This window comes from Calypte anna, chromosome 1, assembly GCF_003957555.1.
Source record: "Calypte anna isolate BGI_N300 chromosome 1, bCalAnn1_v1.p, whole genome shotgun sequence".
Classification (NCBI taxonomy): domain Eukaryota; kingdom Metazoa; phylum Chordata; class Aves; order Apodiformes; family Trochilidae; genus Calypte; species Calypte anna.
Window position 1 is genome coordinate 27,961,859 of NC_044244.1, and position 144,179 is coordinate 28,106,037.

General features: G+C 39.4%; 2 protein-coding genes across 3 annotated transcripts; one reads left to right on the forward strand and one right to left on the reverse strand.

Moving 5' to 3' along the window:
- Window positions 1-48,505: 48,505 nt before the first annotated feature.
- LOC103527585 (arg8-vasotocin receptor) lies at window positions 48,506-51,547 on the reverse strand. Its single transcript, XM_008492803.2, has 2 exons — window positions 50,635-51,547; window positions 48,506-49,562 (listed from the first exon to the last, which is right to left on the reverse strand). Exons 1-2 carry the CDS (start codon window positions 51,545-51,547, stop codon window positions 49,363-49,365), a joined length of 1,113 nt encoding a protein of 370 aa, XP_008491025.2. The 3' UTR covers window positions 48,506-49,362.
- A 16,044-nt stretch (window positions 51,548-67,591) lies between these two features.
- PNPLA8 (patatin like phospholipase domain containing 8) lies at window positions 67,592-99,650 on the forward strand. 2 transcript variants are annotated; one of them, XM_030469061.1, is made up of 11 exons: window positions 67,616-67,801; window positions 68,047-68,199; window positions 68,913-70,127; window positions 70,911-71,060; window positions 72,126-72,277; window positions 73,587-73,681; window positions 77,644-77,815; window positions 80,577-80,634; window positions 82,666-82,860; window positions 97,597-97,792; window positions 98,556-99,650. In XM_030469061.1, exons 3-11 carry the CDS (start codon window positions 69,006-69,008, stop codon window positions 98,828-98,830), a joined length of 2,415 nt encoding a protein of 804 aa, XP_030324921.1. In that variant the 5' UTR covers window positions 67,616-67,801; window positions 68,047-68,199; window positions 68,913-69,005; the 3' UTR covers window positions 98,831-99,650. The 2 variants fall into 2 exon arrangements, with proteins under 2 accessions (XP_030324927.1, XP_030324921.1); XM_030469067.1 differs by lacking the exon at window positions 68,047-68,199 and having other exon boundaries at window positions 67,592-67,801.
- The last annotated feature ends 44,529 nt before the right edge of the window (window positions 99,651-144,179 follow it).

A 144,179-nucleotide genomic window follows, 5' to 3' on the forward strand; every position in this document is an offset into this window, starting at 1 on the left:
GCTTCAGCAGCAATGATAGCTCAGACATGGCAAAAGTTACACTTTAAGCTGTTGCCCCAGGAAAGTTCTATTCCTAAGGCAAGTGTGTGGATTTTTTTAGCATTTACATATCTGATATATTTTTGCTTTCACTAACAGTTTTCAGTATTATAATTGAGAACATTAGTTGTGATATAGATATCTTTAAACATAGGGAAAAACAAATGCTCAGTTTTACTCTCTGGAGTTTCTTGGAACTGTAGCAGATAAGCAAGGTAATTCTACAAGGCAGTCATTAAGTCTACGATTTCCACTGCACTGGAGTGTTTTGGTCCTATGGGCTTAGGGTACACATAGCAGGCCCTCTGCCTTTCTTTACTTGTAGCTTTTTGTGCCAGATAGATCATTATTAAGGCCTACAATTAGCCCTTCATCACCTGAGCCACTTACTTAACTGCTGCCTAAAGTAACCCCTAAAGTAACCTGCTCTTACCAAGCAGGGTATTACAGCTTTTAAGCTAAAGTGTCTAATAATAGATGTTAAATAATATGATAATTTCATAACCTGGTGTTTTCAAGTAGAGCTTTACAACTTGGGTTTTAATTTACCAGTTTTCCTAATAGTAAATAAATGTGATGGCTCACAGTGTGTCATGTCATAGTATGCCCATCCCATCCGAGTCCATGATTTCTGCAGCTGACAGCCTGCTACCAATTATTTGATTAATTACTTCAGCACTTTAAAGCTTTAGCAGATGTGGGCTCTTAATTCACCTCTTGAAATTTTAAGCTGTTTTTCTTTTCCTCTGTCTGCTGGCTACTTTAAGAATTTGGCATTTGGTTTTCTCCTAGATGCTCATTTAAATTGCACCAGTTCTATTAAACTTAGCTACAGGCAGTGCATTCTCATCGGACTGGAGAAGAGAAGGGTCCAGGGAGACCTTGTAGCCACCTTCCAGTACCTGAAGGGGGCCTACAGGAAAGCTGGGGAAGGACTTTTTACCAGGGCATGTAGCAACAGGACAAGGGGTGATGGCTTTAAAATGAAAGAGGGACGATTTAGATGAGGAAGAAATTCACTGTGAGGGGATCAAGACACAGGAACAGGTTGCCCGCAGAAGCTGTGGATGCCCCATTCCTGGAAATGTTCAAGGCCAGGTTGGATGGGGCTTTGTGCAGCCTGGTCTAGTGAGAGGTGTCCCTGCTCATGGCAGGAGGGTTGGATCTATATGACCTTTAAGGTCTCTTCCAACCCAAACCACTCTGTTATCCTGTGATCTAGAACAAACTGATTCCCCTGATTTTCCATCTTCTTTACAAGGTGCAGTGTGAAACTTTAACTCATTCTGAATGCAATGCCAGCTGCAGAGGATTTTTTTTCTTTCTGTTAGACTAACAAGTATCCAGGACTTCTCTTCTGTACTTTGTTTCATCAGTGATAGAAATATTGACTGCAATCTTGCATGCTTCACAGGCTTTCATTAGAAGGCTGTCTAGATGTCTCATTAGATAGCTGATAACTTTTTCTTCTCCTTTGCTGCAGTGAATTGGTAATTATTCTTCTTTCCCACTTAAATCCTCTCCTATTCTGCAGCTTGGCTCCAACATTAGAAAAAACAGGAGCAGCAGTGGGTTGCTCAAAATGCCACCTGTGTTAATAATTCATTTTCTCTGTCCAGACATCTTCTCTGTCCTCTTTTGTTTTGCCCAAGACAGTCTTTGAGGGTAGTTGCTCTGGGCTGGTACTGTGGGGTCCAGCTGTGCCCACCTCAGTCATTGGCAGTCACCCCTCACTTAGTGATGCTCAGCTGCTGGTTTTGGTAATAGATGCAAATCTGCCCTCCTGCACTTCAACCTATGCCCAGTGCTGCCTTGGCAAAGCCCAAGGCACATCCTATCCCAGCCCTTGCAGGCTCGAGTACAGACCCTATGAGGAGAGGCTGAGGGAGCTGGGGCTGTTCAGCCTGGAGAAGAGGAGGCTCAGGGGAGACCTCATCGCTCTCTACAACTCCCTGAAAGGAGGGTGTAGCCAGGCGGGGGTTGGTCTCTTTTCCCAGACGACTTTCAACAAGACAAGAGGGCATGGTCTTAAGTTGTGCCAGGGGAAGTTTAGGTTGGATATTAGAAAGAATTTCTTTATGGAGAGGGTGATCAAGCATTGGAATGGGCTGCCCACTGAAGTAGTGGATTCTCCATCCCTGGAGATATTTACAAAGAGACTGGATGTGGCACTCAGTGCCATGGTCTGGTAACTGCAGTGGTAGTGGATCAAGGGTTGGACTTGATGATCTCTGAGGTCCCTTCCAACCTAGCCAATTCTATGATTCTATGGTGTAACACTCACAGACCCCATCACATCAGGTGAGGGTTCATGCCAGCAAGAGTTGCCTGCACGCTGTGAATTCCTACAGCCGTAATTCATGATTGTGTCAATGACAGGGGTAGACTGCTCAGCAGGGTGTGTTATTTCTGAACCCACTGAGGCAAGTGCTCAAATTCCTTTATTCTTAGATGTTTTGAACTTCATGGAGCATAGAAACCCAGAGCCTGCTTTTATAAGACACTGTATCTGCCTGGTAAGAGATACCTACCTGCTGTCTGGCCAAACCAAGGAGACACTGTGTCAGGCTCACAATTTTTTAACCTCTCGGGCAGAACTAGACAAAATCCCACATCCAGCCTTCAAGAAAGGTGTAAGATTCAGGTTAGTGTTGAGGGTCTGAAGCTTTTTCCTCTTCCCTAAGTGCCCCAAGCAGGAAGCTTCATGCTGTGCCATAAGGCTGAGGGGACAGAGCACCTGCAGGGTGGGCTTTGTGTCAGCTCAGGGTCACGCAGGACGTGGGTAGAAAGGAGCAGGTCTGGGCATTTGGGGATGCTGCTGCTTCCTCTTGGGACATCTCTGTGCTGAGGCAGCATCAGTTGCAGGCACTACCTCTTTATTGGAATCCCACATGCCAGGCATAGCTCAAAGCTACAGGAAAAGCCCAGAAATGCACTGGGAAGCAGGAAATACCAGGCAAGAGGTGAGAGAAAGAGGAAAGGACAAATTCTATGCTCATTAATGACTTTCAAATGGAATTAGATTTGGTAAAAAAATATTCTTTTCTCTGCTAATTTACCCCAGAGTATTATACAAGCTGATACACATTTCTGATACCTCAGTGGATCTTTGGAAATGCTTTAGAATCTTATTCACTAAATCATATAAAAAAGTATCACTGCTTTGTTTTCTCCTCTATGAAATCAGTGAAAGGGCTGTCTAATTTACCAGACCACTTACTGCTGCAGAAACAATGTGAGTTTCTGCCAAAATATTTTCTACAAACAAAACAATAACAGACAGACCTCTAATCATACTTTTTTTGGTATATGTACTTCCTGACATTATTAAATATTACAGGATAACATTGCAAAGAGCCTAACACTGTTTTAATTTCTGCCTTTCCAGCAAACAACACTAAGAGTGGCATTTCTGATACCATAAAAGCAATTTAGGATCCTGTCTCTCATCCATTTTAAGAGATAAAGCTGTACAGAAAATTTTGGAATAATATCTAAAATATTATCCATCGCCCATCTCTAAACCAGCAGTGCTCCCTGTAAACAGCAGATGGTGCTGCGGGATCGTGCTGTAAAAATCAGCCTAGAGCCCTACATTTCATCTTTGTTTGTTGAAACACATGCAAGCAGATTAACTATGTAGGGTGTTTTTCCTTGTATTTCACATGTATCTCTAATAAGTATCTGAACAAAACAATATGACTACTTGTCCTCATTTTTACAGAAATAAAGCTTCAGATAAGAAGAAACTCATTTATATTCCGAGCGTAAAACACAAAATTCAAGAGCCTTCTGCTCAAGTGAGTGGCTAAAGAAGATGCATTCACTGTCCTTACATGGAGCATGACTGCATTCCTCATTTGCTGAAGTGAGTCAGTGATTCAAGTCTGAATCCCATAAACAGTTTAGCATTGCTTATTTGCATATTAATCAGGGTAATGGTGTTAGTGTTTAATCACCCCCTTCATCAAGGATGCCTAGTTTGCTATTCACGCACTCAAGCAGCTCCAGGTTTGAAAGGCAGATACATGCACAACAGCTTTATGCCATGGCACAGTCACCCCTAAAAATGTCATGGCCCTGATTTTGCTCTGGGAATACCCAACTTCAGATGAGAAGATCAACATTTGAAGAGGGGAATGCTGGTCCTGCACATTCAAGCAAGTTTCTTCTTGCTTATTTCAATTTTACTTTCAAATTAGAGTAGGTAATAGGACATTACAGTAGAGGTTAAAAGTATCTGAACTAATGGGACAGAGCTGTGACACAGTGGCATGGAAAAAACAGATGGTGAAGAGAGTCATATCAAGGTAAATGCTGACTTCAGAGGTGTAAATGAGACTCACAGCTGGAAGGAGCAGGGGTTGCAGCTTCTCTGGGTACACAGAAAGTGGTGTTCAGCATGCTGTTCACCGATCAAATCCAGCCACTCCACCACAGCTTCCTGAGAGAAATATCTCACTTTACTATGGATATCCCCATCATGAGATGCACCTCAATTAAGTGGTATTTGGCATGAATAGTAAGAAGAAATGAACCAAGGAAATGCCAATTTATCTATTGACTGAGGCCAGGGACATGTGTAGATGTAGATATGTATGTTAGAAATTCCTCAAGTTACCTATAATGCATCTCACCTTGTGTTTCAAAAGGTAATCACTTCTAGATCTCGGACAGGGACAAGTTAGGAAAACTAAATGCTCACATAAAGGACTTTGGCACCTTCCAAATTGTGCCTTAGTTTCCTGTAGAGTTAGTGGCAATATGAAGACCTTTCAAAGCTTCTAGAGGGAATTCTGCTCAGATATTTAGTTTGTATAGTTAGACACTTTTTTGTAGAAGATTTTCAAAGGCACTTCTGTCTCTGTAAGAAATTTGGACAACTAGGAAAGCTGATCCCACAGGTGCCTGGCTGAGGCAAAGGAGATGTGAGGCACAATTCTTGGTCCTGCAGAGCATCCTTACAAGGTGCACATCACTCTGCACTGCTTCAGCAATAGCATAAACTGGTTCTAATCAGACATTTAACTGCTTATAGCCCTTTAGGACTGAAAAAAAACACCCTGTGGCTGTTTTAGCTCCACCCTGGAGCAGTAGCAAACACCACAAAGATGTCTTTTTCAGCAATATGGACATGAGTAAGCACATTATAGTTCATAAATACCAGCAGTCGACCTTCAATCTGAGTCAATAGGTTATAACTCCACATAAGAGCAGTATTTAGGAGTATTTAGGATCCAAATAGCTACTTTTTGGAGATGGAGGATAAACAAGACATGAGACATAGCTTTATGGCATGCAAAATCTATGAAGCCCTTTAAATCTTATACTTGCCAGCAGATATTATTAAATTTACAGCAAAGCTCCAGCTATGATTCAGTCCAAAACATGGACTGTTGCTGTCTTTTATCCTGGTTTTCCTCCCCCATAGTGTAGAGAAAGAGGGGCCAATAAACCAAGCTCCTGAGACTGTCTGGAGTAAGAAAGAAATGCTGCAACAAGAAAAAGATGCAGATAATGAGAGCAAAATGATGGTTCTTTTATGGAGATTAATTAGAAGCAACAACACATCCCAATTATATTTTTGATTAAAAATATATTAGAGACTGACACTTATCTGAGAGTTGCTACAAAAACATGAGCTCAGCCACAGTTATATTTGAGATGACTAATTTCACAACTCTAAAACATCTAAGTCTAATGAGATCACAGTCATAAATCCAAATGAAAATGTATTTTGCATCTTTAGCATTAAAACCTTCAATTTACTTCTTCAAGTATCCATTTTATAAGATTTCAATACAAATATTTTTTTAAAACATATTTGCTTAGCTTTGGGTATTTTATTCCATATTTAACATCTGGAATGAATTTACAGCTTTATTCACAGTTTTTATGTGTACTGGGGGATTACAGACACTCTTTGCTTACCTTTATTTATTGTTTTTTTGTTATCTTTTACACTAATCTCATTTCAGGACTTGGGGAACATAGCTTTCTATTGCAAAACCCCTTGGCAAACTTCCAAGGCTTTCAGCCTACAACCCTTTGTCCTACCCTAAGCTCACACATCAAAATTATGGACATGCATATGGCTGATTATACTGAAAACCTCAGCTTCCTTTGACTGCCTCTTGGCTGGTAAAGTGAATTATCTTTCACCACCTAATGTAAATATATGAGGTGGTGTCTTTTTTAATGAAGAGGATATCTTTTAAACTTATTTCATTGAAAAGAAACTATTATGTCTGAAAGTATTTTGCTGGTAATAGTCTGCCACTCTGGGGTCTCCAGCTCCTGCATTGTTTATAGCACATAATATATAGGAATGGCAAAATAAAGGCAAAGAATGACAAAAACCTCACAATTATGGATTTTTTCTCTACTTCTATGATCTGTTTCTCTGACAAATACAGATTTTGAAAACTGACATGCTTCTTCATCAACTGCTATAGAAATAACATATTAGTGGAAATAACTGGTCAAGTCCCTGGCATAAGAGACCTGAAAGCTGGAAAACTTTGGGGAGTCACTGTCAGAACTGCCTGCTCTAAACACCTGCAGGTTTGTTCAGTTTCCTAGTTGCTAGTTACATACTTGAGGAAAAAATAATCTCACAGGTAAGGAAATATGGCAAGCTTCCCAAGTGGTCTGTTAGCTAGCCATGGAAATTTTTCCTTGGGCTTTAAATAAGCAGGTTAAGAAAAAGTAAAAATTTAAGTATAATATAAGTTTTCTTGTAGGTGAGTGATGCCATGAGGGTCATGTCTTGATATGAACACAATGCAGACCTGATTTGAACTGCTAGGCAGGCAGAGGAACTTTACACACACACACGAACATTCTCAAAAACATTCTTCAGGTTATTGTACGTGGCTTAAGAATGAGAAAAAATTGAAATATTATTCCTAGAACAAGTTCCAGATATATTACTATGTTCTCCCTCTGAGTATTAAAAACAACATATTCTTGCTTTATGCTAAAAATGAATTTTACTCCTTCTATAACAATTTTAGCAATGGAAGATGAAGCAGTAATAAAATGTTCCATGACAGAATAATATGTCATTCTGCCTTGTCTTGCAGGACTATCTCTAACACTGTGCAATGTTTGAAATTTTATGTTCCCTCAGAATTTGACAGGATCAACAGCCTCCTGAGAAACTCCCCTAACTGGATTGTAATGAGCAAATTGATGGCTTTTGAAACAGAACCACCTTAGCTTTGAGACACCCTAGAGCTGGGGATGGCCAATTTGAAATTAATCCTGACACCTGCACCACAGTCCATGTTCCTCCAGCTCTCCAGAGAAAAAGCAGCAGCCAGTCATAATTAAGAAATGCAGGAACATTAAAAGCATTAAGTGCCTGTTCATTTTGCTTTTCTTCCCAGAAGAGTTGTGATTTTCAAGCGATCTGAGCGATGACTATAAACCAGAGTCATGAATTTTTTAAGTTCAAATCAACCCTGATATTCTTTGTTCACCACCCAGATCATCTCCTGTCCTCTACAGCACAAATCCATTTCTGTTACAGAAGAAATCTCCTGAGCCAGGCTCAGGCAGGCAGCCCCCAAAAACAAGGGGAAGAGTCCCTGGAGACCTAATGGGTGTATGAAACTTATCACAGCTCTACCTAATGCATGGCTCCCCAGCACGTCCCCTTATGCAAAATAAGGCTACAGACTTCCACTGCCCTTTCCCCCAGACCCTTTTCATGTGGGTAATGCCAGACCTAGACTTTTTCATACCCATGAAATACCCCAATGCTTCCTCAAGCATTTCTATTTCCTAAGAAGAAGCTGAAGACTAAAGGCTGTATTTTTAATGCAGCCACCTCAGGCACACCTCCCCCATCCCAACCAGCCCCTCAATGGGAATAACAGCAGCTGATAAGAGAAGGCAAAATAATTTATACAGCCTCAGGGAGGGAATGAAGTTGCAAATGCTAAGAGAGCTGGTAGCCTTATCACCTGACACGATGTAGTATCAAAGTATTTGGGCACCACACTCATGAAAGCTGTAGATCTGAAATAAGAGAACTGGCCTCAAAATATTCAGTGCTTCCTCTGAAAAACATTAGTTCCTCTTCTTCCTGGAACTATATCAGTGCCTGAAATAAAACTTGTGGTGAAGTTGGGATGCCCCAGAAGCTCCCTCCCAGCTTCCTGTGATCCCTACTTATTGCAAAGGGCTTTGGAGTGACCCCCAGTGATTACAAATATTTGCATTTTGCTATGTTTGGTATCACATCTGCTGCTGAAAAGAAGACAGAGTAAAGTAGCTCCTAAGGGTAAAAATACAAACCTTTCCTTCCAGAGCAAAACCATTTTCTTCATCTGAAAAGTGGTAACAGTCACCTACCACAAATGCCACATGCAAAATGCAGCTCTATAAGAGCAGGAATCCTGGCAAAGACAACCCACAAATTTTGCACTGTTTGCAAACTTCATCATTCCCCTATTGGCAAGTGCATGTTTTTAGAACTGCTCCACAAAAATCCCATGCACAGCATGCCTGTTGGCATCGCACTTTTCCTTTGACTTTTTTTTTTCAGAGTCCTAAATCAGTCTGTTTTCCTCCTTCATGTAATCATTAATAATACTGAGACAATTTAATTCCATGAATAACTCATTTCTGTTCCGAAAGTTTGATGCAAAGAACAATATTCTTAAACATTGTAACCAAAACCATTAATTTAAAGCTTGAGACAAAACATAAATCCAGTATGAAAAGCATAAAAAGAACTAACTCACAATCCTGAAGGAACTATGAAACATGCTATAAAAATACTTTGAGAGTGGTTTAAGAGAGAGCAAGGGCCAAAATAACACAAAATACCAAACTTTGATCCAAATTCCATCTCCCATGACCCATCACAACCACAGCCCAGCAGACCACTGAGTTCATTTTCATTACTTTTATGAAGGGAACAAATGTCTCAAGGGTGATGGGCCCTGCAAACAGACCCAGTAATGCATCTGATAGAGGAATCAACTGGCAAGTAAAAGAGCATTTTATCACCCTTATTCTGTCGATCTGGATCCATGGAGGGAGGTGGATTCCCCTGTGATAGCTAGGCAAAGACTCCAGAGCTTACAAATGACAGTCTAATATTTCAGTCACAAATCCCAAAATCCCCAAATCCCAGATATATTAGTTCTACCATGCCTCTGGAGGTTACTTAATGTGTCTTCCTTCTCAGAGCAGCTCTACCCCTCCCACTGCTGCAACTCTCATGCAATGGGACTCTCCAAGCTTGGCAGCTCACAACCAGGAGGAGAGAGAGGAGTGCATGGGGTATTGGCATGGTCAGCAGCACCACACCAAAATGTTCTTTATTCCACAGACAAATACTACCTGAAACAAAAGGTAGGGGTTCCTGGTCATAATTCCTGTATGCAATATTGGCACAAAGACATGCTTATGTTCATATATACCAGACAATAATTATTTCTTTTGGTGGAAGACTTTTAAAGGACCTCTAATATGCTCTGGTTTTGCTACTGGTGTGAATTTTTCATCAAGGAAATAGAAAATAACATGGAATAAGAATGACATTGATGTCTATCCATGTCCCAGCTCTACTACTTCAGGTCTGCAAAAAAAAAAAAAAAAAAAAAAAAAAAATTTTTATTTTAAGATTGCATGCAGAGCTCTGCCTCTGCTAGGTGAGGAGAGCATCATGATGATACAAACCACATCAGAAGGACTCCCATGCACTGTTCTGTACCTGCTCCAGTCAGGGGTAAATGCAAAGAGAAGATGTGTTCTCTTCTTTAACACAGCTTCTCAGAGTTTATTTTTTGCTAACACATAGATACTTACTGCTTTCTAATTTTTTAATAATTCCTTTTTAAATCTTCCCCATATTTAGCAAGAAAAAGAATGAAGAGGTGAAAGGCTGGAAAACCAGGGGGCAGTAGAGTCTCTTGCAGCCTTTGAAGTTACAATGGCATTAGAGACATTCCAGTATGATTAAAGGAAAACTAGGAACTTTCATTATAATCTGTGGCAGTGGAAAAGCATAATCCTCCCATACTATGCCCTCCTTTGTTTTCAGGTTGTGCTGCTGATCCTGAAAGAGAAATATCCATGGGAGAGTAAAAAGGGACCTGTGTATCACTTTATATTATTTGGAGTAAACAATGTAATTCCTAGTTCTGACAGCATCCCTCTGGGCTCCCCATTTCCTAATTCAGTCTCAGAAGTCAATCACCAAAATCCTCACACAGGATTTTTAAGTATATCTGGATATATATTTATGTACAGGTTGAAGTTTTTTTTTTAAGTAAAAAAGCCAAGAAATATAAAACAAAAAGCCAACCTGCAGCTACCATTTTCAGGCTTTATTATGTATTGTGACATACTGCTGTGATTAGAGGCAGTCTCAGGATATTCTGATTAAAAGTATGAAAACATATTCTCAGGGGAAGGAAAAAAAGGGTCAGATCCTTTCCCCAGGGAAACTGAAACTAATTACCCAAGAATTTTTTCCAGAAATGACTGAAACATACTGAAAACCTTAAATTAGGGAAAGAAAAAGAAAGATATTGTCATTGATAAATCTTCTTATTTCCCATGTGCCATTCCAATTATTTCATTGGGTCACACATTCACAACTATTAGCAGCTTTGAACACTTGATTTTAATGCAAACCTCTGATTTTAACAGCATAAATATTATAATATTCAAGCTGTCTTGTTTGGCAGCCGGGGATACCCTTATGAAGTCTGGTAGGCTGCAAGCAGACACTGTTTTCCACACAAAGAATCTTTCTGCTTGAGCAGCTCTCCTCAGACATCAGCACCAGCACCATAACATAATTTCCAAGTGAGCAGCTGCCAAGTTCATCAACAAGCCATGGTAATACTCAGGAATAAGCAACAGACAGGAGCTTACCACCTCCAGCAGATGAAAGAATCTGTGCTGGGTTGATGTGGTTGGGGTTCAGCTTTTGACAACGTGCAAACCCCAGGGAAATGGTGTTGCAGTGGGCACTACTTTTATGATCGCTTTTGGGTTGTGTTTTCATTGAGAAAAACTGCCTTGCAGATAGATAACTCCTCCCCTCCTGCAAGCTATTATTTATATTCTAGTCTTTTATTCCATGCCACTGATATTTACGTGAAAATCAAGTTTATAATACGATGGAGAGTAGCTAGGGAGTACCCCCAGGATTTTATTTTCTCCACCATCTCAGAAATGCTTTCCAGGATCAGCTAGGAGTGGCTGACTTACGACTACAACATTTTCAACTAATCTTCTTATTTGGTTTCCCCAGCTGTCATCATACTCAATGGGATTTAATTTTCATAGCAACTTTCTTATCTTTGAAGTCACCCTTCCTCCAATCCTTTGTGCACCAACACTTAAGGGAGCCACCCTTTAGCACGCTCAAGCTTTTGCAGCTCCCATAGGCAACCCAGATACCACGAGCTAACTGCTGTAGCTAGGATCAAGCTAATACTTTTCTGGGGATCAAAGATGCTGTTCATCAGTCCAGCTCAGCTGGGAAAGCTAAAATTAAAACAATTTTGGACACCGCTGAGAGCCAGCAATATTTTTCAGTATGGAGGGGATTCACTAGCTGAACTAAGGTCATTCTTATCACACTCAACAGTTTGAACTAATTATTTGTCTGACAAATCAGAAAAAAAAGTCCACTACCTTCAAGTAGCAGTTTTCAGCATAACAAGGCCTTACTCTTGTCTTGGGTTTACACACTTGCTGTCAGACTAGGAAAAAAAGGACAGATTATTTAACATATTTTCATTCCAACATCTAAGGGTAGATTTGGTATTGAAAGGGTTACTTCATTTACCAACCTGGCTTCCAACCAAACAGTTTCATGCTGCTAATCAGACTGGAGCAGCTGCCACCTTCAGAAGAACATGTGTGTGCCAGGATGTCTGCTGCTTGCTTTGTAATTTCCCAGTGCAGCTCCACAGGCTGCCAATTGCCTTTCTCTTGTATTTGAATCTCATGGCCAAAAAATAACAGCATTCTGAAATGAGACTTTGTACATCTACAGTGCTATCCACCTAGAAATTGGTTGTTTTGTAGCATTTTATAAGTTTTTTCTATTTATTTCAGTGCCCAAGTTTTCGCCACCCCTGAAGAGCCACAGCACTTGCTGGCAGCAGCATCTGCAAGGGAAAAGCCAGAGAGGGATCCAACTCTTGTCATATGCACAAGAAAGGGAGAAGACCACCAATGGAGACATGTTCCAGGCCATGTACTAAGCCATATGGGATATTTCCACCATGGATCAAGCCTTTCTCCTTCTAAAAAGTAGGAGCTGCTGAGATCCTATGTTGGTCACAGATACACATGTTGGATCGGGTGCCAAGTCTGCAGTCCGTGGTAGGTTTTGATCTTACAGATGTCATGCCATCAAAACAGATTATAGCCACCAAATACATACATACATACTGTAGAGGAAAGCAGGAAATTACTGACATTTTAGATTAAATAATTTTATATTAAAGCAGGCATTCTCACAAGTGTTTGAACTAAGCAAAAGGAGGCAGTGTTTCATACGAAGGGCAGAAATTTTTTCAAGAGGGAGTTTCAGGAAACTTGGCCAGAGGATACTGTGGGTGCTCCGGGTCTTCTTAGGCTCAAAAGGAGACAGATGAATTGGAAAGATGCCCAGTGGGTGCCTTTCTGCTGCTTAGACACATTAAGTAAGCAAAACACATTGGGGAGTTGGGGATAGGAAGGAAGTGTCACACACATTTGCCACGCTCTTGCACTTCAGGGATCTCTTGGTAAGAGAATGCCAGGCTAAGTAGACCTTTGGCCTGAGCTGCTTGATAATAGTGACATTAATTTATGATAATTATGGTAACTTTTAAATTATTATTCAAATGGAAGGCATTTTAAAGGACGTAGAATATATTGATACTAATAATTATTAATAATGTGTTGTTAAGTACATCTAAGGATGACTTCAATATGACCATTTATGACAATGCATACAAACACAGAAAGGGTATTTGCAGAAAAAAACTTTTGGCATTGGACATGTCTTTCATGCTTTTTATAATGAGAAAAATAAACTTGTTTTATAACTGTGTGTGATAGCAATAATTCTGAAGCTTCTCTGTTAAGGAGACATAAAACATAGCTTTCTTTTCTGCAGAAATAAAAATTCAGTCTTGATCTTGCATGCTTTAGAATATGGGAAAAGAGGTTTGTGTGTGCAGAACTAAAGCTTTTTAGTATTGTCATGAAGTCTCTTCAAACTGTCAAAACAAGTATCTCTTGAAAGTTCAACAAAACTGCAGGCAGAGAAAAAAAAATGATGCCACAAAATTGAAAACTGATCATTTATAAGCTCATATTTATGTAGTCTGCTTCAACAGTTCCCATGTAACCTTAACAAAGATTCATCCAGTAGGATTAGGACCCACAGAGTATACTCATCAGTTTTTTATTTATATTCTACTTTCAGAGGAAAAACTCAGTGAATTGAAGTATGATTTTAAGTTTCCTGTAATCACCTGAAAATTCCAGATTGTGATTTTACTACCCTTTACTTACATAGTCTATCGTGAGGGTGGAAGACTATTAGCTACTCCAAACCATTTCTATTATAAAATTCAGTTTCCCCAGGACAAAAGCTTACCCTTTACCTGAAACAGTGCCAGTACAGACCATGAATTAGTCATTTCCAGGGCAGAAGGTAGCCCCTAACTTCTGCTGATTCTTTTTCCTAATGTTCATTTTATTCTAACAATAATCTTGAAGCTACCAATCACAGACATAAAGTAAATTTATCCTCATAAGAATGGTACTATCCCTTTCTTTTACCTTCTAGCCCCAACACACAAAAAATTACCAGAAAAGTTTGCACCATCACCTCTAACCATGCCTCAAACACCCACTGACACCAGAGCCAGCTACACCAGCCACAGAGGCAACTGGCCATGTGCCAGATTCCCTCCTCTTCTGGCCTTTCTCTGTCTCTGAATGGTTTCATCCTCTTGGTACAACCTAGACCATTTTTTCAGCAGCAAATGGCCCAGATCCCTCAGACTGTGCCCATCACTGCAGGATGTGGCACAGCAAGGCAGCAAGGCCTAGACAACTCCTAGATAACCAATAAATCTGTCACTGGTTAACACTGGCCCGGCAATTAAACCAAGCAAGAGACGCTCTCTATTAATCTCTCTCTCCTCCTTGATAAAGAAAGGAGACAGAATAAGGGAGAGAGACTTACGGGTTGGAAACTAAACTACAAAACTTTAATGAAACAGTAATGATAAATAGGGAAAATTACTAAATATATACAAATATACAGGAAAATGGATACCACATTCCTCCCCCCTTTTCCCCCAATAACTCTCACGTCACCACCGAGGCTGCAGGGCAGCCCTGGGAAAGTCCAGGCTGGACTCCTGGAGTCGGCAGCAGTCGGGAACTGGAGGCAGGAACACACAGATATGGGCTGGCATGGATTAGGAGCACAGGCAGACGAATGGATGGAATCCTTCCAGGATGCCGGGTGAAGGAAGGGAAGCAGGAAAGGCAGGAAGGGCAGGCAGCCGGAAGCTGGAAGCAGGAAATCAGACACCTTTCAAGCCACTTGTAGTTACACCCTCAGGGATTTGCACCTACAGCTCACATCTCTCCCATACTTGGCCTCTCTTCGTTCTTTACTTTGAGTGTATCTTGCTTTTTCTTGGCTTTTTTATTCATTTCATTTCTTCCTGTCTGGTCATTCGCTAGCAGTTTTTGTCATTTGCAGGGAAAGGTTGGGCTTTTGTTTTGCAGCTTTATTTGTTACCTTTACATTTTTAGCCATTGGTTTATGTGACATCAAATGATCTTGGACATCTTTTTCCAGGACTTTACTTTGGCTATAAGATGTAATCTTTTAATAAAATGTCCTATGTTCTCATCTTTAGAAGCCTGGATAAATAGTTGTCAGCTTTGAGATGAGTCTTCATTTCAGCTATGGAAGCCATAGTGCACCTCAAAGGGATACAGCCAAAGGCTGTCATGGCAAGGAGCAATTTCTTTGATTCTCTGAAGTGATGACAGGAGCTGCCTTTGATCTACCATCCTTGAAAGGGTGGCACAGCAGCCACTTCTTATTCAAGTTAAAATAAGAAAGTTCCTCTTCAGTAATTAAACAGCGACAGCTACCACCCAAGTCACTGACAAACTGGCTGTACTTGGCAAAATAGAAGGTGAGGCAAACAGGTAAAGATGTTTTTATGGGATCAGATGAAAAAAAAAAAATAAAGACAAACAAAACCCCAGAACAAACTACCTCCTGCTGCTCCTCCCATCTGCCTTGTGGGAAATGCACTGCTGCCTGCACTTCTGTAGATAAAAAGCATGCTAAAAAAATACTTGAATCTTTCAAGAATTTATCTTCCAAAGAAAACCTTGCTAACGAGGCTTTGAATATTTTCTGCCAAGTGTCAGTGCTTTCATCAGTCATGCAGAGCTGACTGCATTTTTCAAGAAGGGAAACCACTGTGTCTATGTTTCGAAACATCATCAAAAAAGTTTGTTTTCTCTGTGAGGATGCAGAGGGGCTGTTTTTTTACATGACTGTATCAACTTTTACAGCAGTCATTTTCCTCCTCAGAACATCTCCACAGAATAGAGTAAACAGAAAAAAATGAGATATCAAAACTCAAATGAGAATTCAAAGAACAGGGAGCACAACATATCCTTGGCCTACATTTTCATTTCTCCTATTGCCAAAGTGATTTGGTCATGATTTTCTTAACAAAAACAGAATCATAAAATACCAGGTTGGAAGGGACATCATCCGGATAGTTCAGACCTAGAGGAATGTGTACCAAGCAGACAAGGTAGATAACAGTGGGAAGCAACCTAATATAGTGGGTACAGATTATTTTATGAATTTGGTTGTTAAAACTTCATAAAAAAAAGCTAAGTAGGGTTTTTTTAGAGACAATCTTGATTGTTAGAAGCTTCTAAAATAAACAAAAAATCTTCATAAGCTGCCATAAGCTACCCATAGTTATAGTAGTGTGCAGAAGATATTAGGCATGGGAACCAGCTTGTTCTACCCAGTCTGCCTATCCATGGGAAACTGCCAGGGAAAGGGCACCTGAGGAATACAAGAAAAAAACAAAAGTAAATTCTTCAACCAGAAGTCCTACACTTCTGAAGGACACAGTGGTGTCCTTTCTTTGATGAAGTTCAAAATTATAGGGGATAATTGAGAGGGGGAAATGCAGCAGAAGCTTTACAGCTGTCCTTACATCTGAGTTACTTTTCTCTCTATTTTCCACTTTTTCTTCTTTTTTCTGAAAAAAAAACCAAACCAAACCAACCAAACAAACAAACAAATAAACAAACAAAAAACAAAAAACCCTTACCTGATATGTTACACCTACATCAAACTAATCATTCTATCAGAATGAGAGTTTGGGTCTAATCAGAGTGAGCAGCAAATCTCTGCAGAAGAGATTTCCTTGTTTCCCACCAGAGTCTTGTGTTTCTGGGACACAGTTCAGAGTCTGGACATGTGGATGCAGCTTAGCATTCACCTTGGGAATTCCAGTATTTGGTTTGCCTGTATCTGTACACAGACTGATTTTGGCAAGGGAAAAACATGTATTAGAACAAGAAAAAAAAAAAAAAAAAAAAAAGCTGGTTCAAAACACCTCTCCAGACTGCACAATAATCTATTCTGTGATTTTCTGTTCCTACTGAGATTTTCAACACCTTTTTCAACATAATTTTCAACAGTTCAACTTTTAAGAGCTATAGTGAGCGCCCTTTATTAATTCAATGTGTTTAATGGGGGGGGTTTGTTTGTTGGGTTTTTGTTATTGTTTTTGTAAAAGTTTTCTCCAATATTTTACCTTGGAAAATAGCAGAAGCTGCTAACAAGTGTTGTCAGCTGTCAGAATGAAATTCTGCTCTTTACATCCTCAGATCTCTCATTTTCTAGAGGCAAACCATATTCAGGCCATGTGGATTCTCCCCCCAAACAGGATACCTTTCCTTATTTATACCCATTCAGTGCTGTCATAGGAAGGGGACTTGGAGTCACACAGGAGGTTAAGGTAATACCGCTGTGTGCCCTGGCTTTCTGTTTGACAATTTGTCATCAAAACAAATTGCTGCAAATACCCATTTTGTATATAAAAGTATTTGACCAGATTTGTATCCAGGCAACAGTTGTAAGCTTCTAGATGAATTGCCTGTTACTCATTGCTTGTAAATTAGTTGCAGCTAATTTCTCCTAGCAAACAAGGTCTGCATAGGCCTGATAAAGGGAAGCAATTAAAGGGTGTTTCAGAAAAGCTGATAGAACAAGGACTGGTTTACAAGTCTCTGACCCTGCTTTTCCTGGGGATTAGGAATCTGAGAAAGCCCTGGTGTGATTCTTAGCAGTGTTGTGCACACATGCAAATTCTGCCCACTGAAGAGTTGCTGGGGAGGATCTATGTTTCTTTTCTGTAGGTAGAAATGCTACCTGCTATTTGCGCTGCTAAGAATGTCAAATATAAACAAAGCACAAGCCAGCTGAAAAAGCATCCCAAGAGAAAAGAAGTAACAAGGAGCAAGCAGGCTCCACTGGGAGAGGGGAGGGGGGCTGCAGAAAAATACTCTGGGGACCCCAAAACCTGCCACTGGCTACAGGGGGTAACAACAGAGTTGGTGTTTTTGCCATAAACTGACCACAGTTATCTGTAGCTTTGGCATCTGGTTTGTGGCAGATGAGTTCAGAAGTCAGCCCAGAACAGTTCAGAAACTGCTGCGCTTTACAGACCCGCTGCTGGACTTTGTGGTCACATCAATCTTGGTGAGTAAAATGGAGCAGGAGCTGCCTTTTGGTTCTGAGACAAGAGTATGGCACAGCACAGGGGTACAGCTAAACCCTCTGATTCCCCTAAACAAAGCAGTTATACCAGTATTATGCAGAGAGTAATATTAACATAATATCAGATTGCCATCTATAATCAACATAGCACTTCATTATTATTTCTCTAAACTGTAATTCTAATACATCCATCTACAAAAGTTATCTATATCTTTATTATTATTAACAACACATCATTATGGTATCCCTTAAGCAAATATATTAATATCTGTACATTATATGATATATACTAAATATATGCTGATTTAAGGTGCTGGCATTAATATTATGCATAAAGATTAATATAACACTGTGGTTATTTTGGAATGGTCTCTGGCTTGTGCTAACCACTCCAGAGGCTTGGAAAGTAGTAATTGACTGAGGCCAGAACTTGGCCAAAGTCTGTGCAAGTATTTTAGCAGATGGTGAGCACATAGCAGAGCTCAGCCCCAGTCCTGTCAGTGTCCTAATGCACACAGAGCCTGTAATGCCTTCAGCCTTAGGCAAATGCCTTATAAAAGACAGATCCTCGGTGTAATTCTGTTGGATCAGTACAGCTTTCAGGACACCAGCCTAGTGCCAGAGGAGGATTTATTGCCTGGTTATGTGGGTTTGGAAAAGGAGGCAGAGATGGGGCTTCTTTTATTTGCCCCACTGGCTTTGGGGCACAAACAACGTGAAGAACTCCAGGAGGGAAATTTGGGATTTCTCCCTCACTTCCTCCTATTGAGAGGAAAAGTGAGGATGCTCACCCCATGGATAAATCTGAAATACAGTCATGGCCTTATTTATGAAGTCCAGACCATCCCACTGAGATTAACAGCCTGTCCTGACGATCTGCCACAATCAGATTTTCTGAAGGAAGTTGCAGAAAGCCATAATAGGAGGCAGTCAGCAGCTTGAACCAGAATCCTCTTGCTTGGGGCTTGTAAATATGTATTTGACTCTATTAGAATTTCAAAATACCAAGGAAGGAGCAATAAAGTGCTTCTGAATGTTTTCAGCTTTTTTTTTCCTTCTTAAGCTTAGAGGCTTCCAACTCGAAGTTCCATAGGAAGATTTTTTCGTTGTTTTAAATATTGAAAAATGCTAATTTGTAAAACTTTTGATAAAAACAAACTTCCACAGCAACAAATCCACTTCAATTCACATGAAAATGAACTCATGAAGGATGGTAAGAATAAGACTCTGTGAACTGTGAATCCACTTATTTTTTTGCTTCCTTCTTGAATTAATATTCATTAATATTCACAGTGTAATCTAGCAACACACAGCTTCTCTACTTGCAAATATTTCCCTCTTGCAGTTATCCAGGTATAATTCATTAAGATATAATCTACACTTAGAATCTCAGATAAAAGCTGTAAAACAGGAACTGTAAATTTATAGTTAGCTGTTAAACTACAGGAAAAGCATTCACTCACACATATGCTATTGTCCTACAATAGCTTTGATTGTAATTAAGGCCTTGCAATGTTTAATTAGAGCAATCTGACCAATAAAATCTTTATTTTCTTTCAACCTTTCAAAGTGTTACACTTTTCTTTATCATCTCCTGCTAGTTTTGTACAGGACTGTAATAGAAAAATACCTTAATTTTTACAAATGCACTTTTAAATATATCCCAGATCTGTTTCCTGAATGTAAGTTGATTTCTATTTTCTCTTCCAAGATAGATACTTGCTTCTAAGTCCTCTGGTCAGAAGTACTTCTATTGACTTTAGGAGGATTTGGATCAAGCTTTAACTAAGATAAATTTTCCATATAAATTGTCTCTTTACCCTTTTTTTTGACCTGGTGAATGCATGCAGAACAGAACCAGTTCACCTCTCTCCTTCCTTACTACCTCTGGTGTTCAGTGTGCACAAGAATGTCACTGAGCCACTGCTCCTGGGGACCTGTGTTCTGGAAAGGGGACCATCAAAACAAGCCAGCAGAGATGCAGATTTGTTTAAAGCCACGCATAATACACCTTCTCAAGGTGTCACATCAGTGTCACGTTCCTTGAGGGTCCCAAGAGCAAAAATAAAATCTTTCTGATTTCTTTTATTGGTTTTAGTGGGACAAGAATCCCTTCCCAGCTACAGACTGTTAATTTAAAGCTACTTAAGGCTATTTCCAGTTGGAACTAATAGATTAGAAATACCCCTACTGATTTTTACTTACTACCTCTCTCAGCCAGTGAAACTTGATTTCCTGATATATATATTTATAGATAGCTAACACATATGTAGGGACTTCATTACCAGAAACATTGGCTCAGTTGATTAACTTACTACATGGATATTTAACTGCCCCCATTTGGGTATCTATCCTGAGAGTCAGATTTGCCAAACAAGGGTTAGAAAGTAAAAATAATTGCTCAGTCAAATAAGCTATAATAGTTGTTTTATTAAAGAAGATCCAATGTGCAGTGGAAGAAATATATTTCCTGCTGTCACATTCCTCTGTTTCAGCTCTTTCCTCTCTGCTTATTTATGTACCTATCAGATGTGTTTTCCTACTGTGTTATAGATGATTTCTGTTGATACCATTAGTTCACCTTTCTTATTTGGCAGTGTATCTGTAGGGCTTCTGTGGAGGTTATTAAGCTCTTCAGAAAATCCCTTAAGGCTTTTCATAGAAATAAGAGAAGTTATATATAAATGGAGGTTGATATTTCCCCTCCAGTTTTCTTTGGGAAACAAAAGAACATTGTCATCTTTATTCTGATAGCTGAGGCAAGAAATCAAAAGAAGGGTAATCACAGGCATGAGCTCCAGGCATCAAACTACTCACTAGGGAATGGTCAGGGATGTTGATATCACTTGTGCAAAAAGCATTTTTGCTAGTAAGTTCTTATCCCTAAATGTGTTAATGAACCTCCCAGAAGCACGTTGTTTTCTTTTGAAACAGATAAAAAGATGGCAGGATTTGAGGAGAAAGTGAGGAATCCAAGGAGGAATGTTAGAATAGTTGATCCTGAAATCAGGATTTTCAGAGACCCACTTCACAATTCCATGTATGAAGTGTGACACCCTCTGGCATTCTTCTTTTTTCACCCCAATTTCATCATGCACACAGAAAAAAAAACAAAACAAAACAAACAACTCAACAAAAATGTTATTTCCAATCTCTGCAACTTTCTTGGAAGCCTAGCAGTAAATACCACATTAAAGCCTGGTCTGCTCTATTTAAAACATTGCGTGAGAGCCTGAGGTAAGTTACCAGTTCTCATATACTCAGCAAAAAGCATGATAAAATAACTCTAGCATGCAGTAAATATTTCATACAAAGCCAAACTACTCATCCAATGTTCATCTATTCACCAAGACTTTGGCTAATGAACATTAGGCTGTTCTAAAGTCTTAAACTGGTAGGATCACAACCTTTACACCTCTACAAACAGCAAAGAAAATTAATAGCAGAAGATTACTAGAGCAGACACTTTCACCAGGGTATCACAGTATGGTTTTTTGTACTCAGTCCTAAGTCCTGAGAGGACCTAGCACCCTCCCCAGGCTTGCAAAGTAAGGCAGAAGGAAACATCAAAGCTGATATTTTGCTCTTCATTATTTATGGAGAAAATTCTGGAAGATTTTCAGTCTTATAACTTTGGGATATAGTTATGGGCTGTCCAAGCAGCTGTGCAACCACATCAAGCCCATCTTCAAAGGTCTTGGTCATGAGGAATGAGGATATGTGGAAGAAGGGAATGCTGGAAACTGGCTGGGAGGAGGTTTGTTTATTTACCTTCTTACCCAAACTTCCAAAGGACCCCTGAAGGATCTATTTCCCTAGGGTTGACAGGGAATATGCCCTGTTCTTCTGCCTGGAATAAGTCCCTGACAACCCTTTCATTATGGTTTTGAGTAGTGGTCAGGCAAAACTGAAGCCTGGCCAAGAAGGGAACTAAGTAATTTGTTGCTTAACCAAAGAGGCATTTTATTTCATTTTCTGGATGGAGTTTTTCATGAAAATCTCATTGAACTGAGACCCATGCTCTTTTCTTCCCTATTATATATTCTGTCCAACCAACAGAAGATATTATTAGACATCTGAACAAATATTCAATTAAATTTCATACAACTCTCTTTAAATTATTAAATTTAAATTAAAAGTTATTAAATTATTAACATTGCCCAAGACTGAAATTTAGGCTAGAGTACGTGAACGATTGTCAAATGATATTATTGATGAAGATTAAGTGGCAGCTCTGGAGAGTTCATTATCACAAGACTAAATTGGTCTCATTTGCAAGACATCCCAATAAAGCAGTTGTCCTGGCTAAGCCAATTACAAGTGGAAAAATGGCACCTTCCAATAAAAACAAAGTGAATTAAGTACAACCTCAGTGGAAAGCTGTACTTTAAAAGGCTCTAGGAGGAGGGATTCAGGTTAGTTAAGAACCTAGAATGAACTATACCTTGGCTGTTTGACACTTGGTTGTCAGTGATCACTGAATTAATCATCAGGAGTGTCACAGATATATGATGTAACAGGAATAAAAGGAAGGTTATTCCTTAGGAGGAAGGCTAGAGCAAGTAAAGCTTCTGCAGAAATGAAGATCTGTTGAATAAATTTCAAGAGGGCTTCAAGCCACATTAAAATAAAATTAAAAAAAAAAAAAAAAAGATAATTCCTGAGAACCAATGAAGTTTTAGCCATTCTTCACTCAATTAGACATTTCTAATTACATTAGAAACATATAGTTTGACACATGTATCACTGTATTCCCCAACAGTGTCTGAGCCTGGAGTAGGTTGGGGTGGGAGTTATAATGTCATCAATATTTGTGTTAAAATCAGTATTTCACTGAAAACATAAGGCAGAGGGCCAGACAGAACAAGATGTAGGATGTGTGTTGAACATAATTCTCCAGCAGCACTTGAGGTGTTCCAAGCAAAGGACAGAATAAATCTGAAAGAGCCTCTGAGCTGTGTTTCATTCCACTTGCCCTAAAGGGGAAAATCAGATGAACAGCTTAATGTCTCACCAAGTTTCAGAGTAATTCCAGTGGAAAATTCCCTGTACAAACCTAATGCTGACAATAGTCCCAGTAGCAAGAAATATTTCTACTGTAACATTTCCCTATTCAAATAATATCTGCACACATGTACACATTACAAGAAGGACCTCTGGGCAACTGCTACTTACATTACTGAACACTGCAGCAGAATTTTGAGTAAATTCAATGAAACTTCCAACAGGAATAAATGGACCCCTGTGTGCACTGGATCACTCTTTAATACTGTGTAGTTTGTGAGTTTGAAGGCTCAAAATCTGAGTAGAAAACCCTTCCTGGACATGTAGTCTCACCATTTGACTATCATTTCAGAAAGAGTCACCATTAATGGTCTGCCAAAGAAACAGCCTTTGGCACATTTGAAAAGGAAACAAACTAAATATTATGTCTGTTCAACAGAAGACAACTCAGATTTGGAGACAAAATAACAGAAGAATTTGAGATCTACTCTTTCTTGAGTATTTATGTGTTGGGTTTGTTGCCCTGGACACCTGCCCTATGCAGCTGCAGAGAAGCCTCATATCAGTGCTCTCTGATCCAGGCTTCTTCCATCAACTTAATCATGGTCCACAAGGTCCCTCCACAGATTTTGCTCCTACTTCCTAATTCCACCAGTTAAAATAAGTGCTTCTTATAAAACCATAAAAAAAAAAAAAAAAAAAAAAAAAAAAAGCAACTAGAAAATGAAACTGCAGTAATCCCTACTGAAATAAAGTACAGAAATGACACCTCTGGTCTTCCTGGAACCATTTATTTATTTCCAGCCATCCTTCTGTATATTTTTCATGTCTTTACTTTATACTGTCCACATTTAAAAGCATTCATCACAGAAATAAATTATACCATCTGGGACAGATGACTAAAATCTTTCTAGATAAGACCATTTGCCATCTAATGGGTATTAAAAGACACAACTATGAGACAGTCGTTGTCAGAATGGCACCAAAGTTTACAAAGATTTGAATCAAATGTGAAAACAAAGTGATGTAAGCTGTGCAGTTCACATCCTTTGGTACCTGTGAATGAAGTCACATCCTTTTATCCATTTTGAACAACCAGAGGAACAGACAAATTCAGATGAATTACTGTTTCTAGGGTGTACGTAAGCATAGGGCAGGATCCCCACCACATTTCTAGAGTTGGCTTGAGCTTTTTCCCAAGTCCAAACTTGCCTCTCAACACATTTTTTGGCAGTCAAAGACAGACTAGAGGCTGTCTCATAATCACCTGCAGGTGATGGGGCAAATGTCCCCCTCTGCTGAAATAGAAGAGAGCACATCAGCTCCCAGGGAGTGCTGCTAAGTGTACACATTAGCTGCAACCTGCAAGTCCCTCAGGAGTCCAACCAGATCATTCCAATGGCAAAGGCTACATGTACATCCTTGCCTATCATCTGTCATGCAAAAACATCATAATAACACTGCAACCCTTCTTGAAGGACTAGTTCAGCAAGGATTGCTCATGGGATTTCTCAGCAAATGAGATATTTGTAGGGTAATTTTTCTGTAAAAAAAAAACAAACTATAAACTAATAAAAAAATTTGCTATTTATGGCAAGCAGAATTCTTCCTGTAATGAAATACATGGCATGGGCAGAGATGAATTTTTAGTTTTATGTAATGGAAGAAAGATATACCTCAGAAATAAAATGTATCAGTTTTGAAATGGCACTAGAAGTGAAAGGGGGGCTATTTTAATTGATTTCTACCAATCTCTGCACATTCACTAGAAAGCTGATGTGTATTATTGGAAAGCCTATGCTGACTTCACCTGTCAAACTCCCACTCCCCTTCCACTCAATGGGCCAGAATAGAAAGCCACAAGACTATGAATCAGTGCCCTATCTCCAAGATGTGCAAGAGTTATTGATCTGTCCCACATTCTCTATTGGACCCTTGGACAGTTTTCTATGAATAACCATGACCCAGATGGAATATGTAGTATAACATCATTCATTGTTGTAAGACTTCTCCAGTATGGCAGTTTCACATGTCTGTGACAGGAGCCGTAAAAGAAAGTAGCTGGAAATTAAAAACAAGCTGTGGTGTAATTTACTTCTTCTCATGTAAGGATTTTTGTTCTTGCATACCTTCAGCTGCCCTGAAGGGCACACATCCTTGACTGTATTTTTCAGTATAATACTTTGAATATACCTGTTCCTAAACCAATATAATTATTTCCATTCCCCATCCTCTCTGAAAGACAAACTTCCAATTTTCCATGCTCTTTTAAGCCATCCCCTACGTCTGGGATGGGCTACTAGGTTTTTAAGATCAACTTCTGTGATTCCAGTCCATTTAAGAAACAATCAAATTGACACTGACAGCTATCCCAAGGAAGAGAGAGCTAAATGCCAAATGCACAAATTCTGCCTTGAATTTAAAGGGCCCCAGCACTTATTTCAGTCCACTTTCAAAACTGAAGCTGTAAGGAGATCATGGGATCACCAGCTGCCATTACACAATAAAACATTGCTAGCAAAGCTTACAATAAACACTGTGGTCTAAATATACATTGATTTGCTCTTGAATGAGATGAGAGAAAAACCTAAAGCAGCATTTTCCTCAGTACTGGAAGGTGTCAACCCCCTTTGAAGTGCAGTGCTATGGGTCCCTATATGGGTCCCATATATGCTATGGGTCCCTACCAGTCCTGCTTCCTGGCATCCTTCATGAAGCCTGCTTTGTAAATGCAGGAAGTTGTGTCTCGACTGTGGATGGACACACACCACACAGTGACCAAAGGGAGGGATAATGTGTCTTCTGTTCAGCATCTGTATCCCCTTTGTCTCTCTGGCTAGAAAGGGTAAGGCTAGGAAGGTCATTAATCAGATGATTGCCTGTGTTTTGGTTTCATTCATCTAAGGGAAGTTATCTTGCATTTGTCACAAATATTTTTTTTAATGGTCTTAATTGCATGTTAGAATAAGAGGCAAAGAAGGAAGTGGTTACTTGTATCTTGGTCCAGCTCTTCTAGACATAACCTTTTAAAATACTGTAAAAATCCTCCAGGCTCAAAAGGCTACATTCTTTCCCTGCATTCACCCTTAACATTAAGTTAACAAAAAAATTTTTGTTTTCTGCAAAATATGACATAAAAATTGTACACTCCATCCTCAGCCTTGCTACAAAGCTTTGTTCAGAGACATTGCTATAGCCACCACAGCAACACAAACTTATTCTTTTTCCTGCTCCTACTTACTGACTGCAAACTGGTCACATCCATCAGAGAATGATCTAAACCTCACTGTACATCACTGTTTCTGAACCACAGAAGGATATTAATGCCAAGATTTGGTGTTAGGGTTCATTTTACCTTTCCTTTCCTTTACCTTTCCTTTCCCTTTCCTTTCCTTTACCTTTCCTTTCCTTTCTCTTTCCTTTCCTTTCCTTTACCTTTCCCTTTCCTTTCCTTTCCTTTCCTTTCCTTTCCTTTCCTTTCCTTTCCTTTCCTTTCCTTTCCTTTCCTTTCCTTTCCTTTCCTTTCCTTTCCCTTTCCTTTCCTTTCCTTTCCTTTCCTTTCCTTTCCTTTCCTTTCCTTTCCTTTCCTTTCCTTTCTCTTTCCTTTCCTATCATGGAAAAAAAAACAAATGGTCATTGCTTTGTGCTTACTGCTTGGGAAAACCAGACTTCTCAATTAAGGGACTAAATTAATCTTTGTGGGTTTTAGCTTCAGGATCTGATTTATCAGACCTCATTTTGTCAGGTACTCCACAGTACCATCATTAATGACATTAATGAGACACCTGAGTAGAGTGTTGGAAATCAGCAAGGCTCCCTGGCTGAACATGCAAAGAACACACCCTACAGAAACTTTCTGCAATTGATGCTGATGATGCTGATGGTGATGAGTATGTAGGAAATTTTTCTACTTATTTTCACTTTTTCTGTGTATGAAGTATTAATTCAAGCACATCTGTGTGTCTGTAAATGTACTATGGTGTTGGATGATGAGCCTGTTGCTAGGCTACTAGCAACATATCCCTTTATATATCTAAAAATATATTTAACTTCTGTATTTAATGGTGATACTTACTCTGTATTCTAAAGTACTCGTGATTTTTGCAGAGCACCTTGAGGCTTTGGGAAGATGAATGTTTTATTCCCTGCTACACAACCTTGTCAAGATTGTTACAGCAGCTAGGATGAGGGATGAGTGCTTCTGTCTCCTAATTCATATATGCTGTTCCTTTCTTGGCAGTCACAAGAAACAGACATGAAAAGGACTTAAAAGGTCTTATTGCTTACCTCTGCCTACAAGGCAGGATCAACTAAATAACTCTTGTCAGACGTTTGTCAAACAAGAGTCTGAAAGTTTCTTGTGATGGAGATTTTTTGAGCTCCCTAGGCAACCTGATCCCATGCCTAAATATCCCTGCTAGAAAGTATTTTCCCAATATCCAGCCTAAATCTCCCCTACTGCTCTTGAAATTCATTAGTGCTGTTATGAAAAGCAGTTCATGGGTGTTGTCTGACTAGGCAGATAAAGAAAACATAGCAAATGACAGCAAAATTAGGTATCAGGCCTTTTCCAGACTCCAAAAAGACAGTTGTTTCCAATAAATAGAATAAAAGCAGCTGCTGCTCCAGTTCAGACTGTGATGTAAATCTCTAAAACATTTTAAAAAGGGAAAAATTCCATACATTCAGCATTCTGTATCCAGTTTCTTCTCTTCCTGATGGAAAGAAGAGCCATCTTATACAAGTCTGAGGGATTAATGAGGGAGATCAGCACAGTGGTTGTACTGGAAACTTATGCACAGCCTTATGTTCCCACTGATGGAGTGAGTAAGAGTGAAGATACACTTAATTCCTTACAAAGTTGAGACCTTGGCTGTGATGGGCAGGAGGACCATGTCTTTGATGCTGGAAGAGGATAGTGGATGGGATCCTGTTTGAGTAAAAAAACAGATTTTCCCTTTCACAATGAGGAATTCCACAACAAACTGCACAAAGCCCTGGGACGTGCAGGGTGGTAAAGGATTTCTGACACTGTTGCTATTTATGATGTGTTTGGAGAAAACAATGGGTATTTTGATCTAACTGCTGAAACCAAATGAGGAAAAGATCAGAATATTAAGCCAAAAAATGCACAAGTGGTGGTATCTCTAAAAGTCTGATACCTTATAGATTTGTGTCTTAAGGATGATGTTAGGCATGGATTCTCTATAGCCTGTACATCAGGTCATCAGAAGAATCTCTGTCCTCTGTCAAGCTACTGACTGACCCTATCATGCTTTCAGTTTGGGCCAACTAAAGTTATTTCCATGACAGCCACAGAGAGTTCATATGCCCTGATGCTCTGATTCAAAATCAGGTCAATTTTAAATCAAGTTATTGCTTTGAAGTAAACAATAAGCAGCATTTTCAAATGTCACAGTCAAATGGTATGGCATTTTAAAAATGAGAATGACAACCACAGCCTCAGAACATATTAAAAATGTTAAGATGAGTCCTTATATAAAAAAATAAATAAGTATCAAATTAAAAAGCCAAACTAACAAGGAAATGTCACTGTCTAGCTCTCAGCAGACTGCCCTACCCTGGAGAGTAATAAAAGAAAAAGTGAATTCATACACTACCAGAAAACCTGAAAAAGCTTTAAAAATCCTTTGACATGACTTGCTGGGGAGGGTTTGCCTTTTAATATAGGCTGAATGGAATCCATGCTAGGAAGGGTTTGGTATTAATTAGGCTTTCTACTCAAAAAAAGACAGCTCTTCCCAAGAAAAAGATACAAAAATCCTCGATGCAGTAACCTCTTCACTCTTGGCATAGCACAGATCTCACCAGCTTCTCAGTGCTCACACTTCCCTGCAGCTATGCTTCCCAGGCAGAAAGCAGCATAATCCCTAACTAAGCAAAGCCTCTCCTGTTTGTTAACTAATTGCCCTTCACACAGCTACCTGAGCTAGAAATCTGTCTGTATTTTACAACAAAAGTAGAACCTTCCTACAAGGTACCAATTGCCAGAGGTGGCCGAAACGAGAGCACTTGGAGAGAAATGAGACTTGGTGTTCCTTCTGTATATTCTCCAAGCTGCTTATGTCAAAATCTTCTCCCAAGACAACTGATACAGTAATTAGTTCATCAATAACACCTTCAGTAACTCTAAAACAATGTTCTAGCAGGGACAGATGTGATTATCCCACTCTAGTCAGCACCTGTCAGGCCACACTTGTAGTACTGTGCCCAATTCTGGTCCCCACAACTCAAAAAAGATGCAGATGGACTGGAGAGGATCTAAAAGAGGGTCTTAAAGATGATCAAAGAGCTGGATAACCTGCCCTATGAGGAAAGACTGATGGACCTATGTAGTGGGAAGAGCCTTTCTTGCGCCTGAGGCTCGGTGAGCTGCTGGCCTCTCCATGCCTCGCACCAGAGTGAGCTTCTCTCTGTGGGTGTGTGTCCCACCTTTATTGGCCCCCTGGTAATAGGGGGCCTGCCCTAACCAGGCACAGGTGGACTCACACCCACTCTTTGGCAACTCGAGGCACCTGGTTTATCTTCTTTCTCTACAGAACTAGGTGACTTTTCCCTGGAGAAGAGAAGGCTCCAAGGGGACTTCATCACAGCATAGAGTGGCTAAAAAGAGGACAGGGGCTCTTCCTTCAGAAGGAACTACATGTAGAAGACAATGTGAAATGAGTACAAGTTGGATCAGAAGAGTTTTCATCTCAATATAGAAGTTTTTTACAGTACGAGCAATCATTCACTGGAAGAACCTCCCCAGGGATGTCGTAGAATCCCCATCACTGGAAACTTTCAAGATGTAATTGGGCAAAGTGGTAAATAATCTCCTCTAGGCTCCCTTTCCCATAAAAGTTTGGAGCAGATAATCTTTTGAGGTCCCTTCCAAGCTGGCCTGTCCTATGATTAGCTTATTCCAGGAAAATAGAAGGTTACAAAACAAAACAAAACAAAAAAAAAGTTTACACTAGAATTCCTCCTGTCACTTTGGCTGAAGTCATCAAATATCAATTGCAGCCTTTAGCTGTTATGTTTGCACATACAACAAAAAGGATGGTGTCACCTGTGAGGTCTCATTCAGTCTAGATCTACTTTAACTAAACCTAGAGACTGGAGTTTCCTTCCTTTATTCCAGAAACAATAATCCAACAACAGATTAGGAGCTATGCCAAAGTTAAAATATGTATTTATACTCATACGTTCTTTTTGCTGCCATGGCCTCAAGCAGGACAGGTATTGCAGCTGAATGAATTCTCTTCTCAGAGGAAGAAGTTTACTAACTCATTGGGTGGATCACACAAGTAGAGAGACCAAAGAGAGAAGGGAGCAGAGTGCCATCTAGACACTCATTTGACCTCCTCAAAAAACTTTTGTCTCATGACCCTTAGATGTTGCTATTGTTACAGTAAGATATTGCTTTACTTGTAACAGGAATAATCAGTCACAGCTGACTGCATTTGTGGCTTCTTGATTGTAAGTCTTCCTTTGCACAAATCAAAACTGTAATGATAAGCAACCAAGACAATGCTCCCAATTTTACAATGTAGTCCTGACCCAGATGATGTGATAGGGCAAAATAATGCTTCAAAATGTGTTGGTTGTTCCCTCATAGAACCCTCCCCAAAGAGGAGAAATCAGATATATGAAAGACACTCTTCATGTGATAAGCAGCACTAGATGTCCACAAAGGGCCTTTGAAATAACTTTGGTGGCTAAATATTTGTCATTTATCCCTTGAACTCAGAGTGATTAAATTATTTTCCTTTCGAATTAACAAACCTTTCCCTAATTTAATTCCTTATCTAAGTTGCCTAATAAACTTTGGAAGAACATGGCAATCAGTGGTTAACAGACCAAGTTTGTCAAAGGTGTAAATAAACCAGCAGTCTAATCTTCTCAACAACTACCATCATCATGTGAATCTGCAAAATTTATGTATTATTTTATATTTCCTGAATGTTTCTTTGCTTTACAGAAATTAGATTAAGATAATTAGATTAAGATTCAAATAATGGTCTGGACATGGAATATTATAGAAAGAACTTATCAAAGGCTTATGAGAATGTAAATAGTGTTAGTTCAGAAAAAAAACAAACAAACTCTGGGATAAGCTACTTAAACTTTGGGTAGCTAAAATCTTAATGTTTAAATTTCTACATCTAATTTTGGGGAACTAAAGTTTAAATGTCCCAGAGCTTGGACATCATGAACAGCTGGCAAAACCAAAGCAGTTCTTTTTCATTTTGAATTTGTAAATTATCAGCACTGTGGTTTATTATTGGCTGTGCCTCCAAAAATCATTTATACCTGTGCAGAACAGAGTGGCAATAGTTCAGCTGAGGTGCAAATCTGAGGAGCAACCTCTCATTAGCATTTAATCTTCTTTGATTGTGCTTTACAAAACTTATGGTCAGTGATGGCATCCCTAGCAATATCTGCTCAGAAGTACATTCCAAGACAGATGCAATAGAAGACTGCATGGGAAAAATAAACCAAAAGAACAACAAACAAACAACAAGAAACAAAAAAACAACCAATAGTCTCTGGGATTCACCTCAACGCCCCTTTACATGCATAAGTCTGAACTAGTCACTCTGAGCTCACATTATGATCACTTCAGAGTAACAGAGACTTTCTAATAGTGTTTTGCATAATCTATCATGGTGTTCTTTTTTGAGGGTAATAGCAGGAGATGGATGTGCCCAGTCAGACACGTTACACATGGACATTTAATGATGAGAGGAATTGCTTTCTGGAGATGTCCACTGAATGGAAGAGAGACTGGAAGAGAGGGAATTTTATCTCTGAGAAAGCCTCACCTGTTAGCACCTGTGTTCACAATCTTGGAATAAAAATGTAAAGTCAGCAAACAAACCTGAAACAAATATTTTCTTATCTGATGGTTAAAAAAAAAAAAAAAAAAAACAAACAAAAAAGCGAAAAGTAGTAATAAATTGATTCACTCACATACATCTGTGGAATGATCCAGATTAAATAGTGTCTATGAGAAGCAATCATTAATATTTATAAAGATCCTCTGCCGCAGCTGCCAAAGGATCAAGGGAATTTTCAGGAAATTTCAGACTAACAATAAAACAAATTATGGTTATAAGAATGACAAGTTTGCATATGAAAGAAAAATGTATCAATTTGCTGAAGGCCTTATTATTTATGTTCCTCCATGGTTCCAGTATTTCTATACTGAGAGAGAAGTATATTTTTTAAATAAACCATTGCGCTGAGGTCTGACAGTTTTTGGTGACTTGGGAAATCAGTACTGGTAATCCTTAGTCAAGTCCTGTAAAATATATCAAAGAAGTTCAACTAAATTACAGTCAAAATAAGTCCACAGACAGAGCTTTCAAAAGAAAAATTACTCGGGCAGTAAAAAAACATCTGAACTTGGGGAACTAAAAAAAAAAGGTTCCATCTTTCCTAGAGAACTGCATCTTCTTACAGACACAGTCACTGAGTGCTCAGATAAGATTCCCACAAGACAAGCAGCTCAGGGAATACTCCCTCCTATAAATTTCTCCGTGCAGTAATCTTTATGTGTAGAAGTTTTATAAACTGAAAGTGACTAAAAGTTTTTGCTGTGTGAAATAGAAAAGAGAAAGTTGTGATGTAAAAATCTGTAAAAGAGCAACAAAGGAAAGCAGCTGACACCAGAGCTGCAGGCGTCACTTCCTCCTGGTGCTAATGTGCCACTCCACTAGAGTCTCAGGTGCCCTTTTATTAATAGGAAATCCAGCCCTGTGTAAAAGGCTATTACTTGTCCTAGGTAAAATTTTCATTTCCATTAAAACATGTCACAAGAATAAAAAACCACAAGTCATGTAGAGCTGTTTCACCTTAGAATCTAGCTGAGAACATTGACAGAGAAACTTGCTGTTATACAGCCTGACATTTTTCCTGCCTTAGAAATTTCCATATGCCATGTTCATCCTGTCTGCTTCAGGCAACCACGTTGCTGTCAAAGGATCACAGCTCTCAATTTGTTCTGTAGTCATGTTTTGCCTCTGGCATCTCTGCTGTCCAGATACAGACCTCAGGCTCCCCCCACTGTGCCTGTCTGGGTCCAGAAAGTGAGAACACTGCCAAGGAGGTCAGAGCAAATTCCTCATTCCCCTTCAAGCAGTGGCAAACACTATCAAAACACATGTTTGAGATGAATATTAGAGGGCTCTTCTTAAATCATAACATATTCAAAGCTAGGGTCAGGCAGAAACCAAATTAACCAGATTGGTATTAAAAGAACTACTTCAATAATGAGCTGCTGTAACATGATCTTTCTTTCAGACAGATTTCAAGCAAAAACAATTTTAATGTCTGGTTAACATGACTGTTCTGGACAGCACACAGTCTGTTTTGTTTCTGGAAGGTCATGAACAATGCCTTAACTATCATAAAAATAAACAGAATCAGAACCAGAATAAGTGTGCAACTGAGAGATATGAATAATTAAGCTTTTATATCCACAAAAAAAGTGATAGGAGATATGGTTTGCATTTGCAGTAGTCTTAGACAGAGGAGATTAATTTGTTTGCCAGTAAATAGTACACCTGAAATACTTGAAAAAAAAAAAATGTTACTCTACATTTTCATGGTCACTAGCAAATAGCACCCAATGCATTGACACCCAGATGGATAAATGATTGCATTAATGGCACAGGGACAGAAACAAAGTAAGGTCATAGATTTTTGGCAGATGCAGTGTCATAAAACCAAGAAAATGCTTCTCTATTCTTGATAGACATGAATGTCAAAACATTTAGAAGACTTTTTGTGATGAAATACACTGAGACAGAGAGGCATTTGACCCCTTTGTTATAGATCTTAACTTCCAGTTGCACTCATTTCATTTGACCCATCTGTGGAGGACTTCATCACATAAGACCACATAAAGAGAGGTATGTGTGTCCTGTCAGTATTGGTGAATACTGATAAATTCTCCTGTGCCATGTCAGAATGCCCATTCCAGTTTCAGTGAGTTGGAACTGATTATATTTTACCAGAAAGAGGATCTTAAAAAGAGACTATAACAAGCAGTATCTCAATACTCATGATCTGGTGATTTTTTAATCTATTTAGATGGAAATATCCTTTGAAAATCATAAATGACCTAAACAAAATGAAAGATCCATAGCTGAGAACAGAAAGAAATAAAACCAAAACCAACCAAAAAAAGCCAGGTGATAAAATAAAAATAATACTAGAGGCAAAAAATCATCAGGCTGTGGCTATTGTCTTTTGAAGCCACATTTAGCCAGGGATTTTGGTAATGATGTGGATAATCTTGAGGCAAGCAGCAAAAATGCAAAAAAGCATCCCATCTGCATATAGTCACTTAAGTACCCAGTGACCTAAATTTTATTCCACTAGACACCCATGCACACAGCTATCAGCACTAGACTACAAGAATTTTAGGGCATCAAAATAAAATGGCCCAATGCACTAGCATCAACTGTCTTATAATCTGGATAATCATAATGCCCACCACATCACATCCCACCAGGTCACATCTATTGGTACAAAATGTAGATGCAAGTGTCTTCATTTGTATACAAAATAGAGATTAAATTCAAGACCTGGTTACCCCTCTTTTTCTGAGATCTTTGTGTTAGTTCTTACACAGATTGAGTTCTAAAACTTTCTCTTATTGTTTGATGATCTCCTTAGTGCTTTAGGTGTTGCATGTCAATCAAACTTTGCATTGAACAGGGGAACCCTTCATGGATTTCCTCTACACTAGTTGTCTTTCCAATCCCTGAGCATTGTGTACATGTACATGCATTTTCACAGCATCCTGCCGAGATAGTGGGTGTTATGAGCCCTACTTGACAAGTGTGAAGCTGAAAGACAGAAAGAAAAAGGCTATAAATAGACACTCCTTTTCAGAGCTTTGTTTGTGTTGCACATCACTTGATTTTTCAGAGTATTTATCCTTATACAGAAATTTGTACCTATAAACTACACATAACATTACTTTTTATGCCACAGCACACAAAGAGGGAAAGATGTTCTAACCCTCAAGGCTTTGATGATATTTCAGATTATCTGGGCTTAGACTTTCACATGCAATGACATAAGAACTGAAACTCTGAGCAGAGTTGTAGCAAGCTGCTGTAAAGAGCTGAATGCAGATCCAAAGTGCCCATAGCAGCCTGTGTGGCTGAGGAACACATGGTCACATTGTGTGCTCTTTGGAGTCTCCCAACAGTTGTAAATAACTCAGCTAAATATATCCAAATAAACTTTTGCCCTCTGTTTCTCACTGTACTCTTGTTGGACAGTGACTAAAAATAGATATAAGTATTGGAAGGTCTCCAGAGATCTGTAGTTGACTGCAGTGCTTTCCTACAAAACTTCTAGAAAGAGATTAAGTCTCATACATGGCCTCATTAAGGACTGGTTAGAAAGTGAGATAAGTCTGCAATGATTACCGTGACACAAGAGGAGCTGAAGCCTTGCATTTAATCTGATTTCCTATATCCTCATTAAACAGTTTAACAGCAATCATATAAAACAAAATGGTGTGTTTGTGAACACTTCTAAAATCATATATACGTGGTTTTCACAATTATTTTAGTTTTTTTAAGACAATAATAATATGTAGTAAAAAAATCATTGTTATTCCTTGATATGATTGACTGCAGAACTCTGATTACAGAGGGGGACCTCTCTACCCTTCCTGAGAGCAACAGTAACAGTGTAACAAAGATCAGCTCATATAGTATCTTACTTGTACTGTCAATGACTTCCACTGACATCCTTCTAATGATGATGCTCAACCCTTTATACAAATGGACTTCAGTTTTTCCATGTCAACACCCAAAAAACAATGCACTTTGGGGTTAGTGGTTGCTTTGGCCAAGCTAGAAACTTAGTTAAACTTTAGGAATTCATTTTCTAATTAATAAATGAACCTTTTCAGCTACTCATCACCTATGCAGTTCTGGGCCCCTCAGTTTAAGAAGGATGTAGAGGTCCTGGAACAGGTCCAAAGGAGGGCAACCAGGCTGGTGAAGGGACTCGAGCACAGGCCCTATGAGGAGAGGCTGAGAGAGCTGGGGCTGTTCAGCCTGAAGAAGAGGAGGCTCAGGGGAGACCTCATTGCTGTCTACAACTACCTGAAAGGAGGCTGTAGCGAGGTGGGAACTGGACTCTTTTCACAGACGACCTTCAACAAGACAAGAGGACACAGTCTTAAGTTGTGCCATGGGAGGTTTAGTTTAGATATTAGAAAGAATTTCTTCACGGAGAGGGTGATTAGGCTATGGAATGGACTGCCCGGTGAGGTGGTAGATTCTCCGTCCCTGGAGACATTTAAAAAAAGACTGGATGTGGCACTCAGTGCCATGGTCTAGCAACTGCTCCGGTGGGTCAAGGGTTGGACTAGATGATCTCTGAGGTCCCTTCCAACCTGGCTAATTCTATGATTCTATGATTCTATTAATGGGATACTCTGAGGAGGATTTTTTCACATGTGCTGTCCACAGAAGGTACTCTGTTTTATCTGCTAAATAAAACCAAGGAAGAACTGGTTGGGGATGAGACAGTCAGGGAAGCCTTTGGCTCCAGTGACTACAGTGTAGACCCTGAGTAAAGTGGGAAGGGAAGTAGCTGAGTATCTAGCATGAGGGCATAGGGAAAATGTATATAAAATCACAATCTATATAAAATTACAATCTCCATTTCCTCAGAGCACTAGAAAAAAGGAAATGGTTTAAAATGGCAAGATCTTGGCATATAAATCACCAACCCATTAACACCTAATGTTTAACTGAAGTAAAGGTTTAATGTATTTATCACACTTCCTTTGTTCACAAATCTATCTCAAAGAAACAAGGGCAAGAACAAGAAATAATCTGTCACTTGGTTGTCACAAGGATGTTAGCCATCTCACTCCATTTGTACTAATCTAGCCTACTTGTCAGACAGCTGATGAGAAATGAATCAGCTTCTAATGCTGTCTTTCCCACATGAAAGAAAAAAATATGTCTACTTACCCTGTCATGACCTTTCTCACTGAACATTTTGTTTTATTCAAACAAGAAGAGCCTGCTAGCTGAAGCTCAGCTCTATTATGCACAGTATTAACTTTTCCCAGTGAAGGTTATGTGGACCCCATCAAGGTGCCATGCCTGCTGATCCCTTACTCATCCTGGTGTCATTTTGGACATCGTTGAAACCCTTTTTCAAAGAATTATATCCCTCTTTGTGTGGAGCAGAAAAGTGATACAAGGTAGCTTTAGATAACTGTATTTGTCAGGTAACCTGTACAGTGTGTCTGAACAGGTAATAGAAAAGGGACTTCTCTAGCAGATAGGATCCTTCCCTGATCTGCCCTCCAGCCTCCCTGCAAATAAATATGAACCCTCCCAGATGGGACTCCTTTGTCATCTCTGCCACAGAGCTGGTGCACCCTTACCAGCCCAGTTCTCCATCCATCCAAGCTGGGAAAGCACTGGGTGGAGGGCAGCATGGTCACTCCTCTTGGTTTTGAATACAAGGACATCAGTGTAGAGGCAGGAAGGGTGAGGAAAATATGGTGACCTCCTTCCACTGCCACATTCACATGTGGTTGGGCTCCTACCTGAACCAGAGTGCAATCAAAATCAAACACTCCCAGGTTCAGTAATAGACTGTAGCCTAAATTAAATGCTAGCTTCCAAAATACACACAAAGAGCAAAGCAGAATAAACTTGTTTGGGCCAAGTTCAGGCACTCAGATGCAAAGAGCGACTCCAGAGAGTTGACTGATGGTTTTCACTTCATTCACTGTGCCTCTGTCCCAGGAGTGTGCTAGTGGCAGGTCAGCACTAATGATAAACTGGTTTTGACAATTCATACAGACCAACTCTCCCATTGTGTTAAAATCCTTGCTGTCAAAAATTAGAAATAAATAGAAACAGAGTAAATTGCAATCTGAGAGCAACAGCAACAAAAAAGATCAATTTGCCTGAAGGATCAATAATAGGTTTTTCAGTATATTGTCAGAACTTTGCTGTATTCCAACAATGCATCAAGTAACTCTGCTTCAGATGCAAAAGTAAAGACAAAGCCAGGATGAAATCCAGAATAGGAGCCAACTTACTGAGCCTTTGTATATTGGAATAAGTTAAGTACACTTGGAAAATATACTATACAAGTATTACAGTCTTAGAAAATTGACTGTGAAAAACAGTATAAATGAGCTTCCTTAAAATCCCCATCTGCACATCTTACAATCACAGGTTTTTGAACCAAAAATAAAATTGGTGAAGTTTATAATCTATTCAGCATGCTCTCCTGGACAAGCTCCTAATCAGCCTTAAGTAACTAGACTTGTTTTGAGCAGGGAGTTGGACACCATCTCCTCCAAGGGTCTGTTCTAACCTAAATTCTGTGATTCTATAATACAATATCTAAACCTTTTTCAATTACAGTCAATCCCACTACAATTCAGTAAAAAATCTCAGCTTTTGATGGGCATGTTCTTCATAAAGAAAGTGTCAAACGCGATGCTTGAACAAATTTCTGAGGAAATGATTGCACATTAAAATGTAGGGCTTACCTCTCAGTGAGGTGCCTTTTTATTTTTAATGCCATCTCCCATTGGATGCATTTCCTGTAGGAAGAATATCAGGTAATTTTCTTCATTATCATGCAGTGAAGTGCCTGTCAGCTAAACACTGCTGGAGCCCTCAGCTGATATTGCTGGTGTGCCACTTGGTATGAAACATTTCAGAGCAAGAAGGGCAATATTTACCCACAAAAGTTTTTCAAGTAATTATTCCATGAGAGATTTTTGTGACTGTCACAGTGTAGGCCCAGTACCAATGAGGCCTCTGCTCACACACACCCCCACACCCCCACTGTGGGACAGGGAGGAGAAAATCCACCCAAAAGCTCGGGGAGACAAGGACAGGGAGGGTTGCGTTCCCCAATTACGGTAACAGGCAAAAACCAGACAGACTCAACTTGGGAAGAAAGAAACCTAATTTAAACTACAAGAAGAAAGAGAAAAGGTGGCCAGATCTTAATACCTTCCACCCCCAACCCCTCCACTGTTCCCGATCCCGGATCCCTTCACTGCTGCCTCCCTCTCAGGGCACAGGGAGGGGCAGGGGGGGTTCAGGGTCAGTTCCCCACGCGGTGTTTCTGCCGCTCCTTCCTCCTCAGGAGGAGGACTCCTCACACTCTTCCCCCGCTCCAACGCGGGGTCCCTCTGACGGGAGAGTCCTTCAGGAACCCCTCCGACATGAGTCCCTCCCAGGAGGTGCAGTCCCTCAGGAACTGCTCCCTCCTGGGCTGCACGCAGAGTCACGGCTGCTGCGGGAGCAGTCATCTCCTCTGGCACGGTGTCCTCCATGGCTGCAGATCCATATCTGCCCCTCCCGTGATCCTGTACGGGCTGCAGCTTCACATCTAGCCACCTGTGACACTTCAGGGGCTACAAATCCAGATTTACCCCACCGAGGTCCTTCGGGGACTGGTCCACCGTCCTCCTCGGCACAGCTGTGCCGAGCCGAGCCGAGCCCGGCTGATTTTCTGTGCAGATTCAGAAAACCTTCACAGTAGCAGTTGTTCCATGGGTAGTTGATGAAGGCAGAAAGAGATGCATTCATTTAATTGTGTCAATTCTCAGAGCAGTGTTGCTGCTTGGGGATCAAGTTTCTGTATCCGGGGTGAGACCTCTGCAGGAGCGGGAAGCTGGAAGCCTCTGTGTTCAGCAGCTGATTTACTGAGTGAAAATAAATGTTAGGAAAATATTCACACTGTCAGATTACTGTCTGAATGAAAAGGATACACTATTTCTATCTTTGGTTGCCTCATAATATTGTGTTTAGTCTTAAATAAGGAAGCTAATACTTATGGAAGAAATAGACTTTTTCTATCCATTTCTATGGTAGTCTAGTCATCTTTAAAGGACTATTTTAAAAGCCTTTTTCACAGTGTAGATTACAAGGGGATAATGATCAGAATACATGATTTATATAATATTCTCTCCCTGCCCAACAGACAAATTAATAAGGACCAGAAATCCACTTTTATGGCTGCATAGCCCTTACAAAAGAGTAAAATATGTATTGCCCCTTAATCCAGATAGCATGGAGACTGTGCCAGGGACTGGGGCAGCCCCTAAGGACAGCTCGCAGGGGTTCTTCTGGACACTTTTGAATCCTTGAATGTCTTGGGCCAGAGGTAAGATTAGGAGCCCCAAAAGGTGGCAAGTTGTTGTCACACATTAGATGCTCCCTGTCTTTGACAGTCATTACAACTGTAATTTCCAACAGAACACTTTCAATCTTCAAAAAATGACCAAGGCTTAGAAAGAAAGAGGTGCCACATTGTTCAAGCAGCAAACAGTTTCAAACCACAGACAGTAAAAAACCCTCAAAACTTATATAAACAGCTTAAAATTTGAACTCTTCATCTGCCAAGGAACAAACTTTAATAGTTATTACGTAGTCTGTAGATGTTCTCAGGGGACAGGAAAAATTAGCACAAATGTTTCTGTAATTGTGTCATACAAATTGGCATTCTTCACTGACCCTCAAGCTCGTATTTTCATCTCTCGGTTACAATGTGCTCTTCTATAGTGTACGTGCTGCTGAAAGCTTGCTTAGTAACTGTTTTCCACAGTCTATGTCTCCTTAAATTTATTTTCTTGGTATTGAGGCAGGCTGCAAAAGCACCACCGGCTTACACACCAACCAAACTGGCAGCACACATAACCAGAGGGTGAATATCACATAGCATGGAAATATTTCATAAACATAGCTCTGTATGTGACATATTAAGGTGTTTGGCAATATTGTTTTAAAACCTACCCAAGGAGAAACAGACTAATTTTCTCCACAGACCACAAAGAAAGCCAAAGGCTTTCATGTGATCCAGCCTTTTGCCAAACCTTGCTTTAAACCAGATAGATTCAATAAACTTGTTGATGGGGATGTTGCAGAATTGGGTAATAATTGTGTTTGCCCTTTACTGGGTTTTGAATCTTGTAATAAGTGGTCTAGTCCTAAATACCCTGAAGACGTTTCTAAATACCTTCTCTGGTTTGTCTTCATGTTAAATGCAGAATTTTTTTGTATGCCTGAAGGTGTGTATGTACTGGGTTTCAAACCTTCATTCAGGTAAGATTTTGTTTTGAGCAAAGATAGTTTTCTGATGTATCCTCTCTGTCACATGTGACACATTAAGCCCTCTCATTTCTGAGTGATCATTCACATTCTGAGTGTACAACACACCTTGGGGAGCATAGTGAAGTGTAAAACTTTGTGCAGCTAATGAACACTCATTTAAATCATATATATTACATTTTACACCCAAGGGTGGGTCATTTTGAAATAACATGAATTAATAAAACTAATTATTAATTTTTAGAGGCACGAGGCATTCTGTAAAAAGTAGAATTTAAAGAAGCAGAGTTTAAAAGAGTTTCCAGAGTAGAACTTGAAGAAGAATTTCCATTCTACATTTCCCTTTCTCATTAAAACAAGGTAAATTGTCATTTGAAAATAATGTGAAATTATACAGCACTAAAATACTAACTTCGCAGGTTATGGATATTGTGGTGCTTTCTAGCTGTGTAGCATGCACACAATATATTTTCATAATATTCGGTGTCAACAGAAACTCTGAAATCTCTATGAAAAATAACATCTTTGCATAATTTTTTCTCTAAGGATGCAGGAGATTGATGAACAATTTGCATGTGGTTCAGTTCTGAGATTTTTGTCTCAGTCAATTCTACATTTCCCTTCAGGGCACATATGCATGTATAAACTTGTAACTAGTTTAATTTTACATTTATTATGTTCCTCATATTTTTTTTTAATTTATAGATTATAATCTTTATTAAAGGAAAACCTGAACCTACTAAATTAATACATGTCAGGTATTTAGTCAGTCTGGTTCCTCCGCTTCAGTGACTGAAAATACATTTTCATAGTGTCCCCAGTAATTAAAAGAAAAACAAACCAACATTCTGTGGCTTAGAGACAGTCCTTGCTTAAATTGCAAGTAACATGAGCTTAACTGTTTCATTCCTAGCAGAACAAAACCACTGTAATAGGGTAACTTCCTTCTTTGCAGAATCATGAGGTAACATTGTGAGGAAAAGGAGTCAAAAGATAAAGATACATCTGTGGAAAGCTGCAACCACAGCTCGTCTCCTCCTTTTAGTCCCATGGAATAATGAAGAGGCGGAGGTGACAGAAGTGTTGGACAGAACACCTCTGCCTTCTGGGCTCCTGAAATAGCCAGTGGCATTTGGTAGGATTTGCCTGCACACTCATCTCTATGCACTATACAATGATGTCAACTTCTAGAATGCTTCTCTTTTGGTTTATTTTGCTCATGTATTGCTGGATATTCAGTGCACTGTTTTCTCACCAAAAAAGCACAAGAAGTAGCCAGGATATTCCTGTGCTAGTGCCGCCAATATGGATGTCTCCAGAGATACTTCTTGATCACTTTGCCTGTTTGTGTGCATATGTCTGTGGGCAGACAGCCTGGTTAATAATACATGTGGTCCAATTAGAATCATCTGCTGTCATCAGTGTTAGCAGTCTAAATACACAGATTTAGTTTTAGCTATCTAGTATGTATTTTTAGTGCATGCACACTTTTACTGCTCTCAGGGAGCTTTAATGTGACATCTTACTTTAATTTACAGGAAGCTGAACATGAGCCAGCAATGTGCCCAGGTAGCCAAGAAGGCCAATGGCATCCTGGACTGGATCAGGAACAGCGTGGCCAGCAGGTCCAAGGAAGGGATTCTGCCCCTGTACTCAGCGCTGGTGAGGCCACAGCTTGAGTTCTGTGTCCAGTTCTGGGCCCCTCAGTTTAGGAAGGATATTGAGGTCCTGGAGCAGGTCCAAAGGAGGGCAACCAGGCTGGTGAAGGGACTCGAGCACAGATCCTATGAGGAGAGGCTGAGGGAGCTGGGGCTGTTCAGCCTGGAGAAGAGGAGGCTCAGGGGAGACCTCATCACTCTCTACAACTCCCTGAAAGGAGGTTGTAGCCAGGTGGGGTTGGTCTCTTTTCCCAGGCAACTCTCAGCAAGACAAGAGGGCATGCTCTCAAGTTGTGCCAGGGGAGGTGTAGGTTGGATATTAGAAAGAATTTCTTTCCAGAGAGGGTGATCAGACATTGGAATTGGCTGCCCAGGGAAGTAGTGGATTTATCCATCCCTGGAGATATTTAAAAAGAGACTGGATGTGGCACTCAGTGCCATGGTCTGGTAACTGTGGCGGTAGTGGATCAAGGGTTGGACTTGATGATCTCTGAGGTCCTTTCCAACCCTGCCAATTCTATGATTCTATGATTTATCTTCCTTATCAGGGAAACTTTGGCAGGGAAATTTCCCAAAGGCTGTATATACACTCCTGCCTTCCAGAAGGCTGCAGAAGCAGCAGCAGCAGAGCAGCCCTATGGCAACTCCATGTCACAGGTATTAACCACATACATTCTGACATTCAGGCATTTCTGGACCTCTGTTTGACTTTCCACCACAGCATTCCTTTAATATAGCCTATGTGTGTCATGCACTTCAGCATATCTCCCATGTGTGAAAAGAAACACAAATCAAGACCAAATGCTACAGTGGAGTTTTTAATTTCTTCTTGAACACCAAATTTGATAAACTACAAGATAGCCGTGTGCCAAGGAGAAAAAGATTTCTTTCAGGAGATTTTACATCAGTCTTGTCAACAGAGGATCAGGAATACGAATCATGGTGCCAGTCGACTGGAATTTGTATTAAATATATCAATGAGCAGTGTGTTCACATCATGACTGTGCCTGCCAGAAGGCCTGTATTCTCTATGATAAAGTACAGTTTTTTCCCATCAGTAAGTCAAAACCTGGAGCCATTCAGCATTAAATCATTGGAGACCAGACAACTATTAATGTATTTAGAGACTTGGGCAAACATTTCCATTATGCTTTGACAGCTGGCAGATAATTTATTCCTAGTATCTCTTCAAAGGTGGTGCTATAGATAATAACTGCACATGAGAATAAGCTAAGGAATACAAGACCTGCATCTTAAAGCAGCAATTTTGGTTTAACATACACACAACTAAGTATATAAATATAAAACAATTTATAATGATTTTTGCCCAAATTTGTCTTCAAGTAGCTTCATGGCATTCAACAGTGAGAGCAATAATCTTTGAACCAAAGAACATATTTACATCTTTGTTAAATAGCTAAATAAAATAGCAACATCAGATAAAAGTTGCATTTTGTGATTGAAATAATGCCTTTTACATTTTTTTGACTTCAGAACTGGGCTACAAATGTTGCACAGAGCAACAAGTTTATGTTTAGTTTTCAGACTTACTGCAGGTTTCATGCTAATTTTATTTAAATAATTCTGCTTATGATGATGACAATGACAATTATGAGAATAATATTAAGTCCTTCTTACCTATTGCTTTCTTACCTATTGCTGCATCAATATTCTCAAAAACTGGTTACTGGGATGTAAAGTGATGCCAATCTCTCACTGTCTCCAACTCCCCGGCCACACTTCCCATAGATTTTCAAGGTCAAATGCTTTTGTTTGGCATTTTTTCACATTTCTTTCCCTGATGGTATTGAAATGTTTCCTCCATAAGGTCCTACTGATTCCTATGTGGTTAACTCAGAATTCAGGAGCTTTTTTTGCTAAAATTTGAGGAATATGCAATTTTAACATATTTTAGTAGGCATACTGAAATGGATGCAAGAAACATACCCTCACAATTCTGAAGGTCTTTCAGAATGTCAGCCATGATATAAAAAAGTATTTGATGAATACAATAGCACTTAAGTATGGTTTTGCACTGTATCTTCAGGGCAACATTTAGATGAAAATTCAAGAAGCCTTCAGTTAGAGTTCCATTAACTCCAAAGTTCACTATGGAGCTGGAGGATGGAATGTATTAGTTAAATTAGTTCCTGTGACCTCTTAGTGGAAAGCTTACCTTTGGTCTGTTATGCTGGCAAGAAAAGGAAACAAAGGGAGCAGGTATGGTCTACTTAGTTTCAGCCAAAGTCTGGGTTTCCTTTAGTTACTCAAAAAGGAAAGTGCAAAGTAATGGAAATTTTATAAAGGGCTTGTAAAGATGCCAGAATTTGTCTTTGTTAGATGATCCTCAGAAAGTCCGTGAGTGGCAGTAGCCTGGAGGATCACACAAGCCCAAGAAAAAAAAGCAAAAAACAGAAACATCTTCTATCCCTCTGTTTCAGAGGCAAAGTGATGACAAGCTGGGGTACCTCTGCAAGAGATTTGGGTACATAGAGTTTGGGAACTGTACTGCAGAGCACGAGGCTCCACCTGGGACCATGAGGGCACAGAGGGGCCTGGCGTTGGCACACATAGAACTGAGGAGGTGAGGTTTGGGATGGCCTTTGGAGTTTGTTTGTAATGTGGTAACAAAAATTGCATCGGGTTTTATTTCTGATTTTCTAACAGTGTGATTTCCTTTCCATTCCAATCTATATGGATTAGCACATAGAACAGTAAATAAACTATTTGTATCTGCCTTACTGTCATACAACTCCCATTTGAAGTGTTTCCTTTCACAATCCCGCTTTGCTGCATGAATCATCTGGTTCACAACCAGGGATGTTTTCTGTAGAGACCCAGGGCATTCAGGGCCAAATCCCTGCCTTGTGAAGACAACATAAAATCTTTTGCTAATTTTTTTGGGGGGTGTTGTTTGTTTCTTTGTTTGTTTCTTTTAGGAATCCAACCTAAATTGGTTTTGACTGAAAGAATTGAGTAGCTGGATCATCTTTCTTTGCCTGTGTCTGCTCATGGTCCTCCTCAGCCAAGAATGGCTCACATGAGCAAGCTCCCAAGGATACTTTTATCCTGGCCATGTGTTTGGGAGATAGGCAATACAGCTCTGTCTGCATACCATGTCTGCCTCATAAACTCTGCCAGTTCCAACTTGGATCTCCACATCACCCTGCCAGTCTTCCTCCAGCAACACAGAGACGAAGCAATTTTTTTGACCAAGTAATCAGTTACCATTGTCAGAACCAAGTGATCAGAGTGAAACTGGACACTACTTGGGTGACATCTTCGCCAATTTGTCAGCATCAGTTCATTGACATGTTAAAGAGAAGTATTATCACCCAACACTTCTGTTTGTGTTCATTGTTCGCCATTTACAAGTATCTGCACCGGGACTGACTATGAAAATACAGCAGCATCTCTGTAGACTAACAGAATTATCAAAAAAGAATGCAGAACACACTGGGATTTTCCTTTCATTATACTAGGTTGCTCATCTATTTTCATTCTTCTTATCTGTACTGCAAAATACAAATCATTTTCAAGAAAGAACCTAATTCCTTTTACTGAACTGTGCCTTTCTCCTGGTGGTAACAAAACCCTGGAAAGTCAAAAAGAAACCTAGATAACCAGAAACAATACTGCAGCATTGGTATCAACAGCATAGCCATTCATTTCAAGAGTGTGAAATTTTATGCTATATTTTTTTCCTCAGAAATGATCTGTGCAAGAAAACAGAACCTAAGAATGATGAGAAAGGCTTTCATGTGATAATTTGATTTTTTTCCTTTGCAGGTGCTTCCACTGTGCCTCCAGTGAAACTCATACATTTGAGTTTGATTCTCCCACATGGATTTAACACCCTAAAGAGACCATAGGGATGTATCATGCTCTTAATTAGACACTGTAATGTCTACCAGAAATCTAAGTGACAGTCAATTTGAAAAGATAAAGTCCATCTAAAGAATCAAAATAGAAAGGAAAGCAGCAGCACAAGATGTTCAAACTACAACTCCCAAGAAAACTGATGGCCAAGTTTACAAAGCAAAAAAATTAATTATATTTCTTTAACAAATAATAAATGTCTTGTAACGGACACCTTACTAGAAAACAAAGAATTATCACAATTAATTCAGTGTGTTTGCCAGGGATAATGGCTATTCATGAAGCAGGCAGGGCATGTCATGAGGAATAATGACTTAGATCTGGGAATTGTAACCCAATCTGCTTTGCCAGGAAAAAAAAGTAGGAATAGCTGCATCCAAGTACCTCCTCCTGATGGACTGAAACCAAAAGTGTATATAACTTGGTGTCTGACACTGTAGCACAGCAACCTATATTTTTTTCTTAACATCAGGCCTGATCTCAGGGGAAAGGAAATTTAAAAATTCAGAGAGAAAGCACTTGAGAGATGAAAATATTATTGAAGATTAGAGAGTGAGGGTTCATTAATGAACTTGGGAAGTTTTGGTATATCACTCATGACATTATCAAAATAGCTGAAATATGGATAGGCAATGTTGCTCTCAGCCTTTTATAGAACACATTGAGTTGCTGTTATTTGGGATATCAAGCTCTACCAAACTATTATAGAACTGTTAACAAATACATGAGCAATGCAGAAAGTTTTAGAAGCTATACTTTTAAAATATCAGAGGCCAAACCAGGTGGTATTAAATGGCCCAACTCCACTGTGGTCTCTGAGCAGTACCCTGACTTATGTCTGGATCTGCATGACTATTTGCCTGCAATTTGATACCCATTTTCCATTCAAATGTTTACCTTTTGAGTCTTGTGTTGTGCTACAAATCCAGTAGCACAGAGACACAGGTAACTCCTTGAAGAACTTCTATTTATGTTTGTCTTCAGCACTACATATTTTATTATGGAACAAAGTGCAATCAAAGGAAGTAGGAAAAAAGTCCCCACCATTAACCACTGGATTAAGTCACACAGGAGAAGCTGACTGAAAGCAGATTTATCTGAACGCCTTAGAAAGTCAGGGACTAAATACAACAAATATCTTATAAATAATAGGGTTTGTACCTTGGACGTTCATACTCCAGATGAGGACATTCATTTGAAGTACAGAATTGCTCTAACTGGGAACATGGTGTGGGGTAAAATTGGCAATTATTAATTAAAGACAGGGGCAAAGAGAAGAACAGACAGAACAGCAAGAAAAAAAAGTATCAGTTGCAATTACAATAAGATAATAAGACACTTCATACTGATTCTTCCCATTCCTGAGTGCCTCTGGTACTGTCTTCATCCACAATCTTCCTGTTCCTACTTGCTAAAGAAGCATTCTTCTTGCCAAATGGGCTGAGACACCAGCTTTTCCCATCATAAAGGATGGTAATATTGGTTCATATCCCTATGAATTACACCAGCTATACAAGGAATAGAAATTACAGACTATTCAGTCATATCAGCACACATTAACCTGAAGTGTAATTATTCATTTTACAGCAGCACTTCTCATAATTCAATCAGTAGTTTAAATCAGTATTTCTTTGAGTACAATTTAGACTGTTAAAACCCACCCACTTTTATAGCTTTTCTAGTGAAAATTGAGATTGCTAGCACTCATAAAAATGAAATGTGAATAGCACTGATGAAATGTAGTATAATGCAGCAGGTGATATGCAACTATCTCTAAGAATATCTGTAAATGCAGCTCTATTCTCACCTGAAAGACCTTAGCTGATATTCCTTCCATACTCCTCTGATTAGATTGCAGACACTGAAAGGGAATAGCTACCTACACAAAACACCCACAATATAGCAAGCAAATGCCATTTTCAGAAAAAGATATGCAGATTTATTTTACCACAAAGGGGGAATAATCAAATTCAAGCCTGAAGGGGTTCTAAGCACACTCAATAAATTGCATACCAGAAAAAAAAAATGGTCTGACAATCAAATGGAAGTATAATTTCTAATGCCTACGTTTATTTAAAGTATGCATATGTTTGAGCATGTGTGGGGAGTTTTGGTTAATGGCTGGAACATGCATGGAAGATAAACCCATGTTGTGAAGCTGTGAACCTGGATTCTTACTGTGCTGCTGCCCTCCTGCAATCCACAGTGACCTTTGAAACCAAAGTAGGTGTTGAGTGTCACAAGGACATTGAGTTCTTTTTTTCTGCAAAATAATTAAGGTGTTAGGCATTTTTTTAAAAGTATATAAGGAGTTAATTTTAACAAAGCATTAATAATAGCTAGCAATGGATTTTTCTGACTTTCTTCTGCCTCCTCAAGATTTGTCAAACTGTCCCACAATACACCAGAATGATGAAAAATTCATGGTTCAATTTGAAACCTATTCAAGTCTAATTACGTTCGATTCCTTTCCAGTTACTTTTCAATTTGTTAGACCAGCTAGCTTTAAAACTTTACTACCTAGAATTCCAGCATCACAGAAGACAAAGTACTGTAGGACACAAAATATCCAAGCTATTTTCATGTATCTTTGCCAGTCTTTACAAGATTCCATTCTGATAGCAGGGTGGTGATGAAAGAACCAAGTCAGACTTGCACAGCACAGACACTTCCTGTGCATGCTACAGAACTGCAGAGAAATGTAGTTATGCAATTTAAGACAATTTTCCAGCTCATCAAGAAAACAACAGGATGGCAGTAAAATATCTATAAACCTTAAGAACACAGCAAATGTAACAAAACAACAAAAAGCATCCATCATTTATGCAGGAGTGGTGTTTTCCTCAAGGTCTCTGTCTACAAGATGAATGCTTCCCGTCATCACTGACTCCTCTTGAGCTGAGGTGTTCTCCAGCTGTTTATTTGTGCAATATGGAATGTGGCCACAAAAATACATGTAAATCCATGGGTTGGTGCAACTATTTAGATTGCCAAGGAGCATAATAATGGTGAATGCTGAGCCTGGAAGGAAATAGTTAAAGGAATAAGAGAGTAAATAGAATGCTCATACAAATTAGTAACATCTCCGCACCCTGCTGCTTTCTGGAGTATGTGCTCATATATAAAAGTTAATCTAATAGTAGGAAAGTCTCATTTATTCCATGCAATCTGTAATCCTTGAAGGTACAAAATACACTGTATTCCATGCATTTAAGAGTTTAGAATTCTAAATACATTTTTTTTTCTGTAGCTGCATTAAATTTAAAAGCAATTCTAGCCTGCTTTACAGCTAGAAATAGTTATAGATATTAATACAAATACAGGTATAGTAAGACTCAAATTTACACTGACAGAAAGAATTCTTTAAACGAAGATTAGAAAGATTTCTTTTTTCATCAGAGCTCTTTTTTTTCTCTTTTGGTTTGTATCTGAGTTTAGAATAGGTACACTTAAATAAAGCCAAATACAGAGTCTGCCTTTAACAAAGAGGCAGCAGTACAAGTTTGACAAGACTAATCTTGTTTACAACACAGTGTTCTTTGATTTCTCTCTCGGGCTTGCTTTTTTTACTTTATAAACAGGCATTTCACAACTTTTGCTTCATTGTGTACTACAGAGATTTCATCAAGATTATTTCACTATTTTAAAAAAAATAATCAGATGCCTTACCACATCACTGTTCTATACAGTAAGTGAGAAATCTTTATTTTATTACTCCAAATAGTTAATTACTTATTTTTCACCCCAAGAACCCAAAATACTGATGCTATAATATCTGAAAGCTCTAAAACTCTGAACCCTTGCTGGAGCAGATGATACTTTTTCTTGTGCTGTATATTAATGTTTAAAATCATTAATTACTGAAAACATAGACACACACACACACACCAAATAGACAAATATATGATGCTTTGATCACAGAGCACATAAAGTTCTCTGTTCCTTATTAAATATAGGGTATTATGAGTCCTTGATTTTATTTTTAATCATACTCCAATGATCACATGTAACTCAAACAAAAAAGCAAAGTGCAAATATAAAGCAATGTGCTAGCCTGCTAGGAAGTTGTGAATGAGGATGGAGAGTCTCTTACCTTCAGTCAGGACACTGGGGAACCACACAGACCACAGCTGTGCAATGAAGAAAGGTGACCAGCAAAGAACATAGGCAACAACTGTCACCACTGTCATTTTTACAGTCTTGATCATAGCCTTTGAAATACAGTTCACACTGCTTGCTCGAGATGGCAGGGCTTGCTTCTGATCTGTTACTTCATACTCGCTCTGTTTTTTCACGTTTATATTTCTTTTGATTATTTTGCAAATCTTTATCTGGCATGTGATAAGGATGGCTGAGGGAATGAAAAATATAACTACAAAAATCCAAGTCACGTATGCCCTTGGGCCCCAGGGCTGAATAAATTCACCCCAACATTCAAAGATACCTGGAGATATTTCAATCTTAGAAAAGATAAATACCTGTGGTAGGCTAAAAATCAGTGATATAGACCAGCTGGTGCATATGGGGATGTTCCAGAGAGCTCTCTTCTTTTGGAAAGTGACCATAGGGTAGCAAACTGCTTGATACCTGTCCACCGTCATGACCACTATCATATAAGTAGAGGCAAACATGCCCAGCAATTGCAGATACTTGATAATCCTGCACAAGAAATCTGGCCCTATGAAAACGTCTGTAATATCCCATATAAGTTGAGGCAGCACTTGAAAAAAGGCTACCACTAAGTCAGCAATGCTGAGGTGAAGCATGAACACATACATCCTAGAGAGCTTCTTTCTTCTTCGCCACAGCACCAGGATAAGGATGAAATTGCCCAGAGATGCTGTCAGAAATATGACCCCCAGAACAGCAATCTCTACTTGAGCTAATTGCTCATCTCTTTCTGGTCTTCCAACAGGATCTGACTGATTTGTCAAACTCGGGAATCTGTGAGGAGGACTCTCAGTCTGATAGATCTTATCCTGCATAGGAAATGAAAAATTCTTCATAGTGCACAGAAGCTATCTTACTGGAGCTGCTGGTTGTGACTCAGGTTGACAGCTGTGGCTAGCAAACAAACCAGCCCAGGCTCAGCTCTCAGGATGTCTTCAAGCAATTCTCCTCCTGCTTGTGAGAACTAAAGCTGTGGGACCTGGATCTTGATAAAATTCTCTCTTGCTGGCATGCAAAAAGGCTTTATATAGGCTCCCAGCAGAGCCTTATGTAACTGCAGAGCCCTCGGGTAGGCTGCAGGGAGTGCAGCCAATGGCAGAACGAGCCACACAATTGGGGGAAATACATAAATAAAAGGCAAACTTCAGAGGCTCAACGTAATTCAATTACTCACTTCAGTCAAGACCCGGACTTGTAAATAGCTGTGGCCAAACCCCTGCTTAAATGATCTTACTCAGGAGAGTTCTTGCAAGTATTTTATTATGCAACCCAGAAGCACACACTTGGGCTGAAATGGGAGGAATGTTTATACGTAGATGGAAAGTTGGGCCCCTGAGCTCAGGAGCATCATGACTGCAATTCTCAAGGCTCCTGGGGCACAACCACATCCTAAATGCAGCAGAGGCAAAGAAATACAGTTTTCCATAGCTTCCATAGTTTTTCTGTTGTTCTACTTTTTTTTTGTTTGTTTTTTTTTTAGTCACCTGATTCTTAAAAACAAAACAAAAAACCAACCAAACAAGAAAAGTTCAACTGCCCTAAAAATAATATTTTTATTTCAAGGCAGGGTCAAGTCTTAGAGGCTTTTTCTCAGCAAAATGGAAAATAACACATGTGAAATAAATTACTTTTAATGGGACTATGGGTCTACGGAGAATTTAATAGAAAAGTAAGTGAAAAAGTAACTGAAAATTCAGTGAGAAATCCAGCTGAGGAAAGGGGCTCTACAATGAAACAGCTTCCAAGGTTCTCTATTCCACTGTTGTGCTAAAGGCTGGGAGGTCATTTTTAAGTACCTAATCCCTTTTCTTTTTGTGGACTAAGTTGCGTTATGACCACAATTCATTGTTCTTTGTTGCTCTTCAGCCTTCCAATATAACTTCTGCATATTGTTAGTAGCAGATAAGAACAGCAATTTCAGTTTAATTTGCTGTCCCTCAGTTTGCCCTCTTAATTACAAAAGATGTTTTTAAAAATTAATTCATTTAAAATGAAAGATAGCATATATTTGTGCACAATCTTGCTTGAAGCTAGAGCACCCCTATTCTTCAGGTCACAGCTGGGACACTGCTAATTTGAATTCTTTGTGAAGAGGAAACTGATAAGGTTAAAAGTATAGCAGTGCTGTATGTATAAAACATAACACTGCACCTGCACCTATTCATGGCTGGGATCAAGACTATGTTATAAAATCAGCTCAGCAATCTCACAGACCTTCATCTCGTTGGCACTAAATATTTTCATGCATCAACAGACAGGGAAAGGTTAAAACTCATAAACAGGATGCTGAGGTAGACTACAACAGTTTGTAAAAACAGAGTGATCTTGTTTCTCTCCCTCTTATCCCTTCCATCTCACCATGGGACTGATATTAATGCCTCAAACGAGGCTAAGACTATGAGAACAGACAACAGACAAGATAAACAATCTCAGGAAAATTTGCCACCAACAGCAACTATAATTATCCATAATCCAGACTTGGCTGAACACTGCTGCAGCTGCCTGAGCCTACAATGGATTTGCTCTATGACCATGTTGCAAAGAGAGTGAATCACACCAACTTAATCTAATATACCTGATAATTTTTTTCCTAAGAGGGAGCCTATTTGTAGGAAACTTGGATTCCTGAGGTTGTTTCCTTTTAGTTTTCCTCCCAGTTTGGAATCTATCTTGATTCATGGGAAACAGCATGGTAAGACTGTAAGAGAACAAATGGCTTTGCCTTTGCCTTCACTCTCCTTTCATCCAGAAGCAGCAGAGAAACCGAACTGGCCACAGACACTGAACCTCTGGCAGTTCTGCTGATGGCAAACCTTGGACTGTAGAGCAGCCTGGCTGATCTCCACTTCTGCCCTCAGTGAAGACAAAATTTCAGGTGTGTATTCCAACACTATTTACTTTGACCACCTGCACTCTACAACTTAATAAAAGCCCGGGTGGAATCTTTATTCTAGCAGGAAACAGAGTAAACATGTACATCTAGGCAGAGCTAGAACTAAGCAGGTTGAAACTGGAACATGAAGAACAGAAAATTAAGCTCAGGGTCAGGCATGGAAGATAAAAATAAATTTACATTTCATGATCTGAAAGATGATAAAGGAATTACATGTAAGAAGACCAGAGTATGCAACCCAAGTGATTTCTGGGATACTATTGGAAGACTAACCAGAATGCAGCAGCAGAAGCATCTATTTGTACAATTTTCAAATGCATAATATGTGGGTAGACATGTATTTCATGCAAGTGTGTTCCATCACCTACACATGGAACAGCATCCTTAGGAACAGGCTCCTCTTCCTGTGCCTACACACATCCACGGCACACAGCATCTGGGTGCTGACGTGCTATGAGAGGTGTCAGACCCAGCATGTGGACACAGGTTGAATAAAGGGCAAGCACATTGTGTAACATGTTGTCTTTGCCATATTTATAAAAAAGAGGTGACCCTCCTTGTAAAAATTACCCTAGTGATGTCAGACTCTACTCCATCTTACATATAATCAATTCAGTATATATTAATGGTCTCATAACTTTTTAATTCTGCCCTTTCCACCTTTTTCATCCATGCTAGCAGGCATTCAGGATAATGTTACATTGAAATTGAATTCACTCTGGGAATATAACTCACTAAGAAAAACAGGGTAGCAGACAAAAATGTTTAAGTGGTCTTAGCTGTTCTTTTACTCCATATTATCCTTCTGTTGCCCAGCTTTGCCTCATTCCAATCTGTATCTGTCCAAGTTAAATTCTTTTCCTGAATTATTTACTTTCAGCAGTGTGGGAAGAAACATTTTCATTAACTTCGGTTGGATTTCTCAGCATGAGCTCTTACCTAATGTTTGTTGGTTAGTAGAGAAGGATTCAACTCGTGGATTAAGACTTAAATTTAGGCTTCTGCTTAGAATTACAGAGTCATGCATCTGCTCAAGGCAGAGACAACAGACCAGACTAAGCTTTTATGTACCATCAGGCCCTACCCTAACTCTGATCACCTCACTGATTCTTCTGCCATGACCCCAGTAAGACCCTGGCTCAGACCCTTGTAATTTTCCCCACAGGTACTGGGTGACACCATTAGGCCCCCTGAAGCTTTCTTTCCTCCAGGCTGAAGCTGTATTGGGAGCTATGTGGGAAATGTCATATTAGAGGAGTTAGTAGTTTTGAAAAGGACAAGTCTGCTCCACTCAGCCTTGTACTTAAAGCCTGTGCTAGCCCTGGTGAATGTCAGGACAGAGGATGTCCAAGCCTGTGAGGAGAAGATATTTGGCTGTTTGCTGCACAAAGTAAAAGGTTCCATATATAATGAGAGGGAGGAGGAACCCCTCCACAGATGGCATCTGCATATTGAGCTGGGGGAAGATCCATCTGGTATCTATCTGGTGCTGCACAAAAGCAAGGTTCCCAGCACTGGAAGAGACCTAAGATTTCCTTACCTTAATCCTGGTTTTACCCTATTTTATGAAAACAGCTATTTTACCATACCCTTTATTACTGCACTCCACTGATGCAGAGCACAGGCCCAGCTCACTCAGACTCCTGCACCATGTTACATCTTCCAACCCTCTGATCACCTTCATGACCCTACACTGAGCCCATCAACACCTTTCCTGGCCAAAGGCAGTCGTCCAGATGTGGCACAAGTGCTGAGTGGAGGGAAATAAACATTTCCCTTGACCAATGGATAATGTGTGAGCTGTGTGAGCTGAGTGTCAACTCCCATCACATCCAAAGGGAATCAAGGCTTCAGTTCAGTGCCTACATGTAAGTACAAAGTATTATTTGATGTGCCTCAGAGATGGCCAAAGACTCATTTATCATAGGCTTTACCCTGCCACTGTGTTAGGACTGTGGTTCAATTTAATTATCTTAAATCTTTCCATGTAGTGTTCTCAGTGTATTATTTTTAAAATATTATCTTGGAAGATGAGATATTGTGGTTTGTTGTTATTGTACAACAATACACAACAACTCACAAAATTCCAACACTATCCAAAAAATAATCCCTTCACCCTTCCTCTGTCATTTTATATTTTAAATTTGTGGTACTGCCAAGTAATCCATCCACATTTATTGAGCCTACACAAGATGAACACTGGGTATGCATTTTTTTCTATACCTGGAGCTAGGTCCATTTCATAGAAACATAGAATCCTTTTGGTTTAAGAGATCTTTAAGATCCAATCATTAACCTAGCACTGCCAAGTCCTCCACAAAAAACATGTTCTTAAGCACAGCTTCTACACATCTTTTAATTTTAAGTCTGCTGTTCAAGGAGATATTTTCAGAGCTAGGATTTAGGTAAACCTCAGCCACAACCTCTCCCTTGACAACAACACTGTCTATAGTTGCCTAAGCACCTTAATCATAAAGACACTGAATTGTAGAAATCTTGGTTGAGAAGAACACCTTGAGGTCTTCCTTTCAGAGCATAACAGCCTACTGGAAGTGGGACTTTCAGCATCACTAGATCAGGTCAGACATAGCTTTGTCCAGATGAGTCTTGAAATCCTTCACATACAGAAATTCCACCCCTCTGGGCAGACTGTTCCAGTGCTCTTGATGAAAAAACACTTCTTAATGTGCCTTCAGAACCTCCAACAGTGGCAGTTGTCCCATGCAAGATCATCAGCCACCACTAAAAAGAATTTACTTCCAACAGTTCTGTAGATGCCCTTAAATACCAGCCTTATAGGTATTAGATTTCTCCTTGAGCAAATCTTTGCTACACTAAACAACCTTTGTCTTCCAAAACCTGAATGAATTACAGTGTGTTGGGGAGGCTTTTTGCCAAGACAGGCAAGGAATATATGGTGAAGCAGAAATATGTATGTTTTAGTGTTAAAAGTCTCCCAACAAATTCTGAAAAACAGCAACTCTTTCATCTCGTGACAGACATTACTTATTAAATAAAACTCGTGAAGATAATAGGTTTTACTTTGGAGTGCATAAACAAGTTCTAAAAAGTTCCTTTTCAAGAAAAGATCAAGTGGAAAATACTGCTGTCTGCTTTTTATTGAAGAAACTCAGGTCTGCCTCTTTTCTCTGTGAGATACTGTAGATCTGAGCAGCTAGGAGATTATTGTTATTGAGCTTGTCAAGTCATGAAAACCATTTAATTAACAAAAGCAAAGTTTCACATGATTGGCTTCATCTCCAGAGGATTTTAGAGAAAACAATTATTTCCTCAGTGCTGATGGGATTCTATTTCTTTCAGACATTAAAATGTAAAAACCAGCTACCACAGACCTTATATGGTGGAAGGACTAGAGAAGGCAGTAAAGGATTCAGTTACCAAGAAGATGGTAAAAACATTCACTCAATATATTTTCTATATAAACATTTACTTACCAATACATTCTAGGGTAGATAAAAAGTTAATATGGTATTGCATTGAAATTGCCCTAGTGAGAGAGAATACATTGAAGATGATGTATTAAGTAATGTAAATACATACCAGTAGCATGAAATATAACATGAACTCCTGTTGGAAGTAATGTAATGGCTAGCAAATCTTCCATATAGGAGATTAGCCAAAGCTACACATGAGTCTTATTCAAGGATTTACCCTATAGCACAAACGCATTTACAGCAAGCTAAATTCATATTTTTCAGTGTTAAAATATTGTTTATTTCCAGAATGCAGCAGATAAACTACTTCACTGTGAGTCATCTCTCCTGGAGTAAAATGATGGAGTAAAACGATGTACACCTTTTTGCTGCTGTACTGGTAGAACATCCTATGTTTCTTAAAAAAAAACCCATAAAAATCCCATCACTAATTCAATAGGTCTATTAACACACAAGGTTTTTGGACCAGCCTTAATGATTCACTCCAACTCTACATAGTTAGAAAGTGACTAGAGAGGGTTTATGGAACTGAAGCAGCCTAAATGCAATAGCTAAAGCCAATGTGCCAACAACAGATAGAGAAAAATGTATTGCAGGCAGTATTGCAGACAACATATATACCACAATCAGGCAGTGTTGGCAGCTACTAATGCTGTTTTCAGGACATCAGAAAACACAAAATGATGACTAGCGTCAGTAACTTCATTCCTCAGAAAGAGTTAAGCTTTGATTTAGACAAAAACATTTTTTGGGCAGAAAGAACTTTTAGGGAAGCCAAAACACTATTAGAAAATGTCAAGACAACCCAAAATCTCATCCATTTCCAGTCCAAATTCACTACAAATTGCCTTTAACTTTTCAAATGAACATTATAATGAACACAGGATGACATTTTGTCCTGCTAATACTGTTTATATACTAAACGTGGAATTTAAACCCTTCAAAATTGACCTACCCCTTAGTTATGCACAAGCCTGTTTTGTGTACATATACCAACACTGCTCCTCTGCACACACAGACTCTGGATGCTGTCACTTTCCAAGAAATTAAGTTCACTTCACAGATGAGGATGTTACCTGTGTATTTAAAGGAAGGGGGTGTTGTTACTTTAGTAAGAACTAAAGCTACATGACAACAAATGGTCCTAAAAGGTAGGAGACATCAAACTTCTATAATTACTGATAGGCAATATTTTGGAATAAAACTTCTAAGTGCATCTTTCAGTAGAAAATAGCCACAGGCATTAAAACCAGAGAAAAACCAAGGGGTATGTGACTCATAACTAGGCACATCCCAGGTACCCACCATAAAACAGTACCACTAACTACGTAAATAGTGTCTCTTCCTAATCCCTAAGGAGCTTATGTTGAAAACTTAAACTTTTAATCCTGTTTCACTAAAAGATTTATTATTCATCAGTGCTGATGTCATTCTTTGGGCACATTTCTGATTTCACAGAGGTTACTGAGGGCAGTGACTAAGGATCCCACTCAGCCCAAAGCCTGGAACTGCTTTGCTCAACTCATCCACTCGAATTATGGTGCTAGAATTATCTTCCACAGCTTGTAAACCACTCTCTGAATACTGTGTTTTTTCCATTGCTGTCGTAAAATTTTTTGCAACTTTAATAAATAGTGTTTACCTACAGAGTACAGAGCTTTTACTGGTACTTCTACAACTTGCACTAGGTTACTTTAAGCTGAGCTAACAATAAATTATTGAAAAGGTACACATGTTTCTGCCAGAAAGTTGTTGTATTTTGTTTGGTTCGTTTGTTTTTAATTTACATCATTCCAGACAGGCTGGGTTCTCTATTAGGGCACTAAATGGTCTGCCAGCTCACGTGTCACCAGTGTTGTGGCAGAAAGTGATAGATAAGGAGCCTCAACAAGGCTGGTCAGAGTGAGGAAAACCAGAGAAATAGTGTGTAACTTCAGGAGAAAGAACTATGATGGATGGGTTTTGAAAAAAAAATGGCAGAATACTTTCTCTAACGTGAGAAGCTATAAACAGAGCTTTTTAATAAAGGGAAAAGTGCTAAAATGGAACCTCGTATCATACCTCAATTTCTGGTGCAAATGTCAGATTTCAATGTTTTAACTAAAAAGCAAAGTCAAAAGCAATGACTCAGTTTCTCTAATTATACTGAATAAACAATTGCAAGCATTGTGGACAGTGAATTAATTCCCAGGGAACTAAGACTGTGAGTTTTGACCTGCTCCCATTTATGCCAAGAACTTTTTCTGACACTTGCACAATCAAACTCTCAGCCAGATGCAGCAGTAACAAAATTCACATCTATGAGTTCCTGAGTGATGAAAGATAACAGAATGGCTATTTCAGCATAGGGGGCTGGTAAGGAATTGTAATATGACCTCTAGCATGAGTCTGAATTTCAAATTCTAAGTAATCATCTGCATTATTCATAACTACTATATCATTATATGATGAGCACACTCTAGCAGTTGTGCAGGGTGCACAAAAGCACTGATCAAGGCCAGAGACCATTGACAGGGACATTGACATTAGCACAGGAAACCAAGCCTAGCTGTGTGAAGGACTTTAGGTGCCAATTCAGGTTCTGAGCAGAACCCAAAACTCTTGATCCAGAATACCAGAATTGGTACCTAAAGTCTGGACCCAGAACCCTGATTTAGGGATCCAATTATGTTAGCCTTGTGTAACAAGCAGGAAAGTGGCTGGACATAGCAAAGCAGGAAAATGAACCGGGGGCGTAGCAGACAAACCTTTCTTTGGGCACAGTGCTTTGGACACTTCTTCCTCTTCCTCCAGCCCAATGTCCGACACAGTCAGCTATGGAGCAGTGCATCTTTCCCGACATGCCTTTAATGGCGAGGCCTTTCTCCCCTAATCCCAAGAATGCCTTCCAAGTCCTACCATACTCGAGGAGTAGGTAGCAGAGGTGCTGTGGGGACAACATTAGGCTCTGCTTCTGGCGGGGGTGCTGTGGGAACAACATTGGCTTTTGGCGTAGGCATCGCAATGGTGGTAGCAGCAGCTTTTGCTTCGGCTTTTGTTTCTTTTAATGCATTAGTTATTATCCTCCATGCATCTTCTAAGTCAATTTCATGCTTACTTTTCTCTTGAGTGTGGAGGTCCCATATCAAGTTGCCGACCTCTTGCCAGAGTTCCCACGCAACCGATGCAGACGGGGCGGAGGAGAGTTCTTGCTCTTTCGTCCATATTATTGGCTTCTCTGGAAACTTCTCATCAACAGGGGTGCTCAATGACAGTCCCATTTTTTCTTTTGATGAATCAACAATAGAGAGAAGGTAGTGATCCTTCTTACCCAACTTGGACTTCCCACCTCTTTGGGTTTTTTGTTGGTGTTGTATTGCGCCAAACTGGCTCCCTTTTTCCTGGTCTGCCTGAGCAGGGGCTAGACCATGGTCTATGCTTGCATTCTCCACCAGATGTAGCAGACAAACCTTTCTTGGGGCACGGCACTTCGAAGTCAAACAGGTGTTCTTGCCAAGGTGCATAAACAGTGCTCCAATCTTGCTGCCTTTAGACTTGGCTGGCCTTGTTCAGTTCTTCTGCTCTAGATTCAGCTAACCTCCTGCTCTGGCTGCTCCCAAGTGAGCCAGGCATGCCCTCAGAAGCTCACCTTTTATTGGTCACCCAATCCTGCTCATGCGCAGCTGGGGTCAGCCCTCATTGGGCACAGGTGGGCTTAACACAAGCTCACGGCTCCCACCTCATACACTACAGGGGGGTGAAGCTAAATCCCAGATCCAGCTTCTCATCTGGAGTCAGAACTCTAAGCAAGAGCCAGGTACCTTTACGCATTCAAAATGCAGAGCTTGGAACATTAAAGGCACATTCAATGGACAGGCTGGGACTTGTCCAGTTCTTTTGAATGGGATGAGAAAACAGAAGTCCCTGGGTGAGGAGAGGAGGAACAGCAGGAGTAGGAGGGAAGAAGAAGAAGGTCCAGTATAACACCATTTTCAATGGAATATTTGCCCAGGTGATGCCAGAAAATGGGGTCAGTGCTGTTTTCAGCCTGAGAAAATTGAAATACCTGTTTCTGATTCTCTGTGTTTCTTGTTCATCAAATTATTGGCAAGGCAGAATGGAAACTGCTTTTCCTTGTTGCTGAAACTAAGTGACTGGGCACAAAAGAATGGAAGATTCATGGAACCAAGAAGAAACTCTGGAGAAAAAGGATGTGGTTCTGTGTTCCTGCACAATGGGAAGGGTAATGCCAGTCTTGTGTTGATTCTATATTTACATTTCATACCCAAATGAAATGATGCAATGAGAATAATCTGATAAACCCAAGACCAGAAATAATAGCCTTTTTTCTAGATGACTTCTTAACTATGAGGCAGGAAAATAATATATTCTTTTGCACTTACCCTTTTATTCCAGTACACTTCATTTTTGAATTTGGAACAGCCTCAACAGGAAAAACACCATGGGAGTAACTTGGGTCTTTTTTGATTATACTTCATAAGGCTGCTGGCAGTGCCCAGTGCTGCACTGAAGATTGTCAGGCTGGCTTGGAGCCTATGCAGCTACAGTAGCAGCACAGGGAGGGCAGATCCCATGGGATTTGGTGGGATCTGTCAGTTCTAGCACTGTATATACACATCATGGTTTAATAGCAATGAAGTTTGTGCTGAACTTCTTTCGGAAGATGCATCTAGGAGAGGAACGGGGTAACAACCCAAAATTTTCACTGGCTGCTAGGTGAACTGTTTGCATAATATTTAGTAGAACAAATCATAATATTTTCTGAAAATCAGTTGTCTCCTTAGCAAATGTGTTATTTCCACATTATTTTCAAAGATGCAATGACAGTAAGGTGCAAAGCAGCCAAATTACTTTAGGCAATTGGTGCAAGACAAAGACATTAGGCAGCTGCAATGTAAGTTGTACATAGCCTGTTTTTTGGATTTACAGAAGGCAATTTCAGAACCATGTACCTGCCCAGAAAGGACAGTTTTCTCTCAGAGTTTCTCTTATATTTGAGTTTACGACCTTCTAAGACTTTTAGAATTTTTAATTATTCTTTGACAAGAGCAAAATATTGAAAGGAAATAATGGAGATTAAAAAGCAATAAGAAAACAATGTAGAAACATTCCACTTCATTATTTGCAGTATTTACACCAAAGCCCTCAGCCAAATAAAAGGCTGCAGGAAGTATCCATGATATCATAAGCATGATATTTGCTGTTAGTGTCATTCTTACTGAGAACTTGCAGCAAATGGTCACTCAAGTCACAAAGTTTTCAATATTCTATCTCTGAAAACAAGAAAATGTTTTCCCATTTTTGTCTGCCACCTAGTGTCAAGAGGTAGAATATGGGTGTTATGCATTTACAAACCTTAAAATAACTCGTGAGCGCAGCACAGCTTCTACCTGTGTCATACTATGGTGATGAAAACAGAAACCAGCATTTTCCTTAAGGCTTAATTGAAGTTGTTATATTTAATTAGCTCTCTCCAATGCCATTATTAGCAGAACAGTACCCTACCAGTGTATGTCATAGTGTTTCTGAATAGCTGTTTAGTTTTTTTTAATTTGAAACTCTTAGGTTAACGTGCTATGTTTCTGGGATACCATCCATAATCAATGTGATAGATAAAATAAAAATTCTGCCTGTACATAATAAAATGCTATTCATATCACAGCTTTGTATCAAATGTCCAGTGAGAACACATGCAAAACTATTTTCTCAGAATTAGTGTCTCATCCATGGAAGTTCATCTGTTCAGGTCTAATTGATCTAAGCTGAAATTGCTAAAGTCTGCAACTGGAATAGCAATAAGGAGTAAGCCTTAATTTTCTAAGGTGTTACAGAATTAATTAATTCCAGTGGTTTTGCACTACCTTTTATAGTGAAGGAGAGTGTAAGAAAACAGAAAATTTTCATGTTGAATTGATCAAGCTAGAGAACTCTAGAAAGAAAATTTTTGGAACAATTATTTCTGGCAAATATCATATTTTTATCAAAGTTCCTCAACAAGCAGTTCAAGGCAAATGTACAAATGTGAATGTTAGAAATAATCAACAACATTTAAATGTATAGCATACCTGTAAATGAACAAAGTTAGCTCACTTGTGGTATAGACATCACAACACTTTGGCAATAACATGACATAAATCATGTACACCAAAGAATTTTCTTTCATTTGTGCAGGAAGACTTCCCACAGTTTTTGATCTGTGACTTCATTTTAACTTCCCACTAGACCAAGTTGCTCCAAGCCCCATCTAACCTGTCTTGAACACTTCTAGGGAGGGGTCATCCACAACTCCTCTGGGCAATCTGTTCCAGTGTTTCACCACCCTCAAAGTGAAGAATTTTTTACTAACATTTGATCTAAATCTACCCTGGTTCAGTTTAAAACCGTTCCCCCTTGTCCAGTCACTTTATGCCCATGTAAAAAGTCCCTCTCCATCTTTAATTTATCCATTTTGTCCAGTGTTTTTTGTTTGGTTTGGTGTTTTTTTTTCAGAGAGTTGCATGGTTGTTTTGAGAAGCTGATGAATCATGGGGCCCTGAACATGTCAGATCAGACAGGTCTGTTCATCCCTGGGGAGAGCCATGTGGCAAGAATGTGTGGGCTTGTGATTAGACTTGAAACATGAAAACCTCCAATCTTTTCCTTAGCAAAGTTATGAATTGACAAAACATTTTACATATCCCAGTGGTGAGACAAATACCTGAGCAAGCATAGGGGAGAATTTTACTATGAGATTATGGGAGAAAGTGTGACTGTTTAGGAAGGAGCTCTGCACAGCTAAAAGGGATCAGTTGCAATCTACCTCCAACACCTTATGTAACAGTCAAAGAGAGGCAGGATGTGCCCTGGCAGCGTGGCCAAACTTCCTTCATACTGAAGCTGCAGGTCTTGTTTGCCTAACCCTTTATTGTCATAAGAATGCAAGTCTGCCTGTTTCAAGCCAGCTCAGACTTTGGCTTCTGCTTCTTAACTCATCTGATAAGATCCAGTTCAGTTCACCACTTTGGCAAAAAAAACCACAAGAGTCCTGGGGCTTACACAAGGACAGACAGAGCTGGGGAAGCTGCTTCATCTAACACTGCAACCACGGTCTAAAATGTTATCAGTACTGTGTTTTCCTGTGGCCTTTACTTGAAGAAATTGATAAAACAATGGCAGCAGAACCTCCTTGCATGGCTACATCTGGTGCTTCCAGCAGATGCCACTGCTGGCTGAACTATTTGGTTTTAAAATGAGCTTAACCATATATAATGAAATTCCATGATAAATTAAAGAATAGCACACAAGCCTTGAAAACAGTTACCAGGAGTAAATGATACTAAATAATACAACCAGATGTGTAGTCATCTACAGACAAGTCAGGTGGACCTGCAGAACAAGCCATTGGCATCGCTAAAGCAGCAACTCAGAAAAGCTTTAGGAAGGAACAGATGAGCTGGGTATCAACTGACACTGCCCTGTGCAAAAGTATGCTACATAATATGTGGCTCACAAGCTACTTGTATATATTTGACAAAGGAAGTTGTGCTGGAATACTGCCTTCAAGTCTTGCCTTGATACTCCCGAAAATTTCATGGCATTTGGCAGGTTTTGGTGGCATGTGTCACCAGTAACTATTACACCTTCCCAGTTTACCTTGAACAATAGGCACACTGCTTTGCACGGGGAACCAAATGCTGAAAAAGATAATGGTTCTCTTAACTTGGAGGTCTCACCAAGGTTGAGTTGGACTACACCTCACATCAAAATGACCCCAGTAAATAAAACAAGGTGGGTCATTGTCATAGGCGAAAGAAGAGAAGGGCCACTATGCAAACCAGACCAGATTCTTAGGGAAATCTGATGACTTCTTGGGATCTGGGTTAAAGATGTTCAGAGGAAGCTCCCTCTCCTAGCAGAGCCCCTGGATTACTGTCTGTTATTGATCTTTCAGGTAGGCACTGATGAAGTAGCAACAAGGAGTCTAAAGGCAATGATGAGAGACTTCAGAGCCTCAGGCCAACAGGTCGAGGGATCAGGAGAACAGGTGGTGGTCTCTTCTATCACTCCAGTTGCAGGATTTAATGAGGGAATAAACAGGATGAGCCAGCAGATCAATACTTGGCTTCAAGACTGGTGTCACCAGCAGAACTTTGGGTTGTTTGTCCATGGGCTGAATTACATGACACCAGACCTTGCTGGCAACAGATACAGTACACCTGTCTCAAGGGGGGAAAGGGATGCTGGTGTGAAAGCTAGTAGGCTCGTTAAGAGGGCTTTAAATTAGATATGAAGGTGGAAGGGCACAAAACCAGGCTTGCTAATAGTAAGCCTGGGCTCAGCACACAAGAAGGACAGTGTGTAAGCAGTGGTGGGAATAAGACTGGAGAGCAGTACAGCAGAGAGGAACCGGAACCCCGGGGGCCCTGGTTGATGGAAGCTGAACAGGAGCCAGCAGTGTGCCCTGGCAGGCAGGAGGGACAACTGTGTCCTGGGGGACACCAAGCAGAGCATCACCAGCCGGTCAAGGGAGGGGATTGTCCCTCAGTACTCTGCACTGGTATGGCCTCACCTTGAGTACTGTGTGCAGTTTTGGGCACAGAAGCATAGAAAAGACTATTGAAGACAGAAAAGACAAAAACTATTAGAAAGCATCCAGAGGAGAGCAACAAGGGTGGTGAAGGGTCTGGAAGGGATGATTTATGAGGAGCAGCTGAGGTCACTTGGATTGTTCAGTCTGGAGAAAAGGAGGCTGAGGAGTGACCACATTGCAGTCTACAGCTCCCTCAAGAGGGGAAGAGATGGGACTGGTACTGAATTCTTCACTCTTGTAACCAAAGACAGACCCGGGGAAATGGTAGGAAGCTAAATCAGCAGAGGTTTAGGTTAAATATCAGAAAAAGGTTTTTCACCCAGAGGTGAAGCCCTGGAACAAACTCCCCAGGGAAGTGGTCAGAGCACCAAGCCTACTTGAAGGCTTGAAGTGCCTGAAGTTCAAGGAGTATTTGGATGATGCCCTAAGGCACATGGTAGGATCCCGGGGTTCCCTACACAGGGACAGCAGTTGGACTTGATGTTCCTTCCAATTCAGCAGATTCTATGACACCAAGTTGGGACAGAGTGTTGATCTGCCTGAGGGTAGAAAGGCTCTACAGAGGGAGCTGGACAGGCTGGATTGATGGGATGAGGCCAATTCTAGGAGGTTGAGTAAGGCCAGGTGTAGCGTGACCCTACACTTGGGTCACAACAACCCCATGCAGCGCTCCAGGATTGGGGAAGAGTGGCTGGAAAGCTGCCCAGAGGAAAAGGACCTGAGGGTGTTGATTGACAGCAGGCTGAATATGAGCCAGCAGAGTGCTCAGGTGGCCAAGAAGGCCAATATGTTGTTGGCTTCTATCAGAAATAGTGTGGCCAGCAGGACTGGGCAGCGAGTGTCTCCCTGTATGCAGCACTGGTGAGGCGACACTTTAGGCCCCCCACTTACAAGGACATTTTGGTGCTGGAACATATCCAGAGAAGGGAAACAAAGCTGGTGAAGAATCTGGAGAACAAGTCCCATGAAGAGCATCTGGGGGAACTGCAGTTGTTTAGTCTGGAGAAAAGAAGGCTGAGGGGGGACTTTATCAATCTCTACAACTACCTGAAAGGGGTTTTGTGAGGTGGGGCTCAGCGTCCCCTGTAACAAGCAACAAGACAAGAGGAAATGGTCTCAAGTTGTGCCAGGGGAGGTTGGATTAGTGATTAGAAGAAATTTCTTCACTGGAAGTATTATTTAACCCTGGCACAGGATGCCCAGGGAGGCGACTGAATGACCACCCCCGGAACTGTTGCGGTGCTTAAAAATATGGCTGGACTCAATGATATTAAAGGTTTTTTCCAAGTAGAACTATTCTGTGTCTATTAGCTGATCAAAGCATGTGATGCATTTACCACCTTTCACCATCATAACCTGAATTTTGGGCAATTTCACAGTAATTTTTATTTCAGACAGGCAGGAAGCTCAAGCCTGGCTGGGTAACATCAAGGTGGCCCCCAGCCCTCTCAAACCTATGAAAACCTGTCTGTGACCTTTCTCCAAGCACTTAGTGGGAAGTAAACGATCCCTCAGGTCCCTTCCATGCTGATCTATCCAGTGCCTAGGGCGCCTGCACCGAGAGGTCGGAGAGGAGCCAAGCCGTGTCAGGGAGCTCCTCCTCACACAGCCCCTTCGCTACCCGCACCTCAGGGAAGGGTGGGGCGGTACCAACAGCCCTGTGCTACCGGCAGCGCTTCACGGGGCCACCTCCGCTATCCCTGAGGTCACACAGCAGCGCCCGCACCCGCCCTCTCCCCGCCCCCTCTCCGCCCCCAGCAGCTCAGAGGCGAAGAGGGCCCGGGCCCCGCCCCGCCCCGCTCCTCCGCGTGCCGCCCCGCACGTCGCCGGACACCGCTCGCGCGCAGCCGCAGCGGGCGCCCCACACGGCGGCCGTGACCTCTCCGGGCACCGCCCCGCTTCACGGCGCCCGCCCCCCGCCGCTGTGACGTCACCTTTCCCCACCCTCTGCTTCCGGCGTGCTGGGGGGCGGCGCAGCCGCAGTAGCGCGGCCCGGCCGCCTGCCCAGCTCAGCCGCCGCGGTTGCCGTTGTGGCTGTCGCCGCCCGCTCCGCCCGACTGGTATCGCTTGGGCCGCGGGCCGGCCCCCTGCTCGTAAGGGGCGGCAGGCCCTGCCTGGCGGTGGGCAGCAGCCCAGGAAGCGGGGGGATAAGCGGGAGCCGTGGCACAGCAAGGTACCCTCTGCCGGGCTGGGCCGCGTCGCCCCGGGGTCTTAAATGGCCGCGGGGGGTGGGCGGGAGGGGTTGGGCGAGCGCGTGCCGGGCACGCGGGACTCGGGTGCGTGACGCAGGGGTGGGGGTGGGCGCGTGGCGTGGGGCCGTCACCGGGCAGGGACGGGACAGGACGGGACGGAACGGAACGGAACGCGCCGCTTGTTTATGGGGCCTCTCTCGAAATCTTTTCTGCGAAATGTCGCAAGGTGTTACTAGAACCCCGCTCCCCTCCCGGGGTAGGAGGCGCCCCGGGCTCTATTTATGTCCCTGGCCGCGGCTGCACGTTGGAGGTGACCCAGCAAGAGGCCAGGCGGAGTAGGCCAGGCGCCGCGTAGGCTCAGGCATCTGCTGAGGAAACTGTGAGTAGCCAGGCTGCTGTCTGGGGCGGTGTCGCCTCTGCTGTTGTTTTGGCGTCTGCCCGCACAGGTGTTGCTCTGCCTGCCCTCCCGCTTGCCACAGCAGCTGGAGCAGTAGGAGCTTGCAGTTTCGCAAATAATGGGTTTGCTTCTGCGGTTTCAGCGCAGCACTTGTGTACTGTGTAAAACTCTGATCCACCTCTTAAGCTTCTAGTTGTCCTATGTGGAGTAAGGATCATCTGCTGCCTTTAGCTCTTGGGATGGCAACGTTTTGTTTAACTTGTGGCTTTATTCTGAAGCTTCACTCAAAGAACTCGTGTCTTTTCTTCTGACGAAGGAATTGTGCAAAGGGGTGGTACCTCAGTGTCAGCTGTATTTGAACTTTGGTCTCTGTGCAAGTGAAATTTCTGGAAAGTTACAAATTTCTTAATATTAGAAAGACCAGCATGTAATTTCTTACATGTCACTAAATGCTTTCAACAGTTGGTGCATATTACTCAAAATGTACTTAAATTGGCCTTTAAAGAATAACTAAAATGTTGGGTGACACTACCAAATGTTCAGAGCAGTAGCTATCCCTGTGAGATTATTTGATTTGAGTTCTTGTCTTCTCTGAAAGAATACACAGGCTGCATCTGCATTAAGCAATGTTGTGATTTTTAGTTTAACTTATTATTAGTTTTGGGGTTCCATTGTTGGTTTTTTTCATTTTTCAGATAACACCGTGATACACAGGAGTTACGAGTTGAATTGAATTTTCTGGAATGAAGTAGATAAGCACCACAGAAAGGTCTAATTATTTTTAAGTAATGACAGTTCATTTCTCCTTAGACACATATTTGTTATTTTTGATTAACCCAAAAAGTCTTTGGTGGAAGCAAAGAAACAAATACCTGCATTTGTGTAGACCCAAAGTCTGCTGGAGGATAAACCATGCTGGTCACCTGAGAGTTTTTCATACAAGCGAGCCTCGGTGTAAATGGGTCAGAAGCAGAACATTTTGGTACAACAAATATATTTACACCTATGACTTTTTATACTACAGAGTTTCTAAACTTTTAACTTCTTCTTCCAAAGGACTTACAAAAGTGAGCAGTCGCATGTCACGAATTAGGAATACTATAGAATCTGTTTCAAAGGCAGTATCTGGCACTCACAGTGAACTGGTTTCACGGATAGCTCGATTAAAGTCACACTCTGGTACTCTTGAAAAAGCAAATAAAAGTAATGGAGTTGCAAATAACAGTGCAAATCTAGAAAAGGATGAACAAGTTACAGATGCTAGATCTCAGAAGGATTGCAACAGAGGCCCAATTGCAAACGAATCTGCTTGTGCAAATGAAAACTCAGAGTCTGTGTTGCTGAGTTCAAGTGGCACTCATCAAGACATTCCAGAAGATTCAGCATCTACTAAGCCCCACCTTTTCCATGCAAGCCGCTTTTCTACAAATTTTGGAGAGACTTACAACTTTGTAGCTGATCATATAAACTGGTACTTTAATAATAATTTTCATATGGATAAGGGGAAAAAAAGGAATGCTTTATTACAGGACTCTAAAAGTGAAGAGAGGAATAAGCTTGATTCATCAGAAAGTACTGTAATGAGTGAAGAAAAGACAGTGGATTCAGCTGCTACATTAGCTCCTGAAGCAGAGACTTTGAGTGCTGAGAAGTCAAATACTGTACTTCCAGTTCCCACTAAGAAAAGTATTGCGAACTTCCTTTCCTATCCCAGTAACAGTGTACAAGCCTTTGTAGACAGTTACATTGGTGGCTTGGTTCCCAAGTTAAGGTCTGATACAAAAGTTGTTTCACAAGAAAAGAGTAAACAGCTGGAACAAGAAGTATCTGAAAAAGATGAGGAAGATAAAGCAAAAGAGGCTAAAACTGCAGAAGAGAGGGAAAAGCATATCTCTCTTCAGAGAGAAAAGGCAAGTTTTTGTTTACTTTTATTTCTCTATACATTATTTCTATGTATATGTATACCTTATACAAGTTTATACTATACACACGTATATATCTATATCTGTAAACTTACATACATATACAAACACAAGTATATGGCTTCTCTACATATGTATTTATATTTATATATGTATTTCCATATAAATACGTATTGATTTATGAGTCTATATGTATACATGTGTATATAAGCATAAGCACACTGTAAGTTATATGTAAACTTACATATACATACAAGTATTTCCAATGTATACGTGTGTATGTATACATATAAAAATGTGATATACTTTTTTATAGAGGCATATGTGTATATTTAAGTTCATACATAAAGTGCATATGTGTATATATGTACATATATGTGTATAGTGTGTACATTTATTAATGTAGGTAGATTTACTTGCCCCCCCCCCCCTTTTTTTTTGTAATTACAGTAATTTTACACTTACACTTCTTTATGGTCCAAATACAGTGATTTCAGAGTTGCACTGAAAATAAATCTGAGCACATGCTGATACATGTTTGTTTGGTATATTGTTGCTGTGATCTGCCTCTTTTTATTTTTCTTGGAATCAGAATCAAAAGGTTTCCTGATTACATTTAAGTAATGCTTACTTAGAAACTGTACTGGACCTCCGGTTCACCATGCTGTCTCCTTCTGAGAAATCTTAAAATAAGTTTGGAACTACTCCTGGAAAATGTTCTATGTTTCTTAGAGTATATTTATGTTATTTGTATAACTTATCTTTTTTTAGATTATTGCAAGAGTGAGTATCGATAATAGGACTCGAGCTTTAGTTCAAGCCCTACGAAGATCCTCCAATCGAAGAGTCTGTATCAACAGGGTTGAAGAACTGACCTATCATCTTCTAGAATTTCCTGAGAGCAGAGGAGTTGCAATTAAGGTGAAAGCAGTCTTCATGCTTTGACAAATAATAAGTACCTGATAGACAGTTGACATAGAGTAACTATAAAACTTTCTTCTGTGCTTTTGTGGGCTAGTAATATTTTCTTTTTAAAAAGATGTTAATGTCAGTATCTCCTTTGTAGTGGTTTTTCTTTTTAGCTGGTTCAAGAAAATTCATCTGCAAACTATGAGTAGTTTAGCTTTAAGGCTTTTAAGACTGCAGTGTTTAATTTAGGAGCACACAACATTGTCATGTGAATAGATAGTATAACTTTTTCTAGTGGTAGGCAAAGGTCATACACTGTGTCCTCTGTCAGAATTGACCAGACAGGAATGTACGGTACAGTTGAACTGCAAATGCACAACAGTTTTTATGCTTGTTTGCATGCTTCCTGTGAAGAGAGATGACAAGAGTGGAGTATAACCATCAAATAAGTCATGTAATCTAGTTCTACTCATTCTGTTTCCTGCAGTGAAAGGACAGGAGGTGGGTGGAAGACTATTCTAGCAGTACTACCCAAATCACAGCATTTCTCAGTCCTGTGTCTTTTTCCACAAGGTGTGACAGAGGTGTGACATAGATGGTAGAATTGCTGGAAAAGGGATATTTGGGAATGGAGTGGAAGCCAGATAATCCAGGAGGGGTTTTGATTTTTCTGTTGTTTTTATATTAGTGTACTTTGAAGGGATGTCCTGTTGTGATACTTATTCAGGAAAATCTGGGCTTTTAGCTATAATTTTTGTACTCTATACTTGAGTTTATATTTGTCCAATATGACATTAATGTCAGTAAAACCAGGCTGCTTGTAAATACAGCTTTTATAGCTATTTGAAATATTTCACCTTGACTGATATTATGTACTACACCCTCACTGCTAAAGTATCTACCTATTAGAATTAAACAGAGACCTTTTCCTTGTGAGAAAGAAAGATAAGTAAATACTTGGAGGAAAACTTATTAAAAACTGTATTTTATGCTTAATGCCAAAGTAGTAAATTTAAGCATAGATGCATTTGTTATAAACATACAGTTAGAATAAAATATCTTTTTATTTCTCAATAGGAAAAATTAATCCCATGCCTACTGCGACTTCGACAGTCAAATGACGAAAGTCTTCAGGCTGCTGTTAGAGAGACTTTAGCTATAATTGGATATACAGACCCTGTGAAGGGCTGGGGAATAAGAGTCCTCACTATTGATGGAGGAGGAACAAGGTAAAACTTCTGGTTTTTTACATACTTGTAGTCACCTTCGTACTGTAACTGGAAATGTGATTTCAGTTTCTCTTTGAAGAGTTTGTGTCCAAAGATGCAATTTATAATTTACAGTTACATTACATTTCACTGTTGGTTTTGTATTCATTTGTGGTTAAGATTCCATGCATTAGTAGTCCTGTGACACTGAAATTACTTACCCATATAAAGCTTGCAACACACTTAAGTGCTTGGATTGGCTCGTTCTCATTTTGGAAGTAAATTTAGTGGTTATTAGTCAGCTCACAAGTCTAACATCAGAAATACAAAATTGATGTGATATGCTAGAAGTAGTTTATACTTTTACAATTGTGTTAACTTAGTAATGCAAAAAATGTACTTTTCTGGAGGGTGACCTTCCTTAGCAGACTGATCTCCCTCGAAAGAATAAATAGGCTAATGGTGAAAGCTATTCTAGTTGTGCTGTTGAGTTATATTTCTCCTACAACTAATGCTTTTTTTTTCATTATGCAGCAAATGTCTAGTTATGTGTGCTCTATTTCTTCATGAATTTATGCACCCACCACAATTTGTTAAGAGTAGTAGCAGAAACATGTCAGTTGAATTTGAAGTTTGATGTTTACTAAATCTGTGTTTCCAGGCATACTTGAAGAAAACTTTGTCAAATATTTATTGATTCACAAATCTTTATTGGTAGAAAGTGTAATATGAAGTCATTGCAAAAATAGATTTTCATGAACTTTTTGTTTCCCCATAGCATTTCTTTACTTGCATAAAAAAAATCAGTGGTTTTCATTAAGAAATAAGTGTTTTCTAGCTCTTAGCTCAGCATTTAGCAGCTTTGCATGCCAGGCACACTTGTTTCACACTATAGAAGCATATAGAAGGCTCATGGTCTGGAATGCTCCTCCCATTATTTCAGACATTCAGTTGAGGCAAAAAGCCCGTATGCAGCAAAATACTGTGTCCCAAGGGGCATTGTATAGCTCTGTTAAGACCCAAATTTAAGTGCTTTGGGTCCACATTTACATAAAATCATCATCCCTGAGCCTTTGCTACAAAACAGTGTATCTGTAGCTGTCAAGCACTGGTTTTGGTATACCTGAGTATTTAATTTTTATTTACTGTTAATCACTCAATTTTAATTGTGTTGTTCTTTCATTCCCTGAAGTGTTCAGGATTCTTACTGTGGTAGTTATTCAGTTGTTATAATGAGTTATAATTAAGCAAAGATGGGCTTAGCTAGAGCTATGCAAGATAAAACTGCCATTGTATGTGAAGGGTTTATTTGTGTGTATGTGTGTTTCAGGGGCTTAGTTGCACTTCAGACCCTACGTAAACTGGAAGAACTAACTGGGAAGCCGGTTCATCAACTTTTTGACTACATTTGTGGTGTAAGCACAGGTAATTAAGCCACACATTGGAGTTTTACTGTCAATATAGTAGAACATCTGAAAAAAAAGTGGATTTTGCAGAACTTGCTGGTTTCTGACTCTGAGTGTAAGCTGGGAAAGTACAGTTGTAATTTCTAAGGTCTTTCTTTTTCCTCACACTGATTTGTCATTTTTTCAATGAATGTGAAACCTTCAATTTGCACATAGATACATTATCTTAGATGTTAATGGGGCTTTAAAGACAACTAAGGTAATGTCCCTCAGGGACTGATACTGGACCAATAGTATTTCCTGTCATAAGTAATGACAGTAAGGTTTTGGATGATAATAAATTAGGGGAAGTGGTCAGTACAGTGGTGCTCTCTGTTCAGATCAGCCTCTGCAGGCTGGAGAATTGCCTCAACAGGAACTACCTAAGGTTCCTAAGTAAAAGCTGAGTAGCAAGCTCTTCATCTGAGGTTGAGTGACTGGCTAGAAACCAGCTTTGCAGAAGACCTGGTCCTATTGGAGCAAGCTGAACCAGTGTACCCTTGCAGCAAAGAAAGCTAACCACATGCTGGCTTGTATGCACAAGAGCATGCCCAACAGATGAAGGGTCTCTGTTTTACCATTGTATGTCTAGCCTTGGGATCCTCAGTAGATCTGTAGCCTGTTGGGTACCTTCCTGTACATACTGGGTGAATATGGTGGATGGGCCAGGGGACTGGAGATCATGACATTCAGGAATAGAGTGCAAGTCAGCCTTCAGAACTAGAGAAGGTTAAGGTAAGGCCTTTTTGCTCTTTCAGCTATTGAGAAACCACAGAGAAGTTGGAGCTGAACTATTGGAAGGTGGACAGTGATAGGAGAAAAGCCAAAAGACAGAGTGGTATAAGTTACAGTTTGATGTAATGAATCATGTTTTCTTTGCAAGGGTAGCCAGACACTGGAAGGAGTTGCTGGCTCTGTGGAATCTCCACCATGGAGATCCTCAAAGCTGAATGAAACCTGAGTAAGCTGTTCTAACTGAACCTGTTTGAACTGGAGGGTGGACTAGATGACCTCCAGAGGTCCCTCCCAGCTTTAATTGCTCCGTGACTCAGTCATAAGTTATACATCCTTAGGAAGCAGGTAGCTCTAAAGCATAAATTTCTGTTTAAAAAATAGTCATCTCTTCTGAAGGTTACGCTTGACCAGTAGCAGCATAACGTTGATTTCCAGCAAAAGAGGTTTGTCATAGTTCAGTAGCTCAGTTTCCTCAAATTCTTCAGGTTTTTTGCATTATACATCCATAGAGTTTATAATATTAAATACAGATCACCATGATTAGATACTATGTTTGTGTTACCAGAGATTTGCTTGGCAGACTCAAAATACTAGAGGTAAGGAAAGTGTTTAGGTCTCCTAGATAGAATTTGTTTGTATGCACAGTATAGATTACTACTTCACATTATTAAAACTGGACATCCATAAATCAAAGGGACCTGATGGATGCCTCCACAAGTTCTGAGAGAGCTGGCAAATGTTGTTGCTAGGCCATCATCGTTCAGAAGTTGTGGAGAACAGGAGAGGTGCCTGAGGACTGGAGGAGGGCTAATGTCACTAATGAAGTGACATCTTCAAAAAGGGCAAGAAGGAGTACCCAGGGGAATACAGTCTCACCTCCATCCCTGGTAAGGTGTTGGAAAAATCATTCTGAATGGCATCATAAAACATGTGAAAGCAAAGAATGTCATTGGGAGAAGTCAGCATGGATTCACCCAAGGGAAATCGTGCTTGACCAACCTGTTTGCCTTCTGTGACATTGTTATTGGCTGGCTAGATGAGGGGAGAGCAGTGGATGTTATCTACCCTGAGTTTAAGCAGGGCTTTTGATACTGTCTCCCTTAACATCCTTATTAAGAAACTCAGGAAGTGTGGGCTAGAGGAGTGGGCAGTGAGGTGTGTTGAGAGCTGTCTGTGTGACAGAACTCAGAGGGTGGTGACCAGTGGAGTAAAGTTGAGTTGGAGGCCTGTAACCAGCAGTGTCCCCCAGGGGTCAATACTTAGTCCAGTCTTGTTCAGCAGGTTCATCAGCAACCTGGCTGAGGAAACAGAGTGTACCCTCAGCAAGTTCACTGATGATACAGAGCTAGGAGGGGTGGCTGAGACTCCAGAGGGCTGTGTTGCCATCCACAGTGACCTGTACAGTCTGGAGAGCTGGGTGGAGAAGAAATTAACGAGGCAGCAGTCTTCTGTGCATCTAAAGGTTTTTGTCACAGGCTATTTACTCAGGCTGTACTTGCAGAATAATTTCCTAGAACTGTGATTTTGTGTTTGTTTTTCTCAATTGGTCCACATCTTTTTTTGAAGAATGTCACTGAGGTCCAGATACAGCACTTCAACTGAAGTCTTGCTAGTGTTGAATAAGGAAACAATGTCTTTCAGGTTGTACTTTGCTTGTGTTGTGTCCGTGTTCTTAAACATCTGCTCCTTAGCCCTCCAGGTTTTATTTGGGTATTTTCCCCTGAAGTGTTGGCTATCAAGGCTGAGATGATGGCTCGAGTGTAGGAGTCTATGATGCACAGCAGGATGTGATGGAAGCATCAGGAAGTTTTTCACTGGACCATCTGATAGACCTTGCACACTCTATATTTAATTTTGACCTTACTCTCCTGAGTGTGTCCTATTACCATCCATCAGGTTTCAGCAAAGACCTTTAACATGTACCTTGCTGATTTTATCAACTGCCCCTTGTGTGCAGATATGGACTGTTGTTTTTGGTGGTTTTCAGGGAGTCAATTGAAAATGAGTTTGCATTTAGTATGAAGTTTCTCTCTTTGGCTTTGAAACTGTTCACTAAAATAGCAAAAGCATGATACTCTGGAACTGGTGATAGAGAGTTAAAAAAGAAAGGTAGCAGAGGATTTGCATGACTCAGGAAAATGGTGCTGCTTTCATTTTAGTCTGTGTTGAATGCAGGCATTTCATGATTTGGCAGCTGGATGAGTTTGTGACTTGATGGGACTTGGATGTGTCAAGTAAGCCCAGGTTTTAGTTAGCATGTGTGCTAAATTTTGGAAAATTGAGACCATTAATCTATTGACCCTCTGCTGTCATCATGTTGGGGTTTGTGAGAGCTAAAGAAGCTTGAAAGCTATGTTTTCTTTAAAGCCATCTAATTTTCTTCATGTAGTTTTTTATGTAGAAAATTCACATTTCTGCATATGTGTTTTATTCTTAGTTTCAAGAATTTCCTCCTTTTAAATTTAATTTTATTTAAACATATTGCATTCATTTTCAGATTTGAAATACTGTGTCCTAATTATTCCTAATGCTTAGTTACATGTCCTCACAGTATTGCACAATTAGATTTAAAGGTGCTATATGCCCCTTTCAGTTTAATACATATAAAAACTGTAGTAATGCCTTAACTGTATTTTTTGGTAGCCTTTTTAATTGTATTTTGCAGTCATGCTTTTTGGGGGCTGTTGATTTGTTCCTACAAGAGTAGGTTGTTACCAGTTTTAGGCACACACTAGATGGCAGTATGTATGAATGACTAATTATAACTGCAACAAAACATATTTCAAACTAGTCAAAACTCCCTTCTTTTTAGTTTTTCTAGAATTTTTCCTTACAGGCTCAGTTTTCCGAGTAACAAGTAATGCTTGAACTATATAGATTTTGCTTGCCCATTTCTTTTTCAAAATAAAGCAGTGGATTTAATTTGCTTTCTGCCATGTATGTGTTTGCAGGGATGAAATCTGTGAAAAGAAGTAATGCCATTTTTCAAATTCCCAGTTATATTTTTAAAGCAGACTCTTATGTTGTATATGCAATTGTAAAATACAGTTTGTCATCTTTGAACAGGAATTCAGGGATACAAATGTTGATTGATCTTCCCTTTTCATGCTAAATATTCTGCTAACCTATAAACTATATTATTGCATAATCCATGTTTATAATCTTACTCCAGGCTATGTTTTATATTTTAAAATATTTATTTTTCAGGAGCTATATTAGCTTTTATGTTGGGGTTGTTCCATATCTCTCTGGATGACTGCGAGGAGCTGTATCGCAAGTTGGGATCAGATGTTTTTAAGCAGAATGTCATTGTTGGAACAGTCAAAATGGGTTGGAGCCATGCTTTTTATGACAGTGATATATGGGAAAAAATACTCAAGTAAGTAAAAAATGATCAGGTAAAAAATAGTATAATTTCTGAGAGCCTTTGATTTTGTTTCACTGGTAAGCAAATTCTTAAAAAGCATCTAGAAAGGTTTGGTATGTACTGTCATTCTTTTGAAATATCTGTTTTCATCATTACCAAAACATTGAAAGCCTTTAATGTAATGGTTTCTGCTTCTGGGGAATAAAGTAAATTTTAGGGCACTGAATTCTCTTTATATTCTAGTACATTTCCCAGCTCTGCTTGATCTTGCTCATTATAGAACTGCTACAAATTTTACAAGCCACCTACTGTGCCTTTTTTCTTATAGGAGACATGATAAATGAAATGTGCTGTAGTTGGAATTTTTAGTCATGGCTTCTGTATTCAGGGGTTTTGCCCATTGCCTCTCTCTTTGAATAGGGAAGTGAACTGTAGGGATTGTAGTAAGTTCTTCATATTAAGAGTTGTGATATTAGTGACTTGAAGCAATCTAAAAGCAACGTTTGTCAAGGAGACTCGTTTAGACAGGTCATGTTGAGGGGACATAGGTCACAAACAAAGCAGGTAAATGGAAAAATAGGATAGCACTTGAAATTAGTAGTAAACAGTGGGTGGACAAATGTAAAATGCTTTCAGGATTTAAACATATCAAAAGTGATTTGGGTGCTGCTTGGGGCAGTTTAATGAAACATTCTTGTAATCAAACAAGATTATTCAGTGTGTGACAGTATTGAAAATAGAGAAACTATTATGTCATTACATTAATCCATAATACAGTTTCATTTAAAATGCTTTTTGCAGTCCCAGTTACCCCCTTTTAGAGAACACTTCTGTTGCAATATTGGTAAAAAGGAGTCAGTGACCTGAAGGCAACTCACACAAAGGGATTAGGAGTCTTTATCCTTAATAAAAAAAAAAAAAAAAAAGAAAGATAAAGAAGTAATTTGAGATAGTAGGATATCTTGATAGTAGGCTATCTAAAGGGCTCTCATCTGTTCTTCTAGAACAAGAGACTATTTAATAAAATTAAAATTAGGAGACTTTCTTCTAAAACAGTATGGGAATAAACTGTGCAATTAATGGTATTCTGACCTCAGTTAAGAAAATGATTGAGCAGTGAGGCTTGGCAAAGACACATATATAATACACAATTACAGTATTAATGTAGCTACATAATAAAAAAAAAAATTGGAGATGACGTTAAACTTCTTATCTTTAGACCTTAATGTCTGAAGTGGTATGTTAGTTTAAAGGCTTTCTTGTACCTACTCTGAAGCTTTAGCTCCTGGTATTCATAAGAAGCTAGATGTCAAAAAGTAATTATTCAGTTTGATGGTTCTTGTAATTATGCAATTTTTTTAATCTTTGCATTGAGTGTTTGGGGAAAAATACCCAATACAGATAGTTAGGAAAAAGTAGATGAAAGTGGTGCAAATCAGTGGATGTCGTTTCATATCTCACCTCTCTCAATTCTATCTTTTATTTATGACTATTCCTTTTTTATGATCTTTGTGCCTTCAATTCCTCTTATAATCAGTGAGTGCAGATGGCACTCTTCCTCTTCTGTTTAGTGACTGTGAGACTAGAACTAATGCATTTACTGGAAAAAATAAAATAAAACAGTGCTATTGATATAAGGATTGTGTCAAGAGCAGTCTTCCGTCATAGGACTACAAGCTGTCCACCTTGCTTCCTCCCTTTCAGGGATACATACATGACCATCCTGTCAAACACAGATATCTACTAGCAGAATATTAAATTGTGCTACATCCAAATACAGTTTACTGTCTACACTGAAGACTACTCACATGGTAGCATTTAAAGCTTTGGTTATTTTCTCACCAGATTAGCCTGATAAAGGTGTAATTTTTAACAGTGGAAGCACAGTAGTGTGAGCTAGAGATGGATGAGCTCTTAACAACAATACGTGGAATCACCTCACCTTTAAACTGTGGCAGTACTGAAAACTGTTGCAGAAGAAGGTAGATGCACAACCTAGGTTTGTGTGGGCTGAGTTCAAGTGGAGAGAGAAAAATTCCTGATTTTAATGAAATGCTGTTTGGAATCATTATGGATGAACATTAGTTCACTAGAGTTTTATACCTTTACTATAAGCAAATCAAAATTAAAACAGATGCTAATATGAGATCAGAGGTTTGTGCACTCTGGAGGAAGGCATTTTCTAGTTAGCATTTAGAAAACTAACCCTATGCTGGTGTGATGGCTGTTCAGGTGATTTCATTGGCAAATTCGTAAACATTTATGCGTATGAAAGAACTGTACCTGAAAAATGGATGTTAAATGCAGATTGATTTATTGTTATGGATGATTATGTATAGATGGTTTGAATTTTCCCCTAAATCATGTAGAGTGGTGTCTTTCCTTAGTTTTGTTTTCATAGCAGTTCAGGAAATTTAATTCTCATTACTGTAAAACCAGTTGGTAAAGATGTTGATTTTATTCTGAAGAGCAGCAAAGTCCTTTGCTTTCATCTCACAAAGAAGTTGAGTAATCTGCTGATGTATGATTAAGTTGTGGTGAAATGTGTATCTGAATCAAGACCTCAGTCACTCTTCAGACTTATTTCTGACAGCTTCAAAGAACTGAAATTTTAGTCCATTTAATTCAGCCACAGAAATATAATTATGACAGTGAAATTCCAGTATTGCTTCTTTTCTATGCAAAGTTCTCAGAAGTAAGGATAATAAAATGTTATCTGTTGTATTCATGCTAAACTGATGGAGCATTTTCAATTTTTCACATTTATTTGTAGAGAAAAAATGGGCTCAAATCTTATGATTGAGACTGCAAGGAATTCCAAATGTCCAAAAGTAAGTAGAGTTTTATAAGGTAAATACTAATGGCGTATTTAACAAGTACTACTACTGTCTGTAGTAAAATATGGATAAACAGCATGAGTGTTGAACATAGGTACTCTCTCCAAGCTTCCATATGAGATAGCCCATGCTTTCAAAGGATAAAAATTCATTAGATTCTTAAATTACTCCAATAATTTAAGCTTTGAAAGGCGCTTAAACAGAGAAATACTTACGTCTACTTCTTGATGTGCATAGTTTTTCTTTTTTCTTATAAGAGAATTCTAGTATCTGGAGATCCTGTCCTGTCAGCTGTGGTCTGTTACTGGATAGTGAGAGCAGTGTTTCTCCTCACTTCATCTGGATTACCAGATTTTCTTCAGTCACATTCATAGACCTTGAGATCGCTGCTCTTACTGTATGGTGATCTAAAGGGCACCAATTCATAGGAGGGTGCAGCAGCATGAGGGTGAAAGATGAGAAAGCATGGGTATTTTATTTTTGGTGAAGGATAGGGTGTGAAGAAAGAAGAGAATATAATAGCACATATTTCAGAACAATCTGTAATTAACAGGTGTTTTGGTGTCATAGCACTATATTCAATGCTTTGCTGTTAAATGGAAGATATTTACATTTTTCTAAACATAGAAACACGTGCTTGACTGACTGTGTTCCTAGTCCATGTCTAAAACAAGGACATGAAGAAGCTGGAGTGGTATGTTGCTTTCTGAGAGAGAAGCTATTCTACATTGACTTGAAAGTTATCTTTGAACTGGGATCTTTGGCTTCCTTCCATGTTCTTCAGTAATAAAGTGTGAATATAAATAGAGCTGAAACTAGCTATTCCCAGTAATAGCTTTGTAGTGCTGACAGTGGTGGCACTCTTAACAGGGCACAGCAAAGTCAAAACATTCACTTTTGTGCTCTGCTACAGTTAAATGCATGGTGAGAAGGATTTTCCAGAAGGTGCTCAGCACTTTTCAACTTAAACTGCATCATGAAATGGATCTCTATATGGGTCTTATCAAAACCATATTCGAGCATCAGTTTGATGCTTTAAGTTTTCCAATGTTTTTTTTTTCTACTGCTTCTAGCAGTGCTTAGAACCAAACTTTCCTTTTGACAAAACCAGGAAATTTTTCCTTCATCAAATGATGAAATACAAATCATGCATGTGTTTTACTTCTGTATTAACATATGGAAGTTAGACTTTCCTTGTTTTCTTCTTTTATAAGGATGGACTTCCTATGAATTAAATATTAAACTTACGTAGCTGAAGAATGGAAATTAGTACAGTGATGTCACAGCATTAGCTGCTAATGCTGTTGAGTATTATTTTACAAAAATACTCTACTTTGTAAAATAGTAAACAAAATAGAATGGAACACCCACTTGTCTCCTAAAGACTATTGTTTTCAACATTGCCAGCCAGGCTGCATGCATCATCCCTAAAATGTCTTCCACATTTTGTCTTTTCAATTAAATCTACATATGTGACTTTTTAAATTACATTTCACTGTCCTTAAAAAAAGATTTATACTTGATTCTTTGGTTTTTGGGTTTTTTTCTTATACTTATTCCTGTACTCCTTTACCATAGGTAGCAGTATTAAGTAGTCATTTTTTTGGAGAAAGAAATTGGTTGATGTTTCTAATATGCGTATTTAATGGCATTTTGTTGCATTATGGTTGCAGACTTGAGAATGAACTTGTATTCCTAAAGGCAATACATTTTATAGATGACACGGGGTTTTTTTTTAAGTGGCAATGGATAGGTACTGATGGACACAGAATAGCCAGTGGAAAGAATTGATTTCAGGTTAAAAATTGCTTTTTTGTTAGGGAGTTTAGGTTTTCATTTGGGTGTTTTTTACTTTCACTTATTAAAAATTAGGCATTATTAAAAAAATAAATAATGAATTGAACAGAATTCCAGAGTTTCATTTAATGTATATATTAAATTTCATACTGTGGGAAGTTGTCGTTATCATGTCCTTATTACTATTATCAATCTACATAGCTATCTTTGTTCTTCCTAACTCACCAGGTAGCTGCAGTAAGCACCATAGTAAACAGAGGAACACCACTGAAGGCATTTGTTTTCAGAAACTACAACCACCTTCCTAGTGTTAAGTCTCATTATATTGGAGGCTGTCAGTATAAGCTGTGGCAGGCCATTAGAGCATCATCTGCTGCACCAGGCTACTTTCAGGAATATGTTTTGGGCAATGATCTTCATCAGGTAAGTTGAAATCTCTTTTAGTAAATATTTTCTAATATTATATGTGAGAAAAAAGTTGTGTGAATTTCTGAATAAGAACTAAGGAAATATGTTGGTAGCAGAAAGGAAATCTAGGACAGCTAAAGGTAAGAGTAGCCTTTATAAAATTTGAACAGGTATAGGTTTAAAAATCTTGGTCTTCTCAATACAGACTTAAGCTCTTCTGCTGTTTCTTTCTTCTCTGCCAGGAAGGAAACCTTTTATGAGTTGTGAATCTCCTGTTTTCCTTTGTAGAACTGGTATTTCATTGAGTATTTTTTCACTAAATAGATGGTATGACTTTAAATCTAACAATACTGTAAAGTGTGAAGAAACTCAAGTTACGCATTTCAGCGTTCCTTTTATAATTTCAGTTTATGGTCTACTTGTAATTCTTTCCACTGGTAACTTATTAAGGTCTACTCTGGTTCTCAGATAGTAAAAAGAGTATGAGATGTCACAGCAGTAAGATTAAACGCAGAGGACAACTGCAAAAGAAATTCCTTTGAGGATAAAGCAATGTCTTCTATCAACAGTGGATGCTGTTTTAGTGCATTATTGCTTCTATTGGTGACCCTGATTAGTAAAGAACAAGGCAAATTCATTTCTTTAGTGTTTTTTTTAACCATTGTTTTGTCCTCCATTACCTCTTTACTGTTCTGCAGCTCTCTGATTTTTAAAAGGATCCTTTTTGCAGTACATACTAATTTAGAACTATTAGTATTTCTTAAAAAAATCTGTTGCAGAAAATACTACAAAAGGTGACCAAACCCAGGACCCTCAACAAAGACAGCATAAGGTTTTATCATTTAAATTTGAAAGACAGCATCTATTATGTTTCCATTATATCAGTTTGTATGATGGCAGCAGCCTTAACTTCTAAAAAGCAATAATAGCATGTTTTGGGTAATGAGATATACCAGAATTTCTCATGGTGTCCATTAAAAGGATGTGTTATCTCATTAACATTGTAATATTCATAAATAATACTGAAGTTTAACAGATGAGTGTAAGATGAAGTAGTGAAAAATCCAGTAGATTAAGGGATAATAAAGAGAACCATTGATACAGAGAAACAGTTAGAAGCAGATCTGGAAAAAAAAGCAGTGTACTTATATATTTTAAATTAATAAAGAGATGAATAATTATTTTCTGCTGTATAAAAGTTCTGTGTAAATTGGGTTGCAAAGGAGAAGGGTTCCCATGCAGGGCAAGATGGTGCTACTACATTAACCAGATTTTAATTCTTCCATTTTATTCTGTTTCCTCACTTTGTTCATGGTCTGGTTTTCCCCCTTCACTCCCCCAGCATCCCCCCTTTCTTGTTATCACCAAAACATTTTAATCAAATAATAAGCAAATTAGTTTTTATTAGATTTTGTTTTTTTCTTAAGCTAAACATTAGAGTTTTTGATGTAACACATCAGGTATTTCAATGTCTAAGCACTGCTTGAAATCCTGAAACAGTCATCTTCCCTCTGGCCAAGAGCTTCTTTAGCCTTTGGAGTTGTTCCAAGTTGCTTCTAAACTGCTTGAATGGGTCAATGTTAAGCTATGTGAAGCACTTTCTTCTTCTTCTCACCTTTCTATCCCCTTTCCTTGAATGGAGAATACACCAAGGTCTGTGATTCTGTATAGAGAATACCTAAATAAACAGCATGATTTTTAACTTTTACGCAGCACAAAGATGCAGTAAAGTGGATATTTCTTTCATCTGCATTCACTTTTAAGTCCAATTTACCAGACTTGAAAATGCATGAGTGTTACTAGAGATCAGCCCCAGTATTCTCAGGCACACATTTCTAGAATGAAGGGTAGTTTGTTTTTCCATACTTCAGACTTGTTGGACAAAGCCATTCCATATGATTTTACAAACACTTGTTTTCTATTCAGTGTATTTTAATTATGAGGAAGGAGGGGCTTAGGATGTTTTCATCTTTGTAAACCATAAAATATTTTCAGTGCTAAAACTTTTATTTTTTAGTAGAATTGGGTGCTAATTCATATAATCTGAAAATTTCTCTTCTACTCATGCATGGTACTAAAAGACTCTGAATCATTTTCAAACCCAGAAGTTGTCATCTTTCTGTCTTTCATGTTTTGATGATGTTTCTTTCCCCAGATTACACTTGCCTTACCACATCTCTATTTCCATCATTATCTGTTTTACGTTATCTGGCTTTTGTTGAAACTGGAGTCCTTTTGCTAACATTATGAAGTTCCTGGATAAGAGTTATGCATAATTTGTAAAGATTTTACAAATGACTGTAGACATTTATGCTGGAATCATGCCTGAACTGAAATGTAGTTGTTAACTTTAAACACTTGATTCTCCATAATCTTTATGTTTATATACCTGTTGATACTTGTGTACACATGCATGCCCTTCCTCTGGGACCAGTACAGTCTGATTTTCTGTACTAATCACTGTACATATTTGAGAAGATTGTAAAGTGTGTTAATATTTTTAGCAAGACAATTTATTATATTTTTTTTTTTTTACAATTCTTCTGATGTGATTGTTTAGCAAGAGGTTTCTAGGTGCCTGAACACTTACTCTTATTTGTGCTACAGCAATATTTACATTCAGGTCAATTGCACCATGCTATCTGGTTCCACTGTGTCAAGTAGGAAAAAACAGTGCAGCTGTTGGTAGATGAGGGGAGGAGGATTAATATTCTTTGTGGTTCAAAAGAGGAAGACATTAACATCCAAAGGGATTTAATCCCTGTTGCATGCTTCTCCAGGAACCGTGCAAGTCAAGAGGGACCAAGTCATGATGTTACAATATAGAAGCTGTATTGGCACATATCAGTATTTTTATTTTAAAATCTATTTATGAAGCTCTGAGGACTCTTAACCTTTTCCTACTTCTGTTACAACCAAAACTTTTTTCCTTACTTCCCACAGAGAGATGTTGTTTCTTTTATCTTTTATTTCCCCCTTTCCCCCTGTAGTGTGAAAAGCACTTGGAGTACTAAAAAATATCACTCCAGTAGACAGTACAGTATGCTGAGGAAAATGCCAGTTAATTAAAAGAGCAATTAAAGATTTAACAAAATCATTATGCACACTTCATTTACAAGGTTTTACAGTAAAAGCTAAATTTATCCCACAGAATCAATTAAAAGGGCAGCAGTGATATTGTATATGTGGTGGCAGCAGTGGCAAGTTTAGCAAAGCCACAAATTTTTATCAAATAAATTATACTCAATTCAATACTATGGACTCGATCACCTTTTTCTTGATAGCTTCCCATTATTTCATTGCTGAAATTCCACTTATTATAATGCTGCTCTTGACTTACAGTAGTATTCAAACAATCATATTTTCTTTGAGCAAGGTCGGGTAGTAAAGCATTTAAAATGGCAGCAACTCTGTTAGTGGAGGTTTAATAATGCAGGTGGAACAGGATGCGTGGTAGGAATACAGCCTGGGAATAAGAAATATATGTAGTACAGTAATGTGACGGAATTAAAATTTCAAGTCTCACTTTCATAAAAAAAAAAAAAAAAAAAGAAAAACCAGTTTCTTCATATTTTTCAAACTTTTTTCTTGTTTTCATTCAGCAGTAAATCCATAAAGCTATTTCATCTTTTGTCGCTTGTTACAGGAGAGGCCTTCAAAAGTGCTTTGCTCAGTGGATCCTACTCTAATTGGTTTTACACGGTAGCTTTTAAAATTAGATTCAAGGGTACTTCCCAGGCTCTAAGAAGACATGGAATATAGGTCACATTGAAGTTCTTTTCATTCTTAGGATATGCCACGGTGATAAGTATGCACCAGAGCTTATACAGACTGTGGTTTAATAGGTGTATCTTGTTCTCACAATGATAGAAACAAGTATTTCTTTGTTTCTCTGTCTACTTGTTGCCATACACATTTTCCTACAAGCTTTGTGGCAGTGTTGCCTGCTGTTTAAGGAAGAGGGAGTTTACTGGAATGTGTTAGCTACATGGTTACGTGCATTTCTTTTTCTCTTATGGATACTAGAGATTAGGTTAGCAGCTCTCAAGGTGGACATGCATAAATTGCTGAGGTTACTGCACCAGTATTACTTTGCAGAGCAGATTACTTGCAAGATTCACTACAGGGATTTGCTGAGTGAAGTGTTATTGGAAGATATGTTTGGTGAAATGAAACTGAGAGTGGATTTTGTATAGGCGTTTAACTTGGAAGCATTCTATTTTTTATCTCCAGTGATTCAGACTCATGCTTTGCTAATGTAATTTTCAGAGTGCTTATTTAAAAAAAAAACAACAAAAAACAGACATAAACCTCACTCTCAAGTGAGTTGTATTAACCTTTTTTTTTATTAACTTTTTTTTTTTTTGCTTAGACTTCTGAGTCCATATATCTTTAATGACATTGTTTACAAGCTAATACTTGCTTTAAAAAAACTATCTTGTAAAATCAGAGGAGTCTGGCATAGTGAAAAATTAAGAACTGAGTCAATTCAGTAATCTGCACAAACAACCTAGGTCACTGCTCTCGAGTCTGATATTACCACCATTTCATAGATCAAAAAACCCAATTTCTTGGCAGTTCGTGATAGATAGCTTGTAATCTTTATTTTCCCAGGTTGTATATCAGTCTAGCACTGACTTCAATGGGAATGTATTTCCTTATTAAATAGCCTTGTGATATTAATAGCAAATAAAAGCCTAAGAATGTAGTGGGACTGTTGATAGACTGTTACCTCTTCTATAATGGAAAAATTGTTAGTGATGGATAGCAGTCTGGTGCTTAATGTGAACAATCTCACCATGCTCCATCAACATGCTTTTTCCAGCCTCTAGTTTGTTTCCTGTATTTTCATAGAATGAAACATTTTCCCTCAGATCAAATTCTGTCCTCTGTCATGGTTGACAACTCAGTCATAGATTGTAGTTCATAAACATGTAAAGCTGTCTTTGCTGGTTTAATCCTTTTAGAAGGTTATTTCAAGAAGGTATTCATTTTGCTCATGGCCAAAACATTTTTCATCATGCTTCAGTCTTTTTCTAGCAAATCTATACAGATGCTCCATGTGCCAGAACAGTTTTCTGGTTTTAATTAACTTCTTATAGTTTTTACCCATCTGATGTGCCTATTGAAAGCACTTGTATCCTTTTTTTTATTATTATTTTAGTCTAAATATGCTGATCTTTTTCAGTCTTGCAGAATAGACTGTGTTCTTAATTATCTTAATGGTTCTTCATTGCACCTGCTGCATTTTGAATAAATGTTCTTGAAACTGGACTGTTCAGTGCATTTTGACATGATCCAAGATGTATTATGTAAAGTCAAATTAGCATTTCTAAATTAGAAGAAAAGTTCAGAGCAGTTTATTTGATCAGGCTGAAATACTGTGTTGTAGGTGATGTCTTTAATTTCCTTTTTCAGAGGAAGGTATAGTTTAGAATTACAGTTGCCTTTTCAACAGCTACTGCATATATAGGTGGGATAAATCATGCTGTGATAGTGCTCCACTCAGATCTTTCTTGTGTTTGGTCTGATTCCAACTTAGTTCTGAAAAGCATAGCTTTGTGTTTATGAGCACTTAGCTTGGCTTTATGTCATTTCCTTTGGGTATACTTAGAATCATTCTGTGTTTACAATACAGCCTTTGTATTTGCAAAGCCTCCAACTTTGTAGTAACAGATTTCATTAGCAGTTGCATGCTTCTGAAAAGATAATAATAAAGAGGTTGCTCTTCAAACCAGCTGTTAAAGAGCTCTGATAGAAAACAATCCTAGCCAAAGAGTGCCCTGTTCAGTTTAGACTGCTGTCCCATCTGATTAGCCAGTGCTTTTCCCACTGTGGTCCCTTTCATCACTTCAAGTATTCTGGTGGGTGAGGTCCTTTATAAATCCATTTTTTCTTCATCTGATAATCTGTTTCATTTTCTATCTGCCTTTGACAATCTCATCTTGTATTAAGTCATCTAGGCATGTACTTCTTAATTTAGAGGACTCATAAAAATGCAAACCTTTTCTTCAGTTTTTTTCTCCCTTCTTCCAACCCCCACTATAAATACAAATACTATGTAGTTCATGTCCAGATCCTGGACCCATCAATTATCTCAAATAATTCCTTTGCTTTATCTCTTAAATTTTATCCATTTTAAGATCTAATTCGTTAGTCATTAACCTGCTTTGTTTCAGTTGCTACCAAATGTAATATTTGAGTCAACAAATAAAGAATAAAATTGTACTAAGGAATTTAAGTAGCTTGGAAAGTTTTAAAGATAAAGGGGGCTTATGGGAAGTCCGATTACAGTTTGAAATTACAATATGAAAGATGAAAAGAAATTTCTGGAGTTTAATACTATCAGTTTTAGCAGTTGTCTGTAGAGTTAGCTTACAGTATTCTGTTTATTGTATAGTGTTAAACAGATTAATGACCAGCAGGTTTTGTGTAGCATTTATCAGTGATATATCCAATAATATGAGTCAACTGTATATACTATAGATTACAACAAGTCCTCATACTCTTCTGTATTTTTCTCAAAACAGTTTGAATTCTCTGACATTTCACTATTACTTATTGAACTCATAACTAAAAATGTACAAGTGTTAGTTGGCAAAACTAATAAAAATAAGATGAATCAGGTTATGATTTTAAAACACAGTGAGTTGTTAACTTCTGAAACACAATTATGAAATTTTGAAATTTTGAAAATGTAATATGGTCAGCTTTCACAAAGATTAGCATATCTCTGGATTTGGGATTTCATGTTCAATTGTGAAGGTTTTCTGTTAATGTGATTGTTTTGTGTAACTAGAAGGCTAGAGCCTTCTCCTTATTTCAGTGTATACCATGTTAGAGGAAATAGTGTTTCCATCATGTGTTGTCAGAAAGGACAAATCTAGATTTCAGCACTCTAGTGACATCTGAATACAGTAGGATTTTATTCAGATTTATGGGTTGGTGTGGGTTTTTTTGTTTGGGGCTTGGGTTTTTTTATCCTTGAACCTTGCTTGTGCTTCAGAACCATCATATGGAGAACCCAAGTTTGCACCTGTGTTTGGGGCCAGTGTGGATTCAGCCACATGCCAGGTTTTTCCCTTAGGTTACAAACAATTCATCATTTAGGAACCATAGTTAAAATACATAGTATTGTGATGATGTTGGTCCTGTTGTACACTGCTAAATCCATTTAACTGAATCTGTGCTGCATAGCACATGCTTTTAATAAAATATCTGACAATATTTTTTATTGCCAAATAATTCTCTCTTTTATGATGTCTGCTAATATTTAGCAGATCTTCATCAGTAGAGTGTACAGGAACATTTTCCTTCTCTGTCAGAAAACCATTGATTCAATAATATAATCAGAGCAGCCAGTCATTTGTTGTGAATTAATGACTTGTTGGGATGAATTTATAATTTAAAGTAAGCATCTAGCAGTCTACCTCAGCTGACCATGCATTTTAAAGAAATCGCCATAGCAAGCATGGCTAATGTAGGATAAAGCAATGTAAACTATTATTAAATGTTCAGCATATAGTAATAATAGTATTGATGGCTCTTAAAAGCATTTAGCACAACACTGTTTATTGTGGTGTTGATAATTTTTAGGGCAAAAATGATAAATTCTGTAAAGGAAAGTAGTTATACTGAAAAGCTTTTGAGTAAACTTTCAAACTTCAGTAGATTTTTTTTTTCTTTATTTATTTGATGAGATTTGAGTATAAAGCTTTCTCTTACTGCAGTTGGTGTAGTATAAGTAGAAATGCAGCTATAATACCTGTCAGAGGCAGCAGTAATGGAAGTTTTAGTATTAGTGTCATTCAGTAATACAATTGCGTTTAATTTTCACTTTCTGTACAAACATTTTCTAAAGAATTTCCCATGAGAGAGCTCAGGGGAAAGATGCTCAGGGGAAAGTTTCTCAGTGCACACTTGAGCAGTTACTAGTCACAATTCTAGGGTTTTTTACTGTCTGAAGAGAAATCATAATTTTGAAATAGCCTTAAGAAGTGATAAACGCAGCACATTTATTTCAGGAATTTAAAGGAACATCTCTATCTCTCACTTAAGTAACAGAATTGGTTCATTTTGAAATTATTAGAAATTTGGTGTATAAGAGAATTTCAATAGTGTCATCAATTAAGGCCTCTTTTTGGAATCAGCACAGAATCAATTATAAATTGTATTTAGTTGACCCAGTAGCATCCCTATTAGCATGATTATGAAGCCAGGGTGAATCTTTATAATTAAAATGCATGAGATATTTGTGTAAAGAGATAACTGTCATTGTATGCTTTATAGAAAATTACCACCTTCATTTAAAAAAAAATCTTTTCTTGATCATCTCTCATGCAGTAAAGTGGAACAAGCCCACCATTCGAATGAAGCTAAACAAATTGTTCTGGGGCTATGCAGATTTCAGACAGATTTTTTTTAGAAATACCAGTACCAAATCCATTGTTTGTCACCCAAATAAAGAGTAAGCAATTCCACTTTTGTACTGGTTCATCTTTATGAAATATATTTTATGAGATCAAAATAGTTTGTGCAGGAACATAATGACTGTATGTAATTGCTGGGAACCTTTTCAGCAGTTTCATCCTCAGTAGTACTGTGACCAGTCAAAATGTATATTTCAGACATTCTTGTGTATGTTCACAGAACAGTATAATCATGTAATCTTTGTGTTGAGGAGAGTATGTTTGTGTTGAACACTATAGGGACTTGTGTCTGAATGTATACATTCTTTTTTCACAGAGCATGTAATAAAAAGTGTGATTTGGTAGCCTAGTGACACTTGACTGAGCAAGCCTTCAATTAAAGCTGTATATGTGAATACACCAACATTTGCATAAGGGCTCTTGGGCAGTCAGTGCAATGAGAAGACTGGGTCAGGGTGTGAATCTTGAAGTTCTGTATGAATAGATGTTACAGGTAATAAAAAACTCTCCTGTTTCTCATTCCTGTATTCTAGTCAGAGGACATTTGCTTCTATTTTTATAAATTTATTGAGCTGATTTTACAGCATGATTGGACAGGGCGTAACTGTTTTACTTTTGGAAACCAGAGTAAATGTTTTAGTTACTTAAATTTTTCTAAGTAGAAACACCTTGTTACAAGTGCAGCCACTCTTCAAACTACTCATTTGAAGGAGTAAGTCTTATCCTTAGTCTGCGTATTTGTTATATTTAGTTTAAACATAAAATTTAAAAGATACTTTTCAGAAGTCCATTCAGAATTTTAGCCTGTCTTATCCTGGCCTGTGATAGCTCTGTACTGATTCTTTCTCCCCTTTTTCACAAAGACAATGAAAGTAAGCAACAGAGCAAGTCTGTAAAAGTGAACTAAAATGCAAAGCATGTCTGCATAGGCAGTGAGGTGAAGTGGTTACTATGGAGCCAACAAACTCGGCTTCCAAATATCAGAGTTTGGCTTTTTGAAGTTATACATCCTTCACTCAGTGCTAGATTATTTTCTTCACAAAGTTTTGTTTCACTTAAGTGAAACTGTGCACCACACAGGATGTTCCATAAAACTATTGCAAGGCATAACTTGAGTCTGACAAAATTAGGAAAAGCATTGATAGCCTCTGAATGCACAGAACATTCTGAACTTTCTAGAAACAACTGCCCGTGCTGAAGCATGGTTAAAACTGACTTTATTTTAAAATCTCAATTTTAAAATAACTATAAATCACCGTATGACTTGTGACTTTGTGTTTTTACCATAATTATAAATGGGACAAGGTTTTCAGAAGGTCCTGTGCTACCAGGCTCCCAGTTGGTCTGGAGAACTTTCTTTGAGACTTCCCAATGTATTTTCTTTCTGATTGCAGAGTTTGCCCCCATCTTTTTTATATGTTTAACAAGGCCTTTTTTTTTTTTTTTTTTTTTTTTTTTTTTTTAATTATTGGAGCTGGTCAAGCAGGATATCTTCACTAGAAAGTTTTTTCATTGGAGCATATGCCTACGAAGGATGCATTTTTTGTGCTTTAAATAATTTACAGTCTGGTAGTCAAATCAGGAGGAAGTCTTCCCTGATTATTTTGCAACTATAAAAAAAAAAATTCTAGAAAATACTACCAACAGCTTTAGACTGGCTAATGACCAGCAAACCCTCAGGATATGGTTACAGTTGCATGGGTATTTTTTTCCCTACTTTTTACCTGCATGACAACTTTAGGAAAGCTGTACACCCTTTTCCAGCATTTACTTGCATCATTAGCATTCCTACTGTATCACTTTGTGTTTGGTTTACTGCCAGAAAATTAAGTTGACTCAAGTGTGTAGTGGTTTTGCAAAAGGTTAGCACAGGCAGAACTATGTAGCACTTGCCAGTGCACTGACCATAGCAGCACAGAAGAACACAGAAGGGAAGTGGTGACTCGTGTATGTTTGGGAAGCAAATAAAGAGCTTGCAAGTGGATTGAGAGCTCGCTAAACTAGAAGAGATGTTGAAATGTAGGGAAGGCAAGACAACTGGAGAACAGGGAGAATGAGGGGTCCTCTCTGGATGTCTGCCCAAAACTGAGACCTGAGTCAGAACTTAGGACAATTGCACATTTTTGTGGATCTTGGTCAGCAGTTCAGTCCTTTGAAGAGTTGCCTAAAGTTACTCTTTCAGTTACACATTCCAAGGTATGAGTTGCACATGGAAAAAGCATTTTGCTTAGAGTGGACTGACAAAGGTCAATTTCTAATAAAAATGGCTTTTTAAATGTGATTTCATTTTACAGCTAAAGTAACATGGATCCTATGATTCATAGAGTATTTCTTTAACTTGAATAGAACCTTAGGAAAATTGGAGGACAGTGCTTCGGGGGTTCACCTGGCCCAGCCTCCTGGTCAAAGCAGGATAAACCTCAAAGTTAGGTCAGGTTGTCCAAGGCCCTGCCCAGTGGAGTTTTGAAAACTATCAGATGTAGAAATAATTGCACAAATCTGTTACCATCACAGTACACATTTAGCAGTTGTATGTGTATTTTACCTTCCTTTTGATCTTTTATTTGTCATATAACAGAAATATTGTGCTAACTTTCCATAATACTAATTTTCCCATGGTGAAGCAGTCATGTTTAATTAAATTATATTGACATGATGTGGGGAGATAATTTGGTAAACATGTTTTTAATCTAAGATTTAAAGAAAAAAGTAAGAACCACAAAGACAACATTTTAGATTAAGCTTTATAAAGAATTATATCAAGGACAAAAATGTCCTTGTACTTAGTTTTCTGTGTAGAACCTAATTTAAACATAAGCAAAGGATAATGGGCTCTGAGGAGACTATTCATTTTCACACGTTTTGAGCAAAGTGGACAGTATCCAGGAGGAGTTCAAAGAGCTTTTTGTAGGTTGAAATGAAAGCTTAATTAAAAAAAAAAGTCAAAAAACTCAGCTCAGAAGGCCAGTTTCTATTTATTTATCTAGCAGCTGTAGTTAAATGAATTTCTGTAGTATTTTTATCAATTCCAAAACCTTTTTTCTTTTTAAGCTGTTCCTAAATTGAGTTGCTTTTTTGTTGTTTTTGTGATGTATCAGGTATGGGCTATAGGGAGTTCAGGGAGCTTTAGGATAGAGGAAGCTTTTGCATAATGCTTATTGTAGTCAATATTCTCTTTCTTTTATACTTTAGATGTTTTCTTTGTATAGATTTTTAATGGCTGTGAAGATTTTAATCTCTACTATTGATGTTTTCAGCTTAAGTTTTGCCTTTATAACTGCTTTATTAAGGCATTCCCAGTATAGAAGGTCCTGTTGAATCCAAAGTAAAGCATTTTAGTTGGAATGAAGATCATGTTATTTCCAGGAAGTGCTGAGCAAGCTTTTTGAGATTTGATGGATCAAAATCCCTTTGCCTGAACGCTTCTCAGGCTTATTGATTCTCATTACTTCTGAGGGATTTCATCCCATCCTTATCACCTATCCTTTTAACACGTTGCTAGCAAAAGATGTCTGTCCTTACTTCCCCAGACTTGCAAGAGTAGCCTTTTTTCCTGTTAGGCTTGGGCTTAATTCTTTAATAAAGCCTCACGTGCCCAGGGCCTGGTCCTCAGGGGGGACTTGGAAGGACAGTACAGAAGAACTCAAATTATTTCATGGCACAGTTGATGGAAGAGTCAGCAAGGAAAGTTGCTTTGCTGGATCTGATGGTTGTGAAGAAGATCTGATCAGGGACATAAAGTTAAAGCAAGTCATGGCTACAGTGATCATGAGATAATGGGATTTCAAGATCCTAAGAGAAGGGAGCAGACTAAAAACTGTACTACAGCACTCGGTATCAGGAGAGCCAATGTCATCTTCTTCAGAGCTCTGCTTGGAAGAATCCCCTGGTCAATGGCATCGAAGAGAGGAGGGGTTCAAGAGAGCTGTTAGATACTCAGTGGTCACTTCCTCCAAGCTAAAGAAAGGACCATCCCAAAAAGGAGGAAGTGAAATGAAGGTTGCAGACCTAGAGGAGCAAGAACATAAATGAACACGGAAATAAAAAGGAAGTATGGAATTCCTGTCCAGTCTTGCAGAGATGGGGTTAGAAAAGCAAAAGCCAGCCTGGAGTTGAATATGGGGAGGGATGTAAAGGGCAGCAACAAAGGGTTCTACAAGATCATAAAAAGTAAAAGGGCAATTAGGGAAATGTGAGGTCACTAATGAAAGGGGTAGGGAAGCTGGTAACAAACAACATGGAAAAGATCAAGATGCTTAGTGCTGACTTTGTGTCTTTCAGGAATCCCAGGCCCTTGAAGCTAGAGGAAGTGTGTAGTGTAAGGAGGACTTAACACTTCATATAGAACCAGGTTAGAGACTGGTTAAATAAACTGGACATACATAAATTCATAGGGCCTGATGGATTGCACCTGTGAGTCTTGATGGAGCTGGCTAATACCATTGCAAGACACATCTTAATTATCTTTAAATGATCATGGTGATTGGGTTAGGTTGGGAGAGCAAATGTCATTCCTCTCTGCATGAAGGGCAAGATAAAAACTCTGTTTTGCTACAACCTAGCCCAGTAGGTGGTTGTGAAAATTTTCCTGCAAAGGATTTCCAGAGTCATGAAGGACAAGAAGTGGTCATGAGTAGTCAGCGTGGATTTACAAAGGGGAACTCGCAACTGACCAACCTAGCAGCCTTCTGCAATGAAGTGACCAGCCTGGTGAACAAGTTGAAAGCACTGAATGTTGTTGTTTACCTCAACTTTAGGAAAGCCTTTGACATTTAATAGTATCATTGACAAGCTGACAAAATGTGGGATGGATAAGCAGACAGTGAAGTGGATTGCAAACTGGCCAAATGATCAAGCCCAGAAGGTTGGGATCAGTGGCACAAAGTCCAGTTGGAAGCAAGTCACCAGCAGCAAGTACCCGAGAGGTCAATACTGGGACCAGTAGTGGTACAGTGCACTTACAGGATGTTTGCAAATGACACAGAGCTGAAAAGAATGGCTGGGCCAACAGATGCTTGGGTTACCACTCAGAGAGACCTGAACAGGCTGGAGTTCTCATGAACTTCTCATGAAGTTCTCCAAGGGGAAGGCAGAGTCCTCTATCTGGGGAGGAACAACCCCATGCACCAACCCACCCTGGGGATTGATGTTGTAAAGCAGAGAACAACCTTGGGGTCCTGGCGTGGGCAAGAATCTGAGCCAGCAATGCACCCTTGTGGCAAAAAAGGTCAATAGCATCCTGGGCTGCATGAAGAGCAGTATTCTAGCAAGGTCAAAAGAGATGATCCTTTTTTCTCTGCACTGCTGAGGCCACATCTGGAGTACTGGGTGTAGTTCCCCAGGACAAGAGAGACATGAGCATACTAGAGTGAGATTCCAGTGCAGGACTGGTAAAGGAACTGGAGCATCTCTCAAATGAGGATGGACTGCAAGAGCTGGGACTCTGGATCAGGATGATCTTATCAATGCATTCAAAAAAAGAATAGAAGAGAATGAAGATCAGAGTGCCATACTCATCCCAGTAGTGCCCCCTGAGAGGACAAAAGACAGTGGCAGAAATGGAAACACAGGAAATTCCATTTGAAAACAAGAAAACTTTTTTACCATCAGGGTGGTCAAACACTGGAACAGGTTTCCCAGAGAGGTTTTGGGGTCTCCATTTGTGGAGATACTCAAAACTCAGCTGGATATGGCCTTGGGCCCTATACTGGAGCTAACCCTGCTTGAGCAGGGGAGTTGGAGCAGGTGAGCACAATATTTCCCTTCCAACTGAAATGATGAAGTGATTTTTGAGTCTTAAATCCAGGCTTATAGCATCCTACGTAAAGACTGTGCTTATCAGGTAGCTTTGGTCAAGCTTAGGTCTTGCTATTATGTTTTTGTTCTTGTTGTTTCAGAATGTGCAGGCAGTGATTCGGATTTTGTTATAGAATACATCTTTGTAATACCAGTAGTAACCGTTTTGAGTTGCAGAGTTGTCAGTATACTTAACCTAAAAGGTCTTTGGAAGAATGGAGTCATAACTTCTTCAGATATCCCACTGAATGCTGCTCTTTCAGCCTATTTCTGTACAATACTCAGCAGCAGAACTGACCACAGACCCAGGAGATTCTCTGTCTGTGTCTATAATCCCAGAAAACCTCACTACACAGCTGCTATGTAGCACAAACAGAACAGTTGCACTGAAGATGGAAATTAATGCTTGTTTGATTTAACTGATTTTATATATTAGTGCTGTGCTAGTTCAATTTATACTTGTGGTTTATTTTATGACCGTATGTCATGTTTAGTACTACTATTTGTATTTATTTTTAATTTACAGGATGGAGGTCTCCTTCTGAATAATCCTTCTGCACTGGCAGTTCATGAGTGCAAGTGTCTTTGGCCAAATGTCCCATTGCAGTGTCTTGTGTCCCTGGGCACTGGGAGATACGAGAGCGAGGGAAAGACCAATGTCACATACACCAGTTTGAAAGCCAAGCTCACTAATGTTATCAACAGTGCAACTGATACAGAAGGTTGGTGTCTTCAGATACATTGATATTGTGACTGTTTTCAGGTGTTTGTAGTTTTTAGAATTACAGTTCCAATTCAGAGAACAGGCTGCAACCTTTTATTGTTTCACTTTTCCTCTCTACCTGCCCCACTGAAACTACTTTAAAGATGTTTCTTTGTAACTCAGTATGTATAGTTGGTGTTTAGTGCTGTAGTTTTTCTGGAGATTATATGTATCTTCATGAATGTTCATCTTCACTTTGTTGCTAAGCTCTTTTAGAGTTCTCAGCTGTTATTGCAGTTGATGCCATAGGTATATTAAGGATACCTTAAAATTACCAGAATCACAGTGATAATCCAACAGGATTTATAAAGAGTGGTCTGATTTTACCTGTACTTCAGGATAAAGGCATCTCAGGGATTTTTGTTATATAAAAAATGAATTAGTTGCAAGCAATTCAACATGCAGTGGTCTCACTTGTAAAGGAGTGGAATGTATGCGTAATTAAAAACCTAGATAGCTCCAAAGCCTTCTTAGTTGTCATACCAGTGAAGCTGACAGAATAAAAGCTGAAGTTTTTCTAGAGTAAACAGAGTTACAGGATCATTTGCAAACTTTCTGATGAGAAGGGGGTTTTGATAAGGCAATGAAAAAAGCATTTACTCAGCAAAGCATCTTGCATGTACACTTAGAGTGTCACCCCAAAGCACTTGTTCAGAGACTGTAGGATGATTTGTCTGTCTGGTGTAAAATGTAACTGTTTTCTACATCTGTTTTCAATACAGAAGTTCACACCATGCTGGATGCTCTGTTACCTCCAGATACTTACTTCAGATTTAACCCTCTTATGAATGAAGAAATTGCTCTGGATGAGAGTCGCAAGGAGAAACTCAATCAGCTGCAGACAGATGGAATTCGTTATTTAGAACGAAATGAAGAAAAACTGAGGAAAGCTGCAAAAACATTAACACAACAAAAAACAGCTGTGCAGAGGCTTCATGACTGGTTAAGATTAAAGGCTGACATGTATGAGGGCCTTCCGTTTCTTTCTAAATTGTGAATCTGTAATGCATGAAAGATCATCAATGTAAATTTTGTTCCAGGAAGTCCATTCAGTGCTGTAAAGGGAGAATGTTTACTGGGGGTAAGTAGCAGCTCTGGAAACCTATCTGAATTCTGGAGAAAGCAATTCAGAGTGGCTGTCTTGTGCACACTTACTTGATACAAAAGTTTATGGTGTTAATTTTTTGACCCTTGTGAATCTTGCTGTTGCTCTGCTTCAGTTTCTCAAAGTTGGTAAAACTGAAAATTATGAAAAAACTGTGCTACACATTTTTGGATGTATGTACCAGAATTATGGTGGCAGTAAAACTATCAACTACCAGGCTTACTAAAAATTAACGAAAAATAAAGTCCTCATTCCCTTTAGTGTTGGCAATATACTTGTTAGGCTCTAATGCAGCCAGTGAAATTAACAGAAATGTAACATTCTTACAAAAACTTTGCCTGTGTTAATTGCACTTTTACATTTGGCAGGTAACATTTAAATTCTTTTTTATTTTCAGTGGGTTTTGTACATAGCAGTATTGAGATGTTTGAATGACTATAAATGGTGTATTAAATTATCAAAATTAACTGGTATTTCTAGGACTTGCTGCTTGTTCTTTCATTATGTGGTTCATTCATTATGTGAATCCCAAGCCCCGAAACCTCACTTGAGCAGCTATTCCTGTTGCAGGATAAAGGAAATAAAATGTTGAAATTGTTTATCAGTGAAAAGCTTGCTACAGAATCTTCAGATTTGGATGCCAAAATTCAGATGTCTAGTCAAGAAGAAAGTTAGCAGTTGATTTATAAAATAATAAATCATGCTTTTTGTCTTCTATATATGCACCCTCTTGAAACTGCCTTAGCATTGCAAAGCTTAGAGCCTGCTACAATATTAATGCACATTCCTTTGCGACTTGCTCCTTATGTGTTAAGCTACTATGATACAGAACTTGAAGGAAACAGCATTTTCAGCAGCAGGAAGGTACACCTGAGTTCTTCAAAACAGTTTGAGTGCAGGGAAACCTGAGTTAAACACAGCTGCTCTCTCACATTGGGCATGTACCCATTAATAAGGTTGCTTGATGGGTTTCTGGGTGAGGTTTTGCCTGTTAGTGGACAGCTACAGTACATGAAAATATTTACTAGATAAAAGGTATGTGTTATGCAGTAGATATCTGGCTGTTTCTAGTTTTATATGAGCTGCCTACGAAGTTTCCACTACAGTTCTGTTGAAAAAATGGTAATTTTGTATAGAGCCTTGTTTTTTCTGTCTGCCTTCCAAAAGACTGTTAAACATACACTAAGCTGATGAGTGCAGCCATTTGACTGTTGAAATCCTGTAGTTAATAAGTTACAAAATAATAGTTAAGATGTCTGTCTTGTGTCCATGTTACATGACATGGCTTTTCCAAGCGGATGGACATAAACGTATTAATCAGCTTACAGGAATGAAGGCAGTTGCCATTATGCCTTCAAAAGGGCACTTGCCTAGCTGGTTGCTTTCTGTCTGCAAAGCCCAGTGTGTGCAGCTTCAGCTCACAAACTGGGTCATGAGAAGAACACGAGCTTCATGTTAGAACTCTGGAAAGCTTGATTTTAATCTCTGATGTGCACTAATGGAAGTCTGGTTCTGAGTTGCAAAAATATTAATATTTAAGATATAGAGCATATGCATGTAGAGATTTGTGATAGCAACAACACTGGGCAAATATCTCATGAAACATGGTTTGCTCTTGTGCCTAAAGAGGATAAAAATACAGCTCTTAAATCGCTGATGTCAGTGCTACATACAAAGAGCAAGAAAAGGCTGTATTTAAATCAGATTCATTCTATGAAAGGATTGATTCAGTTTAAATGTATTGCTAATTTTTTACATTGCTGCCCGTATGAGATGGAGGGAGGAATTTATTTCAGTTAGGCAAGATCTAGATTTATGAGTGCATTGCTCTTGTTAGAGGCTGCTGGTGAGACATTGACTCTGGGCACCAGGTGCTCACCAGAGCTGCTCTGCCACTCACCTACTCAGTGGGAGAGGGGAGAGAAAGTAAAATAAAAAGATTTGTGGTACAAGATGAGGACAGGGAGAGATCACCCACCAGTTACCACTAGAGGCAATACAGACTTGAGGAAAATAATTTATTACATCAAGAGTAGGACAACAAGAAATAAACACAAATCTTAAAATACCTTCCTCCCACCCCTCCCTTCTTCCCATCCTTAATTTCACTCCAGATTTCTCTACCTCCTCCCTCCCAGAGGCACAAAGGGATGGGCAATGGGGGTTATGGTCAGTCCATCACATGCTGTCTCTGTGACTCTGCTTCAGCATAGGATCCCTCCCATGGGGTGCAGTTCTTCATGAACTTCTCCAGGGTGAGTCCTTCCCACAGGCTGCAGTTCTTCACAAACTGCTCCAGCATGGGCCCCTTCCCCAGGGTGCAGTCCTTCAGGAACAGACTGCTCTGGTGTCCCTCCTCCATGGCCTCACAAGTCCTTCCAGCAAACCTCCTCCAACGGGAGCTTCTGCACTGGGGCAGGCTCCTGGCAGCACCTGTGGACACATGGGGAGAGAATATGACATTCTTACATTGCCCCCTCCTTCATTGATCTGGGTGTCTGCACGGTGGTTCTGTCACAGTCTCAATTCTCTCTCTGCCTGCAGTTGCTGTTGTGCAGCAACTTTTTCCCCTTAAATATGTTGTACCCAGAGCACTAGCAGTCTCCCTGATGGGCTCCCCATGGGCGAGCACCGGGTTCACCTTGGAGCTGGCTGGCATTGGTTTTACTGGACCTTGGGCAAATTTCTGGACACTTCTTGCACTTCTGGATGCTTCTCTGTAGCCCCCCACTACCCAGGTGTTGCCATGCAAACCCAATTCATGACTCTCTTCATTCAGCCTTTTTCTTCCTCCTGATAGCTATAACAATGTTTTTTCTTAGGTGTGGTTTGTAAAAGTACTCATGGGATTGAGTTGAGCTGTAAAGTAATTAATTCAGACTGTTTTAGGCCACTGTGTGTAACTTCACAAGGTGCATGTACTGAATCATTTCAAAGTAGCTCTTTGATCCTCAGTGTAGCAAGTACTGCGCTGTCAGGTGCTAATTAGGAGCTTGCTCTCGCCTCTAAACAACTTTAAAATGTACAGGTGCAACAGTTTTATCAGTCTCCTGTAATTAGTTTTTACGTAGAAAAATGCATTAGCAGTTTGCAATGAATTGTAACCGTTGTGGATGTGTTCTTTAAAGCACTGTAAATAAAGTAAAACTCTTCTCAGGAAGTTTACGGAGGCATTAGGTGTGGAATCCCACAGGTTATTTTAGATATAAAGGAAAGGATAGAAGGAAATGGAATAAGGAGAACTGAAGGAATCACAACTGGCTGAATAAGGGAAAATAACTTTAAATTAAGGGGGTTTATTAAGGATTAGTGCAGGGTCAAATTAGCATATTTTAACTGATCACTGGAATGGGTGGAACAACATGAGAGTTCTCTTCCTAGGTGAATATCAGTATTTTGAACAACAGGATTTTCGTGCAGCATGGATTTGAGGAAAAAAAAAAAAAAAAAAAAACCCCAAACCAAAACAAAAACCAAAAAAGGCTAGAATGAAAAAGGTGCCTCTGAAGAATGACAATATAAAATTAACAATGGTAGAAGGAATACTCTAACCCAGTACGTCACGTTAGAGGAATCCTGCTTTGAAGAAGTACCCTTGGGAATGCTGTGCAGTTATCCAGTTAAGAAACTGAAATTCAGTCAGCAGTCACAGCTGCAAAAGCAAGTGTGTGTATCAATGCACCAGAGAGTTCCTTGGCCAAGAAACTGTGGAAAAAAACGAAACAGAAAAACAACCAACCAAAAAATAAAAATCAAACCACAAAACGGGAAAAAACCAAAACAGGTATCAATGTGAATTTTGAATCTAGAACATGAAATCACAAGAAGATGGTAGATAATAATTCCAGGTTACTTGTGAAGCCCAAGAAGACATCAAGGTTTGTAAGCTTAGATGAATGTTCATATTTGAAATGTTCCAGGTTTGCCTTCTGGAAAGAAAATCAGGGAGCTCATGCTTTAGTTTAGAAGTGATAATGAAATCTCTGCAAAATTGACACAGTGTCCTTGCTCTGATTTTGAAAAGCAGGATGAAAGAGTACAGACCAAGAAATTAAAAGGTATAGACATAAAATAATCTCCCTTTGTGCAAAGTCAGAAAAAGCCCCTTAGCTGTGTCTTAATGTCTAATTATCTATGCAGAAGGAGTTCTTGAGGAGATTTCATTACCAAGAGAAAAAAAAAAAAGCTTCTGAAGTGTGATCATTGATTTTAAGATATTTCCTGCCAGTGACCATTCCAGCAGTCATAGGAAGATACTGACCCCGTTGCACAAGGAGCAGGCAGCAGTGGTAGAATTTAATTATAATTCTGGTCACTGCTATCAGAGAAAGTGATATTCAGACTAAAACAGATGCAAAGAAAAGCTGCCAAAGGAAAGATTAAGAGAGGAAGGTTCGTTTTGTCTTAACAAAACCTGATCTGGAAGGAAGGGACTTGCTGCGGTTCAAAAATATTTCCAGCAGGAAAAGAGTAAGCAGAAGGAGAAGACTTGCATAAAACCAAAGGTGCTCAAGCTGACCAGAAATAAATCCAGCCAGAAAGTAAGAGGTGCTAATGCCCCAAAAGAGCAAGATTATAGAACAGCTATGCAGAGAATTAACAGAGAAAAAAAAACTAGTGTAATTTAAGAGAATGAGCCCATGAATGGAGTCCTGCAATGCTCTATGAGAATGGCTGCAGTCTTTGTGGCCAACTGAATCCTTTCCAACCAATGCAGCAGGTAAGAACTCATTAACCCCTTATGTATAGAACAAAATCCATAGGCTTAGGCAAGCCTTCTAACCACTCCTTCTCATTAGGCCTGGTAGATTATGTCTTACATTTATTTGATCCATCACTTACAGAATATTCCATTTTATTTTACTGTCCTTGCCGAGCTAGTAAAGAGAGCTGATAGAGGCTGGAGCAATGCAAGACATGACAAGGGAGGGAGAAATGTGTTCTGTGCAGCTAATTCACCAGCAACATTCATTTTTCATCAGAGATTAAAATACACACTGCTGGGTCAATGAAGAGTGCTGATTTTCTTCCAGTAAAAGACTTCTTAAAATGCAAACAAAATCTTTTGCAGGAGAGGCTGTATTAAGGCTCCCTTCTTTCTTTTTAAGGCCTGGACTCCCAGCTGGCACAGCTGTGGTATAAATCCTGCAGCCTTTCACACTGAACTATGTAAGGCAAGAAAGCAAAAGCACTCACAAACACTTCATTTTGTTGTTGTTTTTTTTTTTCACTTTAAGTTGCAGCACTGTTCAGTTTGAGGGAGAGTTCAGTGCTAAACGTAAGGTAAATTCTTAGTGTAATAATATTCACTCAGAAAAATAACCATGCCTACTCCTTGTGCCCCAAATTCTGTAGGACCAAGATGAGTAGGCTCTTTCCTTACTCCAGCCCCACATCTCTGAGGTGGAAACTCAAGGAGCTGCTTCCCCCTGACTGCCCTGTTTGCTCCTCAAGTCTCCTCACTCTCAGCCTCCTCATTCTCATACCTGCCCAGGAATACCAGAAATATGTCCCTGTCCTGTCACCTCATGTCAACACATATTCAGGCAGGCAAGTCAGGCACTCATTCTAACAATGAAATGCCAAGACATACATTGTAGAGAAAAAAAGCAGAAATATTTCGGAGTGTAAAAGTTTAGAAGGGAAAATCTCTGTCTTCCTACATGGGAAGACAGGTATCTCAGGAACTGCTTGAAATGTGTAGTCAAAGGACAGAACCTTTGGCACTACTCAATCTTCAAAGCTTTCTTTTACAAAGTCTGCTAAAGTATGAACATGTTAACTTAAAAAAATTGAGCCTTGTGTTCATTCTAGATAGTTTATTTCTTTCTAAATATTAGATTTGAAATCATCATGGAGCAGGTCTGAACAAATCTGTGTTTGGATACAGTAGGAAAGACAATTATATAGCAGACTGAGCTTTAAATAATTTACACCAGATATATCATAAATACTACAGCTACAGATCAGTAAGGAAAGCTGTATGACATTGTCAGGAAGCAAGTTTACTCTGGACAGCTATTTATTGCATATATATGTGTGTGTGTATACATAAATGGTTTTATAGATTAGAGATAGTAAAAAAAAAAAAAAAAATTCCAGCATGATGCTGTTTGCTGTTCCTGTGTATTTTATGCCTGTAGAGTACATTCACTTCAGACTTCCTTTGAGAAAAAGAAAGCTTTTTCTCATCTATTATGCAGAGCTCAGCATGCTGCAGCCTCTCAGGTAAACATCATCTTTCCTCAAACCAACATATTTACAGCAGGCACATCATATTAAACCAAATACTCTTTAAAAAGGGACTTGTTTCCAGAACCAAATATATTCAGCATGTGTTAGATCAGACTGGAGGGGTTGCTCCCAGCTTTTGACAGCAGCTGGTATGAATTAATTGGAAGGTCCTGTCACTGTGGCACACCCAGAAAGCAGCATTATTTTCATGCAGTGCCTGCTGGATGGTCACTCAGTCACCCCACACGTGGCCCCTGTTGGCATGGGAGGCTGTGGCACTGGGACGTGGGCAGCAGTGGTCACTCAGTGGATATTCTCTTCCTTCCCATGAGAGTTATAGCCACTTCATTGTAGTAGTCACTCTGGCCAGTCAGGCCTTTACAAAATTAAACCCCATGGAAAAGGATACTTCTCTTTCCTTCTAGAGATAATGAGAAAGAAGACTTAGATCATTATTACTGTCCCGAACACAATGCCTTTGCTTTCCTCCCTCACAGTAGCTGCTTGTAAAGAAGCAGCTCTTGCAGCCAGGCCTCAGAAAATAATACTCTGTGGTCCCAATAGCCCACAGTCAGCTCAAAGCCAATAAAAGCACTGGGAAGGACTATTTCTCAGGTCCCCAAAATCCTCTGACATGCCTGGTTTCCACTTGGGCGTAGTCTGCCAAACCCTGAAGGTCTTGTGAAAGACTGGCAGTATCAAGATCTCTGCAGAAGGTCCCCTCGTGGTAAGTTGCCCATTGCAAAAGCACCTCAGAGGTGTGAAGTCTCCAGAGCAAATAAACTCCAGCTGACAGCAGGTACCTTTTCTATCGAGTGCATCCCTGACAGACCTGATATCAAGTGACCAGCTGACATATAGGGATATTTGTGAAATGGGTAGGGAGTTATTCTTAGCATGGAGCTGGTGCTAAGCCTTCTTCTCTCTGCCTGGGACAGTTCCTCGAAAGAAGACTCCCACACCAACCTTCTGTCCTGGAGAAATCTACTGTACAATGAGACAGCAAAGTTCCCACAATAGAATCACTGTTGGGCTGAGGGGTGTTAAATCTGTTTTCACGTGTGCAAGGAAGGGAGGATGTTTCCTGGGCAAACATGAGTGCTGCTCTGCTAACCCTACAACCCATTCTGCTGACTTTTGGATGCCACAGGAGTGTGACATGGGCATAGGCAGGCTGTTGTTCCAAATGAGTGAGAGGACACTCATGATGGTGATAGAAAAACATAATTGGTCCCAGTATGTGTCTGTGCTGCAGTGCTTTTGTAGAGGTGTGCAGGTAAAAGCATGCACCATGGAGGTAGCATGGAACACGTGCTGGCAGCCTCAAAGAACACAAGAAGGTCACCTAAACAGTGGTGTAGGTGTCTTGTTCCATGAGGGACATGGCTCTCAGATACCAGCTGGGTCTTTCTCCAGAGCCCCAAATAGTTATGGGTGATGCCAAAGGTATGCTAAGGGTAGAAAACAAAAGAATCAAACTCTGCAAAGCAGTCCCAAAGTAGCAAACAGAACTTGTAATTAGGTGCTCAGAAGTCTGCACTTCTGCGTATGTTTATCATGACAGCTCCTGGACAGCTTTTCTTCCCTAGTTACCTCAAAAGAAACAAGAATAAAAACCTTCTTCACAAGGTAAGTCACCCTGTCAGACTGTATTTGTAAAAACAAGCACATTGCATCTCATAAACCCCTTGTCTAAAACAGGGAGATTAGAAAATGATTGAATGTAGTTGATTTTCTAATCTGATGCAGACACACTCAAATAGCTTTATAGAGATACAGCACTGCAGCCTCCATTTAGTTTAAATTAAACAATACCTGCTACAGCTAATCTGTATTTTAGTGTTAGCCTCTTGTCTGCAGTCACCTCCTGCAAAGGTCAGCAAATCAGATCACAGAAGGCTCAATGTTAATATCTTACATCTCTGAGCTTTTATTTAGGTTAAGTGTGTCAGAGCAGCCTTTCTCTAATCTCTGTGCCTATGTCTCTATCATCAGTAAAACCAGATGCCGTGGTAGATGCTGGCAAGTCATCAGCTGGACATTCAGCTGCATCTACTCTTCCACAACTCTGTGAAGATGTCTAGGATTTCATATAAGCCACCTCTCCTTATTCTCACCTTGCTTTTGAGGTCTAGAACAATCACTGCTGCGAATAAAGGACTAGGTTCACTTTCCTAGGGACAAAAAGCAGGATTGCATTTCTATATGAGTTCCTACCTGAGTACTATTTCACCTTCTTCCTTTTCCTTTTCTTAGAAAAGATCAATTATTCTCTAAGTCATTGTTCCACAGTCTGAAAAAAAATCATTTTTTCTAGCTCTGCCCTGTGAACTTGTCTATGCCAGGTTTGACCTCTGATGCCACTGTACCTCCCATGCTGTGTTTTCAAGTACTGTCTTTAATCATTAATTGAAACTTAATGCTGCTATTAAAAACAATTGTTAAATAGCTTATAAAACAGCCTTTGTGCATATCTATTTCTCTGTTTGTTTCTGAACAAGAGTGTACTTGCCTAAGATAGTTCTCTTCATGTTACTTTTTGAATTCGTGCCATAGAACAAACAATGATAAAAGTGTTACTGTAAAAAAAGCTCTAGCCTTGTCTCTCTGCTCAAAAACATCAGTGTTACAGCATTTATAAACCTTTGAGGGGAGCACAAAAGTTTCTCAGAACAGATGCTTGGAGAAATTTAAAAAATCATTTTTACATAGCTAAAATAACAGAAAATCACAGATGGTGCCAAAGAATTTATTTTGTGTATGCTAGAAGGTTCCTCCCTAACCACCACAACAAAAAAATAACAAGAAAATAAGCAGATGTTACCAGAAAAAACAAATAAACAACAAAGTGTGATGTTAAAGGTATATGGGCCATGTTTTTGAGATAAATCTACATAACAGATGAATCTATTTGACTTGAAGGCACAGATTGAAACAATAAGCCACAACTGCATTTATGTATTGATTGCAGAGATCCATATATCAAATATGCAAATTATTATTGAATGTTCTATATGAAAGGGTTATTTAAAGTATTTAAATATGTGAAGGAACACAGACTTAAAGCTCTTTCTCCTACCCATGATAGCGGAAAACAGTGAACAGGTGTGCCTAGAAAAAAAAAAACCTGGATGCATCCACACACAGTCAAAAGTTCCCTGTAAAGCATTCAGATATTCTCCTGCCCCCATTTTAGGGACTGAATTAGATTAAAAAGTCAGAGAATCAGCCCCATAGATCCAGAGGTTCCACCACCTCTCTGAAGGCTGGGTAACTCAACTGCCATATACACCTGGAAAGGTTGGTGCCAGCCTAGGGACCACACTGCTTGTCATCTATTAGGATTTACAGCACCAACACTCAACAAAACTGCACGCTTTGCCCTTTACAGCTTGCTTTTACTCTACCTATTTTTTTTTTTATTAAAGAAATGAAAAAAACAGTTGTAGTAGACCACAAAAATATCTTTGCACCACTGCTGGTGATGAAATATAGTCTGTGCCCTGTCATTTCAGCCATCTGATTTGAGGGTATATAAATCATATCCATATTAATTTGCTTTGGTAAGTTTTCAACTTACCAAGGAACCCCTGAGCTGAGGAAACCCTTGACTCTTGTAGCAGTCAGCACCCCAGCAGGCATGGCAGCAGGTTCAGTACCAAAGGAGGTGGTGATTGTCCTTTAGAAGTGAGTCCTGCCTGAGCACTTCTGATGGAGCAAGGGCAGTTACAGAAGGAAGCTTTGACAGCTTTAAACATGAACTGGAAATTGTCTCACTTCCACTGAGAGGAAAGCATGAACACCAGGGTTCAGACATTGTTAACTAAGGTTTTTTCTTGTATTTGAGAGAGATACAGCACATAGATGCCCACTCTTCAAGGTAATTGCTTTATGTGATAGCAGCTCTTCCAGTTTAAATACTGAGACCAAGACCCATTTCGAGTCACTTTCCTTCAGTTTGTGAAAGGAAAATTATATGGTTTTGCCAGAAAAGAATGGAAAACAAATGAAGCTCAAGGACTATGCAGCAAAGGGCAGAGGGCTAGGGGAGATCAAGCAGAAGAGGACACAGTGAAGCACTCAGTTGCTTTACTGAGTTCTATGCCAGTACAACATTAATTGAAAATTATCCAAATACAAAAACACAAGTAGAAGCTCATCTGCTAGAGACAGAATGGGAACACTAAACAGATTTGCTGGCTGCTTCTGTATGAGGGCAACTTTCTACTAGAAATGAAAAGACAAAAGAAAGGCAAACCTGTTTCTCCTGAGGCTCCCATCTGCACATGCAACAGGACAGTTGCAAATTTGCTGCACCTCAATTTAATCTCAAAATTGAGACAATGGGGGAAATTATTTCCAACAGGAAAAACACCTGGCAGCATTGGGAACATCTCAGCATCTTTTAATTTAAAAAATTCTTTCTTTTGTTAAATGTGTATGTATTATGCTTCTCATGACCATCTATGCATTGTTTCTGAATAACTTGTGATGCTGTGTTGCTTGTTGTTTCTGTTGGGTTTTCTTTTTTGTTTGTTTCTTTGTTTTCTGAGTCCTTCAAAGTATCTGATTCATCTGGGGCAGGTTTCCTGAACTCTTCTAATTCCTAATTGACTGCTAGAGGTCATCACAACTAGAAATTCCCAGGGGATCTCGATCTCAGTTCCTCTTTCAGGCTTCCCAAAGGGGTAGTGATTAGCTGGTGTAGTGATCATCAATCATGTCTTCTGAACACCATTTGGTGCTTGGACTATGACAGAGCCTATGAATTATTAACTGAGCTCATTCCCAGTTAAAGCTGAGAACGCTCATGTAGCACATTACAGTATGCATTGTTATTAAGGTGATGCAAACATTGCTTTGCCTTCTATCCTTAGTGTTTTGCCCATGTGGATTATACATTTTCAGGGCCAGAAATCATTATTTTCTTTGGTATTTTGAACTAAAATAAATAAAAACATGAAGTACAAAACCTTTCGCTTAAAAGTAATTACAGTTTCCTGGATCTGTAGAAATACATAATTACCATAATATGATGACTAGTACACGAGAATCTTGGAAATATGTGGTTATGAAGGGGGAAAAAAAAAAAAAAAAAAAAGCTCATTGTTCACTATCCTCAGAAAGTTACAAGGACCATAAACTGATGTTCTCCTCTGGGAACCCAGTAGAGCTGTCAAGTTATCCAGGGATTTTCTCACTTAAACTTCTCCAAGCATAAGCCATTTGGGCAATGGTGTGTTTATAATTTAAAACTCATCTCATCCTTCGAAGGTCCAGCAGACTTAGTGAGCAAGGTGTATCATAAAAAAGCAAACTAGAAAAGCCCCTTGGGCATTTTTGAAGTTCAAGACCAAAGGAAAACTTCAAAAGGACTTAAATGATGTGGTATTTCTTCAACGTTTTCCTCTCCTTGGCTTCTTAAGAAAAACCTTTCTTCATCCTAAGCATTACTATGTGACATCAAAATGCGTATTCATGTGTTGGGAAAGAGGTCAGACCTTGCTCTTTCACCAACTTTGTCCTTTTTCTTTGTTATCTGAAAAGACTTAAGTATGCTTATTTCTTTTTGTGTGTCTGAGTTCATTCACATTATGTATATGCACAACATGAGTACTGTGCATGAATATTTGGTGGACTGGAATGAAGTTTCACTAGAGCCAAAATTATAGTCCTGATAACTGTGCACTAGGCATTTTCCAGGATATTGGGCGTTTCTTCCTACTTCATTTATTTAATGGAAAGCTCCCCATTGAAGACAAACTCTCTTAAACTGTGAATCACTCAGCTGAAAGATGTAACAAGGTCAGGATTGACATCAAGTTCCAGGTTTGAAAGTGGAGCAGCTTAGTATTCAGGAGTTTAGAAGACTCCTGGATAAACTGTGTGGTGTCAGTTGATTTTTGATCTTTACAGAGCAGTTTTTCAAGAGCCATGAATTAGGCTTGTAAAAGATTTTTAACTGTCTCAGCAAATCCCTTCTAACAGAAAAATGTGAGCTCTAATCATGCACATAAAATGTGTTTGGTGTTTTCAGACAGTTTAACCTGCTGCGTGTGAAGGGCTTACTGCCTTTATTTATATAGTGGATAAAACATTGGTCCTGTTGAAATCAGTATCAAATTCCTGTTGACTTCAGACATTTCACCATGTGAATACAGCTGTCAAAAATGGATGTAGTTTCTGTAATATGCCACGGATCATCATAAATAAATATTTTATATAAGTCCTTTATGTTCCTTGAGAGCACCTTCTAAACATGGCCAAATAGTCAAGCTATTCAGGAGAAGAGGGGCCAAATCCTTTACAAATCCTTTTTTTTTAAAAAAAAAACAGACACAAAAAAGCAGTGAAATGTGCAGTGGTAGGGTTAGAACTCATTTTCCCATACATAGGCAAAAAGATCAATTACAGAGTTTCTGTGCATTTGTGTGAGATGTATTTAATGTTTGTGTGAGGTGTATTTATTCTTACTTGCTCTCGGTGCTTAATTATCCTGTACCAAGTGGAAGAGCATCAATAGGATGGGCTGAAAACTCTGCCTTCACCCTCAGATTCTCCTCGATGCTGTTGTACAGTTTGTGCTCTGAGAAGCTAAAGTTCATTAGGCAGAGGAAACCACTGAACCCAGACCTCCTACTTCTTTTCTCAGGACTGTAAAGATCAAGCTAATGGAAGATGAGACAGGTGATAGCACCCACATCTCCTCCTCTCCATCTGCTCCTCGAAGAACAGGATCCTCTCCTTTGATTTTGCAGTGAAGCATCAAATTCCTGTAGGAAGTTTCAGCCCTGTGATTCTCTGGCAAATGTCTCCCAGCAGCTTGGAATATCTAAAATCCTAAAAAGGCAAGATTAAAACCACAGATTTTGCATGTGGCTGTCATTAACTGGCTCTTTGCTTGCCCTGCTAGGTTTCTTAGGTGCTAGAAGAACTCTGATTTCTTGTAAGGGAAGCCTGGGTGATAGTTTATGTATCAGGCATGGCAACATCTAGCTGGAGTCACAAGTTGTCTTTTGAGAAAATAGCTCTGAAGCTCTAAATCAAGTATTATTTTTGACTTCTTGACAGCACATCAGAGCAGTTCAGTGTCTTTCCTGTATGATTTTCTTGCTAGCCTACTTTTCTCAACATATTTTGCATCAAGGAACACCCTCTGCTTTGCACTCGATGAAATCTGATTTCTACTGTATAGCAAATAGTGCATCTTTTAACAATAGGGATTATCACTTAAGCTTTTGATCTTGTCTTTGGTCTCTTTTTCACTTAGAAATTCTCACATTGTTTTCTGCTATAGTAAATAAACACTAGCTTCTGAAAAATATTAGTCCAAATGCAATTACTTTGCTATTATGCTATCAGAAGATCCTCCAACAGAACCTTGAAACAGACAGAAATAAATTAGATTAAAATTGCTCTCCAAAGCTGTTCAGTTTTTGATTGGGAAGGCCCCAAAATCTACTGAACACGATTAGACTACATTTTATCTGCTTTCCACATATTCAGCAGGGTATTCCTCATCATTTTATTTTTTGTAAAGTACTCTGCTCCATTCACCATTTTAAGACCTCAAAAGAAGTGGAACAGTGGGATAGGGAGATAACTCAAGTTCAAATCACATGGGTGGCATTCAGCTGAGTAAATGCAGACTCTTATGATGCAGACATTTACAGCTGAACGAGACACCCGCTGGTCCTGTTACAACCAATAGAGAGAAACAGGCATTTCTAGGATGTAACTCAGCTTATCCCAATGTAGACTTCTAAAATAGGTTAGATGAATCATGCCCTAAAAGTGCCTATTTCTGGTTCCCTTTATACTCAGTGGGGAGAGTGGCTAGCTCAGATGCAGACATTCATGTAGTAGACATCTAAAGTTAGGTGAGTGGAACAATCCAAGATGTCTTTGCTTATCTCTTAAAAACATCTGATCTTGGAATAAAATGTTGAAGAATTCTTTTCAGCTAACAATAGCCTCTTCCAAAGTATCAGTCCTCTGAATATTTTATTTGCTAACCTCTTTATAAAAACACCTTGCAAATGTCCAGATCATGACTGATACCCATCACAGACAAGATTTTGATAGCTTTTCCTGTGTCACAATTCTGTGATCCAATGTATATGTATCAATTTTGTGTATGAATTAAATTAATGTGTTGTGAACGGATTAACGTTTCCCTAAACTACAAAGAAACAGATTAATACAGAAGAAGGCTGTAGATAAATAACTGAATCAAGGTTATTTTTAAAACAATATTAAGTCTAAACCACTACATTTGGAACTGCCCATCTATGGATATAACTGCAGAGGAGAAACACTACAAAAAGTAGTATGATGATTACAGAAAAGATGCAAGGCAACAGAGAGGAACTCTGAAATATACCTTCAGCCATAAAACTTCTGCTTAGCAAAATGGCTGTTGTTGATGCCAACAAGCCCACCTGCTTCTTTTTCCTTGGTGCCAGCATCCAGCTGGCCTTATGGGTGGCACTCATCCACAACAGTGGACCTACCATCAGCAGAAGTAGCCCTTAGCTCTGCAACAGGCTGTATAAACCTTTGAATTTACTTTTAATTGATAATTATGTGTATGTCACCATTAGGGAAGTTCTGCTTTGTGCTATTGCATGCTCATGTTTGTCTACCCCAGTAATATAAAAAATATGGAAATGGGGAATTCAAATTCTTAGGGGAATCATAAGGCTGTCATACCAGTTGCAACATTTCAGCCTAATCATAGCTCAACACAGAGTTGTTTATTGCACCCTCCTTGCAACAGTGAAATCTCATAATTTATTTGGTTTCTGTGGTCTAACTGGCACCAAGTGGTTTGCCACAGCCCATTGGTTTGTGCTTATAAAATGTGGTACATTTGCCATCCAGATCCTAACCACATCTTTGCTCCTACATTTTAATTTGAACTTTCAACTCAGCTCTTACCCCTGAAGTGTGCTGAAGTTCTTCAGTCTGTCTCCTGAAGGTTAAGCTCACAATGTTCCACTGGGATCTGGCAAGGATGCAAAATGATAACTGTCTGAGAAATTCTTCTGTCAGTATTTTAAACCCGTATTTTCTCAAAGTCAGGAGTGCCTCTGTATTCTCTTTATGAAACACAGTATTTTGGAAGCAAATTCAGGCAATATCCTAATGTTTTAGGCCCCCCGTTTACACATTGCTGAATATTTACCGAGACTGTAGTGGCTTTGTATTTAAGATGAAATAAATTAGTTTGGGACATGGGGGTTGTATAGCAAAGAAAAAAAGCAAACAAAAGTAAAGAACATCTAGGGACACAGAATAAATTCAAGCACTTACTTCACTCTCTTTACAAAAAGGATTTTCTTCACACCCATCTAATCTTCTTTGCATATTCAGGTCTCAAACAGTAATATCCTGGCCTCAGACTGTTAGGAGCATGAATATCACCAAAGTCTGAAGCAGTAATGTCTGACTTATTGTTTAACCCTTGGATATTTATATGCATGTGCTACATCATTTATAGAATCTCTTATTCAACCAGAGTCTTGTTTTTCAGTAGGTCAGCTGTTCAGATTTAACTGGCCAGAGTTGCAACAGGGTTTCTGCAGATGTGCAGAGTAAGGGCTTTTTACTTTTATTGAGTGTGGCACTTTGCACTATTAAGTGATCGCCATAAAGTTCACCTTGAGATTTGTTTTCTGAAATGGATGATAAAGCCTTAATCGCTATAAAAGTTGCCACTTTGCAACACACAAAAGGCTGTTCCTAAAATGGAGGATTCAAAATCAAGTTCAGCGACAAAAGATAATCACGTTTACTACATGTTAAATTTAGACTTGGATTCATTTTGAGGAATATTGAGTGGAATGGAAGTGACAAAATGATATTAAAATGCTTTCTGACATAATTGCAAGGTGTGAAAGGGAAGGTAAGTACTGCCGGTGCTTCTCGACTGGGAGGCGTGTTGAGCAGAAAGGTTTATTTGCGATCGCCCTCATCCGAGACTCTTCTCCAAACCCTCTCGTCCAGAGCTTCTCTTTGAGTAACCCCATCTGAGCGTCTGACTTCCAGAACTCGTGAACTGGGAATTTAACCTAATTCAGTTTTGCTCCGAGTGCTGAAGCAGGCGCTGGTAGGAGCGCTGGGCCGGCGGCCTCTGGCTCCGCTATTTGCGGCAGTGCCCAGGACAACCGGCACCGCCAGCCGGGATTCCACCGCCCCCAGCAGCCGGCAATGCCATCCCCTGCCTGGCCCGGATCCCTGAAACTCGATGGATTGTTGTACCCACCGCGGCCGGCATGACTGGCTCCGATCCCGCGAACACTCGTGTTTAACGACACACACGTGAGCAGGGCTACCGAGTTCAATAGCACTATTCTCGAGTGTAAAATAATATCCTTGTCTCCAGTTTGGGAACCAGCTGAAACCATCTAGAGGGGCAGTGCCGGGCTAAAATAATGCATCTATTTAAAACGCCGCCTTTGCCAGGGCCCGCACCGCTGAGGGAGGGGGGGGGGGGGGGGGGGGGGTATGAAGGGATGCCCCGGACAGCGTTTGACTTTCCTAGGTTGGGGGACGGCGGGGGAGCGGCCCGTTGTGTCCCGACACCGGCGCTGAGGAGGCTCCCACCGGGCCCGGGGGCCGGGTTGGGTTATCTTTCAGACGCGCCGGCGAGGCTCGGGACTGAGGAGGCTAAGACCCGGTACCGCCTGCGAGGTCCGCTGGCAGAGCACGATGATGATTTTATTCCGATTCAGAGATGGAGGGAGGGTGCGGGGGTCGTCAGCCTTCCCCCGGCGGAGGTGGCCTGGGTCTCGCTGCTTTCCTCCGGCACTGGCGGAGGGGCGATGCCCAAGATGGAGGCCGCCGCCCCGCTGGCCTTCGCCTCAGGTGCGGGGGACCCGTTCGGCCGCCAGCCCGGCCCCGGCCCCCCCTGCCCGCCTTCGCCCCGCTCCTCCCGCACCCAGGCGCGACTCGCGCAGACGCGCGCCTTCCCCGCCCCCCCGCGGGAGCGCGCCCCGCGGTACGGCGGGGGCGGGGGTACCGGGGAGGTGATAGGCGCGGGAGCGCGCCTGCCGCCGCTCTTCTCGCCGGGCTGCCGAACGGGGCGGCAGAAGGAGCGCTGCGGCAGCGGCGGCTTCCCCTCGACCCTCTCCCCAGGCGGAGGTGCTACAGCTTCCCGTGAGTACCGGCCCCAGCGTCTCTGTCACCGTGCAGCGAGCCGCGGGAGGTGCCGCGCCCGCCGCCGCACCGGCAGCTCTTGTGCCGGCGCCCTCGCCACACCGCCCCGACGGCGAGGAGCCACCCGTTCGGCACCGGCAGTGCCGGGTCTGCCGGGGGTGCCGCCGCCTTAGACCACCGTGTGAGAGGGGGACGGGCGAGCGGGGCGCGGCGCAGGTGCCCGGGGCGCGGAGACCTTGTGCCGGCAGCGGCTGTGAGGAGGCACCTGGGGAGCCCGCCCGGTGCGGCGGGGGCTTTGTTGCGGCGGCTGCTGGGGACCCCCGGTGGGGAGGTTGGGGGGGGAGGGCCGGCCCCCGGCGCGTCGCAGCCGCGGAGCGTCTCTGTCGGGCCGGGCGGAGACGTTCCGGGATTGCGACGCGCCTCGCATCCATCCCTCGGCGATCCGGTCGCCATTTCGTGCGCTGGCCGGCGGGGGCGAGGGCCCGAGGGGGGCGGTCGGCGTGTGCGGGGGAAGGAGCTGTCTGTGCTGAAGTGCCGGGACCTGCGTTTCGGCTTTTTTTCAGCCTTCCCTCTCCGCGCTTTGCTTCTTGCGGGGAATAGCAACGCCAAATTTATATAGGTATATAAAAAAAAAAAAAAAGTAAAAAAAAAAAAAGAGCTAAAATGTAGCTGAGTCCTGTATGCTGTTGTTTTCCTTCCTCTCTTGATGTCGATTAATGCCGAGAATTGCAAAGAGGTCTGGGCAGCGAGTGCACTTGTTCTTGTGTTAAAAACTCACAATTAAGTAAATCTTCAGTGACTACTGAACTCCTCGGCACAGACGTGTTAGTTTTGAAGTCTGAAATGTGTTTAAAGTACAGCTTCGGTGTCTTAAGTGTAAACAGTACCTGATTAATAATGCCAAGCTGTTTAAATATTTAAGTCCATAGTGTGCTTCAGCCCAGTTAATAAGGCTGTTCTATATTGAGAAGTACAATAAGGCTGTTCCATAATGACCAGTACGCTGTGAAATGAATACTGTTTCTTAGCTGTCGGCATAGGTAGATAAAGCAGTGTAAAACATGATATGTAACCCAACAGTGGAACCTCTGGATCATGACAAGTTGTTCTTTTATCAATAAAGATCCATATTTTCACTGTTTATTCAGAACAACCTCCTGCTGAGTCAGGAAGCTGGTATTAACCACCCGGGTTTCTTTTTTTCTAATGTTTTCTATATTTGAATATTTCTCCCTCTGTTTCTGAGTGTTAAAATACATTCTGATTCTTAGTTAGGTATATTATGGAAAAGGTAGATGAAACCTGAAAACTAATAGTGCACCTGTTAGATGCATTGAAATGCATTCAACTTTTTCAGTAATTTAGCATAATGGGTATGATAATTTATGGATAGTAATTATATGGGGCTGTGCATAGAACAGGTCACTGTGCAGCATCAGAGGGCATCTGGACTTCATTTTGCATTTGAGAGCAGAACATATGCCAAGACATGCATCTTGCTGGTGTTCTTTGGCAAAGGGTATTAACTGGAAAGAGAAGGATGCTATAGTGTTATATACTAGCTCAAAGGACCTAGAAGTCAGAAAACTGACTTGCAGGTGCAGCATATTTTTAATACTGGTCTAATCTGCTTTGTATCACCATTTGTATGAATACCTTTCAGACATTTATTTAATTGTCCTTAGTTTTGAATAGAAATTGCAAAGCAAGTGATCCAAGTTATTAAAAGAGTTTGAGACCAAAGTCTGTGCAAGTTTCTTGTTTGAATTTTTAAGTACTGTGAAATTCTCTTGGGTGTCTAAAATTAGCTGTTAGACTATACCAGTACAGAATAGGATAAGTGCTGTATTCTTAGAATATTGAATGTAAAGAAAAAGAAAAACCCAGAAAGCTCCTTGCTGTTAACAGAACTCAGGACCCACTGAATGAACTTGAGTCCTGGCTTGTGCAAAGGCAATCTTAACTAAAGGGAAACTGCACAGCTGTGTGGCCACATTGGATGTTGGGGTAGTGTATGCCAGCTGGTGTTAAGGATGGAGCTAAAATGCTCTTCACAACCGGCAGAATAAATCCACAACAAATCATTGGTATCTTAGTTTTCTAGTTAATCTTCCTGGTCACAGTAAAAATGCTCAGAAGTAATAATGTTCAAAGTGAATAAAAGCACTAGAATCTGAGCCTTATCATAATTTATCTCCTTGCAGAAAGCATAAAATTAATCATATAAGCATCACCTTGTTGCATAAGAAGGGCTGTAATGAGGAAAGTTGGCTTTTAAAAATGGTCTTTATTTTCAGAAGATGAAATGAAAGAACAAATGCAGTGGATACTTACTGATACCTCCATTTAGCTGCCTGTGCATTGGTGTTTCTCTCTGCTCAAAAAGGTGATGGCAGAAGCTTTAGTAACCAAGTTTCTTGGGCTTAATGAGATGTCTGTCTAGTTGACAGATTTTATTGCTTTGAGGATTCCAGTTTAAAGTCAGGAAAAGGTAATACTTGACTCCCTATTCTTCCTGCTGCAGGGAAATGACTCTCCATGGTATCTGAATATAAAGCACACTGAATACACTAAGGGTTTGGGGTTTTGTTAAGAGATTATTGCATAGCTCAAATAGTTCAATTAGCCTAAAAATTAGATGTTTTGCCTGCGGCTGTGGAATTGCTGTTGGTCTGTAGTTTTGTTCAGTTGTCCCAAATCACCTTGAATTGAGATTACTTACCTTTCATTATATTGGAATAGTACAGTAAAACTGTGCTGTTCAGTTTTCAGTGGGTATGTTCATTTTGCTCTGCTTTATGAACAGAGTTGTTGAAATGGGAAAGCCATACAGAGAAAGTACATCTCGGTAATGTAAGCTGAGGGAATAATGTGGGAGGTTGTCTGCTGGGCAATATGCAATGAATTTGACTTTGCCTTCCTGAGTGGGCTGATAGTATTCAAAAAATTCAGTTATACTTTCTCCACAGTGATAATTTGCTGCGTTTTAAGGGGGTAGGTATGTGTATTGTCTATTCAGTTTAGTATTAAGGATACCTATGCATTTATGAACGGTGTCTGGTAAATACAATATTAAGGGAATTTGTAAAGGGTTAATCTCCAATAATAAGATTAGCATGATGCACCATAAGTTTTGTCCTGCTGTTTGTTAACCAGGAAGGGACAGTTGCAAGCTAGCTATATTGCTTTCTTCTGAGCTGCTGGAGGCTGGCTGAGCTTTCAGTTATTTACCTCAATAGAAAACTGAAAGGGAAAAAGTGAACAAAGGAGGTCTGTTTTGCCTGTCCCACTTGCTGGGCTGTTGTCTTTGCCCTTTTCAGTGAAGGAGGGGGTAGAGCTGGGTCAAAGTTGAAGAACACTGAAAAGGAATTCAAGTCTTATATTGAAATGTGAATGATAGCTTAGTTTGAGTACCAAATGCATTTGTTTTAATTGACTTTTTTCCATCTGTGGAAGCTGTAACTGATAGATGGTGATGGACTGGCATATAGACTGCTAGAAGGTACAGCTAGACATGTCTGCAGAATGTGATTAAGATGCTCAGTAACCAAGTACATATCTGATGAGACTTTTAGTACTGGAGATACTGATGCTAGACACTGTGTGACACACTAGACATTTGATTGTGTGAATTAAGGGCAGGCCCCTGCAGCTGGCATACATTCAGACTTAGTTGTCTGGCCTAATTGCATTGCAAATACTCTTCTGGACAGCTCTTTAGCTTCTCCCTTCTAGTAAATGTTGAATAAGTAGAGAAATGTTCATCTGGGTCCTCTATTAACTGTTGTAAGAAGCTTTCAATTTTTTTTTTTTTCATTTTGATGTATGAATCAGGGTAAATGTATCTTAGTATTCATTTTGTGAATACACTGTTTTCCTACACTGTTTCGGTTTTGAAATGGCTCAATTCATAATGTGATTACAGCTTTCCCCTTGTTAACTTTTTGGGATGGAAGCATAGTAGCTTGAATTATAAAATGTTTCTGTAAGAGCTCACAGTACCCCCATTCTACTTTAAGCAACCAAACTTTATTTAAAAAGCAGCATTTCATGCAGAGCATCTCGGATGTACAAAAATAGCCAAGTGAGGAAAAAAGGCCAGTTCAACTTATGAGGACGTGATAACTTTAAAAAACAGCCACATTAGACAGGAACTGGCTGTCTGAATTGTCAGTTAAATCAGACAGAATCAGTTCAAATGCAGTCTCTAAATTCTGTAAATACTCGTGGAATGTTGTTGTGTTTGGATTTGTCCCAGTGTGAATACACTTGTCATAATACTTTGTCTGCACCATTAGGTATATATGACCTTTCAGTTTCCTCTGGTATAAAGTATGTAATTGTTACTGTTTAGCAGCTTGCTTGAGGAAAACAAAAGTTGATCCATAACTTCCTGGTGTATGCGTTAGTCTGTGGCTGCTAATGACACTTTCTGGGAAAGCCACAGAAAATATTAACATACCATTTACCTTTAAACTGTTACCCAAGTGAAGATGTGACAGTGTTTACACGAGTACAGATTTTCTTTGTCTGTCTGAACTGTACCTCTCACTTCTAACTTCTCTTTTCCTGTGTTTACAGTATTGCTGCATTTTGTCCAACTTGATCCTGAGGGTTGATGCAAAGGAGTTGCCTTTACACTGTCACAGCACTGTAGGGCTTGTGTGTATGCAAAGGCATTGTACATTACCAGTATTGTATATTAGTGCAGCAGACAGCTTTTGTACAAGATTTGGAGTTGGGAAATAGTTCTATTGGTGGAGAACAATATTATGGATTTAACCAACTCGTGCATAGGCAATAGCCAGGGGAAGTCTTCCCACTGAATATTGTTCCATGGGCAGGGTAGTAGAAAGGGAGTAGAAATTCAGAGAAAGAGGCTGAAGGTAATTAATTATGAAAACAAAATCCATGAGGAGAAGAATAAAGCACAAAAAGTATTACTCACTTTCCCATTAGAAAGACGTGGTAGAACCGAGGGAGGTAGGAATAAAATTGACTGGAAATCTTCAAGAGACAAGGCAACAGTTTTGGGAGCTCTGAGTGCAGCAGAACGAGAGGGAATGTGCATATAACTCCTGTAGAAAAGTGTGTGGGATGAAGCAGGGGATAGCTCCTCAGTGTGAGGTGGGAAGTGCAACCAGGAGGGAGGGAAGAATTTTGAAGAGCACGTCAGCAGCAGGGAAATGAGTTACTTGAAGTGGAGCAGAAGAATAACAAGAATTTGTCTTATTGCTGGTGGAAAGGTGAGGGTTTGTTTACTAAGGAATTACCAAATCAAGCAATTTGAAGGAAAGCATTAACATACCCCTGTTATCTTCATGGCATATTCCCTGTCATTTAAAGGGCTTCTCAAGAGTATTTAAGAATTCAGTGTTGTTCATCAGTAGGCTCCTACCTTTGTAGCAGGATAGATGGTCCTCTTTAGAAGGACAGCTGCTGTTAACATCTTTAGGGAAGGCAAAATGCAGAAGGTGCTTGATGTGCCTTCCTTGCTACAGTTTTCAAGTGGTGTTAGAAAGAGGTAAGCTTGAGCATTGCTATTTGTTGGGTGGGACAAACAGGTTCAGTGACTTGACTGCAGCCACTTTGAGTAAGATGGAATCTGTGGGCCCCTACACTAAGCCCACCCACCAGTACACCAGTGCTGTGGTGTCTAGATAAATTAAATATACAATAGTAAGTTCCTGCTCTTTTCTTCAAAATGGAAGGTATTTTTTAGTTGTCAGCCTTGCTGAATTTGGTAATTTTGTTGCAGATGTTGCATGGCCTCATACAATCAAAATCTGCTGAATTTGGTAATTTTGTTGCAGTTGTTGCATGGCCACATACAATCCAAATCTGGTTCTTGCTTTGGGTGTGATAAGGTGTTAATAGACTGTGCTAGCCATTTTACTGTTTGTTTGTTTGTTTTTTTTTTTTTAACCTAAGTAAGTATTTCTTACTGAAACTCAGAAGAGGGAGATATATTCCTTTTCCTTTCGCATCCTTTCAAAATTGTTCAGTACTTGAGTCAAGTTTACAACAGGGGAGCTCTGCATTGAATAAGAACAGAAACTGAGTTTTTGGCATGTAATGTTGGATAAACTGAAGCCTCTGGCCATTCTTGAGTGTTGGAGCAGGAAGTTTTGTGTCCAGCTGCTGTGAAGAGTTGTGTTCTCCATGGATGGCAGATGTTCTCAGTTATGAGCAATGTAATAGTTTCAGTGTGATTAGCTTTTGTTGTTGCTGTTAAATCAGTTCAGGACATAATGGCAACCCATTTTCCACATCATGAATTGAGTTCTGAGTAACACTAAAAGCCAGAGTTGGCATGGTGATGTATTGCAGAGTCTTGTCAGGTTTTGAGTAAGTTGTTGCTTCTCTGGAGTGTGGGGAAATAATTTCAGTGTTGCATTGCTCGAGTGAGTGAGGTGTGAAGACAAAAGCCTTTGTAAGCAGGGTTGTTGGACCGGATACTGTCTTTTCACCAGATGTAAAATATTCCTGCTTCCATTTGCCACCATACCTATTTATTAATGTATAGTGATGTTCAGAGCCACACCAAGGTGGGGATTGCCTTGGCAATGAAGGTGGAAGGGGGGGCATATGTTTTTGGGGTTGTTGCAGAGAATCATACAGTCTTCTGAGCTCTTTCTGTTGCAGGTGTCACTGTTCTTTTCTAGGCATAGGTTTGATTAGGACCATAGGGGCAGATGGGGGAACTATTACCCCTATTACTGCCACCCTGTCCAAATATATGTTTGGGACATCTGCGAGGATCTGAAGGAACCCACTCTTCATATCTGAGCTATTCATACCCTGGATGTATACATGTATTGTTTGGGTTGCTTTCTTCTACTCATGAGCTGTATTTTGATTAGAAGTCTAAAGCAACCAAAAAATCCCATGTCAGTGCTCTGCATACTTAGTGTTATTTTGAATCCTTCTGAAGTTTGTATGGTTTTTACATAATCTAATGTCTTTACAAGCATCAAATAATGAGGGAGAGTGGATTCCACCTACTGCTTCTCTGACAGTGAAGGCTTAGAGCTGGGAAACAGTTTTCTTGAACTTTTTCCTGGATACATAATGCAAAGCAAGTAAAGAAGCTGGGTGACTGCTTCCCTAAAAACTGGACTACAGACTCTGGTCCTTCCCTATTGAATGTTTTTGTCCATATTAATCTTGCATTATGTACAAAGTCAGATTTTTCCATGTAGTACTTCCACATCCAAGTCTGACACCTTTTATGTGCAAATAGTCTTTTAAATAGCCATCTTTTTCCTTGGAAGCATTTAATGTATTCATGCACTTTGGAGTCTTGTTGCCAAGGTTGAAATGTATTGCAAAATGTAACATCTTCTCCCAGACAATACCAAAAATATAACCTCAATATAAATGGAAACTTCAGGTGTTATTCTGGGGAATTTTTGCAATTTTTCTTCTTTCCTGTAGTATGAGTGCTTTAAAATTTGGTGTCTGAACGTGGTTCTAGATATGGACAAAACAAGGAACATCTTGAATTATATGAGGGCTATTTCTGCTTGATAAAGTTGAGATAAGCAACTAGAAAGCAAGCTAGCCTAGGGTGACTAAAAGCTGAATTCTCTGTCACACTTTGTTCATGAGAATTTTATAAAATGATTTTTATCCTAAAAAAAGATCAATATGTGAGAACATAAAAAGGTCGGTGTGACCACCAGAGGGCAGACACAATGTTTAATGACTCCAAACCAAAAACATTAAAAAGGAAACTGCCTCTGCCTGTAAAAATATAGTCAGATAGTAACTGAATAAAAACCAGTATAGATGTCCAGATTTTCATACATTGACAAAATATAATACTCTTTAATTTTTAAAAAGAAAATAAACACATGTGCTTAGAACTCACCTGTGTTTTTGTATTCCTGCAGTGGAAGTCAGGACAGTTCATTAAATCATATAGTTTGACCTCTAAATAATGAGTTCTTAAACTCATCTCATTTTCCTTTTCATTGGGTGCAGTAATTTTAATTCAAGCCAGTTTTCTAGGTCTGTGTCTATCTTATTTTGGAGATGAAAATTACACTCCTTTCTCAATAGTTTCCTTCTTGTAGTTGAACAATAATTTAATTCTGACTAAATTCAAGTTCCTGTTTGCACAAGGCTTCTCTAGCATTAGCATATTCTTCTTTTCCTTTTTATCATTAATATAATTCATGTCCTTTAAAGGCTTTAATTTTGCTCTTCTGAATATCATGGAACATACTTAACATTTAAGCCTAAAATTAAATACTTTAATAGAGTAGCCTTTTTTCAGGAATGTAGTTTTACTGTAGTTTTTAGTGAAAGATAATGTTCAGTAATTTTTATGTAGCTTTCTTGCTAGGAATCTAGCTTCCTTGCTTACTTAAAACATGTAATGTGTTGGCTTTTACTTCTCATGCACCTTCTCAAATTAGAGCAGTGGTGTGTTTTCTTTGGATTATTTTCCTCTAAAACCAAGGCAGTTTTTGTAAGGAAAGCAAAGTCTTTATGCCATTGTTTTGAAGTCACAGTATTCTTTAGAAGCAAGTCTTAAGAGCTTTGCTTGCTCTCTGGGGGTTTCAATTCTAGCAGTTTTGCTGGCGTGAAGCATCATCAATCTAGCCTGAAATGCTGCCCCAGATTTCCAGTTTCCCCACTATCATTTCCAGCAGGCACAATTCCCTTAGCAACAGGAGTTCTGGAGAGGTCTTTTGTAAGATGGTTTGCAGATATCATCCTCAAAACTGCATCTAGAATTTCTCCAAGTTACTTCTAAAGTTTTATGTGCTTCCTGACTACTTTTGGAACCCCCTCGGCACTGAAATAGGGGAGATTTCTCATTACATCCAGGGAAATGTACTGGCAGAATTGACAGCATCAGACACATGAAAGTATCATAGAAGTTAATGATTTATTAAGATTTAAGTCTTCATAGTTCACTTGGCTGTGTGTTCCAGCTTTTTTAAAATTTTTTTTCTATGTCTAGAAGCCTAGAAACATTTAAAAATCTACCTGAGTTGCTTGAATTGGTTGACTTTTGCATCTGAGATGTTTTTTTTTAATTCAGTTAAAGTTCTGAGAGTTGACAACTCTCTCCAAGGGCTGAATTCTGTCCCTTAAATATAGTGACAGGAGTGCTATTGCTGATAATGTGCAGAAGGAAGCATTAGTAGGAAACCTTTATGTTCATTATGATAGATATAACAACAGACTCTCATGTGTGTTTCTTTTCTCTTCTGGGGCAAAGCTGTCCAAAAAGGTGAAAGATTTCTGTGCTTTCCCCCTGAGAATACACTGAGACACACCAACCATTCTCATAACAACATTTCACACAGCAAGCTAAATACCAATATTACTAAATACTAATAATACTAAATAAATACTAGTTTTATTATTACCTTAGATGAGAATGCTCTAATTACGAACTATTATGTAGCTTTCTAGTTTGACTAATAAAAAAACATAAATAATTGGAATCTAAGAGATGAAGGTTATGAAGTGCTGCAACCAGAAGAAGTGTGCACATCTCTTCTTTGTTGTGCTGCTCACAAGAAGAAAAATGACCTTTCACAGATGTTGTCTGGAGCTCTGGTCATTATTCTACACACTCAATGCAATTGCAAGTGGATACTTGCAAATACAAGTTAATTGCAAGTTAGTCCAAGCACAAGTTAATTGCAACTTAGTCCAAGCATGTTTCTGTTAAGGTGTAGAATAATGCTGATCCCTAGAGCTGAGTGCCTGACTTACCCTGGATGGTAAAGGATGGAGTAAGACAAATTTCTGAATGCATGAGTAAAAAAATAGCTGAATATTTGCTTTCATTAGTGTAAGGTTTTATCTGTAGTTGTGGGAAATAATTTATAATTGACTATGGTGAGGTAATTCACTACTCTGACTAATATTTGATGCTTTTTAAAAACATTCAGATTAGTGGAATTATGAAGTTGCATTTCATAATGAATTATAATTAGATTCAATCCCCTCCATTTTCAATATTAATTTAGCTTTCTAGTTAACAAGAAAATGAACTAAACTGATACTGTGTTGTCATTGCCTTGAAATATGACTTAGGATTTAAAACAGTTCATGTACTCAAATATATTGTCATTCAAGATGAAAGTGTTACCTTTCAAAAAGAGAGGTATTGATAGTTTTTAACACTAAATATTGCTGGAAAAGTCAACCTGGCTTTTCTGATAGAACACAAAATGTAAATCAACCCTGGTAATGTAATTCAATCTCTGAACACTAATCCTCAAACAAAGACTTGCACGGAGTCCAAAATTAAACACTTGCAAGTCTAAGGAGGACTCAGAAGGGCAACATTTTTTAGTTAATTTGTCATCTTTATCCCTTCATTGGTGTTTCTGCCAGTCTATGATAGATTTTTAAATACCTGCTATTCAGCACAGGCAAGCAATTAGTATGTAAATCTTACTTTGAGTGCAATTGTGTAATAATAGGCACAGAACTGTAAAACAAAACTTAAAGATTCCTTTTAAGGAGTCTTACATAGTTGCATATAATTAGGCAGTTGGACTTTGAAGTAAATATCTTAAAACCTTTGTTTGCTAGATAATGACTTTTCAGTTTTTATATAAAATTATTTTGAAAAATTCTGTCTCTTCTTTTGGCTATCTCTCTGTAAACTTCCAGTTCTAATGAGATTGTAGTTTATAATTACAGCTTCTAGACACAATTAATGAGTATTGTGCAGTACAGTTTTTTAGCATTTATGTTTTTAAAGAATATTAAATCATACTCCACTAAATACATTCCCATTTGTCAGAAAAAACTCCTGTTGCAACACTGTTCAATACCAGAGATTAAAAATAGTGTGTGAAAGGACATGTTTAGTGTAGGTATTCCACTTTCAGAAGCATTTTGTGTAGCACAACTCACACATCAGAGAGTTTCTTTGCTCTTAATGAAGTTGGATTTGAGGTCTTTAATCTTTTTCAGGATGTGGAAAGGAAAGTTTGGATTTATAAGCAAATAGTTTAAGTCTTAATAGTGCTTCAGCACTGTAAGGCTAAAAACTACATTGCAAAGAAAATATAAAATCCTGCAGATGGCTGAGGGAGTTGGAAGCATTCTAGAGATGGAAGAACCAGCATGGCCACATTATCCTCACCCATTTGACCTTCAGCATGAATGGATGATATTTGGTTGAATCAAATTAATTAGATTAACAAATAACAATACTTGATGAGAAAGGTTAGTAAGTTTTGGGACTTTGTTTCATTTTGTTTGGAAGAGGGAAGCGGAGCTTCCCTTACACAGTTCCCAGTGAACTGTCTTGAGAACTGATCATTAGTATCATTATACAGTAAATTTAAATTAAAAACGCTCCATTATATTTGCTTCTGTTTATTCTCCAAGCTGTGGTTTCTGCTAAGGTTAATTTATTTGTTAATTTTTCAGATTATATATTAACTGTTCTGTAGAACTAGAAATGCCCAAAAGGCTTTGTGGGAGCAAGCTTAGGTTGTAAAGCAAGAGAGTTACTTTTATGCAGTGCTGTCTGATTTGAGGTCAGTATTAGCTGAGAGATTTCTGTCCATTCAGAGTCAACAGTATGACTGACCTCTTGGACATCAGTTATATGGTCAGTGTTCTTCTGTAGCTTAATATATGGGGACATGTAATATCCCTGTGGGGTCGTTTGGGCTTGGTTTTTTTTTCCTGGATTATCTGACCCCTTTACTGCCTTGGATAATTGAAAATTAATTGTGCTGTTAAAGGCTGGCAGGGTGGGGGAGTGATGGAAATGAAGGTGGGAATGATACCTTACGAGGTGATAAATGCATTGCTGGTCCTCAGGGTAAAGATATACTGCCACCCATCAGTATCACTCCAAGACAGTCAAGGTGAAAGAAAAACTGTGGAAATCACTTTATAGTGTATATAAAGAAATAAAAATAACAGCAAACTTGGGTGTTGTGGCTGTCAGTGGGGTTTTGTTGTTGTTGTTTTTGTTTTTTTGTTTTGGTTTTGGGTTTTTTGGGGGTTTGGTTGTGGGTTTTTTTTTTTTTTTTTTTTTTTTTTTTTTTTTTGAGAAGCCACAGTTGTGAAGCTGATTACCCTCAGGTTGGTTTGAGAACTTCTAATGTAAGTGGAAGATGCAACCTTCACTTGGGAAACACTTCTAATCCATTCTGGGTAGTATTTTAAAATACTTGCTGGAACACTGGTGGCACATTGAATTTACTTCAAATATTTAAGGAGAATGTCTGAGAAATGTGTGGGGTTTTATTTTTCCATCTAGTGTCACTGTGTTAAAATTACATGAAAATATCTCAATCTTTGGGGCTTTTTCTGGTCTGCCATCTAGGTAAAATGGAAGTAATGCCTCAAGAATTAATCTGGAGCTTGGATTGGGCTTTTCATCCTTTTATTTCATTGAGTTCAGTGCAACATTCATAAAACAATTACTTCTAGGTATTATGCCTTTCATCTGGAAACCATGAAGGAAGAAGTACAGATACAGATGAAGAAGACTTAGTGTGATAGCAAGTGCTGGGAAGCATCCATCGTGTTTTCCTTGAAAAAGACAATGTAATCCTTCGTCTCCAAATAACTTTCCCGATATTGTTGCAGCCAGAGAGCTGTTTGTTTAAAGAGTGGATGGGAAAAGTAATTGCCTGGTTTGTGTTGCATTGGTTATTGCTCATCTGGGGAACCTGATCTCTCAGATATGGTCTGATGGTCCTTTACTGGATGGTGATGGGAGTCTCTTCAGCTGGATCAGATGAGACTTCACAAGATGTTTCGGGGTGTTTATACACGTTCTGTTTCTCTTGGTTACATTAAGCTCTGTACAAAACATTTCCCAGCTGTCTTGCATGTATATGTATATAGGAGACTGCTACGTAACCAGGAAGTTTTGGCTGCCTGGTGGTTTCTCTGGGAATGTCCATTCCCAACCTGAGCTCCTATTCATATATTTAATCATACAAACATCTCCCATCAGTTGGCCTATGCACAGCAGGAGCTACCTGTAGAAGTTCTGGGAACTGTTCACAATTCCCACTTGCAGAGTTCCTGTTTACCAGCTGCCTGCTTGTAAAGTGGGGTGGGAGTTCAGTCACCATGCTGGGAGGAGGCACAAGGAGCTGATTTGGGAGATTTCAGCTGAACAGTTCCTGGACGGTGCTGGGAGGTGGTGAATAAGTGTGCTGGATACTCACACAGACACAGTCCTGATACCTGGAATTGTAACTATAGGACAAACTTGAAATTTTTTTTCTTGTTTTTTGTTTGTTTGATTGATTGTTTTTCTCCCACAATTAGAAATTCCATAGACTTTGCTGCAATACACAATATATTGTTTTAGACCATAAAATGACCAAGATAAAGGAATTGATGCCATTGAAAAAGCCTCCATAAAAAATTTTATGGTATTTTGCCTTTTTTTATCAAAGCACAGTATCTCCTAAGTATAGTTTCTATACTAGTATTTGTTGCTAACTTTGCAGCCATTGCCACTAGCAACATGTGATCTTTCAAATAGCATACTATAGCTTCTGAAAGTGGAGGTCTTTATTCTGATGACTACTGTGAAATAATACTCCATCAAGATAGTATAGCAGTAGAGTTGAGCGATGGGAAATTGCAGCAAGGCTCTGAGATTTCAGCTGATGGAGGCTGGGAGGGTATTGTCACAAACACACATTCCCCCTTGGGCATCTGCTTTTAGCTGCTGTCAGAGCTGAGGCCTTGGGCTAGATGGATCGTTGTTATTATGCTAAGTGAATGCCAGACTTGGTAGGACATGCAGCACTTGTACTGGCAAATTTAAAGGGAACATCAGATTTAAAACTAAACCTGTTTCGAGCTTGGAAACCTGTTGGAATCTCTAGGATATCTTTCTGAGAAACGGTAGTGTAATAACTGAACATATCTGTAAATATAACTCTGTGTGTGTGTGTTTGCACACATTAGGAGTAAAAGCTGGTTCTAACTTAAACAAAGCTGAAACAGAATCTGAACTACTTAGTATAAGGTACTGAGCCTGCCCAGTACAACTTTATTTTTTAGAAATTTGCCTTGTGGTAAGAAATAAGATCCCTACGAAGACCAGTCCTATTGAGTGTTTGTCTTTCTTAAAACCATCAAGGAATCATTTACTGTATCTAACTCTGATGATGTTCCTATGCTGAACAGGATGGGAGGGCAGGTGTTAAGCCAGGTGACTTCTAGAAGTCTCTCCCAAACTTAACTACTCTCTAATTCTGTGGTGTGCCCTCTCTGCATTTCAGAACAAGTCTATCTATAGTTCACCTGCGGGTGGACATTTCAGAAGTGTTAGAAGGAACAACCCTCTTTACACTCTTTTCCCAGTGATCAGGGTGCAGAAGAATCAGGAGATCTTGGTTCTTTTTTTTCTGGCCTTCATGGGATCTCAGTTGCTTCTGTTCCCCGTGTCCTGACTGCCAGCACCCAGGGTGTGCTATGTGAGTTTCCGTCTGCTCTGAGCCCCTGTGCAACAGGGAACAGCTGGGAAAGCTGGTATGCTGGATCATGCTCTCTGATGAGCCCGCATCTTGTAGTAAATCATCATCAGCCCTGTTCAACCAGCTCTTCTCAAGTGGAGCTCCCATCCTTAGATGTGCTCTAACCTTCTGGCTGAGGAGGAAGGGAGCAGGAGTATTACTATTTCTGCTTCTCTGAAGTAGTTGCAATCCCCATGGCATCCGAGTTCTCAAGTTCTCCTGGAGAACTCTTGAAGACTTCAGGTGCTTAATCACACCTACTTAGAGAGCTGCAGAGTGTTACACAGAAGATAAATGTTTATCTACCCAGAGCATGTGCTTCAGGGGTATGAATGAAGTCAGCTCTTCAGGAAATTTGTAAGGCTGGTGGTGCACTTGGGTGTCTGCCTACATGCTGGGACTTTTTGATACTACAAACTGAACTGCTGTTCAGAATTTAAGTGAGGTAAGGTGACTTCCACCCTAAAGTTACAATCTGCTGAATTAATAGCAAAACTTTGTATTACCATCCCATCCCCCCCCGATGTGAATAATTCTCCAAACTGGAACATCTGGCTCTAGTTTAATTTCCCAGGACAAGTGGTGATAGTTCTCTAATTTAATTTACTTTTGTACTAGAAGACTGAACTTGACTTCATACCACTGTGCTGTTTATGTATGCCACAAATGCTACAAAAAGACTATTCATAAAATAAAGAAAAAGCCCTACTACATGAGTGCAGCTCCTGGTTGGGATGTTGCATTTGTGAGGAGAAGACATTGATTTGATGTCACAAGTATTTTTAACAGGATTACAAAATGCAAATAGCATTATGTAAGACAGATTACCTATGGCTTTAATACAGGATTGTTTTTAAGCCAGAGGCTACATTTTGCTGGGTTATGTGTGTTTCTAAATGAGCACATCAGGATTAGGCTCAGCAGAATACCATTTTCCAAATCTGTGATATATTTAGGTTAGATTCCTTAATTTTTTAAATTAAAAATTAACAACTTAAAATCTGATTAGTGATTATTTTAAAATAGCTCTCAAGGTGGACAGCTTCTTCGTTTACAATCATTTTAAAAAATCTGATTTGCATAAGTGCAGTGAGCAATTGCTGTCGTCCATCATACCCTCTATAACTGTTTCCTAAGGCAAAGAGCCACTTGGCTCCAAAAACAACACAGAAGACCAAATGCATTTCCTACACAGCAGAATGTACACGGACACTATGTCAAACTGCCAAACATATCAGTGAGTTGTTAGTTTTGCACTGAACCACAAGAAAAACCTTACGAGCAGTTGAACTCCAAATAATTTCTAAAAGGCCTCATACGTACAGTACCACAAGTTCTTGACCTTTTAGTGAATGAAATTTCAGGAAGCTTACACAGCTGGCACAGAACAGCTTCATGTGACTCTGCATTGTTGTCATTGTTTTGTCCTCTGAATGCATGAAACGTGCCACTCCCTATTAGACAGACATGAGAAAGTAAAGTGCCTTACAGAGGTTATGTTTCCCTTTGGAAAGCTAAAAAGTTTGATGTACTCAGCAGCCAAGGTTCCCTCTTAATGCACTTAACTGGAACGATGCTTTTTTTGTCTCCTCAAACAAGTTTAAATTTTTATATTTCGTTGTGGCTTGTGCCCAGTTTTATTCCAATATATTAACTTCTAGTTGGAGCACCAGATTTAATCCAAATGTTTAGTACTCTGGTGATTTTCCTAGGGAAACAATTGGCACTGTTTCCTGTATTACAAGGTGCGTTTAATACATATAGGATAAGGAAGGAAATATAGAAATGTGAAAGGAAAAAGAAAGGATTTAAGCACATGTGAGATGTTAGTATAGCACATAGATATGCAAGCCAAAACCCCAGTGTACAGCTTGTACGTAAATAGTTTCTTCCTTCTATCTTAAAGAATAAAGGTTTTATTGCATGCTGTGACTTATTTTCATATCGCTTACTACAACTAGATAGTTTTCCCATCAGCTTAGTTTTCATTTCTGCAGAGCTCTGTTCTTTGAGTACCAAACTTTAGCTCCCAAATGCTACAGGCCATAACAATTTTGAATGTTAGAGATAATCAGAGCTTATCCTTTTAGAAGATAAATTCCTCACATATACTCAATCTAGGTAGTATTCAGGTGGATACCAATGTAATCCACCGGGGCATGATAATTGTTTCTGAAAGATCTAAGAAGTGGGATGCTGATTTTCAGGACTTTTTGATGCTAGTAATTTTTGGTAAACATTTGCTGGAAGGCACCTCAAGAAAAGCTCCTTTTAAGTGATTACATATAATTTATGTTCAAAGAGATAAAAATACAATAGCATACAAAGTGTGATATGCCTTAAATACCAAGGATGCAACTGAGAAAGCCCATGGCTTCCTGCTAAACTCAGGTCTCCCTGTACCTGTCAGTTTTAAGTAGGTGGGAATTAGTCCTGGACACGTTCTGCACTTGGCTCTTCAATGACAATCTGATCAAGGACATACCTGTGATTTGCATGGTTTTCACATCTCAGCTCTTGAAAATATGAGACTAGTGGGTGTAATGCTTTCTTGTGCTTGTGGTCTGCCTTCTGAAATGCTGAAAGTGCTAAAAGGAGGAGAGAAGGACACTGCTTGGAAGGAGAGAATGAAATCTCTGCAAAGTCATTTGGCAGCTTGCTTTGGGCAGTAGGGATGCAGTCATTTCCTTTAGGTGCAAATGAAATGCAGGTATTCCCATTGAAATAGAATTATTCAGGGATAACTGAATATATTTCAGTAACTAAGTTCTCTCAAACAAAAAGAAATTGTGTTGGTTTTTTCCTTACTCTCCTATGCTCCTGTGCTAATCCCAGACCTTTTTCACGGACTCTTATAAAGGGACAAATAAAATTCTCCTACTAGGTTATGTGACAAATGCTATTTGAAAAAGTACTTCCAGTTGTATTTCAAAGTGACAGTGCTGAAATGTCTGAAACATGGACAAACATTATAGACTAACCAAACTCTGGGTCTGTTCTTATTTGCTGCATTAGACTTCTGGAATGTGAATTTGTGGTAAGAGATGTTCACTTTTTGTAACTTAGAATCATAGAATGATTTGAGTTGGAAAAGACCTTAGAGATCATCTAGTTCCGACTCCCCTGCATGGGCGGGGACACCTCCCACCAGACCAGGCTGCTCAAAGCCCCATCCAACCTGGCCTTGAACATTTCCAGGGAGGGGGCAGCTGCAGCTTCCTTGGGCAACCTGTGCCAGTGTCTCACCACCCCCACACTAAAGAATTTGTTCTGATACCCTATCTAAATCTACCCTCTTTCAGCTTAAAACCATTCCCCATCCTCTGTCACTACATGGTTTGTAAAATGTCCCTCCCCAGCTTTCCTGGAGACCCCTTCAGGTACTAGAAAGCTGCTGTAAGATCTCTGCAGAGCCTCCTCTTCTTCAGGCTGAACAACCCAACTCTCTCAGCCTGTCTGCATAGGAGAGGTGCTCTAGCCCTCTGATCATGTTTGTGATTTTCCTCTGGACATGATTAAACCTATGTAAGATGCTCAAGCAAACTTAATAAGTTTTAATAAATATTAATAATTATTAATAAAATACTAAGAATTAGAAGTGGGAGAGCATAGCATTACTGCTTTTGTGGCATGGACATTAACTTCTCTTTGCTGGATTAATATCAGTACTCTTATTAAACTTCATGAAGTTGTGGTCTAGTGTTTGCTTGTGGCTTGATGAGCCTTGACTTTGAGTACTTTCATTCCTGGTCAAATTTAGCATTTATTCATAAATTAATTTCTCTTTATAATTGCTTTATAAAAATAAATTGCACCATTCATATATAAAAATACGCTTTTAAAAAAAAATTTTTTTAAGAATTCTTGTTGGTGTTGGTGTCTAGGTAATCCCGAGGAATGAGTGAGGCTGTCTGGTTTTCATTATAAACTGTCTATTAGAATAACATGGTCCAAAGATTTTAATAAGTACTTTCTTCTCCAGAACTAAACATGTCTCTCCCTTTCTTGCCTCGAAGTGCGAAACACCTTGATGAACCCAACAATCTGACATGATATAGCCCTTGACTGTTGTTGCTTGTTCCTGGCTTTTCCAGTATGTCCCCTGAAACGTGGATGGGTGTGAAACAGCACTATGGTGGGACTGTAGAAAACAGTGGTGATCACTTTTAGGGTTGAGAATGCTGCTGTAAGAAATGGCCCCTTTCTTTGCTGCCTGTCTGCTTACTGAGCTCAAAGTATTGTTCTTTTTGTTTGGTCTTGTTCTTTTGTATGGCTTCATGTAACCTCTGTGCTCCCTTTTGGTCTGAGTGAACAATCTGCAGAGTACGTGTGCTCCAGGCATGCACAAAGCAAGGGAGAGGTTTTCTTTCCTCCAGTCAGAAGTTATTTCCTTTTCTTCGGATGTGTGTTAGATGTGACTGCAGAGCAGCACCTCATACCTTTCACCAGGTCTTTACCTCATAAGGTAATTTAAAGGAGGGAGAGAAACACTTCCTCTCTGAACCTTGAGGCACATGGCAGCTCCTCTCATTGGTACAAACGAGACAGAAATTGGCACTGAATTGTTTGACAGTGATTTAGTAGAGCTGAGGTAAATACAGCAAATATCTGCTAAGTTCTTTCCTATCTCCAGTTTATTTACACCAGTAAATAAACTAAAGGGGAAGGGTGCCTGCCCACTAAGATTAGAATATTGGTCTGGTAGCTCTAGAAAGGTTAAATCGTGACACTGAGTTTAATTGTACCAAATAAAGCTTTTCCTTCAAGAGGCTGACACAACTCTGACCAAAAGGTCGTGGGTTTATTTTATGATGCGGATATGAGTATGGTGATGATCTAATCCTCTGTTTTCCAAAGCTGTATTAAACCAGTGTGGCCCAGCCTACATTACTGCTTACTCAGCCTGTTCAAAGAATTCAAACAATTAGCTATAGATAATATCACCTAAATCCACTGTGAAATGAAATAGAATGGGTGGTCAGAATACTCCTGACAGGAGCTGTTTTGCTTCGAACAGTGCAAATGAAGCATCCTAACCCAGTGAGCAGAGAGCTTTTCTCCTGTAGCCACAGGTCTTTGTTCTCTTTTCTGACAGATTGCATATCCTTTCATCTCTGTGATTAGTAGAGCTACTGCTGGTCAGTCTGAAATGGTAAGTTTATGTCCAGCTGATATTGGTCTCTCTTGCATTTAGGAACTCTCTGCACAAACATGTTTAGCTGTCTTTATATCTGGGCTTGTTAATGATCAGTAACAAGCTACTATAATTTATGTGCAAATCACTGCTTACTCCAGCCCCTTTGTCAGAGATGTGAGAAAAAACTAGTATCTCTGCATAGTAGAAGTGCTAAATCTGTTGAAAGAGAGGGAATATTTAGCACAATTTTTTTTCTTTTTAGCAGCAAGTGGTGTCTTTAAGATCTCTTTCATAATAATTTTGAGAAAATAGGAGTTGGATTCAATTGGTTCATAAATTTTATGGTGAGCCTTCGTGAGAATCTGTGTGTATTCTAAAGCCAGTTTTGCAGATCCGTGTCTATTAAAAAGCAATCTATTAAGATTATACTATGATATTTCTAAAAACAGAAAAAAAAATTTGTATGCATGACAGAAAAAACAAGACTGGAATATTGCTTTAAGATTTTTCCATTGTGACTAGTTTGTTTGGTTGTTTTTTTTTCTGAAATTTGAGGGAGAAAAGAGGTTCTTGAGGGAGGACAAAAATTACACACCAAATATAGATGCAGTTATATCATGCATTTTTACTATAAATATCACATAGGTTTATACAGTATACATTAAAAATGTTATGTTTCTTTGTTGCTTTCCCAGTATTTTTTTTTGTACCCAGTCATGAGGCTTGCACTGGCCCTTCTTAGGAACACTGTTTATAAACCCAGTGATTTCATTATATAGCTAATATTTTTGTTCAGCTTTCTTATGCTATTTAATTGTCTGCTGACTTTGTACTGCAAAGCCCTTCTTCAGTTACTTGTGGTCAGTCCCTGTCTTTAGAGTGATTTGGGACCACCAGGAGGCTCAGAGTTTGCTTTTTTCCCCACTTAATTTCTGGATACAATGAACAACATAAGCCTGAGCACTGATCCCTGCAGGACTCAGGATATCCTCCCTTCCTCCTATGACTTGATTAACTAGTTAGAATTTTAAAACTACACCATTCCTAGTAACCAGAGTCAATAACAAAGGCCCTAAACTTCTACCTTCTCTGTTTCTTGGTTGCTGTGGTTTGGTGTATTAAAATAAGGACTAAAGTAGTTAGGCACCAGTAACTCTAGGATACTGCAACTTGGAATGTGGAGCAGGGAGAAGAGTGTGCAAGGAATGACATGGATGAGATCTGTTCCATGTAGTAGATTGTTGGGAGAAAATTCAGAGCTGTGTACAAACGACTGTCTTCTTTTTCAAGATCTAATACTATACCATGTGTTAGGATTTAAAAAATTATTTTTAATACAGCAACTGAAAGTCTGATAGCTGTTTTTTTTTTAGCTTTGATAGCAAAGCATCATGCTTGAATCATGTTTTAAAACAGCCTTGTGAAAACATGGCCGTGTATACCAGGTTTCACATTCATTGTTTTAATTACTTATGGCATGAATGTCATAAGTAAATTAATAAATTCAAACAAATAAATAAATTCAAAAGGAGATGATTTCTCTCCCACAGAGATATAGTAATTTAAGAATGGTCATATTTTTGTATATTTTTTATAGATATGCTTGTCCCACTTCAAATGTTTGCTTTTCCCCATAGTTGAAGATGAGGTCACTCTGCACTCATTCTTTTATTCAATGTCACTTCTCTTTGCATTCATCATAAAAGCAAGCAAACTAAAATGTGACCAACTTGCAAAGTGGTGAGCTGTCTGTGGAGTGCTAGTGCATTGTTTTAGGTGTGTGAGGAGCTAGGAGGTCCCAAAACCAGGCTGTAGAGGGTAGGAAAGCAGCTGCTCGGTCTGTGGGGCAAAGCCTCCCACCAGCAAGAGGATGGTTCGAGGTGGTTGCACTCAATGCTCTCAATGAGTGTGCTTGACTTTTAGATTCTTTTCCAACCTTTTCATATATCAAAATAGCTGTAACTTCAGCCTGACAATGTTGTCTTTCTGTTTAGTCATGCTGAGAAAGCGGACTGATTCAGAGTTCTTTTTAAATAGTTGCATGTGTAGAGGCTCTTCTGCCTCTACAGTGAGTTGGTTGTTACATGCTGAGTTGAACTGGCAGTAATTCTTTTCTATGGTGTAGTCTTTTGGGTTTGTATTTTTTCTCTTATGATTCAAGTTTCCAGTAAGTTGAGAATAGGCATCTTTGTTCTTTATTTCTCCCCTCCTTTCGCTAGGCAATGTGAGTGTAAGAGTTTCCCTGGGCAGGACAGTGCGAAAGAACAGAGGCAATCAGAAAATGAAACCTTAGATCTTTCAAGGGATGGTAAGTGACTGGTAATGGCAAGATAATAAAATGTTTCTTTCAAAGATGTGTGGAAGAAGCAGAGAATTGAAAATGTTGTCAGCTGTATTGAGAGAAGAAACAGTCTGCAGACTAAAAAACTATGGAAAAAATAAGAGGAAAACCACGTAGGGATAATCTGGTTGTATTAAAGGATGAAATTTAAAATAAGAAAAAGAAAGTACCTTTCTATAGTAACTTTTCAATATATTTATATGATAACATAGACTTTCATTTGAGGGATCAGGAGATGAAACATTAAGTTTGGGAACAGACCATGTAGTGCTTAACAGTGTTGTATTCCTTCTTGTTTGAGTGGACTCTTGGATGTGCAAATTCTTTCTCTGTAGAAAGCCAGCATCAAGTGGCACTTTCAATTCTTTTGGTTTTTATTACAGACTAAAATGTATTTGAATTTATATGGTTAAGTGAAGCCATAGCCCTAGTCAAAATGTAGTAGGTGGAGAGAACTGCTATTTTGATCTTCTAGAGCTAAGAACAGAAAGGTAGAGTAGCTTGTATTAAAGAAGAGGTGGTCAATAGAATATGAAGCATTTAATTTAGTGTGTTTAGACATCTGAATGACATGAAAAGATGCTTAAGTATTGTTCAAAGCTTGAATTAAAATGTCAGTATCCACTGGAAAAAGGCTGTGGAAATGTGGATGCTGAGGTTAGGCAGGTTTTCAGAGAGAGAGGAGAAAGCTCTATACCTTTTTTTTTTTTTTTTTTTTTTCCATCCAAATTAATGGTACGAGTGGTTTATCTGTCTATTCTTTGTAACTCAACTCTTCTACCTGTATCTGACACATTTGTTGAGCTCCTTTTCCTGTTTTTATGACGCTGGCACCAGTAATGCTTTTTCGTTGCATTATTTTGTGGTGGGATAACTTCTAGATTAGTCAGTCATCCTCTTATAAATGTATGAAATATGACTATAATTGCTCTGTTTTCTGATTTTTATTCTATTTAATATCAACAGGAGGTTGTTACAAAGCTGTCTTACAAGGAAGCTGGGAGGAAAATAAGTTGCTGTGCATGAGGAATGATGTGTTTAATATACACTTGTATATTAATTTGCTTTGAAATTGTCTGCTGTTGCTTGCTCCCTGTTGCACTGTTGCTTTCAGCCTCATGTTTATATACTTTGAAAGGAAATGTAAAGATTCCACACTGACTCCAGGGCAATAGCCTCTTGCGTGAGAGGTTTTCCCTCAGTTTTTTTTCTTATCAAAGAAGTCTGCAATTAAACCACAAAGGAAAGTCCTCCCATATTCCTCTACTGGGCTGGATTCATTAAATGTGTAACAGGGTGTTGTAGCAGCATCTCTGTGATCACAGACGTGCTGGTGGAGAATAGAGCTGACAGATGAAGGTAGCATGATGTGTTGCTGAAGAGGAATCTGTCCTAGGTCTTTTTTCTCACTTTCCCTGAGGCATTTCTTCTCAACACAGTAACCTATTTCAGTCTTACTGGCTTGTATTGCAAATCTCATTAAAATGTAATTAAAATGAAATACAACAAAACTTCTAAGTCAAACTTGATTAGAAGGTGAATGATTAAATTCACATTATCCCTAGGTGTTACTTGATCATATTTTACAATTTATTTATGTTTGAGAGCATGTAACTGTTCTAAATAAGTATTAATTTCTTAAAAAATAGGTTTTTTAAATCTTATGTTTTGGAAGATTTCAAAATTTTAAATTTTGTTGTTGATTTATGTCTATTAAAGACAGAATTTTTTATTTTTTTCAAAGTCAGACTTTCATAAATATTCATTTGCTGAACTGAGATGTCTTGGGTACAGTTAGAAATAATGCTGAATCTGCAGTTTATCTTGGCGGTCGATCTTGTGCACTTGCAATGGTTCTAAGAATTTCTGTTGATTGAGCTTATGTTTCATTGAAAGGGATTAATTTATCATACTGGTTAGCTCCTAAAAAAGTCACAAATGTGTAAGATGGGGATGGGTACAGAACTCTCTCTAGGAAGCATCTGTGAACAGAGCTTGTCCTGCCTGGAGATGTGCAATTCAGGCATAAGGAAATGGTGTTTTCTTTTGGTTCTTCCCCAGAAAACAGGCTTGTGGCCCTTCCCCTTCACAGCTTTCCTACGCTCCATGGGTTCTCACCTACATCTTGTGTTTCATACATCACATATTTAGGTCAGACAAGACATATTTTATCAGACAGAGCCCTAATTTGCCATCTGTGAGCAGTCGTCAGGCCTGCTGTGAAAGAAGCAATCTAGAATATAAACTTTTCATAAGTCCTTGCTTGTTCTGTAACTGCTGAGGGCCCCATTCTCTCTGCTTGACCTGCTCAGGTATGACTTGGCCTGTGGCATAGGGCAGCAGAGCTCCTGGGAATCTGAGATGGGCAATGAGCCACCCAGTCTCCTGTCATAGAATGTTATCCAGGATTGTTTTGTAGATCTAATGGGTAACAGCATGAGGCTCCCAAGCAAACAAACCATTGTCTGTTCCTTTCCATGTCAGATACCAACCTGCCTTCATTGATTTCTGTTGACTGGGCTATTAATTTTTAGCTAAAGCAAGCTTTTTAGACCAAGGAATTTTATAGTAGTGCCTAGTTACTACTATTTTACTACAGTTGTAGGTGTGAAGAACATGGTGCTCTCTGCCAAAATTTTTTTCACAAGTGCAGATACCTACACTCAGAATATAGTCCTGCTTTTATTGATGGGGTAAGAGCTAATATACAGGAACAGACCAGAGATCCCACTACCAGTGTCCAGTGTCTGGCAATGGATGTCTGAGAGAAGAAAAGTGAGACCCAGCAAGACTATTATGTTGTGAACTCAGGCAAATTTCTGTTGTTCCCAGCATCCTGTGCTTACACTTTGTGTTGAGTCCCATCATTTGTAGACTGTTGAAGATTTTGTATTTAAATCTAGTGCAAAAAATGCATGCGTATACAGCAAACTGCTCTTAGAGTGGGTGTTTTTCCTTGTCCATGCCCAACCAGCTGACGATGTGTATGTAAGTGTATGTGTATGTATTTGTGTGGTTTGAAATCTGTCTCAGATGATGCGAAGTCCTCTGGCCACAAAAAACTGTTTACACTACATCCAAGGTATTGGAAACCATACTTCCAATTTGTGGGATAATTAGCAGAGGTCCTGTGATTTATGTGACCCTGACTTCTCCCCCCATGCTCCAGAAAGACCCCATAGTTCTGATAGCAGCCCATTCCTGCTCCTCACAGGCCCTCCCCTCTGCTCATGCCAGTCCCTGTGCTGACGATTTTGGTTTCTCACCACTGCTGTGTACCAGTGCAATCCCTTTTCCTTATCCTAGACACTGGAGAGGCTGAAATGCCCATCCAAGGTATAAGGGGGGGATGAGGTAGGTCAGAGAGGCAGCACAAAAGGTTCTCACTCAGGTCTCAGCACTGGCCCTTCTTGGACTTGAGCTGGCTCTTGCTGGCTCCAGATGGGATGTTTCCGCTCTGCAGTCCTCAGCAGGTGCCAGGAGGAGTTTGGCTTAGGTTCAGAATTAGATCCAAGCCAGCCTTAGGCATTCGTGCATTAAATGTGCAAGCTAACAAGCTCTCTTGGAGCTCGGGGTGCTGGGTGAGTCTAAACTCTGTTCAGTAAGCAGCCCAAGATCCCAGCATGATGTTCAGCAACCTAGTCCAATTGTGCATGGTCTCTGCAGGTCTGGCAAGATTTACTTGCCCAAGGCCAGCCCGGAGAACTTGCTTGGGAGTGCTGTTCCTCACAGGGTGTCCAATAGGCTGGTTATACACATATTTTCACACAGAGCTGCTTTACATGGCTGTAGTGATGCTGGGCACACCGGTTCCATGGTGCCTCTAGTACCAGGAGCAGCACCACAGGCCTCAGAATAGTCCAGCTTCTCTCTTTTGTTGTTGTGGGAATCAATGGCTGGTCCTACACCTCCCTGAAGATGGAGGTTTCTAGCATCCAAGCTGCTTCAGACATAGCTGCCTGTGGGGACACATGGTCAGAGATATTACTTGAGGCAGTCTGAGGCTGTGTACTGCCTCAGTTTTAATGTTAAGAACAAAAGTGAGTACAGATAGCTTGTAATGAAGGGGTAGTTTGTAAGGGGGATAAGACATGAGAGATAAGAAAACAGAAAAAAGTCAAAAGTGTGTCTTTGTTTGTAAGAGAAGTTTCTAGAGCAAGAGAGCAGTGAGGTTTCACTGTTGTGAACCCTGGAGTGTTTCTGTGTCTTTCCTGTTGATTTATCCTGTTGATAGAAGTGGCTCAGGGGCTAAATCTTTTCGAGCTTCCAAGACAAATATCTTAGCCCAGCTCAATCTCCTAGGTAGTAATAAATGACACCTGGATGTTCTGAATGCCCCAGGGGAGGAGTACCTGACATCTTTTGTACTAATGAGTGCGTGTGTGGTAGAGCGTGGACTCACCCAGCTACAGCAAGAGGAATTGAAAGTACTCTTAAAGAATAGTGGTTTCCTATGTCTTAGACCAGTGCCTGGGTTACAGGAACAAGATGGGTTGTGCTCTGCCAAGAGGAGTGGGTGCTGAATCAGGAATGTGGTCATGTTAATATGCATAAGGTAATTGCAGTCTGCACCATGTTTGGATCCCAAATGACTATTGTACAAAGTAGGGAGACTCTTCCCCTTCTAGGAAAGTAGTTACCTGAAATCTAGAACAGAAACTTTTCTTCTCACTCACTTTTTAGAATTTCGGGTTTTAAATTTCAGTCAAGTCAGAAGTTAAATGCATAGTTAAAGTTTTGCCTAGATGAAACAGGGAGGGAGAAAAAAACTAGTTACATTTGTGTGGTTCAAACTAAAGGAGAAGTTTGTCTAGATTTACCCATTCTACTTAACTTTAAAAGTAGTAGTTGCAATGTAATATTTTTAATTATAATTTTAAGTAATTTTGATTTATGTTCTTGCAGAAAGTCAGGTCCAGAGGTACAAGGCTTATACAAACCACCAACACCATGGCTGTACATTGCTCAGCCCCAGAGGCTCTCCCTATCTACAGAAGCAAATTAAGAAATCTGATGTATCTGAACACATACACAATCATAAAGCCTGATCAGAAGCAACCAGTTTCCTTCTGTAGAAAGAGCAAGGCTGAACTTTGGAGAACTGGTGCCATTCTTCTAGCAATTACAAGACTTAAGTTTGAGTAGTCTCAGCCAGCTAGTTAGTCAAACATAGTCAAACACCAAGTGAATGACTGTGTGCTTCAGAGGAAGGGTTAGGAACCTTTGACTACCTGCATTTTTATTATTATTATTATTATTATTATTATTATTATTATTATTATTAATATTAATATTAATATTAATATTATTATTTAATTTTTTTTTTTTTGGTTACTTAATATGCAAGGATGGCTTTATCTTTAAAATACTAGTTTCCTCCTCTTTGGTAAACTACCAGATCTAAGAGACTAAAATCTCCGAGAAGGAAAAGTTTGTTCTAGATGGAGAAAAGCAATTGGAGTGTGTTCTAGAATACTTGAAAATAAGCATTTGTAGTTGGAGGTTTAACAATGCAAGGCTTCTAAATTAGATATAAAGGTATATTGGGCTTGTTTGCCTCACAGAATTGTAAAACTTTCATTTCATGTTTATTGAAGTTTGGAAAGACATGAACTTCAGTGTCATGCTCAGCAGGGGTTCTTAAAACCTCTTTTCATGTTTCCCTCCTCTTTAATCTCTTTAAATAAAGACAAATATCCTCTTACACTTCCATATAAAGTCAGCATTTTGGGCCATGATTAGTGTGCTTGATAGGCATCCTAATTTCTTCAGTAAATAATAATGAATGACTGAAAAATATCCTTTTTTTTTTTTTTAAATCTGCTTCAATTCATATCCTGCTTGTCAGGGAAAGCTAAATAACTTTGTCACTGTCAGCCTGTA

Excerpts from the sequence above, each read along its gene's own strand:
- LOC103527585 (XM_008492803.2), bottom strand. The coding sequence starts at position 51,547 with ATGAAGAATTTTTCATTTCCTATGCAGGATAAGATCTATCAGACTGAG. Across the intron at positions 49,563-50,634 it reads CCCCAGTGTCCTGACTGAAG|GCTCAGCATTCACCATTATT; the intron begins GTAAGAGACTCT and ends ATTTCCTTCCAG.
- PNPLA8 (XM_030469067.1), top strand. The coding sequence starts at position 69,006 with ATGACAGTTCATTTCTCCTTAGACACATATTTGTTATTTTTGATTAAC. Across the intron at positions 72,278-73,586 it reads ATTGATGGAGGAGGAACAAG|GGGCTTAGTTGCACTTCAGA; the intron begins GTAAAACTTCTG and ends TGTGTGTTTCAG. Across the intron at positions 82,861-97,596 it reads TGGGCAATGATCTTCATCAG|GATGGAGGTCTCCTTCTGAA; the intron begins GTAAGTTGAAAT and ends TTTAATTTACAG.